The sequence below is a fragment of the Piliocolobus tephrosceles genome, chromosome 3 (genome assembly GCF_002776525.5).
Source record: "Piliocolobus tephrosceles isolate RC106 chromosome 3, ASM277652v3, whole genome shotgun sequence".
NCBI lineage: Eukaryota > Metazoa > Chordata > Mammalia > Primates > Cercopithecidae > Piliocolobus > Piliocolobus tephrosceles.
This window is the reverse complement of record NC_045436.1, coordinates 101573652-101685963: the sequence shown is the minus strand read 5'-3', so window position 1 is coordinate 101685963 and position 112312 is coordinate 101573652. Positions and strand designations below refer to the sequence as shown.

At 39.7% G+C, this 112312-nt stretch overlaps 1 protein-coding gene across 4 annotated transcripts; it reads right to left on the bottom strand.

The window, feature by feature from the left end:
- Positions 1-14163: 14163 nt before the first annotated feature.
- On the bottom strand, positions 14164-70115 carry SPARCL1 (SPARC like 1). 4 transcript variants are annotated; one of them, XM_023198110.2, is made up of 12 exons: positions 69659-70115; positions 44999-45100; positions 39723-39787; positions 35140-35286; positions 33752-34756; positions 31779-31851; positions 30710-30828; positions 30237-30357; positions 22416-22552; positions 20859-21007; positions 19923-20071; positions 14164-14637 (listed from the first exon to the last, which is right to left on the bottom strand). In XM_023198110.2, exons 3-12 carry the CDS (start codon positions 39774-39776, stop codon positions 14609-14611), a joined length of 1983 nt encoding a protein of 660 aa, XP_023053878.1. In that variant the 5' UTR covers positions 39777-39787; positions 44999-45100; positions 69659-70115; the 3' UTR covers positions 14164-14608. The 4 variants fall into 4 exon arrangements, with proteins under 4 accessions (XP_023053878.1, XP_023053879.1, XP_023053880.1 ...); XM_023198111.2 differs by lacking the exon at positions 44999-45100 and adding an exon at positions 37323-37430; XM_023198109.2 differs by lacking the exon at positions 44999-45100 and having other exon boundaries at positions 14169-14637.
- Between the last annotated feature and the right edge of the window lie 42197 nt (positions 70116-112312).

The following is a 112312-nucleotide window of genomic DNA, read 5'->3' as shown; positions in this document are numbered from 1 at the left end:
AAAAAAGAATAAGATCATGTCCTCTGAAAAGACATGGATGGAGCTGTAGGCCATTATCCTTAGCAAACTGATGCAGGAACAGAAAACCAAACACTGCATGTTCTCTTTTAAGTGAGCTAAATGGTGAGAACACATGGACAAGGGAACAACATTCTGGGGCCTACTGGAGGGTGGGAGGAGGGAGAGGATGAGGAAAAATAACTAATGGGTACTAGGCTTAATACCTGGGTGATGAAATAATCTGTACAACAAGCCCTCATGACCCAAGTTTACCTATGTAGCAAGCCTGCACATGTACCCCTGTACTTAACAACAAAACAAACACAAGGGAAAATGTTAGCCATGTGTGAATTTTAAACTTCTAGATAGTCGCATTAAAAATAAGAAGAAACAAGTAAAATGGTTTGTAATAATTTAATCCATTATATCCAAAATATCTTAATATGTGATCAATATATAATAAGTAATTATTTTGGTTCTGTAAAAACAGGAACAGAGGTGGAGGTCTCTGTGAGTTAGTGTTTTTTATTAGGAAAGAAATGAAGATTGAAATAGGTTTTTGAGAAAAGCATGGTTAATGTTATAAATCCCAGAGGAAAGGAGGGGGTTGGTGCTTTGGGGGTTTTTGGAAACAAGGAAGAGGAAAGAAAAATAGTACTACCTTGTCTTAGTGGACATGTTTATCTCATTCTGGCTAAGGATCTCCTTTGGAAAGCCCTGTGTTAGGAGCTCCTGTCAACCTGTGTAGGGTTGGGCTACAACTGGAGCATCTCAAGAAAAGCTTTAGGGGAGAGAGACATGATTGTTTTCTTTCCTTCAGATGTTTGAAAAAGATATTAGGCCTACTCTGTAGCTAGAGAGGGTTAAGGTTAAAACAAAGTGTTTTTCTGTTTTTTGTTTTGTTTATTTGATGTCAGAACTTTCGGTGGTAAACCTGAATTGAACTGACAGGAGGCTTTTTTTCCCCTCAGTTATGACTGTAGATTTTCCTGAGACGCATTAGAATGTTTGATTTCAGGATACCTCCAGCCCTTCTGGAATAGTTACAAATAGGGCGTATGTATGTATTAACTTCTGAATAGCTGTAAAATCCTGGTCCCTACGGTGAGTAATAAGGGATTAATACTTGATGAGGATGACCTGCTCAAGAGGTTACATGGTCTTCCTGCATGGGAGTCGGCTTCTACTTTCACCATTTGGCAGGAAGAAACTGCTGCTTCCTATCACTGAATAGAGTTCTCCAAAATTGAAGCTACTTACAAAAGCTCTTTTAACAGTTTGAGCAATTTCTGAAAATGTTGGCATTTACTTGTGTTTCATAGTATTTTGAGACAGGGTCTCACTCTGTTGCCCATGATAGCACCACTGGAGTGCAATGGTGCTATTATGGCTCACTGCAGCCTCAACCTCCTGGGCCCAAGCAGTCCTCCCATCTCAGCCTCCCAATTAGTTGGGACCACATGTATGCACCACCACACCCAACTAATGAAAAAATTTTTTTTGTAGAGTCTGGGATTTCCCTATGTTGCCCAGGCTGGTCTTGAACTCCTGGGCTCAAGAGCTCCTCCCACCTCAGCCTCCCAAAGTGTTGGGATTACAGGTGTAAGCCACCATGCCCAGCCTGTTTAATAGTTTTGATACATTTGAACTGCCATTAATAAAGACATTTGGTTATATTAAAGGTTTATTTAAAGTATGACCAAAACCCATGGTCTAGATAAATTCTTTATGGATTTTTGGAGTTTTCACTGGAACAGGTACAAAGTATGCAAAATTATAAAACTACCATCAACTATAGATAAGATAGAAGTAGATAATCTTCTGATAACTGTAAATATCCAGCACCGTCTATAATAGGGAAAAAAATTAAAATGTTAGTTTCAGATATTCCTAGAGGAAGATCTTTCTGCTGTATCACTAGGTAATATTCCCCTCATATTTATTTTCCTTATGTCTTATGTAAAATGAATGCTTTTTATTTTAGAGACATTTAGTAAAATAAATAATACATGCCATTTACTGAGTATCTGTATTATATTACTTAATTCTCACCACACCCTGTTAGGTAGTAGTATTGCCATTTCACAAATGAATACATTGATATTTAGAAAGGTTGCCCATGGTTTTATTTGCTAGTAGAGCTGGGATTTGAATCACAGTCTGACTGGTTTGCAAACCTATTCTGTCTATTGTATTCCCTACTAAGGTTAAGAGTCTTTCATGATTTATTGTTTAAGTATGCAGCTTGGAAGATTATGTGTTACAGAAACAGTACTCATGTTATTCATAGTATTGCACTTGTGATTTGTGACTTGAAATGTGAGGGCCACAGCTGATTTGGCTAGCATTGTTGAAGTTGTTTGTGTAATTTTGGCCCAAAGATAGTTTATTTGATAATAACCTAAGGATAAAGGGCCACAGTCAGTATTTGTTTTGTCAGCAGGTGTTCTTGAGCTTTTGAAAGCATTTCAAACTCAAATAGAAGGATATGCAAAGCTTCCTTAAGATCATAAGTACTTTAAAAACTAAATATTTGGTGGCTAAAGGGAGAACTTGAAAATTCTGAGCACTTCAAGAGGCTACTCTTATTTAACAGTATGTTTTCTTATGCTTAGGACTTCTGGTGGTGGTGATTTTCCAAAATATTTCCAGAGTTTTAATAAACTGACTTTAAAATACATCCTTTGAAGAAAGCATTTGTAATTAATTGGTCTTGTTTACACCTATTTTCATCATATTAATATACCGTTGTGGACACAATCAGAGGTAATTAAACTCTTATGATAAAAATATTTAAAAGGATATAAATGCTTGAAAGAATTTGGAGATTTTACTAACCATATGTAACTTGTGGCATAGTAGTGGGAGAATTATTTCTGTCAAAAATAGATAATACAGGTTATAGTTATAATTTATTATATGAAGATATTTTCACCACAATTCCTTCTTCACCCATGCCTCCCATTTTATGGTTATTGTATTGCTGATGTGTTAATATTGGTATAATCGTGTATGTTGGAGGTGGAAAATAATGTGGAACCGTTAAATGCTGATAAATTGAATCCTTAATTGTTGATAGCGTAGAGCTTAATCTCTCCCACTTGGCCTCAGATAGCCTGATAAAAGTGTTTGAAGTGGTAAAAGGTACTAAATAAGCACTTCAGGGCAGTGAAACTTGTTAGGAGAGAAGCAGTTGGGTGGAAATCCAGTTTCTTTCTCCAAGGCTGCAATACACTATGATTGGGCCTGGAATAGCCACTGCAGTCCAGCCAGGACAACATAGCAAGATCCTGTTTCTTAAAAATATTAAAACAACAAAAGGGATTATGCCTTTTTGGTCTTCACATTTTTCTTTTCTTTTTCTTTTTTTGGTATGTATTTTACTTGAAAGCAAACTTCAGTGAGTCAAAGTCAAAGTTTGTAACCTTTGTATCAAGCAAGTTAATGCTTTTTGTTAAGATGTGTTACCTTGCTTTGAGATCAGTCCACTTCTAGGTGTGGCAGTTTTACAGTAGGCTTTTCTCGTTACTTACTATGAATTGCCCTTAAGACAAAAATAAGCCTGAAAGGCTGGGCACAGTGGCTCATGCCTGTAATCCCAGGACTTTGGGAGGCCAAGGCAGGCGGATCTCTTGAGGTCAGGAGTTCGAGACCAGCCTGGCCAACATGGTGAAAACCCGTCTCTACTAAAAATGTAAAAATTAGATGGGTGTGGTGGCACATGCTTGTAATCCCAGCTACTAGGTAGGCTGAGGCAGGAGAATCACTTGAGCCTGGGAGGTGGAGGCTGCAGTGAGCCGAGATCGTGCTGCTGCACTCCAGCCTGGGTGACAGAGCAAGACCCCTTCTCAAAAAAAAAAAAAAAAGCCTGAAGCAAACTTTGTTGTTGAAATTTCATATTGCATATATGCCTATAAACTTAAATTTTGTGAAATATGGACATTATTAAAAACCTTTTTAGACTGGCAAAAATTTTGATGTAAAGATTTTGGAGGAAACGAGTTTATAACTCATGAGTTCTAGTTTGGTAGATTAGTTGGGGTTGACTCTTGTATATTTTTATAGTCACAAAGAGTTTTTCTTACCTTTCCTGGCATTGAATGTAACTTACTTTTATCAATTTAGTCATGGAAATAAAATCTTACCCCAAAGAAGTTCTAAAAGTAAAAAAATAAAAATAAAAATAATAAAAATTTAGTAAGATGTTATCTTTATTAAGTAAATGTGTAGTTTATTATAGCATAAAAATAGAGCCTTACCCCTAGTTGGTTCAAAATAGCAATGAGTAACTGTGAAGGAAGAAAAATCGATGATCAGTGCTGTCAATAGGTTTATTTTTAAACCTACATTTAACTTATTACATATGCAAGTTAATATACTTCATATATGAAAATCTATTTTATTGAAAAATTCCATTTTATTGCTTAGTATATTATTTATATGATACAAGATTTTAAAATGACCCAATATCTAGATTTAAATACCTTTAATTCACAGAAATATTTTCTTCTTTCTACAACTTTGTAATGGTGTTCACCATATTTGAAAGTTAGAAAATTTATTTGAATGGTTAAGAAACCCTCTGTGTACACTTCCATACAAGTCCCATCTTTCATAAATGATTCAGATTCCCTGTGTGAATGATACTTGAACTAAAATTTTAGGACAACTATGGATACTTTGTTTTGAGAACTTGCTTACACAAGCAGTTTTACTGGAAAATTGCTTTGTAGCATCCACATGATCCTGTTTTAAGATTCTGGCAGCTTGCTCAAGAAATTGACTACTTGGTCTAAAAGGTTAATCTCTTTACTTGTTGAGCTGTCTGTCTCAGAATGTATGCAGTAATATTTAAGCTAAACACTATCCCAGCTGTGACAGATCTTACGCACGAACAATGCCTTCAGGTAGTATTTGTTCTGTTAGGGTGCCTTTCCCTGCTCCCTACCTTAATTAGGACCATTGAGAGGGGTTGAATGTAGTATTTATATGGACTTTATAGAATAACAGGGCAGAATATATTTACCGCGATAAGATCATTAGGTGTGAGGACCTAGGATAAAGGAAACAGTTAAATAAGGAATTGTAATTCAGCATTTCATCTACTTTTGTATCATATATTTTATATTAGCTTGGTAAATGAAAGCATACTTTTTAGAATTCTCATCATTTCTGAAGTTCAATTACTAAGATTAAAATTCACTAATATTTTAAGTACCCCCCCAAACCTATCTCTGGAAACATATAGTCCATATTTTCTGTTGTGGGCTCCAAACATAGCTGAGACTTCTTGGAAAGATTATTAAACCTATGCTTCTTGGGTTTGAAAAAGATTGTATTTTGGGATCACCTCTTTCTGAAAGAAAACTTTAATAATGTTACTTCCTATAATTGTAATAAGTGTGCTGGGCATGGTGGGTCACTCCTGTAATACAGCACTTTGAGAGGCCAAGGCAGGCGGATCACTTGAGTCCAGGAGTTCAAGACCAGCCTGGGCAACGTGATGAAACCCCACCTCTACAGAAAACACAAAAATTAGCCCAGCGTGGTAGTGCGTCCCTGTAGTCTACTCAGGAGGCTGAGGCTGGATAATCGCTTGTACCAGGGAGGTGAAGGTTGTAAGTAAGTTGCAATTGCACCACTGCACTCCAGTTTGGGTGACAGAGCGAGGCTCAGTCTCAGAAACAGAAAATCATAATAGGAATATTATTACTTGGAGTTAACATGCTGAAATATACATAACTTTTTTGTATGTTACTGAATCAACCTCATCTCACATGTTTATCATGAATTCAGTAAAATCTTTTCAAAAGTAAAATTTAAGCAATTCCTTTATACCATGACTAACCTTAAATCTATTTCAAATGCTTCTAGGATAGATTACATTTTATTAAGAATGCATTTTACCCCACTAATGACAAATGCTAGCATAAAATTTTAGTGGTGAAATGGACTTTGTAAATCATCTGTTGTCACTGTTTTATATTCTAGAAGAGGATAAGGGTCAAAGGAGTTAAAGAAAATTCCAAAGTATTAAAAGGCAGACATGGAGCTTACATCTCCAGATCATTTAACTTCAAATTAAATGCTTTTTCTACTGGTTGGTCCCTGGGTTTATTCCACACAAATAAGGAAAGTTTCAAGTCTTAGGTAGTTCAATTTTCAAGGATATGTGAAATTTGTATATTAAATTACTGAAATCAAATGAAATATCAATAACTAATGGTCCCCCAAAGAGAATGTTAGCCCGTTGTTATTGGTATCAAATTTCTCTGCAATTAAATCTAAAGAATTTTCAAGTTTTTGTTTTGTATTAGTTTAAGTATTTCCTAAGGAAGCTTTAAGTATAACTACCTGATTTGGATTGTAAGGAAAAGGAATAGAAGTCTACAAAAAGAAAAAAAGTAAATTGTGAATGAAACTGTGAACACTTTCTCTTGCTTTTTCTCAGTTATTCGTACATTCACTCGTCCTTCCATCCATCTATTCATCCATCCCTACAATATTTACTGAGCAATTATTCTATATCTGGGATTTAGGGATAGCAGTAAATGACACTTGGAGAGCTCACTTTCTGTTTGGTGGAGATTAGAAACTAGTGGGTTCAATATAATTTTTTCTTTCAAAAGGTATGGGTGTTTTTCTTTATTTGTCGAACTTAAAGCCCAGGAATCTGTCTTATGTACTTGTTGATAGTTTTTACAAATCTACCACTTTCCCTACAGTAAGGTTACTTTCTTTGCTTGCTTTTAAGATACTAGTCTGCCATCTGGTGGTAGGAAGAGTTTCCATTTCACAGAATAGTGATTCTTTTAATTGTCACATAGATTTAAATAAATTTAAATTTAAATGTTAACAGCGATTCTTAAGTTCTAATTATAAACCAAGACTCCAGGATTTTGCATCAGTTTAAAATAAATCTTGCCGGGCGCGGTCACTCATGCCTGTAATCCTAGCACTTTCAGGGGCCGAGGTGGGCAGATCACTTGGGGTCAGGAGTGAGTTTGCCCAGCCTAACCAACATGGTGAAACCCATCTGTACTTAAAACACAGAAATTAGCCAGGCATGGTGGCTACATGGGAGGCTGCTGAGGCAGGAGAATTGCTTGAACCCGGGAGGCAGAGGTTGTAGTGAGCTGAGATTGCACCACTGTACTCCAGCCTGGGCAACAGAGCGAGACTCTGTGTCAAAAAACAAAAACAAAAAACTTAAGAAATTTTAGCAAACAACAGGGAAACAGTGCACCTAGTCCTGACTAGAACCAAAATAATTAGCAATTAATTGTAAGTGCAAGTATAATATTTAGAATTTAACAGCTAGGATTCAACCAGAACAAGTAAAAACAGTAAAGGAGAATAAATGTTCTGTTGAGGACTAAGTTTAGTGACAAATTTCTAAAAGTTGAGAGAAACACAGTTTGAAATTAAATGCAAGCAAAGGGAAGGTGTTTATTGTATTTAGATATAAAAACAGTTATGCAAAATCATGTTTGTATATTTAAAAATATTTAGGGGATCAGACGATATTAAGCAAGATGCAGTTTTAAAATGTTTGTGAGCTGGGCATGGTGGTATACACCTGTAATCCCAGCTACTGGGGAGCCTGTGGGAGGTGGGAGGATCACTTGAGCTCAGGAGTTTGAGACCAGCCTGGGTAACATAGTGAGGCCCTTGTCTGTATATAAGGGGTACGTGAAGTTTTAAAATGTATGTGATTTTTAAAGAAAAAAATAATTACTTAAATACTTATCCAAATTTAACAAGGCCCCAATCTGTGTTGCAGCATCATTATTTTAGACTGAAATAATTTTTCTACCCCCAAATTGCCTTGTACTTTTCAAGTCTGCACCCACGCACTTGCTGTTCCTCTGCCGGAACTGTTTCATCCATTTGTCTTCCTTTAAGACCTGGTTCAGGTACTGTCTTCTCTGAAGTCTTTGATCCATAGCTTTGTATTTGTGTCTCAAAATACTTATCAAATTACATTGTAGTTTCCCTTTATGAATCGCTCTTCCTCATCAGATCTGAACTTACACTGTTTGTATCTCAAGCACTCACCGTTGACTCTGTAATGAAGTTTACTTACAAAAGTGTTATATATAGAATACAGGCAACTCTGTTGTGTATTTAGCATTGTTCCAAACTTTATTGAAAAGTTTTCAGAATCCAGATACTAGGAGAGATTGGAGAGGGTCCAAACAGAAAAGCAAAATAAGTATTTTGCTTGAACTTGGGAAAAAGTTATAGACAGCTGGGAAAAAAATCTTTTTAGAGAAAGAAAGCAACAAGGTGAATTAGAAAAAGCAAAAGAATGGATATTAGAGAAAGAAGTATTCTCTTCATAAAGAATAAGCTCCTAACAGTCACAGTAATTCAGCACAAACACCTTTTTAATAGTAAGTGCAGAGAAACACTGGGAGAGGGCACTGAAGATTTGGAGGGAAATTTGCTAGCCCCTTGTCACATTCCATTATAAGCTATATGGGAGAGAAGTTTGAATAGCTGATTCCTGTGGACTGCCTAAAGTCTCATTTTCAAAATTTGGAAAGTTTCATAACCACCATCCAACAAATAAATCCTTTCAGCTATTTCAGATTCCCCAAACCCATGCTTACCAGGGGCGGTTGTGGAGGTAGGGGAAATGGGACCTGAGGGAAAAATGGTGGTACTTGTGGTGGGTAGAAGATAAATCTCTGTAAAAAGAAACAGCATGTCAGTCATTTCAGACGATGGCGAACTTTTAAAATGATGAATGCATTATTTAAAAATACAACTAGAAGTTTACCTGTTCACTGGAACTTTCAGCATATTGTTCAAGCTTGCAAAACAATAACAGCAACAAGGTAAAGCAGGATATGGCAATACATTATTCACTAAAGAGAGGTTTTGTTCTAAAGGAGAATAGGTAATAAGCTACTATGGAGCGTTATACCCATCAGTAATGTAACTTCACTTCTGAAATAAAAAGCAGTTGGATATCTAGTAGGAAAATGTTTAATTTTGTGCAATGATTTGGAAGACCAAGTGCTTTTTGCTTTTAAATTTATATCCAAAGAATACTTTTATTTACATTTCTTAAGATTAATTCCATATTACATGAATATCTCCTTTTGTAAATCTTTGAATGAATAGTGTTCTTGATTTAGTTCTCAGTAGTTATAAATTCAAAGTGAAGGGAGTGTGGAAATGAACATTTAAGTTCTGCATCCCAAACACAAATTTTGAAAGCTCCCTCACTTCTTCAAAAGCTCCTTTGTTACAAAGTGTGCAGGGGAGTTTCTTGCCTACGGGGTGCCCTCATATTCAGACTAGTAAACACGGGTTAGACTCAGTGGATCTCATTTGTATATAGTCATTTTGATGACAAAATGTCTATATAGGTGAAATTAATGATGTTCTGGGATTACAGTATTTCATATATTCTTAGAGCCTATCATTGTCAGAAGCACCATTATTTTATAAATTACCAAAAAAGAAAAGCACTGCTGTTAAGCTGCCGTGACACTTTATCACATTATGTTTGTAAGACACAGCTGAATTTCAGAGCTGCTAAAATATCAAAAAGTACATGTTAGAATTAATGAAATATGTGTACTGCAACATTCCCATCAGCATAAAGAAACAGGCAATACAAATTGTTTGAATTTTAGACCATGACACTTGTCAGCTTTGACAAAAAGGATTGTGGTCTAAAGAAACAAATTAGGTTTGTTATCAAGGGCATTATAGATGAATGTAGCTTTTTATCCAAACCTAGTTTTCAGAAATTGGACTTTTAAAGTTGTGTCTGTATGATCCCTCAAATATTATTCAGGCATAAGTTGTTACTACATTCATAATTCAGCAATCGATGTAAGTTATCTTAAATATTTCCTTCTTTAAAATCAAATCTACAATGAAGTAGATAGTCCTCTGGTGTCAGAGCATTTCCACGTTAACAGCCTTTTAAGAAAACATGAGATGGTTTGGGGCAAGGGCATTACAAATGAAACTCAATTCAAACTGCTTAATTTAGACTTGGGTTACTGCAGAATATTTGTTCTGTATCACTGAGTTTATTCAGAACATCCTGTCTTTCAGATAGGACCCTTCTCTGCTTCAGATGCATTAAAAAAATTATCTCCATGCAACTCTGAGGTGTTCCTAAGGACTCATTTCATAGACAAGGAAACCATGGGTTAGTTCAAGGTCACACCACAGCTAGCACATGGCATATGGAGCCGAGATTTGTCCTGGGCAGAGTCTTGGGCTGACAAAGAGTGGTGAACTCCTGGTTCTATGACTTTCCTGGATTCCACTTTCCTCTTTTGTGAAATGAAAAGATAAGACCCGCTTTCTAGCCCAGAAATGCGATGACTCTAAATCTGAAATTGAGTCAGCAACTGAGGAGGGTGTACTCACGGGGATGGGCAGAGCAGTGGCAGTGCTCAAAAGGCCAGCCAAGATGAGAAATTTCATTCTAAAGGTCAAACCTGTAATTGAAGGGGCAGAAGATCATTTTGAGTTTTTTTCTATTTAAGTCCTATTCCTATTGTAAATAGGTAGATTATTAGAGGTGTTGAAATAGTGGTCCAGATAAATCCTGCCTCCAAACGTCGGTTTTGTAAACCTACAAGAGTGTTTTTCAAAGCTTTAAATTCCTTAAACAAGACATGCACTATTTAGCTCCCAAAATAGCCCATTACGTTCTACTTTCTTATAAAGTTACAGTTCAGCCTATACACTGTACATGTTTGGTCCCTGAAGTTGAGTTTGTGATCTTTACACACAAATCTTTCTTTTTTTTTTTTTTTTTTCGAGACAGGGTCTTGCTCTGTCACCCATGCTGGAGTGCAGTGGCACAATCATAGCCTCCTGTACCCTCGAACTGCTGGGCTCAAGTGATCCTTCTCCCTCAGTCTCCCAAGGAGCTAGGACTACAGGTGTGTGCCACCACACTTAGCTAATTTTTAAAAAATTTCCTTAGAGATGTGGTCTCGCTATGTTGCCCCCCTGTTGCAAGGCTGGTCTTGAACTTCTGGCCTCAAGCAACCTTCCCACCACAGCCTTCCAAAGTGCTGGGATTACAGGTATGAGCCACTGTGCTCAATTCTACTCACAAATCTTTAAACACCAGTGTTGCATCATGCTTATTATTAGGAATTGATCACTACTGGCTAAAATGAGAGGAAAATTTTCATGTAATACAGAAATAAATACACCTGAAGCCGGTACCTCTGTGAGACTTACCAGGCCTTCATATAGTCTGGTTGCTGTTATTGCCAGTTATAGTTCTCGGGAAATAAATTGTATGGGAAAAATTTTGTAAGATGTAATGGGTTGGTAGAAAATCAGCACAATATGAGTAAATGCAGATTCAATAAAGCAAATCAACTGACCTTTTATTGGTCCGTTGGTTCTGAAAGGAGGCATTTTTATGTTTTAAAAATCACGTTTAATTCAAATTAACTTACCTTGTGAGTTTCAAACCAAATCACTACTCTGGAACTGGATTTTGAAAGAAAAACAACTTCATCATATTCTTATCAAGACTTATCTCCAGCATTTGAGGCAAGTTATATCTATATCTGCATCTATAAATCACACTTCAGCTGTTATAGATTTAAAACTCAACCCTGATTTATCTTAGTGCTACTTTGCCTGAATTTAGGCAACTTATTTCCCTTCTTTTCCTTTTTCATGTTTTTTCTTTGTATTTTTATTCCTTCTGGATTCAAACACTTTTAATTTCTTTCTTCTTTTTAGAAGTGGACCTATTAGAAATCGTTAAATTACCCAATACAATAATATGTTACATTCTTTTATCTAGTGCAATAGAATCAGTCCAAATTATAACTATATATCTCTTCAATTACCTTTGCTTCAGTGGCTCTTGGAGCAGCAAATTCAAGGAGCAGTGTGATCGTCTAGAATCTCTATGCCCATCTAGTATTTAAGCCATGTTACTAATGCCTTTATGGTTACGGGCAATATGAGTCACAAAATTCAAAGCTAAACTGAATAATTGTGTTCACACCAGGATCTCCAACTTCCAAAATATCTCAATTACACAGAGGTAGACTTACAGACTGATTGCTGAGAAAATAACTTCATCTCCTAGGTTGGGATTAGAGTATGTCTTTATCACAAACAACCCACAATTAAAAATTGTGACCACCAAGAATTTTAATGTGCCTCTATAAATGAGCTAGCTGTACATGTGAGAGCCTTACATGATACAGAAATTTTAAGGTTTGAAAATTTCTAGTATTCAATATTTTTCATTTCAAAATGAATATTATTTTCAAATAATTTTTTTTAGTAGATATTGAGGTGGTGTCCTTACCTTGATGTTAAAGTCGCTTTTCACTATTCTAAAATATTTTTGAAATTGTCTGAGGGTAAAAGATAATTCAGGCCTAATTAATACCTCTGAATACAACTTCGCTGTTCCCAACAACCTACTTTGTAATTAGCTAAGACCTTTTCAGCTTCATATAAAAACGTTCTGAAATTTGGAATAGTTTCTAAAATTATTTCTGTAGTTGGAAAAAATTACAAATAATACTTAATTAGATTTTGATTAATCAAATTGAACTTAATTATTTAGAAAGGACATAGTATGATATAGTTCTAGTTAAGAATAAGGTAATTGGCCAGGTGCAGTGGCTCACGCCTGTAATCCCAGCACTTTGCGAGGCTGAGGTGGGCGGATCACGAGGTCAGGAGTTCGAGACCAGCCTGACCAACATGGTGAAACCCCATCTCTACTAAAAATACAAAAATAAGCCGGGTGCGGTGGCAGGCGCCTGTAATCTCAGCTACTCAGGAGGTTGAGTCAGGAGAATTGCTTGAACCTGGGAGGCAGAGGTTGCAGTGAGCTGAGATTGTGCCACTGCACTCCAGCCTGGGTGACAGAGCAAGAATCTGTCTCACAAAAGAGTAAGTAATTTATTGAGCTATGAAAAGAGACAATGAATACAATTTTGAAATACTCAAAGAAGATTACTCTGATAAAAAATAAACTATTCTGTAAGTATCTTTCAGATAAAATTCCTAGGGGCATGTTCGCTCAGTGACTATCACAGATAAGGTCTGTAACAACAACAAATTTTTGATTATTTGAAAAAATAGGAAAAGATAATTGTGTTGATATCTTTCATTTCATCTAGAAAAATATGTGAAAAATCATTTTCTTTCGAATAGTCAAATAAAGTGGGTGACATGTTCTTTTATTGCCTTACTTCAGAACTTGCAAAACTATATTATGATGTCATATTTTTGTGACCTAGCTTTTACTGTAATAGCTACCAAAGAAGAACCCAAATAAAAACACAAATTTTTGCTTATGACAGGTTTTTTCACTATCAGTTTACATTAATAATATTTAATCTCTTTCTACATTGGACATCAAGACGCTTTATGGCCCTCTTCCTGTTTTACCCTTACATTTTTTTTATTTTGAGGCAATGAATATGTAGAAATTTTTGCAGGGCTGTCCTCCTCCCCAGCACACATGCTCAACTGCACATAAAGTTAGAATTAGTTGGATGAAGCAGTGCATAATCTTCACATTTTATTTTCATTTATTTATTTTTTGAGACAGGACCTTGTCCTGTCACCCAGGCTGGAGTGCAGTGGCACAATATCAGCTCACTGCAGCCTCGACCTACTGGTCTCAAGCAATTCTCCTACCTCAGTCCGCCAAGTAGCTGGGACAACAGGTGCATGTCACCATGTCTGGCTATTTTTTTAAGTTTTTGTAGAGACAGGGTCTCTCCATGTTGCCTAGGCTGGTCTTGAACTCCTGAGCTCAAGGAATCCACCCACCTTGGCCTCCCAAAGTGTTGAGATTATAGTTGTGAGCCTCTGCACCCAGCTTGTTCTACATTTTAAATCAAATTTGGTAAAAAAGCACTTGAATTTATTTTTATTCTGTTTAAACTTATATAATGATGAAGGACATTAATGAGCAGCTTTTACCACTGAGTATTGTTTCCTGTAAGAGATGTCTCACACTTTTTCCTCAACCACACACACACACACGCACACACACACACGCACATACACACACTTAAAGTAGTAGGGTTTAGGAAGCACAATTATAATTTGACATGAAGTGTGAGTCTTGGGTTGATCTTTCACATTTGAGTGTCTAAATTATAACTGGAAATACACTTGACTAAGCATTTGGATTTTAATGGACTGTTTATTAGGGTATTAAGATATTGAAAATAATACACGTAAACCACAAAAGAGTAGCATTCCATTTTCTTGAAGTGCATATGATATTATGAACAATACAAATGCATTATTTTTATCGTTAATAGTTTTATCATTAATTATCTCATAAGTCGATGCAGGGAGTGAAATTACTATGAATTAAACTTCTGTTCACAATGTACAGTATTTTGCATATGTTGACTTTACTTAATTTTGCATTTTTGTTTCCAAAGTTAATGTTAAATACCTGGTGCATAGGTTGTTATCAAGCAATTACTCTCATTGTCTTGTCATCCATGCAAACATTTTGCTAAATATAAATCTACAAGTATTACAGCTGCATATATTTCTGAAGTGGTTAGAACAGAGGAGGAGGCTGGAAAGTTGAGTTCTTTAAAATCTTCATTCAAAACAAGAGATTTTCATCTATGTCTTCTGTAAAAAACAAGAAGCAAAACAACACTTGTAGAAAGTAGCCAGAGTAGTAGCACAAACAATATTAGAGCTAGGGGATTAGAGAAACTATCTAATAAGGCAGTATAATGGTGATCCTCAACTCTGGTAGGACATCAACATCACTCGTGAACTTTTAAAAATATATATTTTTAGGCCTCACCTCTGGACTCTAGAATCCGAATCCCTAGGGGTGGACTAATGGCATGTAGACATTTAGAAAACTCTGCAGGTAATTCGGCTGCAGGGTTGAGAACCACTGATAAAGGAAGAGCAGTTTAAGGGGAGGTCCAGCCAAGAAGTGCCAAACATACTAATCTAGAAGGTGAGCTGAAATATAATGGAAATAAATAGAAATGTAGTGCTAGGTAAATCCAGCTTTTAAGTGAGTAGCTTGTCAAAGAAATTGTTGCCATACTTGTGGAAGAAGACAGCATCCTCTAGCAGATATAAGATCACTCCTTACCAACATGGCCCACCCTAACAAACTATTATACTACTCTCTGTGGGCACTAGGTAATTTTCCTGCTAATAATCTTTATCTGGCCCAGAGAATGGGAAAGATTATGGACTTTGATATATTTTTTTGAGTATGGCTTCATATGTAAAATGGAGATAATAGCTTCATTACTTACACATTTACTTATATTTGCACCCATAGCCTTTGTCTTCTTTCTGTTGCTCAGATAAGAGATTGTCCTTTTTCTTGACGTTAAGGCTAATTCCTGTACCTATGCTCAAGATCTCTTCTGACCTTCACAAGATTCTCCTTTTACTTTCCTCTTTTTTTTCTTACATCCTTCTTCCACCTTTCCTTTTTTTACTAGATCCTTCCATTAGCATTTAAATATGTTTTATATTTAGCCTCTAGAACAGTGCCTGCATTTATGTAGACCATCTGTAAAGATTTCTTGAGCAAATGAATGAATAAATGAAAGGAGTGCTCAAATCTCTTTTATTCTAAAAAATGCTCCCCTTACTCTGTATCTTTTCTAGGTCTTTGCTGCACTCAAACATTCACTCCTTACCCTTTCTCATCTCCCTTTTCTTCTGAACCTATAGAATGTGACTTCCATCTCTACCATTCCACCAAAACTACTCTAACCAAGGCCACCCAGGATATCTTTATTTCTTTCATCTTCTTTGACATCTCAGTCGCATTTGGCACTGCCAATCTCTTCCTCCTCTTTGAAACACCTCCTTTGCATGGCACTATCCTGGTTTTCTTCCTTCATTTCAGGAGAAACGTCAATGTCCTTACTGAATTCTTTCTTCCTCCCCATCCATCATCTAGATGTTGTTTCTCAGCATGGTGTTCAATCCTAGACCCCTTTTCATGTAAGTCAATGCATTTTCCTTGGGAGAATTAATTCCCTTCCCTGGTGTCAATTATTCGCTGTATGCTTATAATCCTCAAATATGCATTTCAGTTCCAAAACCCTGTCTTGATATATAAGCAGCCAACAAATATACATAAAGTTCCACGTTACTAATAATCAGGAAAATTTAAATCAAAACTATCTCACAATGAGATGCCAGTTCATAGCAGTCAGAATGGCTATAATTAAAAAGTCTAAAAAACAACATGCTGGTGAAGCTGCAGAGAAAAAGGAATGCTTAGACACTGGTAATGTAAATTAGTTGAGCCACTGTGGAAAGCTGTTTGGAGATTTCTCAAAGAACTTAAAACAGAACTGCTATTCAACCCAGCAATCCCATTACTGGGTATATTTATAAAAAAATCATTTTACTAAAAAGACACATGAACTCACATGCTCATTGCAGCACTATTCACAATAGCAAAGATATAAAATCATTGTAGGTGCCCATCAGTGTTGGGCATGGGAGGGATAATGGTAGTTTTGATGGAGTGGTAGCGATAATGGCCAAACCATAATTACTTTTGCATGAAACTAACACTTAGGAGACAACCTAATACTTTAGGATTCAAAGTATCTAAAATGGAATTTGTCATTTACTCCAAATCCACTTCTGTTTTCGTGTTTTCTCAGTGGAAGGTGCCTCTATTTACTTCTATTTACCCTGCCTGCTCTAAGTCAGGGACCTAGGCATTGTACTTCTCTTTTCAGTCTCTCACCTCTCTGCTCTCTGCTCCCCCATATTTCCTATCAAATATTGTCTTATTTCCACATGATATACATTTCAGTATGCTTATATTTTAAATATATCTTGAATATGTTTACTTCTCTCTCTCTTTTTTTCCCCCCTTTTGGTCACTCCCCTAGTTCAAGTTCTCATGAGCTCTTGCCTGGGTTTACCACAATATTCTCTCAACAGTTCTTTGGCCCTGCCACAATGTAACCAGGGGAATCCTTCTTAAATGCAAACCCAGGGAAATCACTGACTTGTTTGAAACACTTTGGTGATTCCCCAGTACTCTTAGGATAATGTCTTTAAATGGCTTTGGGGAACTTGCGTTCATCTGAGTTGTTTACCCTGTTAGTCTCACTTGGAAGGTTTTCTGACGATTAGCATGGATATGTGTCAATGCATGGTATGCATGCGCGCAAAATAAATGAGGACTCCTGCACCTGTTATTCGAACCCCATTTTTACAGATAAGGAAAATGAGACTCACTGAGGATAAGCGACATGCCCTAATTCACATAGCTAGTTAACAACAGCTATGTGAGGAATATATGAGCACATCTATCATAGGCAGTGAAAATTCAGGAAAACATTGGCTAAACTCTATCTTCTCCTTCTGTGGATTTCTCAGCCTTGAAGGAAAGAAGGGTATACTTACAAATAAATTTTTTTTCTTTAGCTACATTCCAAAGCAATAACTTGTTTACGTGTTCTGACTGAATATTTAATAACTGCTTTATTGGTTTATTATGTGATAATTTTTTCCTTTCTTCAAAATAAGGCAATGATAGCCAAACCACAGTGCACAAACAAGATCATTAACAGCTTTGTAAATGACTGGACTTTAAGTCCTTCCTGCTCCTCCCAGACAACCGCCCAGCGGAGCCTGGATGAGCTTACACACTGAAGAGCTGCCAGAAGCTTTGCAAAACAAAGAATGAGATGCAACTGGTTTTCTTAAGTAAAATGGCCTCTGTTTAAATTTGCCTTTTTATCAGTCATTTAAAATCACATGTCATATAAACAGGCATCCATAAATACATCCTATTCCACCCGAGTTTTCCCCTCTAGATAATGGTGGGGCAGGGCAGGACAGAGGGATATATTTGAATTTTTATAAGTACTCTGCGTGTATGATAGATGTTAGAAAGACAATTGACACCCAACCCCGTGTGGTCTCCTTCTCCTCCTCCTGCTGTAGCAGGATTGGTCAGCGTGACCAATACAATGAGGCAGAAGTCACGATATATAACTTCTGAGGTTAGGTTAAAAAGACATTGGGGCCTCAGTCTTGGCTTTCTCTTTCTGCCTAGTCACTCACTCTGGAGGAAACCAGATACCTGTGGGCAGCCCTATGGACGAGAGGCCTACATGATGGGATACTGAAGGCTCCTGCAAAGAGCCATGAGAGTGAGCTTAGAAGTAGACCCTTAGCCACTGTCAGGCCATCAGATAACTGCTGCACTGCATGACCCCTTGACCACAACCTAATGAGAGATCCTAATCCAGAGTCATCCAGGTTAGTTACTGTGAGATTCCTGACCCTTGGAAACCATGAGAAAGAATTTTACCTGTTAAGTTGTGAGGTGATTCACTATGCAGCATAGACAACTAATACACAGAACTGGGTACTTACAAAAATATACATCCTTTCACAGAATGTATATTTCACAGAATGATATTATTGCAAGGAGAAGGACTGACCCTCTCTGCTTACCTATTTATTAATAAGTAAATCCTCATACTTTCACCTCTTCCTCTCTAATTTCAAGGCATTCTACATATATATGGGGAATATTTTAAAAATGCAGTTTGCACAAGTTATTTCTTTTTGGGAACTTCCAACGTTTGATGAACTGACTTTATCGGCCTAGCTACATGTTTATCCCGATGGTATATTGTAAACATGAATGAAATCTCTGTTTCACAGATTTGATGTTCACTGTTAATTTACGTTCTGTGAATGGTATTTTTCTTGTTTATTTATTTTAACTGACAAATAAACACGGTATGTATTTATCATGTAAAACATGACCTTTTAAAATATATATACATTGTGGAATGGCTAAATTGATCTGATTAACGAATGCATTACCTCACATACTATTGTTTTTGTGTGTGTGTGGTGAGAATTGCAAGTAGATTTGAATGCTCATTGCTTGAACATCTTTCTTTTTTTCTGAGACCGAGTCTCACTCTGTCTGTCACCCAGGCTGGAGTGCAGTGGCGCGATCTTGGCTCACTGCAACCTCTGCCTCCCGGGTTCAAACAATTCTCCTGCCTCAGTCTCCCGAGTAACTGGGATTACAGGTGCATGCCATCAAGCCCACCTACTTTTTGCATTTTTGGTAGAAGCAGAATTTCACCATGTTGGCCATGCTAGTCTCTAACTCCTGACCTCAGGTGATCCACCCACCTCGGCCTCCCAAAGTGCTGGGATAACAGGCATGAGCCACCATGCCCAGACTTTCATATCTTAATTATTGAAAACATACCTGCTCATAAAAGTCAAGTCTAACTTAAGGAAAGAAAAGGAAACATATTAAGACATAACCCAGCAAAACAAGTGTCTACATTTAATTTCCTCCACTGCAGGAATAAAGAAAGAATGCTCTGATCTACCCTCCCACAGTTCCCATTCATTGAAGATGAAGTCATGGGTGAGTTTTGGGTTAAAGGATTATCCCAGCACTACTTGTGATGTAAAATCTAGTCTTCAGTGTGTTGGTAATGGATTCTGAGATGTTCTGACATCTCCCATTGTCAGAAATGGGCTTGCTTATTTATTCTTTACGTGTAATTTTGAAAAGTTGGGCCCAAGGCCCAGGTTAAGGTAGGATATTAAATAAAGAAGGACACAAAGCCTGCTGAGATTTGACCCAACTCTGGATTCACCTGTCTTTTTAGGCTTAGCTAACTGTTGAGACCTCAATGCATGTTCACCCTTGCTACCCTTTGAAAACAGTGCTATAAAGGTAGTAAGAAGTGACTTTGTAATGACAGCATGTGCACCAAGGGAGTCCTATCTGGGAAGCTGCCACCTTTTGTTTCTAGCTTCCAATTTGAACATGTGGCAGGACCTCTCTATGAAGCATGCGGGGGCTTAGGGCTTGTCTGGGGAAGAAGACATCCCTCTTCTTTGGCTGGTGATGAATTTACCTTCTTTAATTCCAAAGCAGTGGCCCCACTCCTTCAGGGTGATATGTTTATCCTTGTTGGGGTCACACTCCTCAAAGAAACGGGTTATGCAGTGTTCCATGGGCACCAGAGATGCTCGCAGAGGAGCAAGTTCGGAATGTGTCAGGACTCTGCAATGAAATACATAGCATCCTATTAACTGAGTAGCTTGTGCATGAAGATTTAACTCTTAGGCTCACCAAGGACATTTTTCTCCCATAAGGTTGCTGTATATGTGAAATAAATAGAATACCGATAAAAACTGCCAATGAAATGAAATAAACGATTTGTGGGTAAGGTTGACAGCTTTTGGGATGTCGATTCACGAGGTTTCTGTCTTCACAGGAACTGTCCTGTCCTTTTCCCACCCTAAATCTACAGGGGTGTACCCAGCAATCATGTTGGTACAACCTGGTTCTCATCCACTGACCATACCTGATTGTTTTAGATGTAGTCACTTGACCCACCTTGGGCCAGTCTTGGGAATTTAGGATCAAGAATGAGAAAGTCAGAGGAGTCTCTGTGGGAAGCTGGACCTTAACATGTAAACTTAGGAGCTGTGGTGTAGCCATATTCTGCTATCTTCGCGGCAGCTTTTTTTTTTTTAATGAATATTACATAGCTTTGATAATTGTGATAAGGAGACTTCAAAACGTTCACTGACAAATGGAATTAAAAGATAAAATTATAAAACATAAACTTTATCAACATAAGCTCTATCAAGTTCCAGACTTTTTTTTATTATTATACTTTAAGTTCTAGGGTACATCACACACAGCAGCTTTGTGTTTAGACTCCTAACCAGGCATTACAGTATTCTAAAATGGAACTGGGAAATGTCCTAAATCTGTTTAGATTTTCCTTCTGCATAGATATGTAGATATTTCATCAGAGAGATAAATCTAGAAATGTTCTTACCTATCCGTAGGGTGTTGGTCAAGTTCACTAAACTGCCAGTGCACAGGATACACATACATGTGGTAGTTTTTCTTAAAGTCCCTTAAGAGAAGGTCAATGGGATGGTCCCCAGCCAAGAGCCTCTTTTCATCCAGGTAAATTTTCTTGACCTGGGGTTAAGAAGGCAGAAGACTGTCAGAGAATCAGACAAATGTAATGGACTCGTCACTTGCTAAACTTTACTTGAAGAGTGACAGTAACACGATAGAGGAAAACAAGCTCAGGACATCATGTGCAACCAAATGAAATTCCTATTCCTTCCAATCAATACTACAGGCCTTTCTCATGCCTACACAGAATAGCACCTGATGTAAGAAACCTCTGGTTTTTAGAAGAAATTTAAATCTTTTTTAAACTTTTAAATATTTTAAGTATATTTTGCCTCTTTCTTTTAACAAGTAATTAATGTTCACTACTTTTTTTTTTTTTTTTTTTAAACTATGAGGTTTTAATGAAAAGGGCTGAATTGACTGAGGGAACATTTTTGATTAGTTAGTGAAAAGTGCTGCTCCTTCCCCTGATGGCAGGGTCCATTCTTAGTCTTCTAGGTCATCCATCCAGTGCCCACTCAGTCTCGCTTTCACCCTGTGTGTTACTGCTTGGCCAGCCCCATTGAAATTTCCCTGTTTCAAAGCTAATATCCTCAAGGCTCTCTGTGACAATGTATTCAAGACCGAGGCTAGAAATGATTCTTGAGCAGTGCATGTGAAACTGTCAGCTTGTGATGTTGCCTCTTATTTCACTGAGTAACTGGAAGCAAACAGAACCTCCACCTGCTCCCAGAACCACAGCTTTCCTACCTGTGACCTTCCTGTGCTCCTAATCTAAGTCCAGCCCCTCTCATCTGGCTGGGACACGTATTGAAGAATGCCCCCTGGCAGTTGTGTGCATTCTCTGCTCCTCACTAATATTTCCTTCTTGACTGGGTTATTTCCAGAAGCATACAAACATCCTCTACCATCTCCCACTGCTAGGGGGGACTCTTGAACTCACTTTCCCCTTCAGCTGCCACCCCATTTCTCTTTATCTCTTTATAGCAAAACTCCTTGAAAGGATTGTCTATACTTGCTACATCCACATCCTTTCTCCTAGTCTCTGTTGAACTCTCTCCACTGGAGCTTCCTTCCTGAAACATGCTCCCACCCCAGGAACAGCTCCTATCAAGGTCAGCTATGACCTTGACATGCTAAATCTCTGGCCAATTCTCAGTCCTCAACTCACAACCTATAAATAGCGTCTGACACAGTTAATGCACACCCTCCTTCCTGTTTTATTTATTTTCGCACCATGTTTAATCCCAACTGACATACTTATACATATATTTGCTGATTTGGTTATATTTGCATAAATGCTCATTTTACTACATACAATTGCATATATGCACATATGTATATATACACATGCATATATACACATATGTGTATATAAACATGTGCATATATGCATATACATGTATATATACAAATTATACATATATAAATATGTATAATTGAAGAAGCTAATCTGTGGATAACTTACTTTGTTTCTCTGCTTCTCATTTAGATAGCCAGCGTGTTCAGAGTTGGCTTCATAAAGCTGCATGAGGATATTCTTGAGCCAGTCTCTCATCCGTAGAGGAAACTGAGTCACTTCAAAGTCCGTACAAGTAGGAATAGCTGTTACAAACAGAAAATGTACTGTAATCTTTGGGCTTATTCGTGTACTATGGCAAGTCCTCATAATAGGAAGCTTAACAACTTCTGGCAACTGACAGAGCCTTCTCAGGGCCCCATTATTATGACAGTGGTCCTTAGCCCTGGCAGCAGCACAAGAGAAGTGCCTGGGGTTTTAAAAAACATACCAAATGCCAGCTTCCAATCAAGTAAATTCTGATGTGACTGGTCTGGTGTGAAGTTTGGGCATCAGGATGTTTTAAAACTCCAAATTCTATTTGGATGTGCAGCTAGGCCCCAGAACCACTGCTGTAGAATCAGAGTTGAAATTTGTAGGTGGAGGGCACAAGTGCTATTGAATAGAGGAAAAGGTAGATATTAGCTGATACTATGGTAAGAAATAATGCTAAATCTCAGTGACTTAAAGAAACAAAAGTCAATTTTGAAATACTGCTACAAGTCCAATACAAGTTGGCAGGAGGGCTCTCTGCTCATTGCAGTCTCCCCAGAGCTCAGGATGACTGCCAGTTTTTTAAGAAAATTATACTTTAAGTTATGAGATACATGTGCAGAACGTGCAGGTTTGTTACATAAGTATACACGTGCCATGGTGGTTTGCTGCACCTGTCAACCCATCATCTACATTAGGTATTTCTCCTAATGCTATCCCTCCCCTAGTCCCCCAGCCCCTGACAGGCCCTGGTGTATGATGTTCCCCTCCTTGTGTCCATGTGTTCTCATGGTTCAACTCCTACTTATGAGTGAGAACATGTGGTGTTTGGTTTTCTGTTCCTGTGTTAGTTTGCTGAGAATGATGGTTTCCAGCTTCATGCATGTCCCTGCAAAGGACATGAACTCATCCTTTTTTATGGCTGCATAGTATTCCATGGTGTATATGTGTCACATTTTCTTTATCCAGTCTATCATTGATGAGCATTTGGGTTGGTTTCAAGTCTTTGCTATTGTGAACAGTGCTGTAATAAATATATGTGTGAATGCGTCTTTATAGTAGAATGATTTATAATCCTTTGGGTATATACCCAGTAATGGGATTGCTGTATCAAATGGTATTTCTAGTTCTAGATCCTTGAGGAATTGCCACACTGTCTTCCACAATGGTTGAACTAATTTACTCCCACCAACAGTACAAAAGTGTTCCTATTTCTCCACATTCTCTCCAGTATCTGTTGTTTCCTGACTTTTTAATGATTGCCATTGTAACTGGCATGAGATGGTATCTCATTGTGGTTTTGATTTGCATTTCTCTAATGACCACTGATGATGAACTTTTTTTCATATGTTTGTTGGCCACATAAATGTCTTCTTTTGAGAAGTGTCTCTTCATATCCTTCACCCACTTTTTGATGTGTTTGTTTTTTTCTTGTAAATTTGTATTAGTTCCTTGTAGATTCCGGATATAAGCCCTTAATTAGATGGAAGATTGCAAAAATTTTCTCCCATTCTGTAGGTTGCCTGTTTACTCTGATGATAGTTTCTTTTGCTGTGCAGAAGCTCTTTAGTTTAGTTAGATCCCATTAGTCAATTTTGGCTTTTGTTGTCATTGCTTTTGGTATTTTAGTCATGAAGTCTTTGCCCATGCCTATGTCCTGAATGGTATTGCCTAAGTTTTCTTCTAGAGTTTTTATGGTTTTAGGTCTTATGTTTAAGTCTTTAATCCATCTTGAGTTAATTTTTGTATGAAGTGTATAGAAGGGGCCCAGTTTCAGTTTTCTGCGTATGGTTGGCCAGTTTTCCCAACTCCATTTATTAAATAGGGAATCCTTTTCCCATTGCTTGTTTTTGTCAGGTTTGTCAAATATCAGATGTTTTTAGATGTGTGGCATTATTTTTGAGGCCTCTGTTCTGTTCCATTGGTCTATATATCTGTTTTGATACCAGTACCATGCTGTTTTAGTTACTGTAGCCTTGTAGTATAGTTTTAAGTTATGTAGCATGATGCCTCCAGCTTTGTTCTTTTTGCTTAGGATTGTCTTGGATATATGGGCTCTTTTTTGGATCCATATGAACTTTAAAGTAGTTTTTTCTAATTCTGTGAAGAAAGTCAGTGATAGCTTGATGGGGATAGGATTGAATCTATAAATTACTTTGGTCAGTAGAACCATTATCACGATATTGATTCTTCCTATCCGTGCTCGTGGATATTTTTCCATTTGTTTGTGTCCTCTCTTATTTCCTTCAGCAGTGCTTTGTAGTTCTCCTTGAAGAGGTCCTTCACATCCATTGTAAGTTGTATTCCTAGGTATTTTATTCTCTTTGTAGCAATTGTGAATGGGCATTCACTTATGATTTGGCTCTCTGCTTGTCTATTACTGGTATATAGGAATGCTTGTGATTTTTGCACATTGATTTTGTATCCTGAGACTTTGCTGAAGTTGCTTATCAGCTTGAGGAGATTTTGGCCTGAGATGATGGGGTTTTCTAAATATACAATTATGTCATCTGCAAACAGAGACAATTCGACTTCCTCTCTTCCTGTTTGAATACCCTTGATTTCTTTCTCTTGCCTCACTGCCTTGGCCAAAACTTCCAATACTATGTTGAGTAGGAGTGGTAAGAGAGGGCATCCTTGTCTTGTGCTGGTTTTTAAAGGGAATGCTTCCAGCTTCTGCCCATTCAGTATGATATTGGCTATGGGTTTGTCATAAATAGCTCTTATTATTTTGAGATATGTTCCATCAATACCTAGCTTATTGAGAGTTTTTAGCATGAAGGGGTGTTGAATTTTGTTGAAGACCTTTTCTGCATCTATTGAGATAATTGTGTGGTTTTTGTCATTAGTTCTGTTTATGTGATGGATTACATTTATTGATTTGCATATGTTGAACCATCCTTGCATCCCAGGGATGAAGGTGACTTGATTGTGGTAGATAAGCTTTTTCATGTGCTCCTGGATTTGGTTTGTCAGTATTTTATTTAGGATTTTTGCATCGATGTTCATCAGAGATATTAGCCTGAAATTTTCTTTTTTCATTGTGTCACTGTCAAGTTTTGGTATCAGGATGATGCTGGCCTCATAAAATGAACTAGGGAGGACTCCCTGTTTTTTTATTGTTTGGAATAGTTTCAAAAGGAATGGTACCAGCTCCTCTTTGTACCTCTGGTAGAATTCAGGTGTGAATCTTTCTGGTCCTTGGCTTTTTTTGATTGGTAGACTATTAATTACTGCCTCAATTTCAGAACTTGTTATTGGTCTATTCAGGGATTCAACTTCTTCCTGGTTTAGTCTTGGGAGGGTATATGTGTCCAGGAATTTATCTGTTTCTTCTGGATTTTCTAGTTTATTTGTGTAGAGATGTTTATAGTATTTTCTGATGGTAGTTTGTATTTCTGTGGGATCAGTGGTGATATCCCCTTTATCATTTTTTATTGTATCTATTTGATTCTTCTCTCTTTTCTTCTGTATTAGTCTGGCTAGCAGTCTATCCATTTTGTTAATCTTTTCAAAAAACCAGCTCCTAGATTCATTGATTTTTTGAAGGGTTTTTCGTGTCTCTATCTCCTTCAGTTATGCTCTGATCTTAGTTATTTCTTGTCTTCTGCTAGCTTTTGAATTTGTTTGCTCTTGCTTCTCTAGTTGTTTCAATTGTGATGCTAGGGTGTCAATTTTAGATCTTTCCTGCTTTCTCCTATGGGCATATAGTGGTATAAATTTCCCTCTAAACGCTGCTTTAGCTGTGTCCCAGAGATTCTGGCACATTGTGTCTTCGTTCTCATTGGTTTCAAGGAACTTTCTTATTTCTGCCTTAATTTGGTTATTTACCCAGTAGTCATTCAGGAGCAGGTTGTTCAGTTAACATGTAGTTGTGCGGTTTTGAGTGAGTTTCTTAATCCTGAGTTCTAATTTGATTGCAGTGTGATCTGAGAGACTGTTATGATTTCTATTCTTTTGCATTTGCTGAGGAGTTTTCACTTTCAATTATTTGGTCAATTTTAGAATAAGCGCAATGTGGTGCTGAGAAGAATGTATATTCTGTTGATTTGGGGTGGAGAGTTCTGTAGATGTCTATTAGGTCCACTTAGTCCAGAGCTGAGTTCAAGTCCTGAATATACTTGTTAATTTCTGTCTTGTTGATCTGTCTAATATTTTACAGTGGAGTATTAAAGTCTGCCACTATTATTGTGTGGGAGTCTAAGGTCTCTAAGAACTTGCTTTGTGTATCTGGGTGCTCCTATATTGGGTGCATATATATTTAGGATAGTTAGCTCTTCTTGTTGCATTGATCCCTTTACCATTATGTAATGCCCTTCTTTGTCTTTTTTGGTCTTTGTTGGTTTAAAGCCTGTTTTATCAGAAGCTAGGATTGCAACTCCTGCTTTTTTTTTTTTTGCTTTCCAATTCTTGATAAATAGTCCTCCATCCTTTTACTTTGAGCCAATGTGTGTCTTTGCACATGAGCTGGGTCTCCTTAATACAGCACTTTTGACTCTTTATCCAATTTGCCAGTCTGTGTCTTTTAATTGGGGCATTTAGCATGTTTACATTTAAAATTAATATTGTTATGTGTGAATTTGATCCTGTCATTATGATGCTAGCTGGTTATTTTGCCCGTTAGTTGATGCAGTTTCTTCATAGTGTCAATGGTCTTTACAATTTGGTATGTTTTTGCAGTGGTTGGTACTGGTTTTCCCTCTTCATATTCAGTGGTTCCTTCAGGAACTGTTGTAAAGCAGGCCTGGTGGTGAAAAAATCTCTCAGCATTTGCTTATCTGTAAAGGATTTTATTTCTCCTTCACTTATGAAGTTTAGTTTGACTGGTTATGAAATTCTAGGTTGAAAATTCTTTAAGCATGTTGAATATTGGCCCCCACTCTCTTCTTGCTTATAGAGTTTCTGCAGAGAGTTCCACTGTTAGTCCGATGGGCTTCCCTTTGTGGGTATTCTGACCTTTCTGTCTAGCTGCCCTTAACATTTTTTCCTTCATTTCAACCTTGGTGAATCTGACGATTGTGTGTCTTGGAGTTGCTCTTCTTGAGGATTATCTTTGTGGTGTTCTCTGTATTTCCTGAATTTCAATGTTGGTCTGTCTTGCTAGGTTGGGGAAGTTCTCCTGGATAATATCCTGAAGAGGGTTTTCCAACTTGGTTCCATTCTTCTCATTACTTTCAGGTACACCAATTAAATGTAGGTTTGGTCTTTTACATAGTCCCATATTTCTTGGAGGCTTTGTTCGTTCCTTTTCATTCTTTTTTCTCTAATCTTGTCTTCATGCTTTATTTCATTAAGTTGATCTTCAATTTCTGATATCCTTTCTTCTGCTTAATTGATTTGGCTATTGATACTTGTGTATGCTTCACAAAGTTCTCGTGCTGTATTTTCCAGCTCCATCAGGTCATTTATGTTATTCTCTAAACTAGTTATTCTGGTTAGCAATTCCTCTAAACTTTTTTCAAGGTTCTTAGCTTCCTTGCGTTGGGTTATAACATGCTCCTTTAGCTCAGAGGAGTTTGTTATTACCCACGTTCTGAAGTCTACTTCTGTCAATTCCTCAAACTAATTCTCCATCCACTTTTGTTCCCATGCTGGCAAGGAGTTGCGATCCTTTGGAGGAGAAGAGGTATTCCCATTTTTGGAATTTGCAGGCTTTTTGTGCTGGTTTTTCCTCATCTTCGTGGATTTTCTGCCTTTGGTCTTTGATGTTAGTGACCTTCAGATGGGGTATTTGTGTAGATATCTTTTTTGTTGAGGTTGATGCTGCTTTTTTCTGTTCATTAGTTTTCCTTCTAACAGTCCCCTCTGCTGCAGGTCTGCTGGAGTTGACTCGAGGTCCATTCTAGACCTTGTTTGCCTGGATATCACCAGCAGAGGCTGCAGAACAGCGAACATTGCTGCCTGTTCCTTCCTCTGGAAGTTTCGTCCCAGAGGGGTACCCGCCAGATGCCAGCTGGAGTGCTCCTGTATGAGATGTCTGCTGACCCCTGCTTGGAGGTTTCTCCCAGTCAGGAGGCACGGTGGTCAGGGACCCACCTGAGGAGGCAGTCTGTCCCTTAGCAAAGCTCGAGTGCTGTGCTGGGAGATCTGCTGCTCTCTTCAGAGTGGGCAGGCAGGAACGTTTAAGTGTGCTGAAGCTGCGCCCACAGCCACCCCTTCCCCCAGGCGCTCTGTCCCAAGGAGATGGGAACTTTATCCATAAGCCCCTGACTGGGGCTGCTGCCTTACTTTCAGAGATGCCCTTCCCAGAGAGGAAGAATCTAGAGAGGCAGTCTAGGTACAGTGGCTTTAGGGTGCTGCAGTGGGCTCCACCCAGTCCGAACTTCCTAGCAGCTTTGTTTACACTGTGAGGGGAAAACCGCCAACTCAAGCCTCAGCAATGGCAGATGCCCCTCCCCCAACCAAACTCCAGCATCCCAGGTCTATTTCAGACTGCTGTGCTGGCAGCGAGAATTTCAAGCCAGTGGATCTTAGCTTGCTAGGCTCCATGGGCGTAGGATCCACGGAGCTAGACCATTTGGCTCCCTGGCTTCAGTCACATTTCCAGGGAAGTGAACAGTTCTGTCTTGCTGGCATTCCAGGTGCCACTGGGGTATGAGAAAAAAAAAAAACTCCTGCAGCTACCTCGGTGTCTGCTCAAATGGTGGCCCAGTGTTGTGTTTGAAACCCAGCGTCCTGGTGGTGTTGGCACCGTAGGGAATCTCCTGGTCTGTAGATTGCGAAGACTGTGGGAAAAGCATAGTATCTGGGCCAGAATGCACCATCCTTCACAGCACAGTCCCTCACAGCGTCCCTTGGCTAGGGGAGGGAGTTCCCCGACCCCTTGCACTTCCTGGGTGAGGCAACACCCCACCCTGCTTTGGCTCCCCCTCCGTGAGCTGCACCCACTGTCTAACCAGTCCCAATGAGCTGGGTACCTCAGTTGGAAATGCAGAAATCACCCTCCTGTGTTGATCTCACTGGAAGCTGCAGACCAGAGCAGTCCCTGTTTGGCCATCTTGTCAGCCACCAATGACATTGCCATTTTTTGAGGCCACTATCTCAAAGAGAGTTTGTTGTGGCAAAGGAGCAGAGGATGGAGAGCCATACCCCAGCTCTTCAATGCTTCTGCCCAGAACTCACACAGATGATTTTTCACATTTCATTGGACAAAGCAAGATATATGGGCATACCTAACGTCCAGGAGGCTGACATATTTCATCCTCTCCTGTGTCTGGAAGGGGAGGAGACCCGGAAATAATAGTGAGCATTGCTAATGTGGAGAATCACTTAGTGGTAAGGGGAGCCAAACACAATTGAGAGCATCCTGGGGAAGGAAGACAGCCTTAACAAACTTTTGGAAGAATGTGTTGTCGGAAAACTTCTTGGCAAAGGCTTAACTTAAATTGGGAAGAGGGCAAATAATGTAGCAAAATTCCAGTGATTCAACTCTATGATTAAGCGGATAACATTATCATAGTGGTTCTGAGCCCTGGCTGCACATTAGAATTGTCTAGGTTACTTTAAAAACAAATAATAATAATAATAAATGTCAGGGTTCCAACCTAGTTCAGTTAAATCAGAATCTCCTATGGTTAAGGCCAGAGAGTTCTTATTTTTTAAGTTTCCCCAGTTGATGATTTTTGTGTTCAGAACTACATTAGCTTTTCCCTGTTTGCATATAGATAACTCAGGCATGTCCAGATTCACCCCAAACCCTCTCAGAGATCATGGTTGACAGGAGGGACATAATCTTACATTTGCAGGCTCCAAAATAATCCAGCTGGAGTTGATGCCCCTTTTTGGTCCCCTCCAGTCTGCATTTAGTAGCGAATAGATGACAGGAACTGGCATAGGTCTGATTGTCAGTGCCACAAACCTATGGAAGATAAGCAGGAGTAAAAGCTGATAGAGCCAAATGCTCACTGGAAGACACTCTGCTCCTTAAAGCTCATATGCTGATAACAGTGCTGTGTCAAAGATGTGGTCAGGTAGGTGAGACTATTAAAATCATAATTGTTCCATTTGGCATCAAAAAAATCAACTAAACTGTACCAACGGTGATGACAATTTAGCTCTAGGTAAGCTCAGTAGAATGAAAACTGCAGATGTTCCAAATATTAGATGATAACCTATGTACCTTTTTTAAGCAAATATTTCAATTGCAAATGTTTTTATTTCAGTCACTAACCCTTTGGAGCCACGTAAAGACTATTTTGCAGAATACTTACTTGGTCAAGGAGTTTTGTTGGAGGACAAGTCACTGGATCCTGGCAGACACAGTGAGGTTTTCCCTGTTGGTCTACCTTACAAATGTGGCCTCTTTTACACTGGAAGCTCATGCAAGAATCTAACAGAAAAGATTAGACAGGAAACATGGACAAAGTTAAATTGAGTATGTAAATACAAATTTACTCAACTAGTTTCATTTTCACTAATGAGGGGGAAATTTCGTAGTCCTTGAAATTTGCAAATTTGGAAGTGGGAAGACATTGGAATCCTCTTTAATTGATGTGTTAATTTCCAGATGGAACCTTCTATTTTACATGATAATTTTACAGACCATTTTACATGATAATCTAGATTTCCTTTTGTAGCAGTTTGGATTGGAGATGTGCAAAGAACAGACAGCTCTTCTATGCCTGAGATGGTCATAGTCTGAAGTTCTTAGTGCAATGTTGTGCAAACTGGTCAGAAGCGAAATAAGGCTGAAATTCAAAATGTTTGTGATGGGGGAGGAATTAGGTCCTTTATCATGTATGGGATATAAATTCACAAGCAAGTTACGGATTTGAGAATAAATAAGGTAGAATTAATTCTTTTCAGAAGCAAAAGGATTTAAGAGTCTCCTCTTTGGATTTGAGAAAACACTAGAAATGTAGTATTATCTTGTGATTTTTTAGTTAAGCCAGAGTTACATTGGAAATCTCTCTGAATTTGTTGGTAAAGCTTTCTTACCAGGCTTTTAAGGTGTAAGAAAACTCCTACATTAGAGTGGCAGCAGAGTTCTCAGTAATTGAGGTTACCATTGACTTTGTGCACCAAAATCTGTGCCAAGAACTCTAGCCTTTTCACTAATATCTAAACAGGGCTTCCAGTTTGTAAACACTTTTACCCATAGTTGTATATCAAGTATGTACAAGAAAATGTCAACGATTTATGGGAGCATTTCCTTGGGGAGGGTTGGTGAGAGAAAAAATTCTGTGCAGTAGTCACAAAGGATGGAGGGACAAGCCCAAAGTGGCAGATTCCATTTCTTCCTTGATATAGTCACAAACAGCTTGCTTTGTGCATACTCACCCACACCATGCACCCTCTTGTTGCCTTCACTTGACGTTTCCTCATCATTTGATGAGTTCTCTGCTTTCTTGGCCTTTAGAATAACAAGAGCAAAAGTTAAAATCTACTAAGAGGAGAGCCATTACTTAATTTATATTCCCACTGTGCATACTTTCACAGAGTATTTTTCATGCTCAAATCATTTCAAATCTCAGAAAGGGAAACCAGGCTGGGTGTGGTGGCTCATGTGTGTAATCCCAGCACTTTGGGAGGCCAGAGTGGAAGGATCACTTCAAGCCCAGGAGTTTAAGATTGGCCTGGGCAACATAGGGAAACTCCATCTCTACCAAAAAAAAAAAAAAAAAAAAAAACCCAGCTGGGCGTGATGGTGCGTGCCTGTGGTCCCAGTTACTCAGGAGGCTAAGGTGGGAGGACTACTAGAGCCCAGGAGATTGAGGCTGCAGGGAGCTGTGATTGCACCACTGCACTCCAGCCTAGGAGACAGAGCAAGACTTCGTCTCTAAAAACAAAACAAAACAGAAAAAAAGGAGAGAAATGGAGCCTATAATCCCAGCACTTTGGGAAGCTGAGGTGGGTGGATCACCTGAGGTCAGGAGTTTGTGACCAGCCTGACCAACAAGGTGAAACCCCATCTCTACTAAAAATACAAAAATTAGCTGGGCGTGGTGGCAGGCGCCTATAGTTCCACCTACTTGGGAGGCTGAGATAGGATAATTGCTTGAACCTGGGAAGCAGAAGTTGCAGTGAGCCGAGATCACACCACTGCACTCCAGCCTGGGTGAAGGAGTGAGACTCCGTCTCAAAAAAAATAAAAGAAAAAAGAAAAAAAGAAAAAAGAAAGGGAAATCAGTCACAACTGCGGAGATAGACAGTAACCCTTGGAGAACAGGACCCATTTCTATCTTTATCAACAAGACGTAGTGTGGTATCTCTGGGGATTACTCAATAAGACTTGGAGTCTCCTCTTTGGATTTGAGAAAACACTAGAAATGTAGTATTATCTTGTGATTTTTTAGTTAAGCCAGAGTTACATTGGAAATCTCTCTGAATTTGTTGGTAAAGCTTTCTTACCAGGCTTTTAAGGTGTAAGAAAACTCCTACATTAGAGTGGCAGCAGAGTTCTCAGTAATTGAGGTTACCATTGACTTTGTGCACCAAAATCTGTGCCAAGTCCTGCTGGTAGGTGGCTGCCAGGATTTTGAACGAAAGCTCCAAATATGCTTCCTCTCTGCCCCGATCCTGCTGTAGTTTCCAGATTATCATTTTGGTATGTGTTTGCTTAATAAAGTAGGGCCTTAATGTTTATAACTAATTCAACAAACACTGTTGGCTCTTTTGTTATGTCAGAGGCATTTTGTTGGACACTGGTGATTCAACTCGAAAACAATATGGCATCTGCTTTCAAGGCATTAGAGCAGCAGCTCTCAGTGTCTCCCATCCTTCAGATCTGTCATAATTTATCATTTCAGCTAGTTCCAGGGACTTTCAATGGCCAATATCTGCATTTCTGTGCCTGAAAAATCATGGAAATTGACCTGACTCACTCAAGGGACAGACTGGACATGCTGGAAAATTAATACCCCCCTAGCAATCCTCAGCCAAAAGAAGTGCCCTAGCTCCTTCAGTCACCAAATGGAATAATTCTGAGAAAGTGTCTTTACATGGCTTGAATGATGTTCCTTTTATTAGCTTCCTTTCCTTCTTGTGTTACTTCTTCACTCCTCTATCTTTGTTCCCTGTGCTTCTTAAATAAACAACACTCAAATCCAAGATCTGCTTCTATGGGGACCCAAATAAAACAGGCATTCTCAGCCTAATGATAGAAATGGACCTAAAAATAAATAATTGTAATATATCTTAGTAACATACTAGTAGACGTCCATATAGGACACTGTAAGAGCACAGAGAAAGGTCATGACTGTTTATTGATAATGCTGGCTTTATTGAACAAGGACCATTTAAAATAATCTTACCTCTTGGTGCTCTCCAGGCTCACTGGTATCTATATTTTCATTTTCATGTGCTTTATCCCTTTGCTCCTCAATTTTCAGGGGATAAGCAATAGATTGAGCTCTCTCGGCCTCCAGAAAGGCCTGGCTTGGGATGAAGTAGTCATCACTTGCACTGTGTCTGGGGCCATCATCGCCATCATCACTGCCATCATCATCAGCTCCATGATTTCTGGGCATGGTACCATCGTCAGTAGGTTCCATGAGCAAAGCCTCAGAAACAGTCTTTTCATCTATCTCTTTGTGGTTGCTGATAGCTTCCAGGCCAGTTTTACCCTCTTGACTCGGCCATTCAGTTTCTTGAATGTGTTTATTGATGTTCGATGCATTTTCCTCTTCCATTTCTGCATTGGAGTTATCATCTTCTTGTTCTTGGTTACCCTGCTCAAATTCATCCTCCTGCATCTTGCTTACTTGAGTTGGTTGATCAGACTCTTCCAAAATGTCATCAGATTGGGTATTGTCTTCCTCCTGCTTGCTGTTAGCATCCTCCCTGGGCAATTCTGTCTTTCCTTCTTGGTTATCATTGTGGGTACCAACTTCACCTGGCTCTTTTTCTTCTTCCTCTTCTTCATTGGAAATATTTGAATCCTGCTCTTGGTTTCCTTGATCCCTTAGGTCTTGGCTATGTTTACTGCTGCTGTTCAACTGATGATGTGAATAATTTCTAGGTTGTTCTTGGTTTTCCTCTCTCTTTGTGATACTTTCTTGTTGGTTAGAATCTGTGAAGGAACTAACACCAGGAGCCAAAAAGTTAGTGTTCTCTGAGGGTTTTTTCTCCTGAGGCTCACTCATATCTTCTTTTATGTCCAATATACCTTCAGTTGGTACATACTCCAAATTCACACTGAAGTCACCATCTCTGTCCTCCTGGTCCTTCAGTCCCAGCTCTTGGCTAGAACTCTTGCCCTGTTCTGCTGACTGTTCGTGGCTTTCCTCTTTTGACTTTAGTACTGATGATTTTTCAGCCTTAAAAGAAAAAAAAAGTTCATTCTTCAAACAAATGATAATATAACCGTATTTATGCCTAAGGTAACGTTTAATATTCATTATTCTTTTTCTTCACACACTATCATGTAAACATGTTTATAATATTCCTCACACTCTGCAGCCACAGGTTTAAACTGAATTTGGATTTTATAAAATGAAACAAGTATACAGCAGCTCAGCCCAAGTAGTAAAACTCATTAATCCTCATGATTCTTCTAGTGATTGGAGGCAGTTGAGGTGATCATCATGTTTTAAAAAAATTAAACTGGGACATAAATGACATAATCTCTTTTACCATGCTTTGAAACTAAGACCTTTGGAGAATTAAAAAATTATATGAATATAAATGATGTTACTTTTACCTTATGGTGGGAATGGTCTTCTGGGGATACTGCTGTTTCTTTTTCATTTTCTGCATCTTCAGCCCTTAAATTGGGGATTGCAGTGTTGTCGAGTGCTACCGTTTCAGCAGTTGGTTTAGAATGATCAGATAATAATCTTGCATTTGTCTGAAAAAATTAAAAACTGGTTTTTGTTATTCATGTCTGGATGCTAATTTAAAAATTTGCTAGTTACTCTTGTTGTCATCATTATTAGTAGCAATATACTTCATTCATACCAACGATTTAAAAATATTCTCTAGAGTTTTTGAGGATATAAGCAAATGCCTAGAACAGAATGTTAAGTGGAAGCAGAATCTCAATTGTGTTTAAAAAAAAGTTATTTATGCAGATACTAGGTAGAAATAAAGCAAAATGCATTTCAACAATGGTAACTCTGAGTTTTGAAATTATTTTCTGTGTTTTTTAAACTTTTGCAAAGCATTTATACTTTACAATTTTGGAAAGTGTTGTTTAGCGGAAAGTTGAAGTCAAATAAAATTAACCATAGGATATAGTATTGTATATTTTCCTAATTTAAGTACTCACTAATAATTAGCCGAAAAATTTGTAAACTTTTAATCAATATTTGTTTGATTTCTTAACACCATTGGCCTTAACATTGATCAGGTAATCTTAATAAAAAACAATTTAAGGGCTGGTCGCAGTGGCTCACGCCTGTAATCCCAGGTCTTTGGGAGGCCGAGGCGGGCTAATCACCTGAGGTCAAGGGCAGGAGTTCTAGACCAGCCTGGACAACATGGTGAAACCCCGTCTCTATTAAAAATACAAAAAATTAGCTGGGCGTGGTGGTGGGTGCCTGTAATCGCAGCTACTCGGGAGGCTGAGGCAGGAGAATCGCTTGAACCCTGGAGGTGGAGGTTGCAGTGAACTGAGATCATGCCATTGCACTCCAGCCTAGGCAACAAGAGGGAAACTCTATCTCAAAAAAAAAAAAAAAAAAATTAGAATTAATTCAAAGACTGTGTGAGACAGGGCACTAAGCCTAGTAGAAAAGGGCATGTCTGGACTATTAATTTCTATTAGAGGGATGGATGGTCCTATTTCTAGCAAGATTGGAGACTTAGATAAAGAGCTGGGCAGTGATGCATGATGGGGCAGTTGAACAACTGAACTTGGAGGTAAGAGTCCTCCATTCAAGTCTTGCCTCTGCTATTTACTTTCTATCTGTGGTTTGACAGGTCATTAATATTTTTTATTAATTTAAAAATATTAATATAATTAATTAATCACATTAACTTATTAATTAACTCCAGCCTCTTGCCCAGGGTGGAGTTCAGTGGTGCAGTCTCGGCTCACTGCAACCTCTGCCTCCCAGGCTGAAGCCACCCTTCCACTTCAGCCTCCCCAGTAGCTGGGACTACAGGCACCACCATGCCTGGGTGATTTTTGTATTTTTTGTAGAGATGGAGTTTCACTATGTTGCCCAGGCTGGCCTCGAACTTCTGAACTCAAGCAATCTTCCTGTCTTGGCCTCCCAAAGTGCTGAGATTACAGGCATGAACCACCACGCCCGGTCAAGGTCATTAATTTCTACCCTGCCATCTCTCAAGGTGGCAAGAAATATCAAGTGAGCAGAAATATCAAAATAAGGTTATGTATAAAAAAATTTTATAAATTTTAAGGAGTTGCCCAACTGAAAATTACTATTGCTAGTGCTAATATCACACCGTGGTAGTAATATAAACTGCCTAGTATCTGAGGCAGATATTCACTGTAGATCTTTATTAGAGAGATACTCTGGACACTCAGATAGCATATCCAGGTGTAAGTATGAAACTGGGATTCTATTTGGATTAACTTATTTTTATTCCATTAGCAGGTCCTATAGCGCTGACTGTGTAATGTAAAGAAAACCATAGAATATAGGATTTATTTTTTAATTTTTAATTTTTTTTGAGACAGAGTCTTGCTCAGTTGCCCAGGTTGAAGTACAGTGGCATGATCTCGGCTCACTGTAACCTCCATCTGCTGGGTTCAAGCGATTCTCATGCCTCAGCCTCCTGAGTAGCTGGGATTGCAGGTGCCTGCTACCATGCCATGCTAATTTTTGTGTTTATTTATTTATTTTTTTTAGTACAGACAGGGTTTCACCATGTTGGCCAGGCTGGTCTTGAACTCCTGGCCTCAAGTGATCTGCCCACCTCGGCCTCCCAAAATGCTGGGATTACAGAGGCGAGCCACGGCTTCTGGCCAAAGTATAGGATTCCTTTAGGTTTGGTTTGCTGCTTTGCTTCTTATCTCCTTTTCACCTAAGATGGGTAATTAATTTGAAAAAGTTTATAAAGAAGCCTTAAAGAAGGGGGAAAAGGAAAAAGAATGGTGGCCACTTTGGTTAAGCTGCCAACAGGGGGCATCATAGAAGGCAATGGATGGGGGAGATTTTAGGCTTATTAGTGGAGAACTGGTCACTCTCTCTGCCCCTCCATTCATCTACTGCCCAAGCAGGAAGAAATGCACACAAAAAATGGCAGCTCTTTTACTTTCAGAAATACTCTGCAATTGAAATTACGTTTTATCATTATGAGCATATTTCTATTTATTTAATATGCCCTCTGGAAATCTATTTGGAATCTCCCAACTACACAGAATCCATTTACATCTGGAGAATTCAGGCAGGGAGGGAAAATGATACAAATTTTTAATAGGTCAGTTCTATGAGAAGATACTTAGCTTTCTAGTGTTCGGCTAGGTTTACATGATATCAAATTGTCTCAGAAAGGAAACATCTGCAATGTGTCTAAATACAAGCGTGTCATTCAAACATTTGGTTCAAACTTTTTTTGTTTTTTGAGACAGAGTCTTGCTCTGTCACCCAGGCTGGAGTGCTGTGGTGCGATCTTGGCTCACTGTAGCCTCGACTCTCCTGGCTCAAGGAATCCTCCCTCCTGTGCCTCCCAAGTAGCTGGGACTACAGGCACATGGCATGGCACCTGGCCAATTTTTTGTTTTTTTTTTAAATTTTTTTGTAGAGACAAGGCTTCACTATGTTACCCAGGCTGGTCTTGAACTCCTGGGCTCAAGTGACCCTCTGGCCTTGACCTCCCAAAGTGCTGGGATTACAGGTAAGAGCCACAGTGCGTGGCCCAAAGACACTTTTTTATGTATATTTACATAATAGCAACAGCTGCAAGGACAAAGCACATTTTCAGGAGAAAACAATGGTTTTGTGGGAACTCCTTTCAGTGTTGAACATTAATTTGTCCCGATTTTGTAATTTCAGGGTGTAATGTATAATTTCAGCTGGAGTAGCTCCACGCTGCTTAAGCATGATTCCTGATAGTGGTCATAAACTCTGTCTTCCAAGAACAGCTTGGTCTAGATGCCATGGAGTTTGTTTTTGCTGACACATTTGTCAACCAGGCGCTAGCTAACAACTTATCCAAAAAGCAAGGACAGAATTTTAGACCTAGAGAGGAAGGGAGGAAACGGACAATTGAGAAATTGCTTTGTCTATTTAAAAGAGGCTGATTCCTCCATTTGGTGAAAAAGAAAAAAAATGGCACAGTCCTCTGGTTTAATGAAGGATTCCATGGATCATTTGCGGAACGTCTCTGGTGGTCATCCATGCCATGGTTTCATTTGTTTTTTAACTTTCAGTTTGTTTTGAGTCCACTGATGCGGTTTCAAATGATCTGATATGTGTTCAGCTGCTTTACTGCTGTGCAAATGGGGCCAGTGTATCTGGCCACGAAGAAGAGAATATTCTAGTCCTGCCTACTTTCAGTATACTTGCTTGGACAGCCTCCCAAGAATGAGTTAGGAGCTTGTTTATGATTACTGTATCGTTTCCTGCCTAACCCATTGGTTCCTGTTTTCATTATAGACTCTCAAAATTTTTCTCAGCCAATCTATTTGATCTTGAAGAAAATGCTGCTGGAGACTGTGGATATGCACCTTAAGTTTTTTTTTTTTTTTTTTTTTTTTGACGGAGTCTCGCTCTGTTGCCCAGGCTGGAGTGCAGTGGAGTGATCTTAGCTCACTGCAACCTCCGCCTCCTGATTGATTCTCCTTGCCTCAGCCTCCCGAGTAGCTGGGATTACAGGTGCCCACCACCACACCCGGCTAATTTTTGTATTTTTTTAGTAGAGACAGGGTTTTGCCATGTTGGCCAGGCTGGTCTTGAACTCCTAACCTCAGATGATCCGCTCACCTTGGTCTTCCAAAGTGCTGGGATTACAGATGTGAGCCACTGCGCCCGGTCTAAAGTCTTAGGTTTATAATAACAATGTGATGAACTTCCCTGGGAGAATTTATTTCTTCCCGTGTCTTGGGTATTTGGGCATATTCTATGGCTAATAAACGGAGAGCCCACACTTTCTGCTGCATATTTATTGTGTCTTGTAGAACCTGATAGTTCAAAAAAAATTTTTTTAAATACCTTGAGTTTTCCAATTACTTGTTTATTACTTGGGCAATAAAGAATATAATTAAAATAAAAAAGAATTTCAAACCATTATCTAATAACATTTTCTTTTAAATGGAGGATTTCTAAATTAAATATTAAGAGAAAGAGATGTAATAACAGAAGAAAGGAAATTTACCGGGATTGCAGCTGCAGTTCCCAAGATACACAGGAAAAAAAGCCCAGTCTTCATGCTTTCCAGATCTGTGAACCAAGAAGATAATTATCAGTGGTAGGGAAAAGTTTCCTCACGAAAAACTGAAAGATAATTTTAGCAAATACTGAGCTTGATATTGTCCTTGGCATATAAAAGTGATTTCTATCTTTGTGGATTAATATGTCTGAAAAGACAGACTGATGGCAGGTCTTACTCAGTTGTGTACCTGTGAAAATTACTCCCTGATTTTTTGATCAGGCCATGTTTGGCAGAACATATCTCTGTTTATGACTGTACTTCTTTGAGTAAAGACGCTGTGCAGATCTCAGGTCTTAAGATTTGTGAGTATTTATAATGAAAAAAAAAATCACGAAATGAAGTCACGTGGTATGTCAAGTTTGAGTAAAAACACGCCGCCTGTTTAGTGGTAAAGAAACACATTCATTCAGTGAAGATTTTCAGTCATACAACACTGCACTGCCACAGAGTCATAGACCTAAGGGCATTTATGTTCATCTAATTCAGAGGTATTTACTGGCAATCTGTGAGTTGGGGGTGGCCTTCAGATAGGTTTGGTTTGGTAGGCACTGTGCATTTTAAACCAGTATTTTAAATTCCAGAGGTTTCATGTCAAAATCCAAATTTCCAGTTTCTCTTGAACCATCTAACCTCTTAGCAACAACAGGCCTTCATGACAACAGTTGGCTGCATCTGTGTTGAGACTACCCTCTGTAAGGGATGCTGGCGTTTGTGCTAGATCTCTCACTTTTGTTATTTGCCTTTCATTTGAGTTTAGTTAGTTCCAAACGAACTCTTTAAGTTTAGAAATGAGACAAGTGAGGCTCAGAGAGGTTAAGTAAGTCGTCTCCAGATGAACTCTGGGTCTAAGGCTTTTCCCACACACCAGTTATATTATTGTGGTTCTTGAAAGTAGTGGGCAGCCTACATTTTTTTGCAGGGTATCCCTGAGTCTGGTGGTCTGATCTCTAACTGGGATTAGGGTTAGTTTTTAGTATTTAATGGAGGTTTTATGGATCTCCCAGACATACTAGATGACTCCTTTAAATTATTTTTTGCAATCATAAACACATTCGCAGAGTTTTAAATAAGACTTTGAGGTTTATAAAGAAACTAAGCAGTTTCTTCTGCTACTTATCCCAATATTTCTACACAATATGCTTAAACGGATATTTTAAAATATATTAAATATTACCCTAGGGATTTAATATTGCAACAACTATCACTTCTCACGCACGCGCGCGCACAACACACACACGCACACACTTCTCTTCCTAAAATAATTTTATCACAATTCTTGTTTAAATTTTTATTTAACATTCGTGACAATGTAATATTCTTCACAGGTGAACCAAGTAGTAGTTGCACGTGTTGAACCACACTGACATTTCTTTTCTTGAACAATATTTTGGTTTTGTTTTGATTTAGAAATTGCCTTCCTTTTAAAGCTTTTTACATACTTTTTTGTGCACCCATCACTTATTCTTCCTGAATTTTCCAACAAAATTAAAAATTTCCTCTTAATATGGTAACAACAATAACAACAACATAGCAACATTAACAACCCCCTAAGGAAATCCCTCGTGTTCATTTCCCCCCTTGGAAGTGGCACTCCTAGAGTCTCAGATTTCTTGCTTCCTTTGGACTGGTGTATTCCAGGCTGCTGTGCGGCTTTTCTCCTGGGGTTCATACTTGGGGTCACCACACCCTGGTAATCCCCTTTGTCTTTTTTCTTCTGTTTGATTTCTTGCTGCCTAGGTCCCATATATTTTTCTTTCTTAGTTTTCTCCTTCATTTTGATGAAGCACATACTCCATAAGTTTCTTGAGAAATCATACACAGGAGACAGAATTTTTAAGGTACTGCATATTAGAAAAATACCTGTGTTTTACCCTTTACTTGGTACATAGTTTGACTAGATATAGAATTCTACATTGGAATTTTTTTCTCAGAATTTTTTTTAAAGCATTGGTCTATTTTCTGATAATTTCCAGTGTTGCTAGTAAGAACTCTGATGTGAGTTTTTCCCCAAAGTTTCTACGAACATAGTATTTTTTTTCTTCTTTATGGATGCTTTTACATTTTTACATTTGGCCCCAGTCTTCTGAAATATTACCATCTCCACCTTAGCTTGGATACTTTTACATTTATTTTAGAAACTCATTAGGCCCTTTGAATTTGGAAATTTATGTATTTCTGTTCTGGGGAGCATTTCATGTGTTAGTTCTTTAATGGATTTGCCCTTCTATTTTTTGTCTTTTCTTTCTGGAATTTATATTAGTTAAATATCAGAATTCTGGGGTTGATTCTCCGATTTCAAATCATTTTTGCTCTTCTCTTCAATAGTGTGTCCATCATTCTGGGAAACTTTCTCAATTTTACCTTCCATCTCTCCCATTGATTTTTCTTTTTTCCCTAGAGATAGGGTTTCACCATGTTGCCCAGGCTGGTCTCAAACTCCTGAGCTCAAAGTCATCTGCCCACCTCAGCCCCGCAAAGTGCTAGGATTACGGGGATGAGCCACTGTGCCTGGCCTCTCTTATTGATTAAAACAATTATATTCATATACTTCATTTTCTTTTTTAATTTTATTTTAAATTGACAAATAATAATTATACATATTCATGGGGTACATAGTGATGTTTCACTACATATAATGTATAGTGATCAGATAAGGATAATTAGCATATCCATCACCTCAAACAGTTATTATTTCTTTGTATTGGGAACAGTGTCCTCTTTCTAGCTATTTGAAATATATAATATCCTACAGTGGTATAGAGCACTAGAACTTATTCCTCCTATTAGCTATAGTTTTATGTCCTTTAGCAAATATCTCCCTATTCCTTTCTTCCCCTCACCCTTCCCAGCCTCAAGTTGTACTTCTTACTTCTTACTTCTATGAGATCTGTTGTACTTCTCACTTCTATGAGATCAACTTTTTTGCTTTCACGTGAGTGAGAATTTATTTCCTGTTGGCTTCTCTTTTTTAATATTGTCCTGTTCTTTATTAGTGTGACATATGTTCTTGTCTCCTTGAGGATATTAATCAAATATTTTGAAAATTTCCTCTGCATCCTGCATTTTTTGTTTCCTTCTTGTTCCTTTTTTTTTTTCCCAGTTAGTTTGTTTTGATCTTTGTTTTTCATGTTGAAAGCTTTTCTCTAATATTTGACGTATTTGGCTGTCCATTAGTACTTAGCAGTGAGTCGCTAGAAAGCCAATTAGAACTTTATGGACAGGGCTTGGAGGGCTTCCAAAGAACAGTTCCATGGAGCATTGGAGGGTTCCAAGAGCAGGAATCTGACAGTCTCTATGGGGCACCCCAAAGGTCATTCTCATATATTTTAGGGAGATTTTCTTTTCTCTAGAGGAGAAATTCCTACCTCTTACCTTGGGAAGCAAATATAAACTTGCTAGCATTCTGTGAGATGAGTGAAGAGACTGGAGTTGTCTCAGTACACACACTGATTTTTCACTTAGCCCTAGGTTTCTGTATGGCTCCACCTGCCACCTGACATTGTGCTTACCCTGAGTGCAGAGCCAGAGGATAAGCTTTTTCCTGCTTATGTTGAAACATGGAAGTCCTCTGCCTGTGCAGGCAGGAGGAAGGATCTTGAATCTAAGAGTTAATCTGATAGGCTTTCAACCAATACTCCAGATTTCAGCGTCTATCCTCACCTTGCCTTTCAAATCACCTGGTGCCTCCAATTCTGGAAACTTGCATGGGTTCTTCGGTGTGAATGGCTTCCTTCTTTGTCTATGGCATCTTTCTCTGCAGACTCTTAGGTTTAAGCTTTCCCTGTTCTAAGTCAGTCTTCCATCTTCTAAAGATGTGTTGACACTTATCTTCTTTGTCTCCTCTTCTTTTATCTTAGTCACTGTGAGTCTGTATTATTACTATTCTTTTCCTATCATTATTCTGGAATTTTAGCAGGGAGTGGCAACATATGTACATGTTTCATCACCATTTAACCACAGATGACTTCCATTTCATATTTTCTTCATATTCTCCTTATTTTCCTCCATCATTATCATCATCATTTGTGGTGTGACACATAGGAATTCCTATGAGTCTTTGGTTCTAACTCAGCAAATGAAGGTTCCCCCCGACCTTTTTTTTTTGAGACAGAGTCTCATTCTGTTGCCCAAGCTGGAGTGCAATAGTGCAATCTTGGTTCACTATAACCTCTGCCCTCCCAGGCTCAAGTGATTCTCATGCCTCAGCCTCCCAAGTAGCTGGAATTACTGGCATGTGCCACCATGACTGGATAATTTTTGTATTTTTAGTAGAGACGGGGGTTTCACCATGTTGTCCAGGCTGGTCTCGAACTCCTGGCCTCAAGTGATCCACCTGCCTTGGCCTCCCAAAGTAGCAGCAAATGAAGTTTCTATTGAAGAAAACGGGGCTATAGCATAGGCTTCCTCATCATGTTAGGAACAAGAACACATTTTTACCTATCTCACTATTCAAATAACACAAGGTGGGCCACCTGTACCAGGGAACAGTGAGTTGGAAGAATGGAGAGTAAAGCTGCACATAGAAAGTGATTTGGGATTGTGTGTGTGTGTATGTGTGTGTGTGTGTATGGTGGGGTAGGGGGTGGGAGGGTTGAATCAGGGGTGTGGGGAGAAACAATAATTTACAACCTTAAATAAAATAGTCTGGACTAATCAATTCCCAGTTTTAATGAAAATGACATGTACTAGGAGACTCAAATATAATTCGTCTAAGTGATCCCTCTGAAAATGACTCCATATAACAAGGAGAAATTTAGAATATTAACAATGGAATGCATGTTTATTTAGAAAGGGTAATGGCATATACTTGAAATTTCATATACTTGAAATTTCTATTGCCATAGTGCTTTGGGTTTACCAAATAAATTTACAAATGGGATATTACCTTATTTGATCTTTACAACAACCCCAGGATGTGGCAGATGAAGAACAGGCCTAGAAAGCCTACAGTGTGACATGCTGGAGGTCACCGAGCTCTGTAGAAGGGGAGCGGGGATTGAAGCGAGATTTCCTGGCTCCTAGTCCAGCTTTTTTCTAGCTATTTTGAAAATTCTCCATTTTACCTCTTACAGAAAAGGTGTAAGGAAGGGGGGCAAAAACTAAAAAAAAATCCCAAAACAAACCAAAAAAACACCACTGGGACGAATTGAGATTTCACTTTGAGTTTGAGTTTTTAAAGAAAAAGTTCAAAACATTTTAAGTAGTAAGATGGTATATACTTGGTAAAATGCACTTTCTTGTGTTGAAGGAAAAGGCTTATCTTAGAAGGTTGGTTGGATTACTTGATATCAAAAGTTTCTTTAAATAAAATATCTTATGGTCTAAACAAGGCAAAAAGCATAGGAATTCAGTTTTCAATGAAAGAAAAATGTATTTAAGTAAAAACATGGAGCAACCTCTCCCCGCTGCCCCAAACTCCAATACATTGAAAAACACCTTACAACGAGAAAAGCATTAAACTGTCAGGAGAGCTGGATTCTGTCTCTAGCAGTGTCCCTGACTGCCAGGACACCTTGGGAAAGTCACTTGCCCTTTTTTAGATACAGTTTTCTCAAGTGATGAACAATGAAGAGTGAGACCTAGATGATCCTCTAGCCCTAATATTTTAGGATTCTAAAATTGAAAATAATTCCATTAATTTTATGAACCCTAAATTGCTGCTATCTTTTCCCTTGAAACTACTAAACCCACTAACATATATTCCATGATTTTTATTGTATTAAAATAAAATATTTTATATATAGTAATTCATGCTTAAAGTAAATATATAGACTCTATTATCGATGATAATTTAAAACATTCTATCCTGTTAGTGAATGCTAATTGTAAATAATCATTGAAAAATGCAGTTTCTTTCCTCTACATTTTAAATTCAACGTTTACTTATTTATTCATTTATTCCACAAATATTTATTAGATTTGTGGAACTATAGTCACTTATATTTTATTTTATTTATTTATTTTTATTTTTGAGACAGGGTCTGGCTCTGTTGCTCAGGCTGGAGTGTAATTGCAATCATAGCTCACTGCAGCCTCTGACTCCTGGGCTCAGGTCACCCTCCTGCCCCAGACTCTGAAGTAGCTGGGGATATAGGTGCACACTACTATGCTCGGCTAATTGTTTGTATTTTTTTGTAGAGATGGGGTCTTGCCATGTTGCCCAGGTTGGTCTCAAACCTCTGACCTCAAGCATTCCTCCTACCTCAGCCTCCCAAAGTGCTGGGATTACAGAGATGAGCCACTGTGCCTAGCCTTATGTTTTAGATCAGTATGTTATTACTATTCTACTGTTTTTGAAAACTATAGAAATACAAAACAGTATGATTTAGTGCAGGGTTTCTTTACCTTGGCACTATTAACATTTTGGCTTGATGATTCTTTGTTGCGGGTGGCTGTCCTGTGCATTGTAGGATGCTTAGCAGCATTCCTGGCCTCTGCCCATTAGATGTCAGTAGTGAGCCCCCATCCCCCACCAGCTAGGGACAACCAAAAATGTCTCCAGACGTTGCCAAATGTTCCATGGGGGGCAAAATCGCCCTGATTGAGAACCATTGGTTTAGTGGAAGCAGAATGGTGCTTTCAGATTAGAGAGACATGCATTTGAAGTCTGGAGCAACATTTGCCATCTATATGATCTTTGGCAAGTTACTTAGCCCTCTAAGCCTCAGATTCCCCATCTAAAAATGGGGATAACACCTGCCATGGTTAATTTTATATGTCAACGTGACTAGACCATGGGATGCCCTGATATCTACTTAGACATTATTCCTGCGTGTGTCTCTGAGGGTGTGTTCTGAAGAAATTAGCATTTGAACTGGTAGACAGAATAAAGCAGATTGCTGTACCCAATGTGAGTGGGCATAATTCAATCCATTGGGGACCTGAACAGAACAAAAAGGCAGGGGGAGGAAGAATTCCTTCTCTCTCTCTGCCTATCTGTTTGAGTTGGGACATTGATATTCTGCCATTGGACTGGGACTTAACACCATCAGCCCTCCAATTCTTAGGACTTCAGACTTGGACTAGAACTCACATCATTGGTTCTCAGGTCTTCAGACTTGAATGGGAACTATACAGTTGGCTCTCCTGGTTTTCCAATTTGCTGACTGCAGATCTTGGAACTGGCTCCATTAACGTGAACTAAGTCCTCATTATCTATATCTGTCTACTTACCTACCTACCTAGCTATCTCCTTTTGATTCTGTTTCTCTGGAGAACCTTGACTAATAAAACATCTAATTCAGTTTTGTGAGACTTAGAAAAAATGATACCTGTAAATCTGCCTGATACCTAGGAGATGCTCAATAAATTTTAATTCTTTTTTCTCTCATCTTCCAGATAAGTTAAGTTGTGATTATTGAATCAACAACTTAGATTCTCAGAAAATAATGTAATTTAAGTTTTGCTGTGAGGTCAGAAAAATTGTCCAGTAGAACATTAAAGTCCATTCTGGCCACACATTTAGGCTCCTTTTAATGCCAGGAGTGTTTCCGACATTCACCACATGTAACAATGGAATTAGGCACATGGAATGCTATCCTATTTTCTTACAAATGGTACAACTTAAAGGGGAAGCAAGAATTATCAAAAGTGTTGTGTGTCATAAGGCTCATTTCTTTTTGACTTTGTTTGTTACAGCAACATGCACAGCTAATTAAATTTGAGAAAATATTTATCTTTGAATCTGTCCGCATGATCTCACAAGTTCCCTTCATTTCCCTAAATCTAAATGTAGCTGAATGAATCAACAGGAAAGAATGTCCAGTTGGTGAGAGCTTGCATCACTCATTCATTTCTTTAAATTCATTCACTGAGTGCTTACTAAACACTGCCTAAGTACAGGGACATATAGTTTCTGTCTTAAGAGTTTCTGCATGTGGAAAATCTCAAATTGCTTTTCCTCTGGTCTCACACCACACTACCATCAACACAGAAGACTTCTGTGACCAAATGTGGAAGATTTTTCGTCATCAACATGCAAGCAATCAACTCTGCAGCAGGCACCAGCTGAGTGTCTTCCAAATGAATTCTGACACTGTGTAAGTGGAGATAGCGTCAGATCCCACAGGTTGAGGGCTCAGTCTCACAAGACATCTTCCCTTTCCCAGATACCAGTCACAAGATCAGGCCTCCAGAACTTCGGACTGACTGGTTTCAAGTTGGGCTTCCATGACTCCCTCTTTGGGTTTGATTAATTTGCTAGAGTGGGTCACAGAACTCAGGGAAACACCTACTTGGGTTTACTGGTTTATAATAAAGGATATTACAAAGGATACAAATGAAGAGATGCAAAGGGCGAGGTATGGGGGAAGGGGCACAGAGATTCCAAGCCCTCCCCAGAACACACCCTCTAGGAACCTCCATAGGTTCAGTTATCTTGTAATTTCTTCAAACCTTGTCCCCTTGCGCCTTTTATGGAGACTTCATAAAAGGATAGGCACCATTGACAACCACATAGAAATGTGTTTAGACAAAAAGGGTATGCTTTAGTGCTCAAAGGCGGAGTAGGGAAACCCAGCAAGGCCCATCTGTTCAGATTCTTTTTGGCCTCTTTTTTTTTTCCTTTGAGGTGGGTCTCACTCTGACTGTGAGGCCGGAGTGCAGTGGTGTGATTTCGACCCCTGGGCCCAAGCGTGCTCCCTGCTCAACCTCCCAAGTAGTTGGGGTTACAGGCGATTGCCTCCACACTTGGGTAATTAGATTTTTTTTTTTTTTTTCCTATGTTGCCCAGGCTGGTCTTGAACTCCTGGGTTCAAATGATTCTCCCACCTTGACCTCCCAAAGTGCTGAGATTACAGGCATGAGTCACTGTGCTGGGTTCCTTCTTGGCCTCTCCGTGCAACATTCCTTCCTCCAGAATATGGAAGAGAACCCTTTCTGAAATGGGGGGTCTTATGACCTACGATCTCACAAGGTAGGTAAAGGCAGGGGAAGATTAGAGTCCTGCCTTGGGGAGAAAAAGTAGCAGGTAAAAAAACAGAAGATTAGAGAGAGAGATCCTGTTATTCTGAGGTCCACTTATGAGGCCTAAAGTGCACCAACATTATAACATTATAACAAGGTCTATGGGAGTTATGAGACAGGAACCATGGATGAAACATATATATGTGTGTGTGTATAGATACATATATGTATATAATGTATATATGTATATAGATAAATGTATACATATATAGATACATGTATATAAGTACATAGATACATATATACATATGTAGTATACATATATGTATATACTATATATGTGTACCTGGAGATAGTGTCAGATCCCACAGATTGAGGGCTATATGTATACTGTATATGTATATATGTATCTATATACTTATATACATGTATCTACATATGTATTACATACACATATCTATGTATCTATATACTAATAATGTATCTATAAATATATAATATATTTATATAAAATCATATAGTGTAATGTGATGATTACATACATAATGCAATGGAAAGAGAGATCGGAAGCATTTTTAAGTTAGGTAGTTAATAATAGCTAACTTTACTATGTCCTAAGTGCTTAAGTTCTAGGCACTATTCTAAGAGCTTTGCACACACATATTCTTTAGATCTTCTGAACAATTCTATCAGGTAAGCACATTATTGTAATCATTTCACTAGTAAGGAAACTCAGGCATAAAGATCAAGTAACTTGTTCAAGGTTACACAGCCAAGAAATGGCAGAGCAGATATTTAACAATTCTGTTTGATTTCAGGTCTGTGTTCTTAACTACAGTGTTCTTAACTACTGCATAGAGATGACCTCCAGAGAAGGTAATTCTTGATCTGAGGTTTGAAAACTAATAAACAGTAGTTAGCTGTATGAAGGATGAGAAGTGTACTCTACAGGGTGGCAGGCAGCAGCATGGGTGAAGCTGCAGAAGCATCGAGTCTCCAGGATGTTAATATTTGGTTCTCTAGACTGTCAATAGGGGAAGTGGGCTGCGGTAGACAAGGCTCAAAAGCAAGCAGATAGCCATATTGTAAAAGTCATAGTGCATTAAAAAAAAATTAAAAATTCCAGCCATAAAGCTATAGGGACCCAAATAATTATTGTAAGTGTGTATGTGTGTGCATGCATGTGTGTATGTCTCTGTGTGTGTGCACACATTTGTGGACAGGGGTGATGATATAACCAGATTTGCATGTGTGACAGCTGTGTGGAGGACAGACCAGTAGCATGACCTGTGAGAGACAATTGTAACATCAAGGTGAGGTGGTCAGAGCCTTACATTTTGGCTGTGGTCTTGGGGGTGGAGAAAAGAGGGATAGATCCAGGCTGTACTGGTTTGTGAGAGCTGTTGGTTACATCTCAAGAATTTTTTGAGTTGGTTGTTAAAGCCATCAATTAAAAATTAAATTACATACATGTATAATTAAATTAATTATATTAAAAACAAAGAAAATAAATAGTAAAAACTCATCACTTCATAATTATTTTACTATTATCTACTCTTTTGAGGTTTTTTACATCTATTATATCTGTTGGTGGAAATGCCATATGTGTTCTGCATGTCTCTTCCTGATTCTGTTCAGTGATGTCACATTGGTACCTTAAAATAAATAGCAACAGGAGGCAGAGAAACTGTAGGCATACAGGGGTGGGTCCCTGGCAAAATCCCACCTTCAAGCTGAAAAGCCTGAAACCCACAGCCCAAAGTGAAAACTTCCATTCTCTCCCGATTGTTTCTTTCTGAATAATGTCTTTTTATAATAGAATATTGCCTTTTCCAAAACTACCTACGGCCTGCCCTGTCCCCATCCTGTGCCTGTAAAGACCCCAGAACTCAGCCAGCAGAGGGAAGAAACAGCTAGATGTCGGGAAGAAGCGCCTGGACATAGGAGAGAGGTGGCTTGATTCAGAGGAGAGGGATCTTCCCTTTCCATTCCCTTTCCAGCTCCCCTGTCCACGGAGAGCCGCTTTCATCACTGAAAAAAAAAAACAAATCTCCACATTAACCATCCTTCAATTCATCTGTGTGACCTCATTCCTCTTGGGCACTGGACAAGAACTCGAACACACTACATGCAGGTACCCAAAAAGGCAGTCGCACTGGCCCTTTGCCCTTGCTGGCGGAAGGCAGCTGCCCCACGTGATGAGGCAAACGGCTCACTGAGCTGATAACACACTGCTGTCTGCAGATGGTGGAGCTAAAAGAGTATGGTTACATGCCCTCTGGGCTTGGGGTGGCAGGTGCCCTCACCTGGACGCTGGTGAGGGGCCTACATGGAGTTTTCTCCTGCTGGTGCCAAAGTGGCCAGTTCCTACCCTCGCTTGCTCAGGTTCCTGCACTCATTCACTTGCACAATCCCTCCTGCAAGGGATTGAGCAGGGCAGGCTGAGTAAACAGGGAAACCCTGCCACGAGTTCCATGAAGGGGTCAAGAAAATATCCTGCATCAAAATCATTTGTGGTGGGAGGATCAATCACACCATGAAAACCATCAGGTGTCATCCACCTCTCCCTCTCTCAGAGAATGGGTTTTTCATTTACCAAAACACAACTGGATAGTTCTAAGAAATAATTAAAAAAAAAAAAAAAAAAAAACAGGTAAAACTTAATGACGAATTAGATATTGTAGGAATATGAGAAGGAAAAGTCTTGAGTTATCACATTTCTAATTTGAGCAACTTAGTAAATGGTGGTATTAATTACCAAGGTGAAGGATTATAGGAGGAAGGTTTGGTTTTAGAAGAAAGATAGTGAATTAGTTTTGGGCTTGTTGAATTTGAGTAGAGATATCTAGTAGATACTTGGGTAAATAGGTCTGGAGGTAAGCATGGAGTTTGGGGTTACAGATGTAGTTTGGATGCTGTAGCATGAGCAATTATTCAACCAGTGGAGCAGAGAGCTGGAGCCAGAACTCTGGGGAGTGAAGATCATTAGGCACCATCAGAGGTGGGAAGAGCTAAAGATACAAACAGTGAGAGAAACAAGAGTTACATGAGAACAGGGAAGTGTTAAATGTCACAGAGAGTTCAAAGCAAACAAAGTCAGGAAATTATCCGCTGCCTCTGGAAGTGCAGAGGTTATTGAGGAGCTCAGGGAGAGCCGTTTTGTTGCCGTGGTGTCGCTGGATGCCAGCCTGCAGTGATTGGAGAGTGAACAGGCAGTGATGAAGTGAGGACAGTGAGTGTAGACCACTCTAAAACTGATTGGTTGTGCAAAGGAGAGTAAGGTAGTAGCTTAAAGGGAATGTGCAGTTACAGGAAATTTATATTTGTATTTGAATGTGATCATTCAGATTCCCTTCCCTTTCCTTCCCTTCCCTTCTTCCCTTCCCTTCCCTTCTTCCCTTCCCTTCCCTTCCCTTCCCTTCCCTTCCCTTCCCTTCCCTTCTTTCCTTTCCTTTCCTCTGTCTTTTTTTTTTTTTTTTGAGACAGAGTCTCACTCTGTTTTCCAAGCTGGAGTGCAGTGGCGTGATCCAGGCTCACTGCAACCTCCGCCTCCCGGGTTCAAGCGATTCTCGTGTCTCAGCCTCCTGAGTAGCTGGGATTACAGGCATGCACCACCAAACCCAGCTAATTTTTTTGTATTTTTAGTAGAGATAGGGTTTCACCATATTGGTCAGGCTGGTCTCAAACTCCTGACCTCAGGTGATCCACCTGCCTCAGCCCCCTAAAATTACTGGGATTACAGGCATGAGCCACTGTGCCCGGCCCCAGATTTTCCTTCTGTGCTGAAGGGAAAGGACAGGTAAATAAGGAAAAATTGAAGATAAAGGGTAAGAGAGGAGATATGGTAAACAATGGTGACCCCCAGTAAACCGCAACTTCTGGGCTTCATTTCCCTGTGACGTGGGCCTTAACATTGCTTTGACCAATGTGACATTAGCAAGCATGATGCCAGCAGAAACTTGGTAAACCTTTGCACATTGGAGTTTTTCCTCTTGGTGGAAGCTATCAGCCGTGCTGTACAAAAGCTTGAACCAGACTACTGAATGATGAAAGACCACATGGCCAGAACCTTGCAGGATAACAGACCCTCCTGGATGATTCAGCCCCAGATGTGCTCCTAGCTCACTGAAGCCAAATGAATTAACTCCAGACAAAATCAGCAGAAGAATCATGCAGTCGAGCCCAATCCAGATTGAATAATTATGAGCAAATAAAGGGATGTGATTTTAAGCCATTTAATGTGAGGGCATACTGTTTTACAGCAACTGATAACCACAACAAGGAAAAACAGATCAGTTGCCAAAACCATTAGCAAGAAAATATTTCATAACAATTAAAGCCATAAGTTTTGAAATAGGATGTCATAGGCTCTGATACTTAATTTGCATAATTGAGCAAATTGTGTAGCTTTTGGGGTCTTCAGTTCATTGTCTATAAAATGGTATGAAGATTAAGTGAGACGATACCATCTTAGTAAGTCCTGGATACATATTTACTGGTCTACTATTAAAGCACATGTGAGCCGGGCGGGGTGGCTCAAGCCTGTAATCCCAGCACTTTGGGAGGCCGAGACGGGCGGATCACGAGGTCAGGAGATCGAGACCATCCTGGCTAACACTGTGAAACGCCGTCTCTACTAAAAAATACAAAAAACTAGCCGGGCGAGGTGGCGGGCGCCTGTAGTCCCAGCTACTCCGGAGGCTGAGGCAGGAGAATGGCGTAAACCTGGGAGGCGGAGCTTGCAGTGAGCTGAGATCCGGCCACTGCACTCCAGCCTGGGCCACAGAGCGAGACTCCGTCTCACAAAAAATAAATAAATAAATAAATAAAGCACATGTGAAAGGTTTAACTCCAAAGAGAAGGAGGAACTCTTTATTCTTTAACACAAAAGGGAGGAAAGTTTAACTGTAAGGGTGTCTTGAGGCAGGGTTCCAAGGAGTATTAACGTATTAAGATGGATTTAGTTATACCTTCCTTATATTTATTTAGCATTTCACAATTTATGAAGTGTTTTCTTATATACTCTCTCATTTGATTCAATAAAGAAAGGAGGGATATAATTTTTAAGTGTAAAGAAACAGAAGCTTGAAGAGTCTAAATTATTTGGCTGAATGTACAAGGCTTAAGAGGTGAGCAAGAATTAGAAATGCTGAGCTTTGGACTCAGTAGCCAATATTCTCCCCAAACAGACCAGTGAACGGCTATAGACTGGAAGCCAGAAGTTCTGGCTTTGGGCCCTGGCTTTGCCAAGTACTAAATACTACGTTGAACAAATTACTCTCTCTCCAAACTTCATCTATCGGATGGGAATAACAGTTCCTTCCAATGTCAAAGTAGTCACTGAGGTGAGGAAGCTCTTTGCAAACTCTGAAGTACCTTACACATGCAAATGCTTATTATTTCCATTGTTCTACCTGCTGCCTCTCATTGGTAACATCATTAGAGTCATTTATTTCTTGTATTAACTACATATGTCTTGAATTAAGTGTGATATAAGGGAAAGGAACCTTAGTGTTTCTCCTCCCCTTTTCCATATCTTCCTCCCCTAGGGGATTTCAAGCTTCCCAGGAGCTAGTTCCAGAACATATTTACTTTTAGTTCACTCATTAAACACAAACTCACCTATCCTATATTCTATACTTGTAAATCTTTGTTTTTTGCATGCATCTAAACCATATTGAGGAAATAAGAATATTCCTGAATTAGGGCTGGGCATGGTGGCTCATGCCTGCAATCCCACCACTTTGGGAGGCTGAGGCGGGCAGATCACTTGAGGTCAGGAGTTTGAGACCAGCCTGGCCAACATGGTAAAACCCTGTCTCTACTGAAAACACAAAAATTAGCTGGGCATGATGGCAGGCGCCTGTAATCCCAGCCACTCGGGAGGCTGAGGCAGGAGAATTGCTTGAACCCGGGAAGCGGAGGTTGAAGTGAGCCACGATTGAGCCACCACACTCCAGCGTGGGCAATAGAGTGAGACTCTATCTAAAAGCAACAACAAAAAATTATTCCTGAATTAATATCTTTCTATTCTCAGGTAAGAGGTATGTTCACATTGTTCTTAATCCAAAAGGAGCTATCAAATGCTGAGAATCCTGGCGTGGCTGTATGGAAGACATTTTAAGGCACAGAACAAGTCTAGGGATTGTCATATAACCTCAGATGGCCACTTGTGCAGGCTTTTTGAGAGCCAACATTTACTGCATGGTCCCTGATTATTACTGAGTCCAAAGATGGAACTATTTTTTAAGAGTTTTTTCCATCCTGTAATTGAAAACAAAATTTAAATGCAGAGTATGGTCATGTCATTTAGAATGATCCAAGCAGGAAACCCCTCCAAGTTTCAATTATAAAGAAGATGCCTATGTTTTATTTTTGAAGGACCCTGTGGGACAATCCAGTATCTAGCCTATGCAACGCCTTGTGTTCTTCCATCGTGTTCCACGTTGTCCTTCAGACTAGTCACTGGGCATTTTTGTCTCACTGAGCTAATTGTATTTGCCACATATTGATCAAAAATAATTTCATGGCCTTTAGCTTCTTATTTTAAGAACTGAGCAAATGTGCTGATTTGTGTAAGTAAGACAGAATGGAGAACTTTCCTGGGAAATGAGAGATATTTTGAAAACAACTGTCATATTGAAGACTCAGGGAGGCTTAATTAGCTGATGCTTGCAAAGTACTTTGAAAAATCAAAACCATGATGTCCTTGCTAAGTATGATGAATACCATTTATTCTTGGATGAGTAAAAAGTCATTTATTCTGAGACATTCGAGTTTGGTGTGCACTGACTACAAAATACAGATTATTTTTGCAGAAATAGAAAATAAAACTCCAGATGAAAAATGCAAAGAATGAGACAAATTTTGGAACACACAGAGTTATTATTCTCAAAGACTTAAATATGCAGTATTGATGTGAAACTAAATAAATATTATTTTGCTCAAATGCATGAGCTTATTCAAAGGCAGCCGCATAGTTTAAAGGACAGTTGGTATGGAACTGGAAGATCTAAGTTCCAGAGTTGAACTGCCTTTTACCAGCTAAGAGACTTTAGTCAAGTCACTGGTTTCTTCATCTACAAAAGAGGAAAAATAATAATGCATTTTCTTATCTATCTTCTGGAGTTGTTTTGAGATTCAAATGTGATCCTACAGTTATTTGGTAATTTCACCAACTGTAAAACTGAAATGAAAGATGTTATATCTTTGAAACACTCATAAGGCAGAAAATGGCTTAATAACCCCAATAATGAATAATTCAGACGCTTTAATTCATCCCTTTACTAGAGTCCTTAGGTTATTTCTTTCTTTCCTTCATCCCACTATTTCTTTTCATGGATTTAGAGAGGTTAAAGATGAGGGATGATGGGTAACTGGAAGGAGAGCCCTTTCCTTCTGTTAGGAACAGGGTGTATCATTACAAAACTTTCAGGAGAACCTCAGCTGGAATTTTAAAAGATGATAGCTAGACAGCATTTTATACAGAACATCCAGCATTTGAATTTCAAATGCCTAGAGTTTTTCTATTGGCTGACTCATGTACCATTAAAACAAATCTCCAGAGGAATCATTTGTCATGGCAGAAATAGGTCTCCCATTAAGAGCCAAACGCCCACAAATATCAACTCTATTCTAACTCTCTTGGGTAGTTGCCTTGAGACAATTTCTTACATTTCTTATTTAATAGGTATAAATATTGTGGTAGAGATTGCTGTAAATTCTTTGCTATTTCTCCTGTTGAGAGGTGGAGTCTAATTCTCCTTCCCTTGAATCTGGATTGGGTTTAGTGACTTACTTGGCCAGTTGATTGAGACAGAAATGATGTTCTGGGACTTCTGAGGCTAGGTCATAAGAAACCTTGGAACTTTTACCTGGATCTCCTGGAAAACTCATTTTGGGAGCCTTGAGCAATTTTCTGAAACTGTCATGTCACAGAAGACACTTCAACCATTCTACCAATCCCAGCTTTGCATCTGTCTTCGCAAATGCACATATGAGTGGAGAGATCTTGGGCCACTCCGGATCAGCTCATCTCCTAGCTGAGTGCCTCTGAGAGGCCTGCCCAAATTTCTGACCCACCAGATCTTGAGACATTATGAAACAGTTGTTTTGAGTTACTAAGTTTGTAAGTGGCAATATATAATTGGCTATAAACATTAAATATTTTTGTGTGGAATAGCACTCAAGTGTACTCATTAGTAGTAGAATCACTTATGGTCATCAAAGTATTATTTTAGTGAAAAAGTACATTTTTATTTTAGACCATTTAATAGTAGCTCATACAATGGCATATACATTTCCTGAGATTTTACTATATGCCAGGTTCGATGCTAAGCACTTCACCTGTGTACCACCCATGCACTCCCATCTGTGACCCTCACCTCCATTTCACAGAACTACCATTCAGTGAGTGCTTCCTGAACATCCTTCTTTGCCACTGTGCCCAGTCAGTAGTGAGGAGCATGGAAACCAAAAGGCACCCAGAGGGATGGTTTTTCAGGCACATTCTTAAAGGTCTGTTTCTTTCTTGCTCAGGCAAAGTTAGTCCATTCTTCCTTTTCTATAATGTGTAATTGAGGTATTACTTTAATTATATTTAGAGGATCCCCTAGGCTTATCTTACCCAAGCTTGTGCAACAGCCACCTTTCACCACCTCTTAATCATGCCTTTCAGAGTTTCTCATCTTATCGTACCACTAACTAATCTCACTGTGTCTCATTCCAGAGCTCTAGATGGGATGGATCCATCCAAGGAGACAGTTCCCTGTTCTTTTTCTCAGATATTTGCCAGTCCTTCAGAAAGGGTCCACCACTCCTGCCCTGTGTTATAGCAGGAGAAATTATATTGGCCATATTTATTTTTCTTTGCTCAAGTCCTGCTATGGTATCTGTGCTACTATTTTCTCTTTCTCAGAGAAAGAGAATGCAGGATTTTCTCATATTTACATTTATTTATTTTCCTCCACTTTTTGTTATATTTGGGATATAGACATTTGAATATGGCCAGGATAGACATGCCATAAAACCAGGAAGCTTCAGTTTCAGGGCCCCTCACTTGTACAGGCTCCATAGAAAGTTCTCGACTTGATTTTGACTTTTATATTTTTAAAAAAGAAGGTCCCAAACATAAGTATAAACTCTTGGCTTCACAAACCCTGAATCTGCTCTTAGGATGGCTCACCTGAAGTCCTGGCATTTGTGATATTGCAGTAACTTAATAATATCTGAATGATTGACTTCATGTTGTTAATAGTATGACAATACACTTTTTAAAGCCTAGCCCCTGAAATTTTCAGATAGTTTAATCCTCTTCTTTTTCTGCCTTTAACTCTTCTCCCTACCCCTTAATTTATTTGTCTCTCTACTACCCCTGTAATTTCTTTCCCCTGAATGCCTTGTTCTTGGCTTTCTCCTCTGACTGCTCTTATTTGAATTTCCCTTATTAGTTAAACTCTACCAGTATAATATTAAACTCCTTTGGATTCAGTGGAAATTGTCCCTCTTTTGCTAACAGAGTAAGTCAGTTGTTAAATTCTGCTAGTTGGGAGAGGAATTTCAAGTGCTTTCAGCTCTGTGAATGGACCAAGAATTATTTATTGGGGGGGTAGTTCTCTTCCAGGATTAAGAAAAACAACAAATAATACCAAAGAACAGTTCCAAGTAGCCTCATTCTCATGGTGTTGGGACCTTCTGGGGAATAATGGTGTACTTTGATGAGCATTTAGTTCTTGTGTGAACCACTAATGCAAGCATTCAGTCCCATCAGAAGTCCCTTTAGGATTCAGATCATGGTCCAAGCTTCTCATGTACCTTGGTGAGGGCCAACACATTTAATATGGGAAACAATTGCTTGCTTACTTCAGTGGTGCAAAGTTACTTATTATCTACCTTTTCTGAAAGAAGCAGATGTAATAAACTAATGGATTTTAAGGTTAGAGTTTGAAAAGTTCTTTGAAAATAGCGTGAAAACCTGGAAGCTTATTTATGCCTTCAGAGAGAAAACGCTAAGAAGATGTCTTTAAGCAAGGAAAAGGCACAGCTTGCCCACAGCTGGTCCACAGCTGTTAATTATTCTCCCCTCACCGTGGGAGAAGATTCTTCCCCTCAAGCCAGGCTTAATGGCTCATGCCTGTAGTCCCAGCTACTGAGGAGGCTGAGGCAGGAGGATTGCTTGAGCCCAAGAGTTTGAGGCTGCAGTTATCTCAGGTTGTTGTAACCTTGAATGATCCAGTCCAGAGTGTTTTTCAGAGTATTATAAAACATTTGCTTTTGAAATCAATGCCTTCATTTTCAGATTGTAAGAAGACATCAGCTGTTTTTATCAGTGAGATGATGCTGATACTTCTCTTCCCCTCCTATGCCTATCCAAAAAGCTAATGAATACAAGATCACTATGAGTACCAAGGTTTCAACCAAGTATTTTTCTATTTTATAACAACATCTTCCAGTATTTTCTTATCCCCACATTTTAGGAAATTATTGAAAAGTTTCTTTCTCTAGAAAGACATTAACCTGCTTCCCATTATAAAATCCTCAAAACCCATTAGTTGGAGTTGGGCAACAGGGAAGAAAAAGAGTGAAAAAGAAGACGCTTAGGGTTAAGAATCTGTGTTTTGTTTCTTCTGAATTCTAACAGAATACTTCCTTGATTTAGCAAGAATTAGCTCAAAGTTGTTTGGTCCTCAGTAAAAGGTTGGGAGAATCCACTGAACTAATGGCTTGAGAGTTAAAAATGACTTCAGTGAGCTAAGACAACATGGACATCTGACCAAACACATCATGAAACCATTTACATGTTTTATTTACCCATCATAAAGGTGAATTCTTCTGATTTTTATACATCTCAGGGTACCTTCCTATTGGATCCCTATTTTTTTTTTTTTTTTTTTTTTTTGAGACAGAGTCTTGCTCTGTTGCCCAGGCTGGAGTGCAGTGGCCGATCTCCACTCACTGCAACCTTTGCCTCCCGGATTCAAGCAATTCTCCTGCCTCAACCTCCTGAGTAGCTGGGACTACAGGCACACACAACCACGCCTGACTAATTTTTATATTTTTTAGTAGAGACAGGTTTTCACCATGTTGGTCAGGCTGGTCTTGAACTCCTGACCGGAAGTGATCCACCCAACTCAGCCTCCCAAAGTGCTGGGATTACAGGCATGAGCCATTGTGTCCGGCCTGGATCCCTATCATATTATATAGGCAATTAGATAACTCAAGTTGAATCAAATAATGTAAAAATGCTTTGCTTTCAGAGCTATTTAGGGCCACTTTGAATGGTGGGTTTGTTAACTCGGTAGGCATAGCACTTTTATTTGAACCTAGGGTAAAGTTTGTCCTAATTTTTGAAAGAGGATAACCATTTACCACTCCTCACTCCACTCATCTTCAATTAAAAACCTATTAGTTGACTGCATGATTCTTCCGAAAATTTGCAAACTTTTTCTCTATAAGCTGCAAATATGTATTTTATACACATTCAGTGGAGTACAGTGATTATATAGAAGTGACAGAGATTTGAATAGAATGTGGTTAGTAATTTTATTATTAAATATCTCAGCAATTATAGACTTGTGTCAAGTACTTATAAAATATCTATTTTCATAAATTACTGTTTTGAGAACTGTTTCCATTTATCTCAACTAGGTTTTAGGAATTTAGGATGACCCCTCTCCAAGCAGTACTGCAGTTTCTCACTAACCTCAAGCAAACAGTTTGGCTGAAAGGGTGACACACAGCATTGGATATCACAGAGGTATCAAAAACAGGCTAGGCATGGTGGCTCACACCTGTAATCCCAGCACTTTGGGTGGCCGAGGTGGGTGGATCACTTGAGGCCAGAAGTTCAAGACCAGCCCGGCCAACATGGTGAAACCTCATCTCTATTACAAATGCAAAAACTAGCCAGGCGTGATGACAGGCGCCTGTAGTCCCAGCTACTTAGGAGGCTGAGGCAGGAGAATCGCTTGAGCTGGGTATGTGGAGGTTGCAGTGAGCCGAGATTGCACCACTGCACCCTGTACTCTAACCTGGGCGACAGAGCCAGACTCTGTCTCAAAAAAAAAAAAAAAAAAGAAGAAGAAGAAGAAGAAGAAGAAGAAGAAGTTGTTGGAAACAGATTATGGGAGGATATTGGCCAAATAATTCACTAATTTTTTTATTGTTCAACATAACATTCCAAGTTCAATAAGAAAAGTCATCTTGCCGAAAAGAAAAGTGTGTGGGAGGGAGCAAGTGTTGACTCAAAATTTGCTTTGCCTGACTAATGGATCCTTGAGAAAACTCCCCAAACTCCTGGAATCAGATATGAAAATGTTTTTCCTTTTTGTGGGAGTAAGGGGTAGTAGATTATGACTTTTGTTCCTAAGCAAGGCAAGCCAAGGTCATTGCAGCCTTTCTGCATAATTGCCTAAGTGAGAAAGCAATGCATAAGCATATCCCCTGCTTGAAGCCCTTTTGTTTAGTTTCCTTTTGTATCAAAAAGTTTGGCTTTCACCATGGGAGAGGTTGTAATTGGATTTCACCATGAAAGGAAGTTGTAATTGGATTTCTCAGCACTCTACAAGCTCGGTCCCTGGAAAAGCAAGGAAAAGGGGCCTAACTTTCCTTTCTGCTAGCTGGAAACATAGCCCAGCCAAGCACTCAGAGATTGACCTGAAAGGCATGGGCAGAATGGGCCATGTGTGTGTCAGCTACCCCCTATCTCTGATGAAAAGCTAAGTGTGTAATAGCTAAATATCGCTCCTGAAATTTGTGTCTCCTAGAAAACAGGAGGGTGTCTAAAGTTTGGCATACACTGAAACACGAAAACATAATTCTCCTTCTAGATTTATTAGGGAACTTACACAAACGACCAGAATATATTTTATTTTGGGTACTATGGTTTTGCATTCTTTGTTATTTTGCATTCTTTTTTTGTTCCACTTCAGTTTCTATGATATTTGCTAGAAACTGAAATTGCAGTAAGATTCGGTCGAAGTAGATATTTGTATTTGATTTATTTTCAGTTCCTATAGTTTTTTTAAAACATTAACTTAAATTTAAATTTCAAAAGGTAAATTTTATTTTTGAATTTCTCTATATTGCCATGTCACTTAAATCAACTTAGCATGCCTGTCTCCCCTGGGCACTTCTTGCCTTGCTGTACTTCTTTCTATCTTCCTTCTCTTTCCTTTTCTCTTAAGCATTAATAAGCTGTCTGAACACTGAACCAGAACCAGACTGCAGACGCAGTCATCCATACCTCTGAAAGGAGGAACAAGATTCCTCTTTATTGATATTGGCCACATCAGCGACTCCCTGGAAATTTTAGTGCTGGTAGTTATTGCTTCAAGCCTTTCTAGTTGAATTTTCCTTGTGTTGCCTAGCGTTCCCCTGGTTTCTGAACCCTCCAGTCTGAAGCCTTCAGTGGTTAGCTCCTTCTCTGGCAGCCTCAGCAAAAGTAACAAGTCCTTTTTCCTTCCCTTCTGGGCCTAGGGAACTTGTTTCAATGTTTTTGGGTTTCAAGGCAGATATTGGCAACTTGATCTATTTATCACTTTGTCTAAAGTTTAATGAACTAAGAAAGACATACCATGTGTACTAGAAAAAGGAGAGATTTGTCTTGTTACTTTCTTTTTCTTATTACTCTTGGCCTGTCATTTCCTGGAGTATGTACATCCATGCATCCAAATAAGGCCAGGTATCTTCTGTTGAATTTGTTTATATCAGAGGAAGCCTGTAGACTGCTATTTTTAGTAATTATTACAACTATGGAAAAATTTCCTTTCTGGGAAATGTAGTAAACAAAACAGTTATTATAGGTGCTTTATAATCAGACTCAGAATATTCTTGTTCACCTTGTCTTTACATAATAGTTAAAAGCCTTGTTATCAGACAGCAAATCTCTTAGTCATATTTTGGCTAACATATACGTTCTGTTACCTGATCCAGCATTAACACTGACGCTTTAGAGCTTTTAAAGTATTACTGACTCTCTGGGGAGAGCTCTATGGTTTGGCCCTAAAGTCGTCTGGAGGATGAAAAAGACGTTCTTCTATTTTGAGTTCTCTGCTGAGTCACCATCTGACATCAAGGTGTCCCAACTCTGTGAATGTATATGATATACTCAGAGTCGATGATTTAAGACTTTTCTGGGCCTCTGACCTTCAACTGCCCATCATCCTTCCTAACTGAACCTACCACCATATGGGTCTGAGCTAGGGATAGACACGGTCATGCCTGTTGGGGCTTTGAGACTAACCAAAAATCCATCCAGATGTTAAAGATATACATTAAACCTGAATCAAGCAGAAGGCACATACATTTAGTGCTCAGGAAAGGGGGTCTTATGGGGAGTATTATGGAGATTTACACCTCCCACTGCTCTGCCCTTGCTCTTGGGAGCTGGCTGCCTCTCGGTTCCTTAAATAGGCCACAATCCCTCTTGCTCCAGAGTCTTTGCACAAGTTATTCACACTGTCAGAATTATCTTGCCAGCACCCACTCTTCCCAGCCACCACCACCAAACACACACACACACATACACACACATTCCCCCCCGCAACACACACACACACACACACACACACACACAAAGAATTAATCTCTATTCAGACTTCAGATCAAGGAAAGCCATTATTGACCCTGAGTGGAGGTCAGGATCCTTATATACTCTCTTAGAACAGTGGTGTTTTGCCCTCAGAACACTTATTTCAGTGTATCATTATATATGGTATGTGTTCAAATAAAATGTGTTTTCTTTCACTCCCCCAAATCCTGCTGTAAAAAAGAGGGATTTGCCTTATATTCAAGTGCTTCCAAAGTCTCTCACATTAAACAGCCACCATCTCAGTTTCTTCATTTTGAGCAGCAAAGTACTATTCAAAAAAACAATTAGAAATCATCTCAAGTGGCCGGGCACGGTGGCTCACGCCTGTAATTCCAGCACTCTGGGAGGCCGAGGTGGGTGATCACCTGAGGTCAGGAGTTCAAGGTCAGCCTAGCCAACATGGTGAAACCCTGTCTCTACTAAAAATACAAAAAATTAGCCAGGTGTGGTGGTGCACACCCGTAATCCAAGCCACTCGGGAGGCTGAGGCAGAAGAATTGCTCCAGCCCAGGAGGCAGAGGTTGCAGGGAGCCAAGATTGCACCACTGCACTCCAGCCTGGGTGACATAATGAGACTCTGTCTCAAAAAAAAAAAAATCTCAAACAATACTTATTTTTGTTCTTAGGAAGGTCACTTTGACAAAATAGATGAAAAAATACATAAAGATATTTAAAACAGGTTTAGTCATTATTCCTGAGGTATGACTTCATTATTGCAAGTTGGAATCACACAATTTTAGAAAGTCACACTTATAGTTTCAAGTGGTTTTTAAATAAGCCCTTTAAAGAGCACTGGAAAAAACAGTCTAGTAAATAATGAAAGTGTGGAGATCATGACCACGAATCAGGACTAATGCCTGGGGATTAAATTTGCAGCATCAGCAGATGTTTAGCAACTTGCAGAAGGATTGATAATGTGCTCTGTATTAGATAATTACAGCATGGATCTAGTGAACATACACACTGGTGTTAAAGATGTGTATGAAGAGTTTTAGCAAAATTGTTTCATGAAGTGTGAGAAAGGAAAAAGTCATGTTAATAAGTTTAAAATATTTAAATTAAAAGAACATATTAAATATGTATTTGAACCATAGATTGAATATCCCAAGTGTACATTACAATATATTACCCATTTGTACGTTCTGTTTGGCCAAACACTTTGGTTGAGGATGTTCTAACCAGAAAGATGAAGATGGTATTGCATTTGGGGGCACCTTATGTTTGGGCCTATGCAGTTTTCATTATTGTGATGGTTTGATTAATGACCATTTTCATTTACTACATGGTAAGCACCACAAGAGCTCAGCCCCTCTCTAGTTTTGCTCCCTGCTGTATCTCTGGCATTTTGCATGGGATAGAACACTGAATGCATTAGTTGTTTGAGATGTAAGATAAAAATGCTAACTTATTTTCATAATTGCATGACCTAGAAAACACTGGAGGAACTGAAACAGAAACGTAATAAAAAGTTAATGAAAGATAAGATGCTTTAATACTTTTTACTCTAGTGTTAATCAAGATGAGATGAGTCTTTATAAATGTAAAAAGTCACAATTCTTTTTTCCCCCTTTAGAAATCGAATGGTTCACATTTATGCAATGATAATTCTGAGGCCTCTATTCATTATATTTAACTCACTGGGAGATTCCAAGTTCAAAAAGGCCATTCATGTCAGAGTTAGATCAAACTGAAACTTACCCAATAGTCCCACAGACAGATCTTTTTGAAAAACATAGAAACTGACCCTCCTGGTCTTAAAGTGTGAAACTTATATTTGTTTTATCTAAGTTCCTTCCTCAGGACAGGACATTCAGGCTCCTACAAAAGTATCAAAGAATGGAAACTCACCAGACCACTGCAGCAGATGCCTAACCCCTTATTCACCTTGATTGTTTCCATACCCCTGCCTAGTTCTTATTTTCTTACACATTGTTACATTTCTCCCCTGCTATGTAAACCCCTAGTTTTAGTCAGTCAGGGAGATGGATTTGAGACTGTGTAGCACCTGATTTAAGGTGCTCAACTGCAGCACCTGATTAAAGCCTTCTTCATTGGCAATACTTGTTGTCTCAATCACTGGCTTTCTGTGAAGTGAGCAGCAGGACTTAGACTGGAACCTTGGTGTTTCAGTAACAAAATGATGAAAAGAATTGTAATAACCACTACTTATTGAGAATTTACATTCATTATTTTAGTTAATCATACAATGATCATCTGGGCATGGTGGCTCACACCTGTAATCCCAGCACCTTGGGAGGCTGAGGCAGGCGGATCACTTGAGGCCTGGAGTTTGAGACCAGCCTGGCCAACATGACAAAACGCCATCTCTACTAAAGCAATAAAAATCAGCCAGGCATGGTAGCACATGCCTGTAGTCCCAGCTATTCAGGGGACTGAGGCACAAGAATCACTTGAACCTGGGAAGTGGAGGTTGCAGTGAGCTGAGATCATGTCACTGCACTCTAGCCTGGGCAACAGAGCAAGACTGTATCTCCAAAATAAATAAATAAGTAAATAATACAATGATTTTATGAATTAGCTGTTATCCACATTTCACAAGTGGGGGAAACTGAGGCTCCTGAGCTTAGCAGCCAACCTTTATCATGGTTAGATACTATAATAAATGCCTTACATGCTCAATCTCATTCAATTCCCATGACAATTTTATGACTGTTATTATATCTATTTCACAGATGAGAAGACAGAGGCACAGAATGGATTATATTAAAACAACTGGAAAGTATGAGTGCCAGGATTGAAGTCCAGGCAGTCTGCCCTAGAATTCCCTCTCCATAACCACTACACCACAGCACATCGTGAAGATGGGAGGAAGCAGTGGGAACTTGAAAAATGGATTTATTTCAGGGTGTGCTGCAGTACATGTACCATGTGAGGCCATTTCTATTTCTCTTCCTTTGCCTTCCCAGTTGTTTTTCCCCTGTATGCCACAGTAAACTAGTCACTGTTTCAGCAGCTCTCTTGTTCATTTTTAAAATACCTATTCACTAAATCTTTAAAGGAAACATTTAGCTACTGCAATGAGTGTACATAAGTTGGTTGTGTAATAGGAAGGAAACAAGCCAGGACTGGAGACTTCATTTCTAAAGAAGGATTTTAAAGCAGACTAAGAGTTATTTCCCAGAGCGGGTCATGAAGCAGGAGTCTGTCTGCACCCTTTCATTGCTATGACGACAGCCTGCTCCTGCTACACACAGCCAGAAAAAGCAGCTGACATTTCAATGCTAGGAACAGAGGGGAGAGGTTTACAAAAACGCAGAACAAAGACAAAAAAAAAAAAAAACAACAAAAAAAGACTTTTTCGTTTGAATTTCAGTTAGGAAAAATATCCCCCGGAGCAAGTCAAAAGCCCTATTCTTGCCTTTAGAAGAGATAAGAAAGAAGAAATGTTAGGGGCCTTCCCTCTTGTCCAAGTAAGCCAATAAAACAGAACTGACAGCAAAGCAGCGTTTCTTCTCACTCTGTGTAATGGCAAGCTGACACAGAACACTTCCTTTGGTTTCCTTTGACTCGGCCATTAAGAAGCTACTAACTGATGCAGCAGTGAAGACTCATAGTAATAAATACCTCGTGTTGAGGCCCCCCCCACCCCCGCCAGGGGAAAACAGTAGTGTCAGATTTACTTTTACATTTCTTTGGATAAAAAAGCCAATTCAAACTTGATCTCCATTGTTACTACCAGAGATATCATTGCAAGTATGTAAGAGAGGCCTCACTGATATATGAGATTCCTTATAAGCAACCAGTCAACTTTCCTATGTGTTTACTTCTCTGCCAAGTGCTACACTTGGCATTTAATAAACATCACATTTGATTCCTACAACAACCTCATTTGTGTGTATTATTGTCCCCCATTTTGCTAAACAGATGGGTAAACTGAGTCCTGCAAGTGGGAAGTAACTGCCGAAGCTTACTCTGCTTATAAGAGGCAGAGTCAGGATTCTAGCCCAGATGCATTGGACTCTGAAGCCCATGCTATGTCCACTCTGCTGTGCTGCCTCAGAGGCATAGACCTGGCATGCATATTTTATTATAGAGCAAAATGTGTAAGTACAAGGAAGAAACCCTGGGAAAAGATCTAGAGTCAGTTCCCGTTCTATGGAGTTTCAATAGGGACATATAGTTAATCCAGTACTTTCATATTATCTACGATTGATTGACTGCTTTAATGTACCAGACATGGCTCTTTTCTTCCCTTAATTCTAACAACAAATCTCTGAGGTAGCTACTGATTTTATAATCTCATTTCCATGAATGAAGAGACTGAGGCACAAAGAGATTAAATTGTTTGCCCAAAGTCACAGAGCTATTTAGTGGTAAAGCTTGGATATAAATCATAGTCTTATATAAACCGGGTCCATATGGTCAGATACAAATCACAGGTCATGGTCTTATTCACTTTATTAGATTGCCTCCCCACCTTTGGAACAATCAGTCAAGACCATGCATTCTGTTTTTCAAAGTTCTAACCATCTTTTGATGACTAAGACAAAAGCCAGGCTAGCTCCAAGTAGTTATATCATTGCTAACTCAGCCTTTGGCAGAAGATGCCCTGTGAGTCCTGTGAGAAACAGACCCTGGCCTTGTTGGACATCTCTCAGGCAGCTAGACCTACTGGGAAATTCTACTGGATTTATTTATGGGGGTCTCCTTCTCCACTGAAGATCATTCTGGAGGGATAAGTGAGGGCTACGTGCACTTCAAGTCTTCTAACAAGTTGTTTATGCTCTTCTTGGTGGAAAAATGTTGCCAACCTGTTCTGGACATGGTGTTAAACTTAGGTAAAATAGCAGTGTTTAAGTCAACTGAGTAAAAATAACAGTCAAGAGGAAATGAAATAAGTAATGTTTTGAAGTTGTCCAGATACATCACTACTCATTTTATTTCTGTCATCACTATTATTTTTACTTAGTTGATATGTGAATCTGTGCCATGAGAAGCTATTGGGGATTAATTCTCAAAAGACCTGGGAAGGAAATGCCAGTACTCTAATTGCTCAATGGCTGTGTGAAAATTCTCTGAAAGAAAAAGGCGAAGTTCATAAATAACATGTGCATATTCTTCTCCAAAATGTGGAAAGTGGCACTAGTTGATTGGATGATAACTAGATGAAATAAACTGCTCTGCTTTGCTAGATCTTATTAAATGAACAGAAATGTAAACTTAAATCTTTCCAAAGATGGTGTTTTTAATAAAAAAAAATCATAGTTAACAATAGTCATAACCATCAGGTTCAATTGAGTAAGCTGTGAACTGAAAAAAGCTGGTGTCTACGAGAAAGGGGGGAATTAAAAAAAAAAAAAGATTTCTGCTGACTTGGACTGAGTGAACATTTCTATTCAATGTGCTTAGGCCCTGGGCCAGAGGAGAGCTCAGATACAATGCCAAGGTGACATATTTAACCTCTTTGCAGATTAAAGGCAGTGCAAAAGAGATACTCTTTCTGCAGTACCTCTTGGTGTACTGTTTCAACAGTATTGATCTGCAGTTAAATGCATGTTTTTTTTTTTCTTTTTCTTTTTCTCTTGCAGAGTGACCTTTATTACCTGAGAAGGATGAAAAAGCACAACTTACATTATTGCTTTATTTTAGAAAAGAGAGTCGGAAATGGTAGTACATTATAACATGAGTTATCATAATCTCTTTAGCCAGCTCTTTAATTCTCTTCCCTCCTTTTTGCTTTTGTAAATAAGACATCATCAAGAATTAGAGAAACTTTAGGTCTATGTGTGAACATCTTAACAAATGATAGTAGGAGGCAAAAAGCAATTAGTTATAAAGCTGTAAAGCGGAATCAAGAGAGGAAAATAATCACAGTAACTTAAAAATAATCAAACAAGAATATAGTATAAAAGGAGAAATTTTCCTACCTTTTGGAAAAGCAAAAAGTTCCGTTTCTACATTGCTGTTAGGTGCAGGAGACTGAATAACTTCAGATTATTTAAACATGGAAAACATACAAATTATTTGATTTGAAAGTGTTTTTTTAAACTATCTTCTTTATAGTTTATTTCATGTATGTAATAAAGTACTTCTACAAAACACATTTCAGGATTCAGGCTTCACTAAGATCTGAATGCTACTGAGGCGATCAACAGTTCCACATTTCTATTCTTGGTCTTCACTAAAATCACCATCATTTATTAGTACTTGTTATTTAATTTCGCAAGAAACAAGAAAACATGAATACAAATTGTAAAATTCTCTATTAAGTATCTTTTCTGTAAGTCACACAAAAGGTTTTTTTTTTTTTGGTAAATAAATGGCTTTGCATTATTTAGGCAAAAATATTTGACAGCTTTATCAGATCACGCACATCAGCTTAACAAATGCAATTAGATAATGCCATAAATTTATTAAAACTTACCTTTAAGTAAGGAGCTGGACCCAGAACCGCTACAGAAAATTGAAGTTGAATCCCCTCTGCCCACAGACAGGGAATAAAAGTTTGACAAATACCCAAGAAAAACTCTTTAAATCCCTTTCCTCGTTAGCTCTGCTTCTTTGCCCAGAGGCACATTCAAGTCTACTGGAGTTGAAATTCTGCTGCTCTGTCAACTAGTGGGGGTCTGAAGTGACAGACGAGAATTTGGAGGTTGGCACCAGAGAGTATTTCAGACTGTCATCGTTTTTGTTGCAGATTCCTGGATTTCCCTAGCAGGCTGGCCTCTCACTGCAAAGGCTTTACAGGCAGTACATGCAAACCAAAAGGGAAAGAGCTAATTCTGGTGGCATGGATGGGGTTAAGTTTTCCCCTCAAGCTCTTGTTCTCAGAGCCTCATAACTTGGCCAGAATATAAGCACTTGGCTCTTTATGCATTTTTTTTTTCTTTTTCAAACAACTCTGAGAGGTTTTATAAGCAGCATCCCTTTTTTGGAGTTTTTTTATTTTAAGACCTTGAAAAGAAACTCCATGCTGTTGTTTCTTCCTAAAGGAAATTGGGGAGTAGGGATTAAAGGAGGGAAGAAGAGAAATTGTAGCAGACGCATTTTTGCATTGCTCAATTGGAAATTGTTCTAACAAAGACAGTCTGAATTTTAATAGGAGGGTACTTCAGATATCTTAACCTTCTTTGAATGAGCTTTGGAAATGTACATATATAAAATTGATTGCTCCTTATAGATCACTTGTATGCTGATTCAGAAATTTTGCCGTTCTCCCCTCAACATAGCTCCTCACTGTAACTCCATGGTTATAATGGTTAGCCTCTAAGAAGAAGGTTTCCCATGAAAAAGAATGGAGGTGCGCACTTATTTTTGGCCTGGCATTCTGGTTATTTGTATACGTGTCTAATCTCTTCTACTGCTACTTCTACATTTATCACACATTTATTATCTGTCAGGCACTGTGCTAACAGCTTTTTATGCGTTATTATCAGTTGATCCTCACGACGCATGGCAAGTCTTACTGTGTTCCCATTTGAGGGGTATGTCATACAGTGGTTGAATTGGCAGAATTTGAGGCCAGCCAGCTTGGATTTGCATCCTATCTTCACCACTTCCTAACTATGACCCGGGACAAGTTATATAACCTCTCTAAAGCATCAGTGCTTTTATCTACGAGACAGGGATACACATATGGAAATTATGATAACATCTATCTCAGGCAATTGTTCTGAGTTTTAAGTTAGTTAATATGCATAAACTGCATAGAACACCCCTGTCATGTGGTAGACACTCAATAAATGTTAGCTATTATCATTTACATAAGAGGAAACTAAAGCTTAGTAAGGCTGAGTGGTTTTTCTAGGGTCTCCAACTGTAACTTACAGGATGAGATTCCAAATCAGCTACCATGGCTGACAGCCACACTTGTGTAACTTATCTAGAATACCTGTATTATATGATATAGACATATATATATATATCATATCTGCTTCTCAGCAAGCTGTAAGCTCCTTGAAGGAAGGGGAGGTGCCCTTTCTGCATTCTCCTGGTGTCTAGCACAGTGCTTTGCATACTATAAATATTCCATTAACATCAGATGAATAATTAAAATTTAATTTCATTTAGATTTTCTAAATATATGCCAAAGTCTGGCCAAAAGCAAAAACACTGATAAAAACAAAATAAAACCAAAATAAACAAAAAAAAATCCCACCTACAATTCTAGGCAAATATGCCCTCAGCCAAATCTCTCAAAACACTTTAGAATTATTTGCCCTATTTATTTTCAGAACACTGCAAGAAAAAGGTAACAAGAATTATCTCTATTTTGCAGTTGGAGAAATTTGGGAGCAGAGGAAACTGGGCACTTTGCCTAGGAGCCAAAAACAAGTCACGGTGCAGCTGGGAACAATCTCACGTCTCTAGAATCAGGATAACTTGTTCCAAACTGCCTTTCCCAGGACAGGATGAAACGATTTGATGTCTTTTTGCCTCAGACAATAGGATGTTTTTCCTTAGCCAACGTCTAGGGGTTGAGCAATCTCCTCCGAGGAAGGATAAAGGGGTGGGCAGTGTTTGACCATGCTACTCCCTGGTGTCTGTGCACAGCTGCTCTGAGAACTGTGGAAGACACAGACCATTTTTCCAAGTCTCCCGAGGGGCGCAGGAGCAGTGAGACTATTGAAGAATATGTAAGAAAAGCATTTCTGAGGATTTGGCCCTAGTTTGCTGAGGAAAATTTTCTTGGGGACTCAGAATATTAACTTCTTAGTCTAACTAGCATTCCCCATTTATTTGAGATGGCTTTGTAAGATTGATTTCAGGTGATTACATCGACTCAACAAGAATGTAGGAAAAAATTTCATTTAGAGGGCTCTGGAAAAAAAGAGTTACCCAACTAAAAATTTTTTTCTGCTAAAATTGGTATTTTATGCTTCTGCAAAAATGATCAAAATAAATTTTCTTATGTAACTCTGTGTTAACCTAAAAAATAATTAAAGCAAACTGGATTCATCTCTTAAATGTAAATAGGTACCTAGAGAGTTCATTTGTGGGTGAAAAAGCTTGAGAATTTTGACTCTCAGTTTTTTTTTTTTTTTTTTTTTTTTTGAGACAGAGTCTCACTCTGTCGCCCAGGCTGGAGTGCAGTGGGGTGATCTTGGCTCACTGCAAGCTCTGCCTCCTGGGTTCCCGCCATTCTCCTGCCTCAGCCTCCTGAGTAGCTGGGACTACAGGTGCCTGCCACCATGCCCGGCTAATTTTTTGTATTTTTAGTAGAGATGGGGTTTCTTTTTTTTTTTGAGATGTTGTCTAGCTCTGTCGCCCGGGCTGGAGTGCAGTGGCCGGATCTCAGCTCACTGCAAGCTCCGCCTCCCGGGTTTAGGCCATTCTCCTGCCTCAGCCTCCGGAGTAACTGGGACTACAGGCGCCCGCCACCTCGCCCGGCTAGTTTTTTGTATTTCTTTAGTAGAGACGGGGTTTCACAGTGTTAACCAGGATGGTCTCGATCTCCTGACCTCGTGATCCGCCCGCCTCGGCCTCCCAAAATGCTGGGATTACAGGCTTGAGCCACCGCGCCCGGCCCAGAGGGGGTTTCATCATGTTAGCCAGTGTGGTCTTGAGCTCCTGACCTTGTGATCCGCCCGCCTCGGCCTCCCAAAGTGCTGGGATTACAGGTGTGAACCACCACGCCCAGCCGACTCTCAGTTTTATCAGAAGTCTTATTAATTTATAACACGACTACTAAAGACCCAGTGTGTTTCTTATAACAAGAGAGAAAAATGAATTAAAAAAAAAGGCCTTTGAATTCGCAGTGTCTTTTGAGTATAGCTTTATTTGGAAATGTTTGTTGGCAGATATTCAAACTCTTATTGTTTCTGAAGCTGTTCTTTCTAAAATAGTTTACATTTCAGAACACTGAGGACAATAAACCCGCAACAATACTCACCTAACAGATGGAGCTATAGATCAGATTTAGAAAACATATGAGACGTCTAAATGGGTTGGGAAAACTTTGGCAAAAAGCTCATTCTGTTACCGTACATGAAGAGACATAACATCAGTGTTGGTCAAAGGATGTGACAGATGTCAACATCTAAGTGGATTTTCTTTCTTTTTTTTTTTTTTTAACCTTTTAGGATTCCCTTTGAGAATCTGATGAAAACTGTGGGCAAGCTCCTAAAACCCATCCATGAAACCCGCACCCCACCCCACCCCCTGCCAATATCCTCTCAGGGATTCTATGAAGTTAATAACCCCTAATTCTGGGGAAGGAGCAGAGAGCACATTAATTAATCCTCAAGCATATACAGAGCCTCTTTGTTACATATAGCAGAAGCCTCTGGGTGATATGAAGGAAACGTAGTTCCTGCCTATTATGAGTCCAAGAGCCAAGGCATACACTCATTTGTCAGAAGGTCGCATGACTCCCTTGGAATAGTGGAGATCCCCAGGAAGGAGGTAAGTATGGGTGAGTGAAAAAGCTGCAGTGAAAACAGAGTGGCTGTACTGATCTTGGCCAGGACCTGGCCAGTAGGATCCTCTTCCTTGCTTAACCAATGTATTAGTTTGCTAGGGCTGACATAACAAAACACCACAAATTGGGTGGCTTAAACAACAGAAATTAATTTTCTCACAGTTCTGGAGGCTGGAAGTCCAAGATCAATGTGTCAGCAGGGTTGGTCTCTCCTGAGGCCTCTCTCCTTGGCTTGTGGATGATCACTTTCTCGCTGTGTCCTCACATGGTACTTCCCCTGGGCATGTGTGCTTCTGCTGTCTCAGCCTCTTTTTATAAGGATGCCAGTGCTGTTGGATTAGATCCTCACTTTTATGTCCTCATTTAACCTTAATTTATCTCGTTAAAGGCTCTATCTCTACATATAGTGACATTGGGGGTTAGAACTTCAATTTATGGATTTTGGGGGAAATAATACAGCCCGTAACACCCCATTACATTTAAAATATTTTTTCCATTATGTTTTTAAGACCTTGATATTTAGTTCTCTGTGGGTCTTGCTTCTGGGACCCATTTTAAGGTCTCAATTCCAGCTGAGTTACTGATCTCTGCCTGTGGAATTTCCTCACCCCCACAGTACTATCATAACTTGGCACTGAACCATTTCAGATCTCTCAGCTCTGTGCTGATTATTAACCCACTGGGTCATTTTCTAACTATGGGCTCTTGCAGGAGTTTATTCTAGCTATCCTGTCCCAGGCCAGCCCTTCTATGGGTTTAGTCATACCCTCTATTTGGTCTTAGGCAGATGCTTGATACACAGAGAGCAATTAGTAAGACAGTAGCAAAATGTACACAATATTTTGTTAAATATAATGTGGCCATTATTATATTACACATTACACATTATGTTTACACATTACACATTATATTTATACATTACACATTGTATTTCACAAAATTACATTGTGCATTTTATATTTAACAAAATTAAATATAATGTGTAATGTAATTAATTGCTTTTTTTTTTTAGTAATAAACTTGAAGCAAGGTAAGTTAAAATAAAAGGAGAAAGATAGGTTAGGACTAGTGGATTTTATTTTACTTTATTTTTTATTTTTATTTTTTTTGAGACAGAGTCTTGCTCTGTCACCCAGGTTGGATTGCAGCGGCCCGATCTCGGCTCACTGCAACCTCTGCCTCCCAGATTTCAGTGATTCTCCTGCCTTACCCTCCCAAGTACCCTCCCAAGCTGCCTTACCCTCCCAAGTAGCCAGGCGTAGTGTGGCACTACGCCTGGCACTACGCCTGGCTAATTTTTGTGTTTTTAGTAGAGATGGGGTTTCACCATGTTGGCCAGGCTGGTCTCGAACTCCTGATCTCAGGTTATCTGCCTCAGACTCCCAAAGGGCTGGGATTACAGGCGTGAGCCACTGTGCCCAGCCAGGACTGGTGGATTTAGATATCAGGCTAAGCAGTTTGATCTTTATTCATTAGATACAAGGGAGATCTGGAAAGTTTTCTCATTGAATGTTAGGGCGTGTAAGAACATGTTATGCAGTAGTAACAAATAATCCCTATATATCAGATCCTTACAACAACAAATTTTTGTTTTGATTTTTCCATTCATGCTGCATGTTTATTGCAGGTCTACTGCAATTCTGTTACATGTCTTTACTCTGGAGTCTAAGCTGATGGACCAATTGGAGATACGGCAAAATATGCTTGGTTTGTGAAGCTTCTGCCTGGGTGTAATACATATCACTTCTGCCTACATTTCGTTGATCAAAGTAAGTCATTTGACCACATCTGACTTCAGTGGGATGGGGAGATATATTCCTCCGCCCAGAGGATGGTTCGGGCAAGAGAACCAGAAAATAGATTTTCATCAGGAATGGAAGGAGACCCTGTTGAGAAAGAAAGTATTAGGAAAAAGGAAGAAAAGAAGATAGAAGGGGCAGAGCAAAGTTTTTAAAAAAAAGCATGGCGGGGCAAATATAAGACGTAAAGGGGGGAAGGGAGAGAAAATTAGGGCAAAAATAAGAGGCAGCCCTATAAAGACACAAATAATTGAGACAACTGGGATAATAGAAATATAAGGGGTTAGATTATCTTAGTGCCATACAATCATATGGTTCTAAAGAGCTGTAAGAGGTTTGCATTAGTTTCCTGGGCTGTCATAACAAATTACCACAAACTGGGTAGCTTAAAACAACAGAAATGTATTTTCTTGAAGTTCTAGAGGCTAAAGGTCTGAAATCAAGGTGTCAGCAGCCACCTGCTGCATCCAAATGCCATAGGGAAGAATACTTTTTTGCCTCTTCCTGACTTCCAGTGCATGGCTTCCAGAAACGCCTGGTATTTCTTGGCCCATAGCTGCATCACACCAGTCTCTGCTTCCCTCTTCTCGTGGCCTTCTTTCCTTGTACATCTCCTGTGAATCTCTGTGTGCCCTCTTCTTGTGAGGATACCAGTCATTGGATTTAGGGTTTACTATAATCCAAAGTCACCTCATGTTAACTTGATTACATCTGCAAAGACCGTATTTTCAAATAAGCTGACATTCACAGATATGAGGGATGGAGACTTGAATATATCTTTTTGGGGAGCAATTCAGCCCATTATAGTCCATTCTCTGGTCCCCCAAAATTCATGTCTTTTCCATATGCAGAATACATCCATCTCATTCTTAACCCATTTCAAATTTCTGAACCTATTCCAGCATTAACTCTAAATTCCAAATCTCATTTAAATATTATTAAGTCAAAAAGTCCCAAATATCATCATCTAAATCAGGTGTATATGAGACTCGGTATGATTTATCCTGATTCCTCATCTATGAAAGTAGAAAACTAGTTATCTCTCCGCAAATACAATGGCATAGTATAAACAGTTTCATTCTGAAATGGAGAAAATGGAAGGAATACATAAATGGACAAGCGTGACTTGTTCCAAGCAAGTTCAATACAGAGCAGGCCAAATTCCATCATGTTTCAGGCTTGAGAATAATCCTCTGTGGCTCAGTGCTCTGCCCCTGGCCCACAGAGGCTCTGCCCTCAGGGCCTGCAGGAACCCCACCGGTTCCTGAACTATCTTCTGAGTTTTATTACTTTGCTAGGCCTGCCATAGGAAAATATCACAGGCTGGGTGCCTTAAACAGCAGAAATTTATTTTCCTCCCAGTTCTAGAGGCTGGAAATCCAAGGTCAAGGTGTCAGGAGGGTTGGTTTCTCCCCAGGCCTCTCTCCTTGGCTTGCAGATAACCATCTTGCTGTGCCTTCACATGGTCCTTCTGCTGTGTGTATCTGTATCCTGATCCCTTCCTATAAGGACACCAGTCATCGTGGATTAGGGACCAGTCTTATGAATTGACTTTACCTTAGTTACTTGAAAAGCCCTATCTCTAAATATAGTCACATTCTGAGGTATTTCAACATATGAATTTTGAGGAGACACAATTCAGCCTGGTAATTTATTCATGTGTGAAAGGAAATTAAATTTGGGGACCTTTAGCCAAAGGGAAAAGTCAAGCTGGGAACTGGGTCATGCAAACCTGCCTCCCTGTTTGGTTCCTAAATAAGATGGCTACAAGATGAAAAGCTACATGCCCCTCCCATATTTTGCCCACCAGGAAATTCCTAGTGAGCTCCTATGACTTTACCATGGCAATGCAAATTGATAGCTTATCTTTACAGGTACAGTCTGCTCTGGCCCACAAGACACCAATGCTTATCTGACTGTTCCCTGACCCCATTTTGTTTGTGTTATCTGATGTAAAATGCAGATTCTCCACATTTTTCCTCTGCCCGTTTTGTTTATGTCATCTTATGTAAAAAAAATGTAGATTCATGGAGTCAGGAAAAGGCATAAATGACTATTTTTCCCTAACCTCTCTTACATGAAAACTGTGTGCTTCTCAATATCCCCACCCTTTCCCCTTTAAATTTGGAGCCCTCAAAATCATCTTCAGAGAAAGGCATAGACCTATCCCCTGGGCGTGTCCTTAACTTGGGTAAATAAATCTCCTAAAATTATTGAGACTTATCTCGTCATTTTCCTCAATTGACACGTTTTTATTTTTATTTATTTATTTATTTAATGAGGCAAGATCTCACTCTGTCACCCAGGCTGGAGTGCAGTGGTGTGATCTTGGCTTACTGCAACCTCTGCTTTCCAGGTTCAAGTGATCCTCCCACCTCAACCTCTGGAGTAGCTGAGACTACAGGTGTGTCCCATGGTACCTGGCAAATTGTTGTGTTTTTGGTAGAGATGGGGTTTCACCATGCTTCCCAGGCTGGTCTCGAACTGGGCTCAATCAATCTGCCTGCCTTGGACCCCCAAAGTGCTGGGATTACACATGTGAGCCACCGTGCCCAGCAGGAATCATTTTTTCTTTTCCTTGACGGATAGCACATGTTCACAGTCACATAGAATTTTGAAAGTCCTACAGCCTTCATTTTGCCCTGCCTCTGTTTCTTAAAGCCCAGGTTGGCAGATTTTCTGCTGATATAACATTCTTAAAAACATTATTGGTTTCCTATGCAATTCATGGGGGTCTCAGCCATCAGAGAAGAAGGTGCTGCACAGATTTTTCCTGGATAAATCCACTTGTATTTCTGGCCTCCTGATGAGAAGGTTGATTGAATCCATAGGTCACACTCACATATCTAATCTCTATAACAAAAGGTTGTTTAGCCAAACTCTTGGTGTTCTTCCCAGAGCATGCTTTCTCACCATTTGCATTCTGGATAGGCTGAGAATTTCCAAAGTCATCAAGTTGTATTTTGCTTAACAGTTTCTTCCTCCAATTATCTCTTTCTTCTCATTTTCTACTATAAACAGCAAGAGAAAACCAGGCCACATTTTCCACACTGTGTTTGGAAATCTCATCAGTTCAATATGCAAGTTCATCACTTGTGAGTTCTGCTTTCCACCCAACAGTAGAACATAATTCAGTCAAGTTCCTGCCATGTTATAACAAGAATCGCCTTCCCGCCAGTGTCCAATAACATGATCATCATTTCCTCTGAGTCCTCACCAGAATCACCTTTTATATTTCTACCAACATTCTGTTTGTGACAATATACATGTTCTCTAAGATGATAGACGATTTATCTACAGTTCTCTTTACTTCTTTCTGAGCCCTTCCTGGAATCTCCTCTAACATCCACATTTCTATCAACAATCTTTTCTTTTTCCTTTTGAGATGGAGTCTCACTCTGTCGCCCAGGCTGGAGTGCAGTGGCGCGAACTCGGCTCACCGCAAGCTCTGCCTCCTGGGTTCACACCATTCTCCTGCCTCAGCCTCCCGAGTAGCTGTGACTACAGGCACCCGCCACCACGCCTGGCTAATTTTTTGTATTTTTAGTAGAGACGGAGTTTCACCGTGTTAGCCAGGATGGTCTCGCTTTCCTGACCTTGTGATCCGCCCACCTCGGCCTCCCAGAGTGCTGGGATTACAGGCATGAGCTACCGCGCCCAGCCCCAGCAATCTTTTCAAGGCAATCTAGACTCTTTAAAACCATGTGTCTAGGCCCGGAATAGTGGCTCAGGCCTGTAATCCCAGCACTATGGGAGGCTGAGGTGGGTGGATATTTGAGCTCAGAAGTTGGAGACCAGCCTGGCCAACATGGCGAAAACCCATCTCCATTAAAGGCGCAGTGGCCTGTGCCTGTAATCCCAACTACTTGGGAGGCTGAGGCATGAGAATCACTTACCTGGGAGGCGGAGGTTGCAGTGAGCCCAGATTGTACCACTGAACTCCAGGATGGGTGACAAAGCCAGACTCAGTCTGAAAAAAATGGAAAAAAAAAAAAAAAGTGTCTAAAAATTCTTCCCACTACCACCATTATCCAATTCCAAATCCACTTCCACATTTTTAGGAATTTGTTATGGCGGTACCCCATTCTCAGTACCAAAATCTGTATTGGTTTCCAAGGGCTGCCATCACAATTTACCATAAACTGTTTGGCTTAAGACAATAGAACTTTATTTTCTCCAAGTTTTGGGGGCCAAAACTCTAAAATCAAGGAAGCAGGGCCATACTCTCTCCAAACTCTGTAGAGAAATCTAGCCTGATGGTATTTGCTGTGAACATGGACTGTCAGATTTATTGCCAGAGTGCTAGACATGTGCGTGAGTTCCAGCCCAAAGAGTTATGTGTATCCAGTGCTTTGATTCAGAATTGATATGTTCTAAAATGAAGGACATTTGGAGTTGAAATTCACTGCCTGTTGTTTTCTTAACCCTTTAAGCCTTCATGCTACCTCCCTGTCAGGTGCTGGACTATCATAAGACATGAAAAAAGGCCTGGGGGGTTTTTGCTAATCACTGATGCCACTGAATACTACCAGAAATAATTTCTATTCCTCAAGCTAAATTACACCAATCAAGCCCTGTGAGGAAGGAGAGTGTGTTCAAAATCCTTGCTCTCCCTGGAGGAAGTACAGCAGAAAATTGATAAGTCGGAAAGACCTGAATTCAAGTTCCAGCTCTGATGCTTCCTAGCTGTGCCATGTTGGACAAGTTACTTAACCTCTCTCTGTGTGTCTCATTATCCTCATGTGTCCAATGAGGATGATAAAAATACCTGTCTAATAGAGTACCTGCGAGGAAAAGAGATGATGTTTGCATAGTGCTGGGGTTCAATATATGATAATAATGACAATGATGATGAAGGCCAGTAAGAAAGATGAATATTGCTGAAGACTGTGTCATGGAACCTCTGTAATAGGATATAGACCGCCTCCTCTTTTCACATGAACTGCTAATACTCTCTGTGAAGAATGATGATTTTCAGGCAGACGGGTGAAATATATCCCTTTAGTCAAGCTATGCAAACACAGCAGCTGCTCACATAAGTCCATTGAGTTTTATGCCGTTGTCTTTTCTCAGACAGAGCCCTCATTGAATTTGGGGGAATTTGGGTTGGCTGGGTAATAGCAGCGGGAGCTATGTAGCAACTTTTTCATTCTGACCTCACCTTGGGATAGGCACAGAGCCCAGTGTATCAAATTGCCTGGTGTACGGATCTCTTGTCCAAGTGAGGTGCAGCTGGACTTTGTATTTCTGTGCATTTGACTTGCAGGCTGTGTCTTGTTCACCAGGACAGAAGTTTATACTTGGGCCTTCTCATGGGTGAGGTCACTTTGCTGTTATTAGCCAAATGCCGCCCTTCTCCAAATGTCTGATGGTTTCTTGGCTGTAGTGTTCAGTTCCCAGAGCAAGATGTTTTAGACTAAGAAGTACTGCTTGCGCAATGATGCAAACCTATTCTGGAAATTTGTTCCAGTGGTTGTGTTTTCTTGTTGGTTTTGAGCAACGGTATTTTAATTTTTGTTGATATTTCCCTTGTGAAGGAGCAATGGGTTTGTTAGATTTTGCGTGGTCTGATTGTACAACGTCAGGGAGATAGCTGAGGCTTGGTCTCTAGCAAATGTTAGGAGAGCCAGCTTCGGACTGTTTAGAGTCTACATCAGCGTTAACTGGCTGGCAACTTGAAATGAGACAAAAATGAATGATTTGCACAATGCCTGTCCTCGCTAGCTCAGTATTTCTCAAAAATTTATTTTCATTATCACTCTCCCAAGGAGCCTTTTGAACTTTTTCCTAAATGTCTCCTCCCACCATGAAATTTTAATACTCCAGATACACTGTATATCTATTTATATACTATTATCTTTATCTGTGTCTTATATATAAAAGAATAGAGTTCTAGCTACTCCTGAACCAATTTTGCCCTTTTACCAATGATCCTCACCAATTGACTGAAACACGTCTCATGCCTGAAAAAAACACAATTTACTGTGGGGTAATTGATTGGCAATTACAATTTATAGCTGGAGAAACTCAGTCATGAATGATTTTCTAAGAACGCGATATAATATTTATAACAGCATTCATTACAAACATTTATAAAAGAACACGGAAGAATAACTTTTTGAAAACATTACAGTTACTTTTCTGAGGAAATGCAGTCAAACTCTTTATAATTATAAGCTTTTTGTCCATGTTGTTAGTGCTTCTCATGTTGTGTGCTGAAGTGGGTTGAGATCTGTAAAAGCACAGGACAAATATCTCCTGCACATGCCTCTTTTCATTCCTATGCTCAAATCCCTGATGGAAGCCCCAATCACTTCACATCTGACTATTTTCCCTACCTCTGAACTCACATCCACAAATGCAAATTGCCCTCAAGGGCCAGGGAGACCACAGAAATTAATGAAGGGGGCCAGAAGCAAGAAAATGACACCTTCCCAACACAGGCAGGGATGACTGGCAGCTGGCCTTTGCGTTAGGAAGACAAGAGGGGGTGCCTGGGACTTGGGAAATGGAAAATATGTAGTCCATCTGAAGGTGGCAACCGCTACTCAATTCTTGTAGCTTTATTGTCACCGGGAAATGGCAGCCCAACATTGTCTGATCATTTTACTGTTTTAGAGAGAAACCAGAGATCTAACATTTTATGGGATTACTAAATATTGACCAACAGCCCTTGTGCCAAATAAAACAGGTCTGCGAGCTGGGCTGGGCCGCTGAACACTAAGTTTTGAGCAGAGTTCCAGAGACTTCCTTCTCTTTCCAACCCAATCTATCTTAAACACTATTTTAAACATTTTCACCCTCTCAAAGTGTAACTCACATCATGTTCCTCTCTCCTGCTTAAAAGTTTTCAATAGCTTCCCACTGCCTACCAAGTCAATTCTAAACTCGTGAGCCAGGCATGTTAAAGCCATCTGCCACTTTATGTAATATCTTCCCTTCACTTACGTGAACATTAACTTTTTCTCCTTTCCTTGCTTTGTAATTTTCTGCCTCAATCCTTTGACTAAGGTAGCTTCTTCTGCCGGAAACTTTCATAATTAAATGAATTAAATGTTACCAATCTTTCAAGGTCGAACTTTAGACGTCTCCTTTCCAAGAAGCCTTCTGTACTGTGTCTGATAAGAGATTATTCTTTCTCTAAACTTCAATAACGTATTATTCTTGATAAAGTGCTTGGAACACTCTGCTCAGAGTAAGTGTGATAGGATGAGTTGGCTCGGAAGGAGTGGCTCATCACCCTTTGTCCCTCACTTCCCATCTCTGGCTCTGTCCTGTGTCATAGGGGAATAGCATATTCATTTAATTTTTTCTCTGGCGTTTTTCACTTTTCATTGTGTAATACAGTTATTTGTATAGAGGTCCCCTGTCCCTTACTAGGTAATATTTTCAAGCAGGGATCTATCTATTCATCTATTTTCCTTCCTTCCTTCCTTCCTTCCTTCCTTCCTTCCTTCCTTCCTTCCTTCCTTTTCTTTCCTTTCTTTCACTCCTGTTTCTTTTCTTTCTCTTTCTATCTCTGTCTTTCTCTTTCTTTCTCTCTCTTTCTCTTTCTTTCTCTCTGTCTCTTTCTCTCTCCTTCCTTCCTTCCTTCCTTCCTTCCTTCCTTCCTTCCTTCCTTCCTTCCTTTCTTCCTTCCCTCCTTCCTCAGGGTCTTGCTCTGTCCTGTCTGTCACCCAGGCTGGGGTGCCATGGCCAATTATGGCTCACTGCAGCCTTGACCTCCCATGCTCAAGCAATCCTCCTACCTCAGCCTTCCAAGTAGCTGGGTGGCTTAAGCCACCAGACCCAGCTAATTAAAAAAATATTTCTTTTTTCCAGGGATGGGGGGGTATCCCTATGTTGGTCAGGCTGGTCTCATACTCCTGAGCTCAAGTGATCTTCTCACCTGAGCCTCCCAAAGTGCTGGGATTACAGACATGAGCCATTGTGCCCTGTCGGGGATCATTTCTTATATAACCTTGATTCCCCATAGTGGCAAGTACTTAAATATTTGTAAAATGAGCATTTGCAACTCTATTGATTGCTTCATTCACCAGATCATTCCTTCCCAAATGCCCAAAAAGTTCCAAATCTATGGATGTGTTAGATTTGAAGGGAACCAAATTGAGAGAAGGCAAACACACTTCAGGAAGGATAATGTATAAGGAACCATCAGGCTTCTCATGCATTTGCATCATTTGTCTACCTTCTTTGGCCCAAATATTGAGTCTTTTAAATATTTGGCCGGGCGCGGTGGCTCAAGCCTGTAATCCCAGCACTTTGGGAGGCCGAGACGGGCGGATCACGAGGTCAGGAGATCGAGACCATCCTGGCTAACACGGTGAAATCCCGTCTCTACTAAAAAATACAAAAAACTAGCCGGGCGAGGTGGCGGGCACCTGTAGTCCCAGCTACTCGGGAGGCTGAGGCAGGAGAATGGCGTAAACCCGGGAGGCGGAGCTTGCAGTGAGCTGAGATCCGGCCACTGCACTCCAGCCTGGGGGACAGAGCGAGACTCCGTCTCAAAATAAAATAAAATAAAATAAAATATTGACCAATGAAGATTTAATATGTTTGACCCTCGTTTTAACATGCTGTTCAACATCTGCTAATTTTTAAAAACTGGTCTGACTTCTAGAAGGAAAAAAGAATGAGCGATTCCTAGGTTAAATAACTTGCATAAAAGAATTTGATATCTCTTTTGCCTTACTGGGCTCCTGGGTACAGGCCAGTATACTTGGAAGTGGCCACAAGAGGGGAGTATGAACCACAGTCATCCTTAAATGAATGAGACAAGGACTCATTCTTTCTCCAGCTGAATGAAGAAAGCTCCATCCTGAACAATGGTCAATTGAATTATCATTCTCTTTCCAGCTGACGATCAAAGACTGAATGTGGATCTGCCCTTTCTGTGTTCACAGAGACTGTAACCTTCACCTCTCAGCTATCCAATCAGACCATAATCCTGACTGGAGGAAATACTTATGGAGGAGGGCCTGAAGGATGTGCAGTCCCTCTCGCTCAATTTCTCTCACATTATTTTACCTTTGCATGAAACCAGACCCCTGAGAGAACTGTGCTCCTGGATCACGTTGCTTTGGGTCCTGTAGAATTATTTCTACTGAATTGTGAAATGTGTTATTAGGCCAGGCGTGGTGGCTCATACCTGTGATCCTAGCACTTTGGGAGGCCGAGGAGGGTGGATCACCTGAGGTCAGGAGTTCGAGACTAGCCTGGCCAACATGGTGAAACCCTGTCTCTACTAAAAATACAAAAATTAGCTGGGTGTGGTGGCAGGTGCCTGTAATTCCAGCTACTTGGGAGGCTGAGGCAGAAGAATCACTTGAACTTGGAAGACCGAGGTTGCAGTGAGCCAAGATCGTGCCACTGCATTCCAACCAAGGTGAAAGAGTGAAACTCTCTCTCAAAAAATAAAAATTAAAATTAAAAAATAAAATGCATTATTATATCAACATAAAAATGTTGTCTACAAATTCGTACAATGTTCTGTTTTTAAGGACCCATGGAAGAAATTTTGAGGACCCATGGGAGAAATTTTGCTTAAAACTCAGAATGCAGGAAAAGCTGTCTGTCTTGATATATTGACTTTGTAAATATTTTAACTTATTAGGTTTTCCTCTTTCCTTTGACTGCTGGGAGGCTTCATTTATTCAACCAATATGTACGAAGTGCCCATATGTGCCCATATGTGACAGCTGGCTGCTGGAGATATGATGGGGAGCAAAAGGAGAAGGATTTCTGTCCTCACGAAGCTTCCAGTTTAGAGAAGAGACAGATATTTATTTATTACTCAGATAGATGCACAAACTGAAAAGTGCTATGAAGGGAAGGGCCCTCATTATAAGAGCATAGCAAGACGGGACTTCATTTGAAGAAGTCCCCTTTGGGTCAGAGGATGTGTGAACGTTTCCTAAGGGAAAGGAGGTAGGGTGCTGGCATTCCTGACCTGAAGAGGAACCACCTGCTGGGGAGAAGACGGTGCCTTCTGGCAACTGGAAGAATTCCAGGGAGCCAAAGTGCACTTTATGTGGATGGGAAAGGTGTGGAGCAAGGTTTAAGTGGGGAGTGAAGTTTTGGTGCCCTATATATGCGTTTCTGCTTGCTAATCTTTTTTTTTTTTTTTTTTTAAACTTCTTTTTTAGGTTCGGGAGTCCATGTGCAGGTTTGTTACATAGGTAAACTTGTATCATGAGGGTTTGGTGTACAGATTATTTTGTCACCCAGACGCTAAGCCTACTATGCAGTAGTTATTTTTCCTGATCCTCTCCCTCCTCCCACCCTCCACTCTCAAGTAGGCCCCAGTGTCTGTTGTTCCCCGCTTTGTGTCCATGAGTTCTCATCATTTAGCTCCCACTTATTATTATTATTATTTTTTGAGATGGAGTCTCACTCTGTCGATCAGGCTGGAGTACAGTGGCACGATCACAGCTCACTGCAAGCTCTGCCTCCCGGGTTCACGCCATTCTCCTGCCTCAGCTTCCCGAGTAGCTGGGATTACAGGCACCCGCCACCAGGCCCGGCTAATTTTTTGTATTTTTTAGTAGAGATGGGATTTCATCATGTTAGCCAGGATGGTCTTGATCTCCCGATCTCGTGATCTGCCTGTCTTGGCCTCCCAAAGTGCTGGGATTACAGGCGTGAGCCACCACGCCCAGCTTTAGCTTCCACTTATAAGTGAGAACATGCAGTATTAGTTTGCTAAGGATAATGGCCTCCAGATCCATTCATGTTCCCATAAAAGACATGATCTCATTCTTTTTTAAGCCTACATCGTATTCCATACTGAACACCATAGTGTTCCATGGTGTATATGTACCACACTTTTAAAAATGCTATCTGGCGGGGCATGGTGGCTCACGCCTGTAATCCAAGCACTTTGGGAGGCTGAGATGGGTGAATCACGAGGTCAGGAGATCAAGACCATCCTGGCTAGCATGGAGAAACCCCGTCTGTACTAAAAATACAAAAAATTGCTGGGTGTGGTGGCACGCACCTGAATCCCAGCTACTCAGGAGGCTGAGGCAGGAGAATGATGTGAACCTGGGAGGTGGAGCTTGCAGTGAGCCAAGGTTGCACCACTGCACTCCAGCCTGGGTGACAGAGGGGGACTCCGTCTCAAGCCTACAAAAAAAAAAAAAAAAAATTAAAAAAAATTTAAAAATTCTGTCTGTCATTGATGGGCATTTAGGTTGATTCCATGTCTTTGCTCTTATGAATAGTGCTACAATGAACATATGCATGTGTGTGTCTTTATGGTAGAATGATTTCTATTCCTTTGGGTATATACCAAGTAATGGGATTGCTGGGTCAAATGATAGTTCTGTTTCTATATGCATGCATATCTTACCCATGTTTTTGTTTTACCCTATATCCCTTGATATGTTATCGTTTCATAAGAAACATATCTTATGGAATAAGACGGAATAAATAAAAAGTTATTCAAAATTGCATTATAAGCAGACTCCATCTTGAATTAAATAAAAACAGATTTCACACCATGCCATCCCTGCCAAGGCTCCCTCACGCCCATGGGTTCTCACTCTTGGACACAAGGTGTACTGTCCCACTCTGGGTGAGCCTGTGGACTTGAGAACCTGGACTGGCTTTGCTCTGCTGGCATCTGAAGGCTCAAGGTGTTTTTCCTTCACAGCACATAAGGATCCAGAGTTATAAAGTACTTGCTAGTAGATGGGTTTATTGACAATTTAGAAATCACAGTCCTACCTTCTGGTCCTATAAAAAGTTACATCCAGCTCCCTCTGAAAAACACTCCAGGAATAAACAGGCCAAGTGAATAAGGCAGTATTTTATAGTTGCCTTTCTGATCAGAAATCTTCATTCTGCTGGTTTTGCTGAGGATTAGAATGTGTTAGTAAAAGGTTGCTAGAGGAAACCACTGCGGTTAGGTGTTCTTGCCTTCATCTGTCATCTCTGTTCTCAGCATTGAGTTGAACCAAAGCCTTAATGGGGACAAAATAGAACAAATCAATGCCTCTTACATTTCCTAGGTCAGGAAAAAGCCTATTTCTGAGCCCTTACTCATTGTAGTAACACATTTCATTAAACAGAAAGGGGATGGGGTGGAAAGGAAGAAAGAAGAAAATGAATTGTGATACCAGTGAGGTGGTTAGAAATACGGTTGCCCATCATTCTGCCTCAGCTCTTTGCTGAGCTCCAAAATGCACTGGACAATATGCTGCCACAGGACTTTTGCACTGGCAGCCCCTCAACCTGGAATGTTCTTCCTCTATATAACCACAAGTTTGACTTGTTCACCTCCTTCTAGTTTTTGATTGAATATATTATCACCTTGATCATCCTATTTAAAATTGATGACCCTCTTGAACTCCTGATTCCCTTTACCACATTTCAGGGGTTGGCAAATTATAACCTCCAACCACCTGTTTTTGTAAATAATAAAGTTTTATTGGAACATAGCCAAACTCATTTGTTGTTGTTTTATTTTACACCTTGAGTATGACTGCTTTTGTCCAGCAATGGCAGAGTTGAGAGACAATGTGGCCCACAAAGTCTAAACAATTTACTACGTGGCCCTTTTCAGAAAATTTGCCAACACTGCCCTGTTTCATTTTTTTCTGTTTCATTTCTAACCTTCGAATGGTATACACATGTCTATATATCTGTATCTGTCTATATCTATCTATATATCTTATTTTTATTTTATTCTATTTTTTTTGAAATGGAGGCTTGCTCTGTTGCCCAGGCTGGAGCGCAGAGGTACGATCTTGGTTCACTACAGCCTCCACCTCCCGGGTTCAAGTGATTTTCCTGCCTCAGCCTCTGGAGTAGCTGGGATTACAGGAGTGTGCCATAAACTAATTTTTGTATTTTTAGTAGAGATGGGGTTTCACCATGTTGGCCAGGCTGGTCTTGAACTTCTGACCTCAGGTGAACTGCCCACCTCGGCCTCCCAAAGTGATGGGATTACAGGCGTGAGCCACTGTGCCCAGTCCACCTTTTTTTTTTTTTTAGTTTTGAGGTGGAGCCTCCCTCCTCTGTCACCTAGGCTGGAATGCAGTGGCATGATCTTGGCTCACTGCAATCTCCACCTCCTGAGTTCAAGCGATTCTTCTGCCTCAGCCTTCCCGAAAAGCTAGGACTACAGGCATGCCCCAGCATGCCCAGCTAATTTTTTTTTGTATTTTCAGTAGAGACGAAGTTTCATCATGTTGGCCAGACTGGTCTCAAACTCTTGATCTTATGTGATCTGCCTGCCTCAGCCTCCCAAACTCCTGGGATTACAGGCATGAACCACTGCATCCAGCCTGCTCATCTTATTTTTTAACATCTCCGCAAGGGCAGAGATTTTTAATTTTTTTTTGTTAGTTCACCAATACATTTAAATGTCTAGAACATTGCTTGTTAGATTTTGAATAATGATTTGTTGGATAAACAAATGAATAAGTGAATATAAAGTGTCCCACAAAGATTAGACAGTTAGTTTGATCTTTATTATTATTTCAATATAGCTACAACTTATGAAAAGGGGACGATGTCCATTACACCAGTGTATATTCTCAACCTAACACGTAGAAAGTTGTGACTATCACAAGCCCGTCTCAGCTGCTGCAGGAAGCATGCTGTCACAGGCTTGTTTCTGAGCCTTATATACCTGCTTACTTCTGCTAGGACACCTACACAATCCTCAAATAAACACTAGAGGAAAAGGCTTTTTTATGAAAGTAAACATCTTTTGTCGTTCTAAAAGTTTTGGCTTTTGTTGGGGAAGTGCTATTTTCATGTTCAGACAGAGGAATGCCTATTTTTACACTACAGCCAGACAAGACTCAACTATTGAGCCAAATGGGCAGGTGTGTTTTCAAACTATGTCTTTATTTCACTTAAAAGAAGACGGGAAGAAAGAAACTCACCTTTTGACCAAGCAAATAAAAGGTTCAGCCTTCTAGTTCCTTTCAGCAGTTGGTAAAATTTTTCATATGGGTTACATTTCTCGATCACATAAACAAAAACCCATTTATATAAATTAGTCTCTTGTCAATATGAAATATCTATGTAGTTGCTGCAAAAATATTAAGGTTGGACAGCATCTAATTAGAATTCTGAAGTTTATTTTTTTATTTCTACTGACTTTTTGATTGCCACTCTAGTGCTAGTTTTCAAAAGTGCAGATATGTCAGCCTCATTATTTTTAGCTGGGTTTTGAGGATGAGAATGAGGAAAGAGTTACGTATGGCACAAGTAGGTGACACTCTGAGAGCTGGGCTCAACTGGTGGTGATTTTGCATTTAGCAAAGCCCGGAGACATTTTTGATGGTCATGAATGGGAAGGTGCTATTGGCAGCTTAGTGGGTAGAGGACAGAGTGATTTTTAAACAGTCTGCAGTGCCCAGGACGGGTTCTTGCCATCCCCATCCTGCCCCAACCTCTCAACAAATAATTATGCTGTCCAAAATGTCAGTAGTGCCGAGGTTGAAAAATCCTGTCCTGTGATCTAGTTAACATGCTCCCTTTTCCTTTCTCAGCCTTTTGCTTTCTTGTTGCCTTGGTGATGTCATTCCTTGCAACCTGGGGTTAATAATAGATACCCATTTCTTCCTTCACTGGGAGGAGATAAAGCATGGTGAGCCATTCAAGCACTAAAAACACCTAAGGAAAAGTATTATTACTATTTATTAAGAGAGAATTGTATGTCTCCACATTTCATGGCTGTATTTCTTCATGACTGCTTTAAAAAAGTTTAAATAATTGAAGGGTGCCTATGACCTATGTGTCACCTGTGCCTTTGTGGGGTTGTAGAGAGGGCCTGTACAGAACACAGGCTGCTGAAATCCACTTTAAAAATCCACAGCTGATGTGTTTGCTCCTTTTGGTCTTTTTCTGGCTGTCCTATTCCACAGTGTCCTCCTTCCCTCTCTTTCTCCTTGTCCCCTCGGTGATCCCCTGACCTCCTTGGCTTTTTCCTTCACCTGATACACCTGAAGGGTATGTCTGCTACAGCCTCTCATTCCTTTCCCCTTAATTTACTTGATTCTTGATTCAGCATTTCATCAACTGTTTTTTGTTACTCAGGCATTCCCTTGGGGTTTTGCACTTCATCCAAGTAGCTTTTTAGCAGTTTTTCCAAAGGAAATGTTCTCCATCTTATAAATATAAATATAAATATAAATATAAATATAAATATAAATATAAATATTTACCCTTGAATGTTGAAAGTCATGGCTAAATAATTACACAAAAATGAGAACCAACGAAAATAATCACTTCACTTAAACATTAATCTGGGCTGGAAAGATAACTTTGTGGCTTTAAACCAGATTCCTGATGTTTTAGGCATCTAAATCCCCACATTTTTGTTAGAATAAATTGTGTTTGTTCATTTTTAATTTTATGGAAGTCTTGGGTTCTCGAAGTCCTAGAGCTTGAGGACCCAATTAGCAAGCACGAAGGACTGGAAAATCCTATTGTTAACTGACAAAATATCTTTTCACAAGAGTTTATTCCAGCTAAAAGAATATATCTGAAGACAGGATTATGTGCTTTTCTACAAAGTTCTTTTATAGTTTTTAAAGGGAGGATAGCAATTAGGATACAGCACTGGTTTTTTGTTGTTGTTGTTTTCTTTTGAGATAGAGTCTTGCTGTTGCCCAGGCTGGAGTACAGTGGCAAGATCTTGGCTCACTGTAATCTCTGCTTCCTGGGTTCAAGCGATTTTCATCCCTCAGCCACCCAAGTAGCTGGGATTACAGGCACATGCCATCATGACTGGCTAATTTTGTATTCTTAGTAGAGATGGGGTTTTGGCATGTTGGCCAGGCTGGCCTTGAACTCCTGACCTCAGGTGATCTGCCCACCTTGGCCTCCCAAAGTGCTGGGATTACAGGCAGGAGCCACCGCACCCGACCATAGCACTGGGTTTAAAGGAGATCTTAGAGAAAAAGTTGTTCCCCTCAGCAAGCTGGAAACACTTTAGATGTAGGAGATTAACTTGGTTATGTCACGGTTCTTCCCATTGTGTTATTTCTTAGATTTTTTATATGTTTTCTTAAAAGAGGAGAAATGTTCTGTCTATATTAGTTAAATCAGGAGAAAATGAAATTTACCTTCTATTTGCACCCAGTTTCACTCTGAGTAACACCCCAAGTCCTCACATTGGTCTCCAAGTTCTTGAGGCTACGGTGCAGTAACTGTGCTGACCTCATCTCCTGCTGTTGTCCCCCCATTCACTCACTCTGCTGCAGAACACTGGCATCCCTGCAGATACACCCTTCAGATACACTTCACACCCTTCAGATACGCTGTTGCTGGGGAGCCTTTGTGTTTGCTCCTCCTTCTGCCTGGAATGCTCTTCCCTAGTTTACATACTTGGCTTACTCTCTCACCAACCTCAAGTCTTTGTTCCAGTTTCTCCTCAATGAGATCTCTCTGCCCACACTATTTAATACTGAAAACATACTTTTTCCTTCTTCCCTTTGGTCTTTTAATCCTTCTTCCCTGCCCAACTTTTTTCTCCTTTTTTAAAACACAGAATAATGATCTTTTAACAAACTATTTGCTCATTTATAATGCATCGTGTTTATTTCCTGCCTGCCCTTGCTAGAATGTGAATTTCTCAAGGGTGGAGATGGTTGTCTGTTTTGTTCATTATTGTGTCTCAAGAACCTAAAACAGTGCCTGGCTCTGTGTGAAGCCACACATCATTGTTGAATAAGCAAGTGGGTTGGTTAAGTATAAGCAGGGACAGAGAGGCGTAGTCAGGGCAGAGGCTTTTATGAGGAATTTGTAGCTCTCATAAGAATAGTTTGAAGGCCAGATGTGGAGGCTCACGCCTGTAATCCCAGCACTTTGGGAGGCCAAGGAAGGTGGATCACCTGACGTTAGGAATTTGAGACCAGCCTGGCCAACATGGCAAAACTCCATCTCTACTAAAAATACAAAAAATTAGCTGGGCATGGTGGTGGATGCCTGTAATCCCAGCTACTTGGGAGGCTGAGGCAGGATAATTGTGTGAACCTGGGAGGCAGAGGTTGCAGTGAGCCAAGATCGTGCCATTGCACTCCAGCCTGGGGGACAGAGCAAGACTCTGTCTCAAAAACAAAAACAAAAACAAAAAACAACAACAACAAAAAAGAATAGCTTGAATACATCCACAAAAGTAGGACAGAAGGAAGATAAAATGAAGATGGAGGAAACACATACAGATGATCCTTGACTGTTACTCACAATTTTTCAACTTTATGATAATGCAGAAGCTATATGCATTCAGCAGAAACCATGCTTTGAGTACACTTACCATTCTTTTGTTGACTTTCAGTACAGAATTCAATAAATTACATGAGAAATTCAACACTTTATTACAAAATAAGCTTTGTGTTAGATGATTTCGCTCAACTGTGGGCTAACATGACTGTTCTGAGTCTGTTTAAGGTGGGTTCAGTTTTCTAAATGCATTTTTGGTTTAGGATATTTTCAGCCTACAATGGGTTTGTCAGGAAGTAACTCCATCATAAATCGAGGAGCATCTGTATTGCCCTTATAATTGTTTCTAGGGTCTGAGGTGTAGGAAAATGCCTGGATATAGGTGCTCAGGGGTGGCTGTTCCTAGTGAATTTTAGGGGAGCGTGTATGTGACAGAGACAAGAGGAAGAAGGGAAGGCATCACAATGAATATAGCTAAGAAACATCCCCTCACTCCCTTGATCTTTTATCCTTCTAACCTTCATGCACTCAACCTTTGTGCTTGTACCTGCAGCACACCATTGGTTTTATTTTTATAGTCAGACAAAGATGACAAACATAAGATATCTCTGGATAGAACCTTAAATACCTCTCAGGGCCATAATGAGACAAAACAACTTCATTTTTACCAGACACAAGACAAAGATGACTGACTTATCGGACCAAACAAATCTACCTGCTCACCCTTGTGGAACTGTTTTAACTTGATACTTGCTCGCCCATGTGGAACTGTTTTAACTCGATATTCCAGTGTGCTTCTACTGAATTAGAAGGAAGAATAGAAAAGCTTTTAGAAGGTGAAAAAGCCATATTAGTTTATCCTTTCCCCAACAAACAGCAGACGATGCTAGCAAGCATCTTTTATGTGTGCAGCTCAGAGCCTGAGCTCTGTATTCGTTTGGGGGATAGCAATCAGACTGTCTGGGTTTAAATCTTGTTTCCATTACTCACTAGCTGTGTGACTTAAGGAAAGTTATCTGATCTTTTAAATCCCATTTTCCCATGTGTAAATAGCACCATAAGATGATTGGCACTATACACATGTGAAGTGTCTAGCACAGTGCCTTAATAAAGGGCATCTATTAGGCCTGCTCTATAATATAGGCAGTTAGGCTGCCTCTTTTTTTTTTTTTTTTTTTTTGAGTAGAATCTCACTCCTGTTTCTCAGGCTGGAGTGCAGTGGCATGATCTTGGCTCACTGCAACCTCTGCCTCCTGGGTTCAAGTGATTGTCCTGCTTCAACCCCCCACCCCAAGTAACTGGAAGTACATTTGCGCCACCATGTCCGGCTACTTTGTGTATTTTTAGCAGAGACAGGGATTCACCATGTTGGCCAGGCTGGTCTCAAACTCCTGACCTCAAGTGATCCACCTGCCTCAGCCTCCTAAAGTGCTGGGATTACAGGCATGAGCCACCATCCCTGGTCAGGCTGCCTATCTTAAAATTCTGGTATTATTCTGTACTTGTTATGAAATTTAGGGCAAGATACTTCACCTCACTTTACTTCAGCTTCTGCATTTTCTTTTCTTTTTTCTTTCTTTTTTTAAAAAAATATTTTGTAGAGATGGTGTTTCACCATATTGCCTAGGCTGGTCTCCAACTCCTGATCTCAAGTGATCTGCCCACTTCAGTCTCCCAGAGTGCTGGGATTCCAGGCATGAGCCACTGCACCTGGTTCCAGAGTCCTCATTTTCAAAAGAGGCAAATTAATTACCATGCGGGATTGTTATGAGGATCCAATGAAATTATTTAGGAAAATAAGAAAGACTTGGCACATAACAAGTGTACAGTAAAAGACAACATTTATTACTATTTTTTTCCCATTTTTCTTTTACTATGAAATACTGTGGTATGTGACATGCATAACAGAAAATTTACCATCTTAACCATTTTTAAATGTATAGCTCAGTGGTATTAAATGCATTTATAATGTTCAGCCATCACTGCCATCCATCTCCAGAACTCTTTCCGACTTGTAAAAATGAAACTCTGTTGGGGTGTGGTGGCTCAGGCCTGTAATCTCAGCACTTTGGGAGGCCGCGGTGGGTGGATCGCTTAAGGTCAGGAGTTCGAGACCAGCCTGACCAATATGGTGAAACCCTGTCTTTAATAAAAATATAAAAATTAGCCAGGCATGGTGGTACACACCTGTAGTCCCAGCCACTCAGGAGGCTGAGATAGGAGAATTGCTTTAACTGGGGAGGCGGAGGTTGCAGTGAACCAAGAATGCACCACTGCACTCCAGCCTGGGTGACAGAGTGAGATTCCATCTCCAAAAAAAAAAAAGACCAAAAAAAAAAAAAAACCTGAAACTCTATACACATTAAACAATAACACCTCATTCCCTATCTTCCTCCAAGTCCCTGGCAACCATCATTCTCCTCTCTGTCTCTCTGATTTGACCGCTACTGTAAGTATGTCATATGAGTGGAATCAGTGTTTTCTTTGTGACTGGCTTATCTTGCTTAGCATAATGTCTTCAAGTTTCATTCATGTTGTAGCACATGCTGGCATTTCCTTCGTTTTTAAGGCTGAATAATATTCCATTGTATAAATCTCCCGCATGCTTATCTATTCAACTGTTGATGTACATTTGGGTTGCTATTGTGAATAATACAGCTATGAACATGGGCATATAAACATCTCTTCGAGACCTTACTTTCAATTATTTTGGGTGTCTACTCAGAAATGGAATTGCAATCATATAGCAATTTTATCTCAAATTTTTTGAGGCACCACCATACTGTTTTCCCTAGTGGCCATACCTTTTTACATGTATTCCCATCAACAGTGTATAAGAGTTCCAATTACTCTACATTCTTCTCAACACTTGTAATTTTCTGGCTTTTTCTTTTTGGATAGTGGCCATCCTAATAGATATAAGGTGGTAACTTGTCTTACTTTTTTGTTTTTGAGATGGGGTGTCACTCTTTCACCCATGCTGGAGCACAGTAGTGCAATCTTGGCTCACTGCAACCTCCACCTCTCAAGCTCAAGCGATCCTCCCACCTCAGCCTCCCGGGCAGCTGGGACCACAGGCTCACACCACCATGCCTGGATAACTTTTTGTATTTTTGGTAGAGAGGGGGTTTCACCATGTTGCCCGGGCTGGTCTTGAATTCCTGAGCTCAAGTGATCCACCTGCCTTGGCCTCCCAAAGGCCTGGGATTATAGGCGTGAGCCACCATGCCTGGTTGGTAACTTGTCTTACTTTTATCTACAACTACAATTCCTACTACTACTATTGCTATTACTACAACCATGGCTGCTGCTTCTACTACCTTTACTAAGCAATGTGAGAAAGTTGAAAAAAATTAAAAACATAAATTTTACTCTCAAGGAGACTTCTGTTTGTTATATTTAAAACCAGTTTTCCTCATCTTCCTGTCCATATTCCTTTGTTTATCCCTGAAGTGCAATCACTTACCAATAGGAACTGGTGAATGCCATCAACATACTAGAGTAAGAGAAGGGAATGTACTTCAGACTCTTGCCTCTAGAAGCAGCCATAGAGTTCCTTAATTGCAAACCAGACAGCATCCTAGATTGCAAAAGTTCCTGTTTTCTGCTTCATTTCAGTTGTGAACTTGGACTTGGTGATATACTGAAAATAATGGAAGGGATGATGAAGAGTTGGCTATAAATGAGAAAGAACTGGTCACTGTGGGAGAGGCTGTGAGTTGTCTACCAGTATCTGTTTTGTCCTTTTTTCTTTAGCATCAAAACTCCTGAGTCATAGATGGGCATGCTGCTTTCCAGCTGGAGTCTATATTTCCCACATTCACTTGCAGTAGCTGTGCCCTTATGACTAAGTTCTTGGCAGTAGAATAGCAGCAGAAGTGGTGTGTGCCAGTTTCTCATCATGCCCTTGAAATAAATGAGTAACACAAACTTATTTTGTTTCTTCTTACTGCCTGAGAGGTAGATGTGATGGAGGGTTCTGGAGCAGCCATTTTAGAGCCAGCAATGGAAGGTGTGTAATGGACATGGCAGACATGCCCTCCCAGTCTCAGATCATCTATCTACGGACTGTTACATGTGAGAGAGCAATAAACTTCTACCCTGTATTAGCCACAGAATTTTGAGACATCTTAGCTTAATCTATAACAAACACTGACAAATTAACTCAATAAAACTGGCACTCTACTCAACCACAATAATAAAGATAGTTGCAAATAGTTTCAATGTAATGCAGACATTTTCAGAAAGGAAATACATCCCTTTGAAGTAGACCAATTAAAATTCAAGAGACCACATTAAGTTTTGAGTTTCCAAGTATTTTTCAAATCTTTTTCTCATAGTTCTTCATCCCATAATAAAGGTCCAGCTCTAGTGATCAGTGGTGATGCACAGTTATATTTGCAATGTTATCAATTACCAAAGCTCTTTTGGGTTTTTGGTTAAATGCTATTTTGTATGATTAGAACTCTAACAAGTGTCAATGTGATTACCTACATAGCCTGTACTTAGGGTTTTAAAATACTCAGTCCCTGGATAGAGTGATGTAGACATCAAAGTATTATAGACTCTAAAATTTAGAGTAAAAGCTACCTCCGTGGTCAGTGCAATCACATGCTGAGGACTCTTAAGTCTAATTTACTCAGGACATGTATTGTTTCACATTTCAAAACAAGCTTTAAAAAATTCAATCTAAGGTTGCAATTGGTTATTTACCAGTTTAGAATTATCCTATAATTTAGAGGTAATATTCTGCTCTATGAGAGTGGGTCCACAGCATCTATAGGAAGTCAGCATTTTAAAATATAATCAATGAAAATTAATACACTTGGGAATTAGCATGTTAATGGAACTTGAAAGAAGAAAGCTCATGTTGCAATGTTACCTTTAGAAGAAGGTAAGTAACCCTTTTATAGAAAGGGGATTAATAGTGGATCTTTTTCTGCAGCATGGTCAATGGCCAGAGAATGATTTCGCCTCATAGACTGTGATCATGATTCATTAGGGAATACCTAAAATGAAGGAAGCTTTCTATCCAACCGCCTTAGCTTCATAAATATGCCTATAAGAACATGCCATGTCCTGTACTTTCCTTCTGTAAATATTTGCTCTGAGGTTTGCGCTCTTGGGTGACCTACCAAACTAGAGGAAATGAGTACCCTTCCCCTGGGCAAGCTTTGTCAGATATAGCTATACTTGATATGCTAGCTTGTAGATACATCTCTTGGGAGTTTGGCATGGCTCAATGCCTGTATATTCTTCTATCTCTAGGTCAATGAATAAAATAGCTTCTAGTCTCTAAAGCTGGGAGCAGATCACTGACCTCAGTGTAAGCCATTCACTGAGAGTCAGTTTGAAATAGCCATTCCTGAGTTCAAATTATCACATTTACATTATGCTAACTTTATGTTTAGGAAGCACTATTTTAATTTAAATAGTTACCAATTTTAAGTTGGGCACACAAAGAAAGGAAAGGTGATGCTCTTAAAAATAAATCATTTCTCCTCTACATACATAGTAGCATGGGAAAAACTATTAATAATATTAAATGCTGTTGAGAATGCAGAGATTCTTAGATCTCTCATACATTGCTGATAGGAATGTAAGTTGGGGCAGCTACTCTGGAAAACAGTTTGGCAGTTTCATATAAAATTAAACATTGCTTGCCATACATTCTAGCATATGCAGTCTTGGGCATTTATCCTAGAGAAATGAAAACTTATGTTCACACAAAAACCTGTACACAAATATTTTCTGCGGTTTTATTTGCAATAACTCTAGGTGGAAACAACCCAAATGTCCTTCAAAAGGTGGATGGATAAAGAAACTGAGGTAAATCTATAAATTGGAAATCTATCTTGAAATACAAAGGGGTGAATTATTCATATAGCATGTCAGCTTGGATAGATCTTAAGGGTATTATGCTAAATGAAAAATGCCAGTCTCAATGGGTTACATAATGTATGATTCCACATATATCACATTCTTGAAATGGTAGCATTTTAGAGATCAGGTAATGGAGGCAGATCAGCGATTGCCAAGGATTAAGAATGGGGATGGAGAGAGGGTGCGGCTCTAAAGGGGTATCACAATGGAGCTCCTTTGTGGTGATGGAATCTATACGTGAGATAACATTTCATAGAACTATACAAAACAATGACTGCATGTGAAAACCAGTGGAATTTGAATAGTCTATAGTCTGGTTAATGGTATTCCTGGTTTTGGTAATGCATTATACTTAAGTAAGATGTTACCTTTGGGGGAAACTGGGGGAAGCGCCCTCAGGACGTTTCTGTATTTTTTGCAACTTTTCCTGAGTTTATAATTATTTCAATAAGTTAAAAATAATGACTACATGAACACATAAGCCATGACAGATTTCTTTCTTTCTTTATTGGGGAGCAATGCAATAGGAGGGAAAATGCCAAACTGCAAATTAAGAGAGTTCTGCTTTTATCTGTCTGTCCCTCTGGGAATATTTCTTCTGAAGAAGGAGTTCCCAGGATAAAGTTTGAAAACCACTTCTTAAAAGACTGTGGAGGCCGGGCGCGGTGGCTCAAGCCTGTAATCCCAGCACTTTGGGAGGCCGAGACGGGCGGATCACGAGGTCAGGAGATCGAGTCCATCCTGGCTAACACGGTGAAACCCCGTCTCTACTAAAAAATACAAAAAACTAGCCGGGCGAGGTGGCGGGCCCCTGTAGTCCCAGCTACTCAGGAGGCTGAGGCAGGAGAATGGTGTAAACCCGTGAGGCAGAGCTTGCAGTGAGCTGAGATCCGGCCACTGCACTCCAGCCTGGGCCACAGAGCGAGACTCCGTCTCAAAAAAAAGAAAAAAAAAAAAAAAAAAAAAAGACTGTGGAAATTTCTTGAGACAATAAAAATCAAACCATTTGAAATCATTTAGTTTTTAATCAAGAGAAGGAGGTGTATTTTAGAAGGTGATCTGATATATTATTTGTTACAATAAACGGTTATACCTTCCAAGGGAAGTGATTACAAATAGCCACATAATTTAGACATGGTATTAGAATTGGTTGGTTTGTAATGAAATCACAGGTGCTGATTTAACCCTAGCTAATGTACTGTTTGCTGCATTGCAGAGAAATGAAATTGTTAGAAGACTCATCCTAGGAGTCACTTAAAACTGGCAGTTAGCTGGTAGAGTCATGATTTTTTGATCTGAGATCCAGATAGACAAGACACAGGATTTGTTGCCAATGTAAACTGCATCTCTAGATACTCAAGCACTATTTATTTGCATTTATAAAATTTTGCCCTCATTCAGATATTTTGGACTGCAGAGCAGTTTGTGGTGGTTGTCCATTGCCTTATGTAGCATGTACACAATGTTTTGTGTAGCATCTGTAGAGGCAAAGCTTTCTTGATAGGCTCTGTACAAATGGGGTTTGGACGGTTCACTGTCTGTGTCCAGCATATCTATCCAGAGCCCCAATTCGTCTCTCCTTCCGGTGACCGATGCCTGATTACTACTGTGGTACCTAGGCAGGGCCTCTGAGTAATTATAGAGTCGGCTCTGTGGTTGTCTTCCAGGAAATGGCAAGTACCACTTGCCCTAGTGTGTCCCTGCAGACTTCACTCAAGGGACAACAGGAAACAAATGCCATATAAGGCCATCCTGTGGCAGCTGCTGCTTTTCTGAGGACAAGTGGAAGGTAGACAGGTTCTCTTTTGCCATTTCCATCACCTCTTTCTATATCAATTTTAGCTCATTATTAAGAAAAATGTGTGGATATATGATGGTCCTCAAAAGGACCTACATGAACTTTTCTTTTTTCTTTCTTTGTTTTTTCTTTTTTCTTTTTTTGGAGACAGAGTTTTGCTCTTGTCACCCAGGCTGGAGTACAATGGCACGATCTCGGCTCACTGCAACCTCCACCTTCCCGGTTCAAGTGATTCTCCTGCCTCAGCCGTGCGAGTAGCTGGAATTACAGGCGCCTGCCACCATGCCTGGCTAATTTTTATATTTTTAGTAGAGATGGAGTTTCTTCATGTTGGCCAGGCTAATCTTGAACTCTTGACCTCAGGCAATCTGCCTGCCTCAGCCTCCCAAAGTGCTGGGATTAGAGGCATGAGCCACCACGCCTGGCTACATGAACTTTTGCACCAGAGTTTTAGATACCTGCTATTGACTTTCCTCTATTTACAGTGACTCTGAGAATATATTTGCAGCTTTTAAAATACTATTAGCTTTCTGCTAAGTCTCCTGGAAAGTCCTTAAAGGAGTTTCTCTGTTTTTATCATTTATTTGAGAGAACAGTAGCTTTATTAGCTTGTAGCCAGAAATAGATTTTAAAGTTATAACTCAATTCCCAGAATTAAATTTATCAGTTGTAGAAATTCAGCTCTGAACTGTTAACTTTTGCTGTGTGATGTGAAATGAGAGCAGGAGGAGAGGAAATGTGTTACTGGCAGACGACAAGTCAGACAGGATCTTCTCAGGTATCCTCATAGTCAATTACTCTTGACAACTTGTTCCATTTTCCTACCATCAGAGGAAGCTGACAGTATGTCGTAATGTGAAAGGAGACCATTGTAGGAAAAGCTTTGGAATGTCACGGAGTATTATGTGGCCATTAAAAAGAATGAATTAGAGGGCATCCAAATAATTTGCAGGAATTTCCACAAATTATTGTTGAATGAGGAAAGCAAGAGGCCAGAGAGTGTGATTCTGTATGGAGCGCTCAGCACTGGTCTCTCTTGCTCGTAGGTTGTACGTTTGGCAGGAGTAGCATTTAAATCAATCTTGATGAATGGGAACCTAGGTTGGACATAGGCATAGCCTCTCTCCCTGCCATGATGGCTACTGCATCCACTTAGCCATAGTGCAGTGGGGTTGCTGATGACAGAGGCTGACTAATGTGAGCTGGATGAGTCATTTTGTCTGTGACTGGCTGTTTGGTGTTCCTTCCATGTTGGCACTCTTTGGTGGGTATTGGTGGTTGTTAACATATCTTGTGAAACTCTTCATTCTTCAGGCTTGTTCTTTAATGTCCAACCGCATGTCTATTTCCAAGATCTCCTTTTCCTAGATTTTCCAATCTTTTCCTTTTTTAAGCCCCTGTGGTCAAGGAACACCAAGAATTGCCAGCAATCACCATAAGCTAGGAGAGAGGCCCAGGATGTTTTCTTCCTTGGAGCCTCCATAAGAACCAACTCAGCTGACAACTTGATTTCAGACTTTTGGCCTCCTAAACCACAAAGGATTAAATTATTTTTATTTTTTGTGGAGACAGAGTCTTGCTATGTTGCCCAGGCTGATCTTGAACACCTGGCCTCAAGTGATCCTCCTGTCTTGGCCTCCCAAAGTTCTGGGATTATAGGAGTGAATCACTGTACCCAGCCAAGAGGGAGTAAACTGAAGTTGCTCAATTTATGGTCATTTCCATGGCAGTTCTATGAAACTAGTAGAGTCCCTGACAAGCTGGCCATGTGTTGGTCACTGTCCATAAGTCCATGTATATTCTAATCTTGGATCACTTCCTTTTTTGGTACAAAGTGGTTGATCAGGTGCCCAGCTTAAAGCTCTAATCATTTGAAAAATTTCTCTTATCACCACCCTTCAAGGCCATCCCTTAAACTTCTATGACAGCAGATGTCTCTGATAATAAATTTAGTTTATTAAAACCAAAAATGTCTGCATATTAAAAGATATTTTTAAGAAAGTGGAAAAATAAACAGAGACAAAATATTTGTGGCACCCTGGCAAAAAACTGATAACAATAATATCTTAAGGACCTAAAGGACATTTATAAGCTAATAAAGAATGGCCATACCAGTGATTTAAAAATGGACAAAAGCCATGAATAGGAAACTAACAGAAGAGACAAAACATATGACCAATTAATCTATGAAGAGATACTCAAGTTCATTAGGGATCAGTGAAGTGGATAAACACAAATCAAGATGACAATGAGATACTATTTTAAACACAGTAAATTGGCAAGTTAAAAAAGTCTAACACAAAATATTGGGAAGTTTGTGGATCAGTAGATTAGTTTATAGTTTGCTGATGGGAGTGTACATTGCTTTAATCACTTTAGCAAGCAGTTTGGCATTATCTCTTAAAGTTGGAGACTCATATATCTATGATGAGTAATTCTACACTAGGCATATATTCAAAATAAATTATTGCAGGTGTACATTAGGAGACATACACAAGAAAATCCATGGAAGTGTTTCTGTTTGAAACAGCAAAAACCTTGAAAAAAACTTACATGCCTCATGACAGGAGAAGAGACAAATTGTGGTACCCTCATACAATAAAATATCTTACTGGAAAGGAAATGAATATAAATGATGCTAGAAATAGAATTTGAATAAAAATTAAGCTCTCAAAAGGTTACATATACCACAAAACTCATTTTTTGTTTTTTTTGAGACGGAGTCTCACTCTGTCGCCCAGGCTGGAGTGCAGTGGCTGGATCTCAGCTCACTGCAACGTCAGCCTCCAGGGTTCACGCCATTCTCCTGCCTCAGCCTTCCTAATAGCTGGGACTACAGGCACCCGCCACCTTGCCTGGCTAGTTTTTTTTGTAGTTTTTAGTAGAGACGGGGTTTCACCGTGTTAGCCAGGATGGACTCGATCTCCTGACCTCGTGATCCGCCCGTCTCGGCCTCCCAAAGTGCTGGGATTACAGGCTTGAGCCACCGCGCCTGGCCCACAAAACTCATTTAAAGAAGTTACAAACAACTAAAACTACCCAATATGCTTTTTAAGAAATATTTATATTATGGTAAAACTGTAGTTCTAAAAAGCAAAGGGAAGACTAATGTAAATTGCAAGGTAGTGGTTACTTCTGGTGGAGGGAGGCAGGGTATGAGATAGGGAAGATAACATTGTAGGATGTTAGAAATTGTGAATGTTTCCACTGTCATGCAGGGTGGTGTGTACACAGGTATTTATTGCATAACAAACAAATTGTTTTTTATGCAAACAGATAGGTAAATAAATAAATACAAAGAAGGCCATGCCTGAACCAAGGATGAGACCATGTCATGAACCAAGTTTTATGATTAATTAAGTTTTAGGTATCCAGCATTGGAAACACAACCACTGGATTTTTGATTGGGCAGAGACGTTTCTGGTTGAACTAGCAATGGAAGCAGGAAGAGCCCTAAACTTGGGGCAGGAGGAGAGACAGGGTGGGGTGTGAAAGAGAAAGGAAAGAATCCCCAAGAAAGTCACACAAGTGGCCTAAAGGGAAAGGCTTGTGAGAAATCCCCTGTAAGGGATGGTCCAGGAGCTTGGAAAAGAGAGCTGTCTAGGGGTCCATTTGAAGTTGTTTCCTGTTCTGAGTCTTGGTATAAGTAATCTCCAGTATCCAAAGCCCACAGTAAAACTCCACTACATAGTTAAAATAAATAACAAACAATAAACTCTCTTCATTCAATCATTCGCTCATTATACACTTATTTATTGGGTTCCTATGGCATGGGGCACAACATTTAGCAGCAAGCAAAACAGACCAAATGTAATGGCAAACAATGAAGCCATGTAACAGATTTAGGGACAGCTGGGAGTGGAGGTGATTTATATCAGTGGTATTTGGCATGAATGAAGAGAAAGCAAGTGTAGGGATGGCTGCCCACACAGTGGGGTGAGGACAGAGGAAGGGGGATAGATAGATAGTGAGTGGGGATTTGGAATTCTGCAGGAGCAGGCATTTGGCATCTAGAAGAACGTAAGTTCCCTTTACAGCAAACCATGGGAACATTGGAGAAGGCTCTGGATTTCCCACCATATGCAGAATTTGGCTTGTATTACTCAGTTTGCAAGTTAAAGGCAAAGTCAATTCTAAAAATTGGAGAACTTGGGGTCTCTGCCATTATGCTTCTGTTTTTCTACTTTCTTTTGTATCAGTGGTTCTTAACCTAAAGGAGCAGTAGAGAGGAGCATGGACATTTGCGCTTTGGAGAAGCTTTCCCAGTAATTCTGATATACCTCCTCTCCCTGCTTCCTCCCTGCCCCACATAACACATGCCTCCATCGGTAAACATTGCTTATTTACAATAGTGATTCCTGGCTTAGTTATCCTAGGGTGGCTCAAATAATCTCAGGCTATAATTTTTCCTTAACAAAGTAAAAAATAAAATCATTGACAACATATTTAATTAAATTTTTAAATTTTTAATTTAAATTTAAACATTTCAAAAGGTTAATAACATGTTTAAATTAAAAACAACCTAGCAGAACATTTATTAGAAAACAGTAGAATTGTTAAATGAAATGCCAGGTTCCTCATTGCCCCACCTTAAGAACCATCGTGTTAGAGTCTGTTATAAAATCATTTTCTTGATCCTTTTAACAAAGGCTTTATTTTTTATGACAATATTTATTTCCAGTATGCTGGAACTGAAACTGGACAAAACAGATGAATGATGAATTAGCACAAAGCTCTTTTTTAAAATCTCATCTGTGTGTTTAAAGTTAATGTGCTGAATGCTTAGTATATGCCAGGAAATATTTTAAGCATTTTGTGTGGATTGTTTAATGTTCACAATATCTCCATGAGTTATATTCATTAATATCCCCACATACAAACAGGGAAACTAAGGTACAGCTTCCTGAAGCTGATGAGTACAGTGCTAGACTGTCATCCAGGCAGGCTGTCTCCTGAGCTCATGGCTTTAATTCATTTGCAATACTATCTCCAGTAAATACCAACGCAACTAATAGAACAGTGTCTCAATATTATCCACCCCATGCATTTCACTTATCTCACTTGTTAAAATGCTTTGAAAAATTTGCTACCTTGAATTTTCAAGGTCTCCCAAGTTCATGATTATCAGCTCATGAATGCTAGAAGAAAAGATGATTCACTGCTGTCCAAATTAAAATGCAGCAGGTTCTAGCTGAAAACAGTCCAGGGTTAGCTGATGACTAAATCTAAATGTCACATAGAATATGCTATTTTATTTTTAGGAGCTCCAGGAAACAAAGATATCCAGGTACAAGCACATTACAAACTCAGTGGGCTTCGCCAGACAGCATAACTTAAGCATTTTATTTTGAGTAGAAAGAACTCACTTTGTGCCCTACAAACTGTCACGCAGTTTGCTTTCATACCGTGTTCCTTCGTCTGCGGTTATTATTTCCTTCTAAAGTACACAGATAGAAACCTTTGCTTGCATGAAGAAAACTTTTCCACACTCCTATTTCCTTTCCCCACCACATTCCATAGTCAAATAATATATTTTTTTACATCTCAAGTTACTTCTCTCCTTCTATAACTATTTTGGTATTTCCAGGATTTAAAAAACCACACACAAACACACACACATACACTCCCCAATCAGCATCTCTTCAAAAAAAGAGTTTGTGAGCTCTTAATTTCTCTATTTTGAAGTCGTTTTCCTCAGCTCCCATAACAAAGTCATCCTTAGGGCATAAGCAAGTAGGCTGTTTACAATTAGTTAACACCAGGTCATCCTTTTTTTGACTTAAACCAGTTTTGGGGCATCAGGTATTCTTAACACTGATGCTGTGAAACTTCTAATGACCACAGGATTCAGAATTGGGCTACCCAAGGCAATGTATAAGTTATATATATTGTAGATACTGAAACAAAAGCGGGACAAACACACCAACCGTATGATGCATGGTAACGTATTCCATTCTACTAAAACAATGCGGATTGGGACCTGTTAAAATGATTTCACAACTCAGAAAGAGCGATGGCCCACCCTCTGAGAAGCACGTGCCCCAAGCACAGCATTCCTGGATGGTGGATGGCGGTTTTCCACCCAGGCTGAATATTAGAATTACTTGTGAAACATTTTAGTAGTACAGGTCTCAGAGACGCCCTATTAGAGAAGAATATCCAGGGAGTCACAAGGAACATTTCTGAAACTTTTCACTTGACAGATTTGGGAATACAGTTGGACCCCGGGGAGTGACAAGAAGAGCAGGTTCATTTGTTACCACGAAGCGAGATAAATGAAATCCGGGGGTGGATCCGGGTTTTGTGGGGCCTGAAGCTCCTACAATTTTGGAGTTACAAAATTTTGATACAAAATTAGGCAAGAAGAGAAATTTTTTTTGGTGAATGAGAAAACAAACCACTACAAAGTACACATTTTTTTTTTTTTTTTTTTTTTTTTGAGAAGGAGTCTTGCTCTGTCGCCCAGGCTGGAGTGCAGTGGCTGGATCTCAGCTCATTGCAAGCTCCGCCTCCCGGGTTTATGCCATTCTCCTGCCTCAGCCTCCCGAGTAGCTGGGACTACAGGTGCCCGCCACCTCGCCCGGCTAGTTTTTTGTTTTGTTTTGTTTTGTTTTGTTTTAGTAGAGACGGGGTTTCACCATGTTAGCCAGGATAGTCTGGATCTCCTGACCTCGTGATCCGCCCGTCTCGGCCTCCCAAAGCACTGGGATTATAGGCTTGAGCCACCGCATCTGGCCACAAATTACAAATTTTAAAAAGTGGACAAATCCAACAAATTCAAAAAATTCACAAAAATAACATTTTTATTAATTGGTCACCTACACAGCTCATTAATACCTTCTATTTTACATTTTTAAATTCATGCTCATTTGATTTATATTTAGAGATAATAGAAATAACAGACTGACTATCTGGTCTTTCGTTTAGTATGGTTGATTGAAGCTGATTTTTTTATTGATGATAGTTGAGAAATTTCTTCCAGCTTCACAACTTGTGATTGGAAATGTCAAGTGAATTTCTGGTACATTGTCTGAATTCGTTTATTAGGGCTCCCATTACAAAATACCATGGACTGGGTGACTTATACAACATGAATTTATTTTCACAAATTCTGGAGTCTGGAAGTTCATGATCAAGGTGTCGGCAGGTTTGGTTTCTTCTAGGGCCTCTCTCCTTGGCTCACAGAAGGACGTCTTCTTGCTCTGTCTTCACATGGCTGTCCCTCTCTGTGTGTTTGTGTCCTAATCTCCTCTTCTTATAAGGACACCTGTTATACTCCATCAGGGCCCATCTTAATGACATCATTTTAACTTAATTACCTCTTTAAAGATATTTTCTCCAAATACAGTCACATTCTAAAGTACTGAGGAGGGGTTTTAACTTTATGAATTTTGCGGGGGGACACAAATCAGCTTATAACATTGTTAAACTTGGAAAAACATCTTTCAGATACTTTCATATTAAAATTTTCCCTGTGCAGTGATTGATCCTAAATACTCTGAATTATTGACATTTTAACTAATTTGATGGCTGTGTCTTCATTATATTAATTTATTGCTGTCTCTTTGTAGACATCAAAGTAGCAAAAAAGAACACATTTTCTAATAATTCATTTTCCTTTGTTATTTAGATTTTCTTTTTTTCCCTTTCTTTTCATATAAGGTCTCACTCCGTTGACAAGGCTGGAGTGCAGTGGTGTGATCATGCCTCACTGCAGTCTTGACCTCCTGGTCTCCAGTGATCCTCCCACTTCAGCCTCCTGAGTAGCTGGAACTACAGGTGTGCACCACCAAGCCAGGCTAATTTTTAGTACATTTTGTAGAGAGGGGGTTTAGCCACGTTGTCCAGTCTGGTCTGGAACTCCTGGACTCAAGTGATCTGCCTGCCTTGGCATCCCAAATTCCTGGGATTACAGGCATGAGCCACCGTGCCTGGCCCATTATTTAAATTTTCAAACAATCCAAGCATTTACTTGTTATTTCTGTTTGAAATTTGTCACATTATCTTAATGAATTACTGCTGTTGGTATAATCTAAAAAAAAATTTATAGTTTGTTTCCTCAACATTAATTTCAATTTATTTCATTTTTAATCTTTATTGGTTTTGTTTTATATGCAATTAATTTTTATTTAAAATTTTTCTGCTACTTAATAAATATTTAAATTATAAAAGAAGCTATGCTTTATATGAGACAGAATCAGAAGTTTGTAATTTGTACCTGTTTTTTAAAGAAAACATTTCTAAACTTCTTGCCAAATTGCAGTTGAGCTTTATTATACCATTTTTCATGAAAAGAGAAAAATACTTTTTTTAACTCTATTTTTTAAAATAACTGTATATCCTGACTTATTAGATATATATTACCTGACAGGACAGAATTTCAGTTTGGAGAGGGTAGAGATGAGAACTGAATCCTCCACTACATTTCACATGGCTGATATGGGAAGCATCTGTACAGACTAACTTCTGTTTCCATACATTTCAAACTTTGTTTCTCGTTGACTACCCACAAGCTTCCAGTGCCAATTGCCATATGAGATGTTCATTTCTTGAACTGGCTCTGTCTTTGCAACTTCAGGATGCCAGGTGAGTTGACACGGTGGTGGGTGGGAGTATTCCTGGAAGCCTTTTCTACACTGGGACAGTTAGCAATGACTTTACTATACACGGAAACGACTGTGAACCACAGAAATATAACCCACTCAACTCAAACTGAAAATGTCCCCATGTCACCTTTCACTTTTGCTGTTTTCCAAAAGTGCCTGTGGTTACTCCAGCATCAGTGGACAGAGGGGAAGTCAGAGTGGAAAGGGAAAGAGGACTGAATCAATTGTAGCTAAAATTGCCTACTTTTGAAGATCTCATAAAAACATGACTATCTGAATATATTGCTAGGGCCCTCCCCGAGTTCTGGAAGGGGCCGTACAAGTTGGGGCACGGGGTGCTCTGCATCGTAGCCATTTATGCCTAGGGTTCCATTTTTGGAACGCCAAGTGTGTGGGAGTTATTTACATCCTACTGCTCAAGATCATTGCCAGGTCTGATTTTTCACACACAAAAAATTGCAATCTTCAGCATAGTTTGGTTCATCTTTATGAAAATCTGACTCTGGCAAAATGTCAGGGAGCTCTGTTGCCCCCACACCATAAGTGGTTATTTGAGGTTTCTCCCTAGTACAGTGGTTCCCCAAAGTGTGTCTTCAAATTAGTCCGTGATGATTTCAATAATGGAAGAAAAAACAAAATGAAAAAGATAAGGACAGTGTGATATGTATGTATCACATGGGGTTGTCAACTGTTCTTCTTGAGAGGGACTGTCATTCATTTCTGAAGGAGAGAATACCTTTCCTATTAATTTGGTGTCAACATATCCTTCTTTATTTGAAATAGTGACACCAATGGAGAGTAAAGTGTCAAGCTGGCAACCTTATGCTGGTCTCTCCCCCTTCTGCTTTTACTATCAGAATTCCGTTTAGCCTGTTAGTCCCTTTGGGCTGCTATAGCAAAGTACCATAGACTAGGTGGCTTCTAAGAACAGACATTTCTTCCTTTCTTTTTAAATATTTTTAATTTATTTTATTTTTATTTTCTATTTCCATAGGTTTTGGGGGAACAGGTGGTGTTTGGTTACATGAATAACGAAACACTATGAAAAACATCGTGGTGGTTTCTGAGATTTTGGTGCACCCATCACCCAAGCAGTGTACATTGTACTCAGTGTGTAGTCTTGTATCCCTCACCCCGTCCCACCCTTTCCTCAGAGTTCCCAAAGTCCATTGTATCATTCTTATGTCTTTGCATCCTCACAGCTTAGCTCCCACTTATGAGTGAGGACATACAATGTTTGTTTTTCTATTCCTAAGTTACTTCCCTTAGAATAATGGTCTCCAATTTCATCCAGGTCACTGCGAATGCCATTATTTCAATTACAGACATTTATTTCTCACACTTCTGGAGGCTGGAAGTCCAAAATCAGGGTGTTAGCACTGTCGGTTTCTGGCGAGGGCCCTTTTCCTGGGTTGTGGACTTCTAGTTGTATTCTAATGTGGTGGAAGGAGAGGATAAGAGAGATCTCCAGGGTCCCTTTTGTAAGGACATTAATCCCATTCATGAAGCCTCCATTCCCATGACCTAATCACCTCCCAAAAGTCCCACCTCCAAATACCGTCACATTGGTGGTTAGGATTTCAACATAGGGATTTTGGGGGAACAAGCATTCAGCCCCTAACAAGGAAGAGAGAGAAAATGGAAGATTGCGTGGGACAATTTCTGGCCAGACCTAGAAGTGCATTCATCTCTCTTTTTTTTTTTTTGGAGTCTCACTCTGTTGCCCAGGCTGGAGTGCAGTGGCATGATCTCAGCTCCCTGCAACCTTCGCCTCCCGGGTTAAAGCAATTCTCTGCCTCAGCCTCCTGAGTAGCTAGGATTACAGGCGCCTACCACTATACCTGGCTAAGTTTTTGCATTTTTAGTGGGGACAAGGTTTCACCATGTTGGCTAACCTGGTCTTGAACTCCTGACCTCATGATCCACCTGCCTTGGCCTCCCAAATTGCTGAGATTACAGGTGTAAGCCACCACGCCTGGCCTGTGCATTCATCTTTTTTGCCTACATTTCTTTGACCAGAACTCAGCCCCATTGTTCCACCCTAGTTGTGTGAAGAGCTGAGACCCGTGTTCCCAGCAGGAGAACGCATTGGCAAACCACAGCATTATCTCTACCATGTGGACTTTTTCTGGATCCTGATAATATTTTAAGCAGTAGGAGTAGAATATGATTATTATTTTAGGCCTCTAGTCTATTTCATTACTTTTTACCACATAAAGTGACAACCTCAATACCGAAATTTAGTATTTGCTTTGTATTGCTGTGTAACAAATTATCACAGATGTACACCACCACCCAATTATCATCCCATGGTTCTGTATGTCAGAAGACTGGCATGGCATGGCTGTATTCTCTGCTCAGAGCCTTACAAGAAAGAATCAAGGCATGCTTTTCTGGAGGATCTGGGGAGGAATTCGCATCTAAGCTCATTCAACTTATTGCAGGATTCTGTTCCTTGCTGTAAACCTGGGACTGAGGTTCTGAATTATTTGGCTGTGGCTCTTTCCATCTTCAAGCCAGCAATGGTGTATCAAACCCTTCTCACTTTTGAATCTGACTTTGTCTTCTGCTTTTAAGGGCTCAGGTGGTTACCTTGGGCCCACCCAAGTACTCCAGAATAATCTTCCTGTTTTAAGATTTAACAGAGTCATAACCTTAATTACATCTGCAAAGTCCCTTTCACTATGTAAAGTAACATATTCATGGGTTGTAACGCCAGGGGTCAAATGTCACTGGGACCAAAATTCTGCCTACTACACCAGGAGTATCTCAAGGAGATAGCCTTACTTCTCTTTTCACTCATTTTCCAAATCTGTCAAGGACCCAAGAGAACTCTAGCCTCTTCCAAATGCAGCCGGAAGTACCAAATGTTACCAGTTTTGCTCCTCTGTCTGATTACAGGTGTGTGTGGAAGAGTGAGCTGCTCTGTCTCACCACTGGCTGGCTGCGTGAAGAGGGGACGGGAACACTGGGGAGGGGTCTGGCACTGTAGGTTGTGGTGGTGAGACACTACTGTGGTTGAATCTTCTTTCGTTTAAAAATCAAATGTATTATACTATGGGGCTGACACAAGTTCTTTAATGCCACTCTCACTCATATTCTAACCCATTGGACCAAGAAATTAAATAAAAAAGATCTAAAAAGAAAAGCACTCTTTTGCTAACTCTAGAAAAAAACTGTTTCAGGAATTCCCTCTCTTTAAAATTCACTTTCCACATACATTCAGATCCCAAGAAGTCTCTAGTATCTTGCAAACCTCACAGTCCAAAGTATTAGATATCATTGGTTTTTCTCCTCCACCCAAATGCAGATACCTGAGAGGGTTCACTGGGGACACCTATCTGACATATTTTGAGGAGAGCTGATTAACAAATTACAGTGCTCATAGGCA

Bases quoted from the DNA above. Each gene is read 5' to 3' on its own strand.
- SPARCL1 (XM_023198110.2), bottom strand. From the start codon at position 39,776: ATGAAGACTGGGCTTTTTTTCCTGTGTATCTTGGGAACTGCAGCTGCA. The intron at 30,358-30,709 runs GTAAGTATTCTG...TATCTTCCATAG, and splicing joins CAACAAAACTCCTTGACCAA to GTTTGTGGCACTGACAATCA. The intron at 20,072-20,858 runs GTAAGAACATTT...ATTTCATTGCAG, and splicing joins GACCAACACCCTACGGATAG to AGTCCTGACACATTCCGAAC.